The sequence below is a fragment of the Myotis daubentonii genome, chromosome 20, assembly GCF_963259705.1.
Source record: "Myotis daubentonii chromosome 20, mMyoDau2.1, whole genome shotgun sequence".
NCBI classification, from domain to species: Eukaryota; Metazoa; Chordata; class Mammalia; order Chiroptera; family Vespertilionidae; genus Myotis; species Myotis daubentonii.
In genome coordinates this window covers 13,648,851-13,793,029 of record NC_081859.1, presented here as the reverse complement: position 1 = coordinate 13,793,029, position 144,179 = coordinate 13,648,851, and the positions used below count along the sequence as shown (strand labels likewise).

The 144,179-nt window shown below is 48.2% G+C and overlaps 2 protein-coding genes across 3 annotated transcripts in view; both read right to left on the bottom strand.

The window, feature by feature from the left end:
* KIF26B (kinesin family member 26B) overlaps nucleotides 1-56,633 on the bottom strand; it is a 366,533-nt gene extending 309,900 nt beyond the window's left edge. The window contains exons 1-2 of one of the 2 annotated variants that reach the window (XM_059677743.1): nucleotides 55,613-56,632; nucleotides 54,534-54,935 (exon numbers count right to left, since the gene is read on the bottom strand). In XM_059677743.1, coding sequence (XP_059533726.1) covers nucleotides 54,534-54,935; nucleotides 55,613-55,675 — 465 coding nt within the window. In that variant the 5' untranslated portion in view covers nucleotides 55,676-56,632. Of the gene's footprint in view, nucleotides 1-54,533; nucleotides 54,936-55,612 lie in introns of both variants that reach the window. The other variant, XM_059677744.1, reaches the window with a different exon arrangement.
* A 19,142-nt stretch (nucleotides 56,634-75,775) lies between these two features.
* On the bottom strand, nucleotides 75,776-143,942 carry EFCAB2 (EF-hand calcium binding domain 2). Its single transcript, XM_059677262.1, has 7 exons — nucleotides 143,577-143,942; nucleotides 114,334-114,418; nucleotides 94,060-94,132; nucleotides 79,371-79,450; nucleotides 78,501-78,543; nucleotides 78,323-78,389; nucleotides 75,776-76,191 (listed from the first exon to the last, which is right to left on the bottom strand). The coding sequence occupies exons 1-7, from the start codon at nucleotides 143,605-143,607 to the stop codon at nucleotides 76,076-76,078; spliced, it is 495 nt and encodes a 164-aa protein (XP_059533245.1). The 5' UTR covers nucleotides 143,608-143,942; the 3' UTR covers nucleotides 75,776-76,075.
* Between the last annotated feature and the right edge of the window lie 237 nt (nucleotides 143,943-144,179).

The window sequence follows — 144,179 nt, the reverse complement described above, 5'->3', positions numbered from 1 at the left end:
TATCCCAAGTCCTAAAATAATATTATCAATAATAATAAAAGCTAGATGTGTTCTGCTAAGGGTAAATACACGCAGGCTTAACTCCTTCTGCCCCTTGTGGGCTGGGGGTGGGGGTGTCCTCTCTCTGGCCTCAGCCACCTGCACAGGAGTCGGAAGCTGGGCGAGAGCCGCAGAAGAGCCAGGATGGACGCGGGTGAGGGCAGCCCAGTGGGAAGCAGGTGTTAATTCCCGACAGGATTACAGGTTCCTGTTGGTTCGGAGAACAGCCAGACCTGGAACCCAGGACGCCTGGTGCCCTGCACGTCCGTGGGTAAACAGGCGTTCTTAGATGTGGCTCCGGCTCCACCACCACTCTCACCTCCTGAGCTGTGTGCTCAGGTGGTCGGAGTTGGTCAAGTGGAAAGTTGAACGGAAATGCGAAGTGGGAAGCGGGAAAGCAAGAGGAGGACGACGACGACGAGGAAAAACTGTTTTGTTTCCGTCCAACTTCAGAGAGTCGGCGGCCACCTCCGCGCCCCGCGGGTCACACTCGCCGCAAAGGTTGCTGAGCGCCTCAGGCCGTGGGGACTGTCCCGCGGAGGCTGGGTTGGTTTTGCTCACTTCCTCCTTTTCTTTCATGGGTCTGACCCCGCGAGCCTTGGTGGCGACATTAACTCCCCGTTTGCTGTGACTTCGAAAAAATTTGGGGCCAGACTGCGCAGTTTTCAAGACTGGAGGGAAAAATTAACTTCCCACTCACCAGAGGATTTGTACAAACGTCACTGTGAGTGTAGCGGATCCCAGGGGCCCCCCAATCCCCGGGCGGTCACTAAAGGTCACGCCAAATGGGGCCGCCCCGGCCGACGGTTGGTTTATGGCCGCGGCTTGTCCCGGGGCTGGTCCCTCCTGACCCCTTCCTTCCCGGGCTTAACCTGGGACAACGCTGAGCACAGGGGAGCCGTGTGAAACGCGTCACCCGCAAAGCACAAGGCGGTTCGGCTGCGGCCCTCCTCCCTCGCCCGTCCACACCCATCCAGTCCCAGAGCCCACAGCCTCGGCCCTGGAATTTCCATTGTGTTTGGAGAGTCTGTGGCTTCTGAAACAAGGCTGGTGCTGCTGGGAGGTAAGGAGAACCAGCTGCGACATCTCAGCCTCTTTTTGCAAAAGAGAGTATTTTATGTCTCAAAGAACACATCTCAAGCTTGGCCACAGCCCGCACCACACACACTCACAGTCACTCACACACACACACTCACTCACACTCACACACACACTCACTCACACTCATAGTCACTTACACACACACACACTCACACTCACACACACACTCACACACACACACTCAGTCACTCACACACACACACACACTCACAGTCACTCACACACACACACTCACACACTCATAGTCACTCACACACACACTCAGACACACTCACACTCATAGTCACTCACAGACACACACACTCACACTCATAGTCACTCACACACACACTCACACTCATAGGCACTCACACACACACTCACAGTCACACACACACACTCACACTCACTCACACAGTCACACACACACACACAACTCACACACACTCACACACACTCATACACACTCACTCACAGACACACACAGTCACACACACATTCACACACACACATTCACACACACTCACACACTTGCACACACACACACTCTCACTGGAACATCACACAGTCACACACACATTCTCACTGGAACATCACACAGTCACACACACACACGCTCTCACTGGAACATCACACAGTCGCACATCTCATTCCTCCGGGATGCTGACCAGGGAGGATGCTGACCAGGGAGGATGCTGACCAGGGAGGATGCTGACCAGGGAGGGATGCTCTCTCCATCCCCGTGCTCAGCTGGGACACCTGGTCCTCCCACTGACATCACAGATGACCGACTGCTCTGAAATGTCACGCCCACTTCCTGACCACCCACCACTCACCACATGGAATTACCTGTCCAGCTGGGGGCAAGGTTCCCAAACCCAACGCCAGAGGACAGATGGAAGGAGGGAGGATGTGAGGACAGTGGGACCTCCCTGCTCAGACAAACGCCCTCCCCAGGGGCTGAGACTGGGCGGGGTCAGGGCACGGGAAGCCCCGGGCGCTCTCAGAACCGGGGCGGGCGCCGGGGACATGGTCTCCAATACGCACGAGGCAAAGGGGACACTTCCATGGTCATCGGTTAAATGAAAACTCTAGCTCCAGCTGAGGCAGCACTAGGTCCCCCTGGAGGTCACTAAACCCAGCTGAACCCCCCACTCCCTGACCCGGTCCCGAAGGGCCAACCCGCCCAGGGCAGAGGTGGGCGGCGCCACACCCGCAGGGGCGGCCTGCGCTGAGCTCCCGCCCAGCGCCCGGCTCCCGGCCCAGTTCTCCTTCATTCACAGTCCAGCGACGACTCCCGAGAACAGAAAGCACGTTTTCCGAAAGGCTGCAATAAATCAAATGTTCTTGCCTGCGTGCAATCTAGATTTAGCCACTTAGTTCATCTTAATAAACAAGTTACTCATTCAAAGGAAAATAAATGAAATGTTTTGCCTTGAGGGACAGTTTTATTTTTAATAGTTTGGTGCCGTGGCGACAGGAGAAATATCCTGCGATGTGAATTGCCTTTTGTTCTTCCGGGGCTCTGGGGGGCGGACTGGGGGTGGGGGCGGGTGGGAGAGAGGGGGGTCGGTCTCTCTGAGTGTCCCCTGCTCTCTGCTTCTCTGTTACAGAGGCATCTGCTCTTGCAAGGAGCTTCAGCGCAAGAAATGGTGGTTTATCTCCCTAAGATATCAACGCAGCGCTGGGTGGTTCCAAGTCCTATTTATTATTTTTGAGCAAGTCATGCCAATAAAAATGGAACTCAAGGAGAAGGAGTCTCTCTTAAAGAAACAGCAGGCCATACAGCACCGCCGCCAAATGCAAAAGGTCGGAAGGAAGATGAGGTCATGCCGAGTGACACCATGCTAAGCGATAAAGCTGAGGGCACAATTTCAGATTATTCCTGAGGCCAAAAGACACTGGTTATGTAAGTCTCCGAAGAAACACACATACAGAGATGACACACAGAGACGCACTTTCTGCTATCCCAGCTCCCCGGGCCCAGGTCCATCCTCACAGGACCGACCCTGAGACTCTCCAGAGCAGAGGCCAGGCTCAATGACCTTCTGAGTCCCCAAGTCAGCATATGCCTGGCACGAAGCAGACACTCAATGAGCATGTGCTGGATCAAAGGATGGATGGGTGGGTGGGTGGGTGGATGAGCTGATAAACGGATGGATGGACAGATGAGTGAACAGATGGATGGATGAATGGATGGATGGATGAATTGATGGACGGATGGGTGGATGGACAGATGGATGGTTGAAATTGAGAGTGATGCAAATTACAAAATCTGAGGGAACCTGGAAGATTCCAGGAAAATGGGACTCAAGCTATCTATATATATAAAAGCCTAAGCAACCAGCCAACCGGCCGACCGTTCGACTGTCTGACCAGTAGCTATGACGTGCACTGACCACCGGGGTCAGGTGCTCAACGCAGGAGCTGCCCAGCTCTGGTGATTTGGCAGCTGCGGTTCTCGGGTGATGCACCCGGAACAAGAGAGGAGGGAGCCTGATTCCAGGGTGCATCACCCAAGAACTTCCCTCTCGCAATCTGGGACCCCTCGGGGGATGTCAGGCCAGGCCAAGGGACACCACCAGTGCACGAATCCATGCACCGGGCCTCTAGTAAGTCAATAATTTCAGAAAAGAATAACATGAAGATGGAACAATTAGAACAGAACCTCGAGGTCAGAGACACCCAAAGAAGAAGAAAAGGATAAAACAAAAATCAAACCGAAAAGTGGAAGACATGAACATGCTAATTTTCTGCATTAATCTTCATGTCAGAATATTATAGTAAACCCAAATGCATCAACGTCAAAGATTTCTATCCGCGTGGCCTCTGAGGGTACAGAGGCCCTAATGGGGCTGGGCCCTAATGAGACAGCAGGAAGCAGGGCCGCACCTGCCAATTCAGCAAAGTGGGGTCGTCCGGGTAACGTACGAGCAAATACGTCGTAAGTAGGAAAGGCTCTTCTCTTACCATTTTTCAGTTGCCTGTCTACTCTGCTCGGATATCACTTACTTGGGGGAGTTGTACCGGGAAACACACACTATGCTTTGCTTGGAATCAGAGGGCAGGGAAGCAGCGGTGTGAATGCTAAAAGGTATGGCGACCACTTGTGCTTAAACTCCTTAAGCGCCTTCGCTTTACAGAGAAGGTGAGGAGGTAGGCGTCTGACAGGCACTCGCTGTGTTCCAACCGCCGGAACCTGAGCCTGAGATGGAAATGATGCCCCTGGGTACGAAGTCTGGCTTCCCACTCGGAAACCTGTCTGGCCTGTGGGCAGACAGACCAGTCTCCAGGGAGGAGAATGCCCGGACCGTTAGGAGACACAGATCAATGGCCGAGAACTGTATCCTGGGTGTGGGCATTCCCATGGCTCCGGTGGCCCTGACACTGCATGTGTGAGAACACGGGATTTGTCTAAGTTTCAGAGGCCCTGGGAGGGCGCCGGACGGTAAACCCAGGTGTACCTGGGACCCTCAGCCACTGAATACCCGTCTCAAAGGGCCTCCCATTTATCAGGTTTCCACCAAATTACCAAGTCAGAGTTCACATCCCACCTCTGTGTCCTTCCTCCCTGTGGGACAGACTTCCCTGCGGGCAGAATTTCTACTTCTGGCCCAGTCAGCGAGGCTCAGTGGTTGAGCCTCGACTTATGAACCAGGAGGTCAGGGTTCGATTCCCGGTCGGGGCACATGCCCGGGTTGCCTCGATCCCCAGTGTGGGGTGTGCAGGAGGCAGCGGATCAACGATTCTCTCTCATCACTGATGTTTCTGTATTTCTCTCCCTCTCCCTTCCTCTCTGAAATCAATAGAAATATATTTTTTTAAAAATTTCAGCTTCTGGCCCCTCTGCAGAAAAAGGAGGAAACGTCACACGAAGGGGTGCGCAGGGCTGTGGAAGTCGCCACTCTCGCTGTGTGGAAAGCAGCAAACTGCATGTCGTGTTCAAACTTTAGAACAATGTGTGTTCCAGGTGTAATGACCACCCCAGTCCCCTCGAGGCACCCAGGCTCCACCCTCCATCGGGGAATCAATCCCGCAGCCGAGCAGGAGGCGCCGCGTCCTTCATTATCCACATGAGCGAGGAGTGAGGCGGCGGGAGGTCCGGAGCGGCCACGCAGGCATCCACGCTGCACAAACGCTTCTTAATGATGATGAAAGGCCTCGAGGACTTGGCGAGTGATTGATGGCCCCGGCCCCAGTGAGTGACAGCCCTGCTCCTACAGAAGGCAGCCTGGCCCTGCTTCCTGCCCCGGCCCCTCCCCGCCCTCAGCCCCTCCCTCCTCCTGGGCCCTCGATCAGGCGGCACTCCTGTCCCTGAACCCCGCCGGTGTGACCGCCTGGGGGGTAGAGAACCTGCTGACCCCCTCTTCTCAGGAGAAGAGAAGACACAGGCGAGAAGGGGCCTGGGAAACGGGGAGCCCTCAGCAGGCGCCGGAGCGGGCCGTGTTCACCTAACCAGACAGCAAGAGAGGAAAAGGGCCGGCCGCCAGGCTCTCCCTCCGGGCGAGGGGCAGCCTGAGGGGGTCCTGTGGCCCCTCTCCACCCCACCCCCACCCCCCCACCCCAGCCTGAGGGTCTATCTGTGGGGTTAAGTGGGTCAGCCAGCCCCATGAGGGCCTGGTGACTTTCCTTTCCCTCCAGAGGTTCTTTCTTAAAAATCTGAGACTGACCTAAATGCTTTTGAACCTGAAGGAAGTCAAAATCGAACGAGGTTAATTGAAAAAAAGAATGCTCCGGCTACCTGAGGCGCCCCCGTTCCCCCTTGGAAAGCCACCCTGGGTTTAAAGGTGTATCTGTCAGCAGGCTACAACCGCGTCCCTGTTGTTCATCTCCTCCAGCTTGAAACTAACTGGGTTAACCTCTCCCTCAGTCAGCCCCCGGCAGACCACCCACGCGACGGCGATGGCGGGCCTCCTGCTGTAATTACAGTCACGGAAACGGGCTGCAGTCATCCCACGGCATCCACGGCGTCAGGCGCTCATTACCTGGCTGGTCCTCCACTGCAGAGCGCCCGTGAGGGACACAACCAGGCAAAGCAGGCGGAGCATGCCCAGGCGGCCGGTCCCGCCCATGACACCCTCAGGCACCTCACCCAGTCCCATCAGGTGCACGCCTGGGCCCCAGACCTCAGCCAGCTCTGACTCACGCCAGCGGGAGAGCTGAATGGGGCGGGGCTGCTGCCCTTCACGGAATCGGGGAAAGGCTGGCCCCCTCACCCGGCAGGACTGGGGCAAAGCCGGGCCCCAGAGGACGGGGGCAGAGAAAACCTGCCTGAGTTCTCACTGTAAACGCACTCCAAGCATCACAACTGTTTGTCAAGAGGGGAGAATGGGAGCAGGCGACGGACTTGCTGAGGATGGAGAGGAACATAGAAACCAGCCTCCAGGGTCTGCACCCATCGCCAGAGAAGAGCAGCGGGAGAGGCACAGGGCCCCCCAAGGTCTCGGAATTGCCAGCCCAGCTCCACCCGTTTATGTTGTCGAGAGCAAGCCGTTCATCTCTCCAGGCCTCTGCTTCCCAGCCTGTAACACGCAGGTGAGCCAGACACTTCTTTCCCAAATGCTTCCCAGATGGGGACTCCAAGGACTGAACTGACCGCACCCCACCTCCCACTTCCCCCCAGAGACAGGCTGTCGTGCTGGCGAGGGGCAGGAGGAGCAGTGTCTGTGGGGCAAGGCCACGGAAGCTGCATCCACCGCCTCGCCCTGACACCCCCCGCCCCCCGGCCTCAAGCCCAGGGGCACCACCACCACCACAGGGCACACCCGCAGGCCCCCCTCCGGGTGCCTGCCAAGTGGAAAGCAGACGCGTTTGATAGCTGGGGTGCCAGCCACAAGGCAGTCTGCACTAGGACGCAGGAAAAACAGTTGCGCCCAAGACAGAACTAAACGACGCCTGCAAGAAGGTCTTTCACTGCTGTGGACAAAGGGAGAGAAGAGGATTCTTTTCTGTATAAGAAACGAGCATGAACTCTCAGAAACACAAAGGAGCATAACGAAGACTCTGATGGACCGTCTCCACGCTCCGGCCGAGGACTGTAACACAACCGTCCCAGCCGAAGGCTTCGGCCGAGGCACGTCCCTGAGCAGGTGCTCGGCGAAGAAAGAGCCCGCGCCCAGGCTGACATGGGGCTCTGGGACAGCAGACGTCCACACCTCCTGCCGTGACTGCTCTGCCTTCGGCTGCCTTGGGTTTGCAAAGCTGGCTCTGCAGCCAGAGCATTTTTGGTCCCGTCAGGAGGCAGAAAGCTGGGCAGCTGCAGTGGGGAGGGAGGGGACCCACCCCTGGGGAGGTGGGGAGGGAGGGCACTCACCCCTGGGGAGGTGGGGAGGGAGGGCACTCACCCCTGGGGAGGTGGGGAGGGAGGGGACCCACCCCTGGGGCGGTGGATCTTTTGCTCCAGAGACTTCCTACTGAATCCCTCATGGGGAGCCTCAGGCCACACAGGGGCTCTGACTGAGCTCAGGGGACCCCACGCCCAGCCAGGCCAGGCCCATGTTTAGCAACACTTGGCTGGTCTTTCCCTTTGTGAGCCATCACACGGAGAGACACAGCCCACACACACTCGCAGCGGGAGCCTGAGACTGCCATGTTTCCTCAGGATAGAGTTTTGGTCTCAAAAAACAAACCAGGCTGGTAACCCAAGGCCAGCCCAGCCTCACGGGAGGGGAAAGAGAGGGCGGAGCTGGGGGAGGCGGCTGTGTCTCCCAAAGGAAGGTTCTCTAAGGAAGAAAAGGCCGCAGACCTGGCTACACCCCTGCAGGGACAGCCTGGGCCCTGCAGCAAACCGGGGCATCTGGGAAGGGGGCTGGAATCACTGTGGGTCCCTGCTGGGCAGCCCCCGAGCTCCCCACGTGGGGAGCCAGTGACCCGAGATCGGACCTGGGCCCGAGAGGCTCCGGGCTCCCTGGCTCTGTGGTCAGCGTGTCCTCCCCGGGTGACAGTTCCTCTGGAAACCGTTACTGTCCTGTTTCAATGGTGACCTGACCGCCACTCACGCAGCCCCAGGGCCCACAGAACTGGAATGAGATCCTGCTGAACTCTGCTGGGAACAAAGGAAAGGGCCCCAAAGAGAGAAGGTTGGACCTTCCCCGAGGGCCCCTCTCCCCTGCCTGTCCTAGGACTGTCTTTCTCCGAGGGCCAAAGGAGCCAGCACACCTCGCCTTCCGCCGTGCACAAGCCACTGACGTCCCCGGCTGCGAGGCTCAGAGATGGAGCATCAACCTATGAACCAGGAGGTCCTGGTTCAATTCCCGGTCAGGGCACTTGCCCAGGTTGTGGGCTCAGTTCCCAAGGTGGGGTGTGCAGGAAGCAACTGATCAATGATGCTCTCTCATCATTGATGTTTCCCTCTCTCTCTCCCTCTCCCTTCCTCTCTCTAAAATCAATAAAAACACAGTGGGGCCTTGACTTACGAGTTTAATTCGTTCTGTGACGGAGCTCGTAACTCAAATTACTCGTATGTCAAATCTTAAAGTGGCCGAAACCGGTTTGGCTCAGTGGATAGAGCATCAGCCTGCGGACTGAAAGGTCCCAAGTTCGCTTCCGGTCAAGGGCATGTACGTTGGTTGCGGGCACATCCCCAGTAGGAGTTGTGCAGGAGGCAGCTGATCGATGTTTCTCTCTCATCGATTTTGTAACTCTCTATCTCTCTCCCTTCCACTCTGTAAAAAAAAATTAATAAAATATATTAAAAAAAAAAATCTTAAAGTGAACGAGTGAGACCGTGATGCTGGGCTGATGTTGTGGCGTTCACTGTGACGTCCGCTGTGCCAACTAGCGATGGGGTATCTGAAGCTGGCTCGTAACCCGAATTTTAGCTCTCACCTCAAAGCAAATAATCAGCCGAGAGACGGCTCGTATCTCGAAAAACTCGTTAGTCGGGACACTCATAAGTCAAGGCCCCACTGTGTATATTGTTTGAAAGCCCCTGGCTCTGCCTCACTGTGTGAAGGACCATATGGCCTGACATTCAAAAACCTTTAAAAACAACCTCATGGCTAGTGAATGAATCAAGTCCCACCCTCACCTGGCCGTTCAACACCCACTGCGACCTGCATCGCCCTTTGACCTCCTGAACAGGCCTAATCCTCCGGTCAAAGGCAAAGGCGCCCTCTCCCTGTGTGTGCACACACGCTCTCCGAGTTCACCGCCATCCTGCCCCTGCTCTTCACCTCCACACCCTGCACCCTCCCGTCTCTCCCTGAGCCTGCCTGCCCCTCCCTCCCCCACCACCCTGCCTCTGCTCTTCGTTCTATAGCCCTTTCCGCACCTCCTGCGTTTGAAACCTTTGCTGGTGCTGCCCCTGCATCTGTACTCATCTTCGCCCCACTTGTTAACACTCTCTCATTGTCCAGGGGCCGTAGAGGGTCCAAAGGCAGAGCAGGAAAGACAGGGTCTGCGGCCTCCAGGGGCTGACGCCTGGCTGGGAAACACAGCCAGCAGGACATGGTTCCACCCTCACACGCCCTGCACGCCCAGCCCAGGGCCGTGGCCGCGAGGGTGTGCGGGAAACACACGGAAGTAGTCACAGGTCTCGGGTGCAAGCATATTCGGAAGGTAGGACACGGGCAAGCCAGGCTCACGGATCCGCACTGGTGACCCGCCCATCCTGTTCTGAGACGTGACACTGGGAAATGATAACCGAGGTCCAAGCCAGCAACCCCGCCTCCACCTGACCTCCGAGACCCCCACCTGACCTCCGAGGCCCCCACCTGACCTCCGAGACCCCCACCTGACCTCCGAGGCCCCCACCTGACCTCCGAGGCCCCCACCTGACCTCTGAGACGCCTCCCTCCGGAAACCTTGCTGTGAACCCTACATATGGGCTCAGCCTGGGGATGCGTGGCCCTGGGCAGGAGGAAGCAGGTGAAAGGAAACGAGGCATCACTTTATAGAGCTGTTCCCTTGCCTCCCCGCCTCCTCCTCAGTCCCCCCTGACGGAGGACATCCTCCCGGAACGAAGAATGAAGAACAAACAGAGACAGGCCCAGCAGGAGCTGCCGGCGGGTCCTCGGAGGAGCCTCGTCCGCCTGCTTAGTTCATGTCCTTAGAGCAGTGGTCAGCAAACTGCGGCTCGCCAGCCACATGCGGCTCTTTGGCCCCTTGAGTGTGGCTCTTCCACAAAATACCAACTTCTGCGCATGGGCCACGAAGATTCAATCGCACTGTACATGCGCGCCCGCACGTGGTATTTTGTGGAAGAGCCACACTCAAGGGGCCAAAGAGCCGCAGTTTGCCGACCACTGCCTTAGAGAAAGAACCACCTGAAAAGGACCAGCTCGTCGGTTACAGAACACAGGCCGGGTGTGAATGGGAGAGAAATGTGAATTACAGCACGTGGGCTCCTGAGACTTCGCTGTGAAGTGGATGAAGGGCTAAAAGACGTTGTTTAGAGCACCTCATTAACAAAACTCGAAATTGTTTTCCGCAATTACGTGCAATCATTGGTTATTTTACCCCCAGCCAAGCCGAGTCCCGCCGCCAACCCATCGCTTTGGTTTCAATTGCCAAGAAAATGTCCCTGGCAGAGATGAGAACAGGCGAGGGAGCGCCAATGTGAGGGCCCTGCATGAGCTAACGGAGAATCGTCTGTGCAGAAAAGCAACCTGCTGGAAGGAAGCCTGCGAGAGTCCCCCCAGGCAGCACTCTTGCTAACGCTCCCTCTGACTGGTTGATTGATGAGAGAGAGAGAGAGAGAGAGAGAGAGAGAGAGAGAGAGAGAACCATCAACTTGTAGTTGCACCTTTTTATGCATCCATTGGTTGATTCTTGTATGTGTCCTGACCAGGAATCGAACCTGCAACCTTGGTATATGGGACGATGTTCTAATGAACTGAGCTCCCCGGCCAGGGCCACTTTTTGCTTCACATTTCTCAGCAGACCTAACAGTGTCTGCCCCTGGTGTGCAAATGACTAAGGCATGAGGGAAATGCACGCTTTCCTTTACCGAAAAGGGCGATGGTGTGCAAAATGGATGTGTGTGTGTGTGTGTGTGTGTGGAGGATTGTGGGAAGGTGGGGAGTGGAAAGTGGAAACCGCTAACCTAGCACAGAGGGGAGAAAAGCCCCACATCCTAGTGACATAGAGACCCTATGATGTCACTCACAGGGACGCCCCAGAAGTCTATCGTGTTTCCTATGGCGCGTCCTGCCTGATTCCACGCATCCTCTTCATTCATTCGCTCGGCAGCGATGAACCCGCTCTGCTCTGCACCTGCCCCCAGCGAGGCTTCCGGAGGAGCGGGGCTGAGACCACAGCAAAGCACACACCACTGAGGTGTCATCACGCTCGTTCAGACGTGAGCGCCCAGCCCCTCAAAATCACCCTGAATTCTGTGGTCTCTGCATTGATTTTATATTCCTGGCTTCTTTCTATATTCTCCACATTCTTTATAATGTGTGTGTGTTTGCATATATAATGTGTGTGCTTGCATATATACACATATATATGCAAGCACACACATTATATATTATATGTTACATATAATGGTATTATATATATACTTATACACTTTATAAAGAGTATAAATTTTGGGGATATAATTATACCAAAAAAATGTACACCCACTTAACAGCTGATAGCTCAAGTACTGTTTCTCTTCAGATTTAACTCACTGCAATTAATAATCACAATGTGAGTGTATAACTTTTATAAACATAAAAATATTTTAATTTTCCACTTAAAATAAAACTTTTTCTAAACTGATTTGCAGTATCTCATTTTTAAAGGGCAAAGCTAGAGGGAGCAGAAGTGGCGTGCTGCAGAGGCCTCCCTGGGGGTGGCCTGAGCGCCCCAAATCGTCAGCGCTGCAGCTGAAGGCAGCACGGAACCAGGGGAGAGCTCCTGGCCAGCCCCGCCTCCAGGCTTCGCACCCGCCAAGCGGCCACTAGGCTAGCTGAGCAGACCAGGCTCTGCTGCATCGCTCTGTGCAACTGCCTCACGCTCCTCCACCGTCTAAAGCTGCGCTTTCAATGTCAAGAGCACATTAGTGCAGCCCTAGCTGGTGTGGCTCAGTGGATAGACCACTGACCTGTGGACTGAAGAGTCCCCGGTTCGATTCTGGTCAAGGGCCATGCCTGAGTTGCAGGCTTGATCCCCAGTAAGGGGTGTGCAGAAGGCAGCCGATCAGTGATTCTCTCTCATCACTGATGTTTCTTTCTCTCTCTCTCTCTCCATCTCCCTTCCTCTCTGAAATCAATCAAAATATGTTTCACAAGAAGAAAGCAATCTTATTTTTAAAAAAAAAAAACACACATGAATGCACATAGAAAACACATCATTTGATTCAATAATTATCTTCTAGCCCCACTTCCCTTTACCACTCACTGAGAAAATCAACGTTAAGACATGTCACATAAAATGCATTCTCCCCTGTGCAAAGATAGTGGGGGGGGGGGGACCAAGATGCTAACAGTAGAAAAAATGGGGATCACACTGGGTGTAGCTATGATGAAGGTTCTAAGCTTCACATCCCACTTCTGCACCCAATGACCCCACTTCTCCCCAGCTGAGCAGAAGGTTTTCCCAGAGTTATGCCTGCAGCCATCAGAGGACGCTGGAGGGTGAGAAGGGGCTCAGACACTTCAGGACACGAGGTTTGAGTAAATACAAGAGCGCCCACAGTGCGCATCAAGGAAGAGAACTCTGGCCGGCTCACCGTTCTCCGAACATGGATAGCAAAGACGCAATCAGCAAAGTTCCCGTGAACACCACTCTGTTAGCCTAGGACCAGCGAGGGCGGCAGAGCCCCCTGGAAGACTGGGCAGCCAGGGCGCCAGCAATGCCACACACGTGGCATGTGGCTCTGTGCTTCCCCACGTGCTGGGGACAGTTGTGTAGTCAGTGTGGAAATGCAGTCTGCAAACGCATCATTCTTACGGTGACTGGTGTTGCTGGTTGAGCTTATTATTATTGTTACTAGAGGCCCGGTGTATGAATTCGTGCACAGGTGGAGTCCCTCTGCTTGGCCGGTGATCGGGGCCAATCAGGACCAACTCACCCAGTCCCAATCGGGGTCAATCGGGGTCGACTGGAGGAGGGACTGTGGGAGGTTGGCCGGCCACGGGAGGTAGGCTGTGGGAGCACACTGACCATCAGGGGGCAGCTCCTGCATTGAGCGTCTTCCCCCTAGTGGTCAGTGTGCGTCATAGCAACCGGTCGACCGGTTGTTCAGTTGCTAAGGCTTTTATATATATAGATTATTATGCACTTCAAGCACTATTTCCCTAGATTCTTCGGAGAAGATTCAACAGGCAGGTTATTTCTGTGCCTTAGCTACTTTATCCAATAGAAACAAGAATAAATATTCTTCCCACACACCTTAATGATAATCACCACCATGAGTTATAGAAATAACTCCAGTATACTCTGCTGAGGATAAACTGCATTCGCAAAACTAATAAGCTATAGCAATGGTCCTTTTACTAGACGCTGGCACCCTGGTGTGCACCAACCGCTGTGTTAGGCCTCCGTGTGCTGGAAGGGGCTCGGGAGGCCTGGATTTGCAGAGGAGGCTGAACAAACACAGCGACTCGCTCTTACAGCCCCAGTCAGGGCTGTTAATGAGCAATTCAGAAATGCCTCAGCAAATGAAGTCCTTTATAAGGAACAGATAAAAACTTGAAAATTTTAGGGGAATTACTTGCTTGGAGATTGAATCAGAGCCACGAGGGGAGTTTAAGAGCGCCTTACAGCACCAGCGATGCGTTTCCCTATGACTGCAAATTAGTCCCGCTCCCGGGTGACGTTCCAAATGGCACCTTCGCTAGCGCTCCTGCTGGGGTAGCACACGTGCGCGTGACTGTCATCCATGGAGCGGCAGTGTGGCTTCTGTCGGTCCCTCCTGCCCAGGCCTGGGGGACCCTCCAGGTCCCCCCACATTATTTCCCTGTGTCACTGGCAGGACCATGACTGCAAAGGATGTGCGAAATGAACCAGAACGTGTCTGTGTGACAGTGTCCGCTAACTGCCGATCCTGTAAGCCACCAGTGCGTTGGCTCAACTAGCCAGGGGTTCATGCTCCTCTGGGCACAGGACTCCGATCCCCACTACATTCAAGAAGCTCCTGCTGCCTGGCTGGTGTGGCTCAGTGGTTGAGCGTCGACCTACGAACCAGGAGGTCACAGTTCGATTCCCGGTCAGGGCACATGCCTGGGTTGCAGGCGCGATCCCCAGTGGAGGGAGTGCAGGAGGCAAAGGATCAATGATTCTTTCTCACTATTGCTGTTTCTATCTCTCTCTCTCTCTCCCTCTCTGAAATCAATAAAAAACCTAAATAAATAAAGGTTTTTTTAAAAAAAGAAGCTCCTACTGACGTCCGTCCCCATGAAAGCGTCACCCAGAGCCCTTTACCACCAAGTTCACATGGACACCCCTCCTCTGCTTCGCTGGGATATGAGGGTGGCCACGGCACATCCCGAAGGTTTTCAGAGTCGAGGGAATAGTGACAAGAGCCGAGATGCTGACGGTCAGGGTGTGGGAGGCAGGCGAGGGCTAGGGGAGGGGGCAGGAGGCAGTGCATGGAAACCACAAGACGCTATGAAAAGCCCACTCCTGACTCGATGAAACAGGCAAGGAAATCCCTGAGATCTGTACGAGTGGACGCTGCTGGCCGGGTGGCCACTGGGGGTCCCAGCAATGCAGTCCCCACCAACAGGGAGTGTCCACCCCATGGTCAGCTACCACTTGAAATGCTTGCTGGGCAAACATTTATCCCAGATAAAAGTCAGTTACACGTCTCGAAACACCACGGGATGACCAATCCGGGTTCATTGAGTGAAACTTGAGGAGAAAAGTAGGGGGAAGGGACCACGGCTATGGATTCAACATCCGTGTCAGAAACCATCGGGGGCAACATGCCTGGAGCAGCCCTCCCCCTGCCCATCTGTCCTCTGGGCACGAACCCCCTTCCCGAACTCCGCCCACTCCCCAGTGCAGAGCCCGAGGCTCGGGAAAGGCGGGTCCATTTCCCAGGTTCCGACAAGAGATTGGGACTGGGACTGGGCTCGGCAGGCTTCAAAGCCCACGCTCTTTCCCTAAACCGTCCGCCTGTGGACTCCGTGTAAAGGGGTGCCTTTCCATCGTGGCCTTGGGACAAATCTGGTTCAGAGAGGGATGCACAGACCTGTCTTCAGGTCTGGGGTGCGGAGGGACCGGGGGTAGAGGTGAGCTTCGCCTGCCCACCGTTCCCGGTCTCAGTGACACAGTGAGTGGCGGCCGCGTGGGAGGGCTCGCCGGGGGACGGGTACCCAGGCCCGTGGTTCAGAACGGGGTAATTGAGTCCATGTGGCCGGCCCAGCCATTCCACACAATGCTGCTCTGTCACCCCCATGCCCCTGGCCCCCGCCTCCAGGTGGGCTTACAAAACAGCAACAGCCCAGACAAGGGCAACTTTAAAACCCAAACAGGAAATCACGGGCTCCTCCCGAAGCAGCAAGTCTAGCTGCCTCCTGTGGTGAGAAATAGCTGAGGGTGGAAAATTGTCCCTGTTTTAAAAAAAAAAACCGCAGAAGCCGGGCAGGCAGCATGAGGAGTGGGGGCCTCACCCGCTCCCCCACCAGGGAGGCCTGCTCCCACTTTATAGCCCCGTTACGGAGAGAATGAGTCCTGGTGGCGGTCAGCTGTGATTTCTTCAGGCTGTGACCCCAAGGAAGTGCGGAGCTGCTCACATCCGAGCAGAGATCTAAGGCCTAGAATTACAACTCATTTATTGCCGTTTGCCTCTGGGTGGTTGTCTTAAAAGCTACCAAGGTGCAATTACCCAGGTGGCTAATAACCTTGTGGATGCAGACACCCTGGGCAGGGCTGCCGTTAGAAGGCAGACGGGACAAACCGGAAACACCGAGAATTCGGGGCCCCAGGAGCAAGCCCTCCCCGCACGGAACAGGCCCTCTCTTCCAACAAATCCCTTTTGTTGACAACCGCTTCCTCTGTTGTCAGGATTGTTTTATTCCGAGCGTAACGGTATCTACATTCGAACTACGTTATTTCAAAATGAAACTGACCTGTAATAACCTGAAACTCTGGAGGTGAGGCGGCGGATATTGAGACTGTATTTCACTCCGGCAGGTGATCCGTCCCACAGCCCAGGTCCAGCCCAATGCCAATTCTCAGCCCTGTGGCCTCGAGCAGGTCCCTTACCTGCCCTAATATCCAGCTGCCTCGTGGGTAAAATGCAATAGCGATGCCCCCTTCTCGGGGTTGTTGTGGAGATGATACTGAGCACAGGGTGTGGGAATTACTAAACATTTTTTAAAACCCCAGTTAGTTACCTTTTCCACACAATAGAATGGCCAGGGTGGCACAATGATCGTCACCCTATTTGAAAAATGCCTGTCACGACAGTCTCACCAATAGAGCCAGTTATGCCTGGACCTACACACTGTGATTTCAAAAAGGCATGGGAAAGCCCTGGCCGGTTTGGCTCAGCAGATAGAACGTTGGCCTGCGGATTGAAGGGTCCCTGGTTTGATTCCCGTCAAGGGCATATGCCCAAGTTGCAGGCTCGATCCCCAGTAGGGGATTTGCAGGAGGCAGCCGATCCATGATTCTCTCTCATCCTTTATGTTCCTATCTTTCTCCCTCTGCCTTCCTCTCTGAAATAAAAGTATTTTTTTTAATAATGCATGGGAAATCCTATTACCCCCAAATCAGCCTGTGCACATTTGAAATTCAACAATTAGAGAGTCATTCCTTTGGATTAAAGCTTTGATTCCTTTGAAAAGGCAAGTTCCCCTGGGAGAAATAACAATAATAATCCGCGCCGATGTCAGTTAGACAGTGATCATTTTCATCCTTTTCCAAAAACAAAGACAAAAATATATATGAAGGCAACCAGGGGCTGAAGGGGGAAGCTGAGGGTAGCCCCAGAGGGGAGAGGAAAGGGGGCTGGGAGGATGGAGAAATGTATGCGCGCACGTGTCCATTTCCATATGCAAGGATCTCGGCCATTCTCTTGGGGTAGCGGCTGTGGAGAGCAGCATCTGCCGGGCAACACTTGCATTAATTACATTCCAAAATATTTAGGATTTCAGCCACACTCTTCCTTCCCCAGAGTCCCTAGAGCTGCAGAGGATTTAAATATTTTGTCCGGGAGATTATCAGGGCTCTAGACAAGATCAGCCGGGCCCAAGAGACCGGAAGGGAAGTACAGAAACGGCTCCTGCCATACGGCTCCTGGGCGGCGGCCGTGCGCTGCGGCCACCGTCCCAGCCCCTCCCCGACCATCGGTGACCTGTGGGACTCTCAATGCCTGTATGTTGGAAATTAAGACTCAATCAGCCAGTGCAGGAACAGCCTGGTGGGCCAACGAGACTGCCCATCCCTTGTGGGGTTAGGACCACCTCTGCTACTTGTCTGAATCCCATACAGAGAGCACATATGAAGTGTGGACACGTAACAAGCTGCTGTGGAATTATTGCCGACGGGCTGTAAGCTTCCTGCAGGCAGAGAGCAGGCCTGGTGAGGTGACTATCAAAAATACCTGCGCAAATGCTTGACTGACAGCTGCCCTTGGGTAAATATGTGTGGACTGCAATGGGTAAGTGAATGAACAAGTAGGTGGATGGGTGAGTGGATGGATGGATGGATGGATGGAGGAATGGAGGGAGGGATGGAAGGAGGGAAGGAGGGAGGGAAGGAGGGATAGAAGAAGGAAGGGAAGAAGGGAGGGAGGGAGGGGTGGATGGATAGATGGGTGGGGGGAAGGAGACATACCTAAAGAGACACATACAACAGATTATTTAAATCTGGAAACAAAGGAGCAGCCTGCATTCTCCCCTAATTTAGCTCGTTACCATCCAACACACACCTGCGCCCTACGCCCCCAGGAGGAAAGGCAGGAAGGAAGGGGGAGTGAGAGAGGGAGGGAGGGGAGTCCGTGTGCGCCTGCAGAGGGGATACCACGGTCACCACCACTCTGCCCTCTTCTGGTATGAGGACTGGCCCCCCACCAGGCACCAGTCTGAGGTCACTTAGATTTGCATCAGAGAAGAACTGAAAGTGGTAAACGTTGAAGGGACGGGGTTTCTGGGCGTAAGGACACTGTGTCTTGCGGTGGCTCTGTCACCAGCCTTAGCCCGGGAAAAGCGATAATCCTAGGCCTCTGTGGCCTCATCGCTAACATGAGTGAAGCCCCACCCTGCTTGGGGCTCCAGCCTGAGCTCACACTCCCCACCCCCCACCCCCCACCCCCCACCTGCCCCCCCAAGTCTCCCTGCCCCCACCAGCTGCTCAGGTGCTTGCTGACTCCCACTCTAAATTAGGCCCCCTGTGACACTCTCCCTCAGCATCCCTCATCCTTCCTTTGCAGAACGTGTCTCGGTTTATAACTTCATACTCCATTAGCCCTCCTTTAATGCCTGTCCCCACCCCAACTGTAAATAACAGCTAACATTTAGTGAGCACGTACCAAGTCCTGGGCTATGCTCTCACCATTGTACACGTTGTTTATTTTAATCCCGACAATACCCTTTGAGGTGGGTAATGTTATTATCCCCATTTCACAGACGAGGAAATGGAGGCCCAGCGCCACGAATAAGTGCCTGACCTGGGATTCGAACTCAGGCCCCCTGGCTCCGGAGACTGCACTGACTGCTCCCCTGAGGCCAGCCTCCCCAAGGGCAGGCCAGGTCTGCTTTGCTCACCACTGTCCCCTGCCGCCTGGCCCAGTGCCCAGGGGAGGCAGCCCGGAGGGAGCCCTCAGTATCTGCTGGGAGAAGGAAGGAAGGAAGGGAAGCTGGGAGGGGAAATCCCCAAAGAGGATGGCATTCCTTCGCTTTTTCTCCCACAGCCGGATTGAGGGCATCTGCTTAGGAGTGAGCTGCAAACCACAGGGCAATGGTGAGAAGCTGGAACACAGCTGTGAGATTCAGGACCGGACAGCGTGCTAGTAACTTGGAGGGAGTCGGGAAACCGTGCGGGGATCACCCCAGATACACTGGCCGATCGGGGTCTGTATTGTGAGCCGTGTTCCCTTTACTGTGAGGCATTAAAACGTCAAAATCTCTACATATCACTTTGAATTATTAAAATATCCTTCCCCAGGGAGACTTAACTTTGGGAATCTATTTCTGTACTGTTTGGTTTTTTACAGTGAGCATTATTTACATTTATATATTAAGAAAATCAAGTTCTGAAAATAAATCCTTAAAAATGTGTACCTCGCCCAGCCATGTGGCTCAGTGGTTGAACATTGACCTACGAACCAGGAGGTCACGGTTCGATTCCAGGTCAGGGCACATGCCTGGGTTGCAGGCTTGATCCCTGGTGCAGGGCATGCAGGAGGCAGCCAATCCATGATTCTCTCTCATCATTGATGTTTCTATCTCTCTCTCTCCCTCTCCCTTCCTCTCTAAAATCAATAAGAATATATTTATACACACACACACACACACACACACACACACACACACATATATATATTTTTTTAAAACAAAAACAACGTATACCTCTCCTCCCTTGCCCCTCGAACCTTCTCGTCACTGGCCGCGAGCGATGTCTGAGGAGTGAGTGTGTGCTGTAAGAACAAGGTGGCTATAATTACGTTGCTCTAAAATCAAAGATCAGCCTTCACCGTTCTTCAAAGTCCTCCGCTCGGCAAAAGTAGTGCCCTGGGGATGGGCAGGCCCCGCCCCGCCTCTGATCTTCCCGCCTGATGGATGCTATTCAAGGCTAAGTGTGGAGGGATAATAAATAGGTTTAAACTATGCCACACACCAGTTCATTAAAGATAATAACTGTTCTCCTGGAGGCCCGGTTTCTAAGAGGATTGCAGGCATGCAAGTGAGGTGGCTCCCTGGAGTCCTGTCTTTCTCAGGCCTGCACCATCTTGAGATTTCAGCCTGTTATTCATTCAACAAATATGTATGAAGGGCCGACTGCAGGCCAGGAATTAGTGGGGCGCTGCGGAGAACCCAATATGGGCCAGATATGCTCCTGCCCTGCAGGAGCACTGAGCATTTGCCAGAATCTGTAAACGCAGAACGAATGAGCCAGAAGTCGGGTTTCTTATCTCAAAAGCTGTTTTCCCAGTATGTTGTCCCTCACGAAGCGTTTACCATGCAGAAGAGGGAAATAAGACAAAATACAGGGAACCACAGCGCCTGGGCACTGCTGATGGGAGGCACAGAACCGTGAGCGGTCAAAAGAGGGGGTGTGCACAGCCATCTGGAGGAGGAGCAGTCGCTTCCCGGCCAGGGCGGCATCCTGATGGATGCACAGGACTCTGATGGGCAGAATGAGCCACGGAGAGCTTTCAAATGAAGGAAGAAGCACTAAATAAAATTCAAGGGAGAATGTGAGGTCTGTTCAACCACAGCTGTCTAGTTTGGCTAGAGCATTGACCTATGAACCAGGAGGTCATGATTCGACTCCCGGTCTGGGCACATGCCCGGGTGGTAGGCTCGGTCCCCAGTAGGGTGTGTGCAGGAGGCAGCTGATCAATGATTCTCTTATCATTGATGTTTCTATCTCTCTCTCCCTCTCCCTTCCTCTCTGAAATCCATGAAAATGTATTTTTAAAGGAAATGCAAGTTCCCAGGCCCATCCTAGACCTACTCTGGTGGTGGGGCCCAGCGATCTATGTTTTAACAAGTTTTCCAAGTGATTCTGCAGCAAGTAGCCATTTAAAACGTCTGGTCTGGAGCCCAGTGCACATGCAGGAGACGAAGCCGCTGGGAGACATCACAGGGAGCTCGCCGCTCAGTGGGAGAAGGAGGCTGTGAGCGGATCAGTGATGACGTGAGAGCCTGTGCTTGAAAATACACTTGGAAACCACAATGCAAGTTCCATGCGGAGCCTCAGGGCGGAGGTAGAACTGGCCGTGGGAGACCAGGTAGGGGCTGGGGAACCAGGCAAAGAGGCAGGAACTGACCTCTGCTCATGGCAAAGTGGGCGTCGACAGGATTCAAATTGGGCCAGAGTAGCTTCTGGGAAAAGACATTATATTTTCAATCTCATCGACCAGGAGAAAAGCAGTTTTGCTACATGGAGTCTTGCCATAGCGGCGTCTGATCACTGTGTCATATTTGTGACCATAATGCATAAGGTCCCAAAACCGGGCAAAAGACGGGAACGGCCCAGGAGCCTCCTACCCCAGACAGACACCCTGCAAGGGCCTAGAAGACGACTTGGGGTCCCAGGCGAGGGCTCTGGTCCCCACAAAGGAGGGTGACAAGCCCATGGCTTCCCCAGGGCACCCCCTACACAGCCGCCCCCTTCCCCAGCCTTGAAGGTCTGCCTGAGAAGACCAAAGGCGAGGACGGAAGAAGTGAAAACGCAGACACGCAATCCTACACATCGCAGGTTCATGTTCATGTGACCAGGTCTTCCAAGAACTCACACAAGGTGCAGCTGAAACCCTGGTGACCATCTCCCAGCATCTGTGGGGACAGGGTCGCTCACCACCCCTACACACCCCTTATTTAAATGTGAAGCGGCCTGGCCGGGTGGCTCAGTTTATTCAAGCGTCATGCTGTACCCCGAAAGGTTGCGGGTTTGACTCCGAGTCAGGGCACATACCGAGGTTTCAGGCTCAATCCAGGAGTGAATGGGAGTCAACCAGTTGATGTCTCCCTCCCTCATCTCTCCTCCCCTTCTCTGCTTTCAATTCTTTTGGGTATATGCCCAGAAATGGAACTGCTGGATCGCCTGGCGATTCAATGTTTAATTCTGGAGGAACCACGATACCACGTTCCATAGTGGCTGCACCATTTGACATTCCCACCAGCAATGCACATCAGTACACAGTTTTTAAAGTTTAAATATTTTTGTAAGCGGAATTTACTGGGTGGCTAGTTTCTCAACACTTATCTTGTCATCAGTTTGCAAAGCATCATGGGAAAGTTAAAGTATCTCTCCGAAACTGAGCTATTAAATCAAACCCAAAGATGACAACGAAAACCCGGTCCTGGCACAAGCAGAGGCCGCCGGCGAAGAGGCGTTTTGCTCCTGCCGTGGCCTCACCTCCCACGCCCTCACCTGGCTCAGTGGCCACACCTGCTCTACAGCGTCTTAAATCTGCCCCTTGATTCCTGTTTCAATGTTCAGATTCTCATCACTCAAACGTGAATCTCTCCAAGATCAGAGGAGTAACCCTCAGCCCCCGTTTTCACGATCTCAGTCTGGAGTTCAAGAACATGAATTCATTCTCTATCCTTCGCAGCTGTTCTCCCAGGCCCTTAACTGACCCACTCTATCATGTGACCAATAAATGTCCAAGGAACTGTTTATTATTAGCTGGTGAGCCAGGAGACGGAGTTGCCATCGCATCAGCTCCTGACATAAATACCCACTTCCCTCACAAAACTGAGAACGCCTGAGCCTCGCCGGCCACCCTCTCCCAGAGCACAGGTGGACGTGCTGCCATCAGTCAAGACAGGAACCCGACCCCCCCGTTACTGACGCTCAGGCTGGCCCAGAGCAAGTGACCACAGAAACACCCACACCATCAGCCACCCCACCAGCTACCCCAAGGTCTTGTTCTCGTCTATTGTAGAGAATTCAACTGGTAGGAAAGTACTGCGCCTTCTGTTCAGTACTATCATTGTTCTTTTGGGGCTGACGATGATAATGATGGCGCTGTCACTGAGTACACACTTCACCTGTCGCATTTGCTTTTGTTGTTGTTGTTCGTTTTCTTGTTACTCCTCACCCGACGATGTTTTTCCATTGATTTTTAGAAAGAATGGGAAAAGAGAGGGAAAGACAGAAGCACATCAATTGGTCGCCTTCTGCACGAGCCCTGACCAGGGCCCGGGCCGGGAAGGAGCCTGCAACCAAGGTACGTTCCCTTACCCAGAATCGAACCCAGGACCCTTTGGTCTGTAGGCCGATGCTCTATCCACTGAGCCCGTGGTCAGAGCACTGCGGCTCTCGAGCCACATGCGGCTTTTTGGCCCCTTGAGTGTGGCTCTTCCTAAGCCTTAGGAGTACCCTAAGTAAGTTCATAACAATGTACCTACCTATATAGCTTCAGTTTAAAGAATTTGGCTCTCAAAAGAAATTTCAATCGTTGTACTGTTGGTATTTGGCTCTGTTGACGAATGAGTTTGCCGACCACTGCGCTAAGCCAAACCGGCTAGGTCTGTTGCGTTTGATTTCTGCCACAAAGATAAGCAGAACAGGTATGAAGACTCCCACTTTATAAAAGACCAAATTGAGGTGTCAATCACCACCGCCTGACTCTCAGAGCAGAGAGCGGGACTAGAACCCGCAGGGGTTCCGACTCCTGACCTCGTGACCTCCCACTCCCAACCCTTTCAGGGTCACTCTCCAAAAACAACTCCTGTCAACAGCAAGTTATTGAAATTCCTTTTACCGCGCAGGCAGGGAGAGGTCGCTTTATCCCAGGGGGAACTTATTCAGGCTGTTTCCCTGATCTTCGTTACACCCAAATAAAGCAGAAAATGAGACTCAGGAAGGTGCTGGTCGCATGACCTTTAACCCGAGGCTAAGGAAGCAGGGTCCCTTCTCTGCCCAGCATCTCCACAACCCAACTCAGCCCATGACTTAGGGATGGGAACTCTGTCCTTGTCGCTGTCACTTAGGAAACTAGCACAGTTTGGGGGGGAGGGGACCCATTTGGAGGAAAACATACACATGAGATGCACAAGTAAAGTGGCGGCAAATGGAATTCCTGACGCTGGTCGCTAACCTACCCGCTGACTGCCCACTCCTGTGGCTGAAGGCTTGCAGTGTGCCACGCCCCAGGCTCTGCAAAGGAAACAGAGAGACCACAGTGCCCGCCGCGGAGCACAACGCTGACTCTCAGAGGAACGAGACAGCTGGGAACGGATGTTTAGACTCAGCTAAGATACACACGGGCCTCTGGAGGCTGTCCAGACGCTCCTGTCGGTACACTGTTCTTGAGGCCTCATTAAGTGTCTCCACCGCCTTTGCACACAGCAGGCTCTCAAAGATGTGGGCTGGATGGAATCTGAATGGGATGATTAGCATAATCCCAGAGAAGCAATGCACACAAAAACTGGCTCTGAAAATTAGCTGTGGATTTGAGTGTCTTAGATTCCAATCTAGAATCATATGGTTTCCCATTGTACTGGGACGTGAATACCCAGAGAAAGGTTTAACTAACAGACAGGCTGTCAGTGCAAAGCAGGGACACGTGCAGCACACGGCTCTATCTGCTGCAACAGCAAGTAACTGAGCTCACCCTTCGCAGGTGCGGGAGGAGGCACCCACACAGCCATCATCGCTGAAAACCATCCATCCTCAAGGCACAGCCTCTGCTCCCCAGAGACAGCAGGTGCAGGTGCACTTCATCCTATACAATAAAAGCCTAACATGCAAACTGTCCCCTTAACCGGGAGTTTGATCCGGGGGCAGGGCTGGCCGGCTGGCTAACTGCAGGAAGGATGGCCCCGGCCAGCAGCCAGCAGCCACTGAAGACACTACCTGTGCACGACTTTGTGCACTGGGCCTCCAGTCCAGTGGTTCTCAACCTTCTGGCCCTTTAAATACAGTTCCTCATGTGGTGGTGACCCCCAACCATAAAATTATTTTCGTTGCTATTTCATCACTGTAATGTTGCTACTGCTATGAATCGTCATGTAAATATCTGATATGCAGGATGGTCTTAGGCGACCTGTGTGAAAGGGTCGTTCGACCGCCAAAGGGGTCGTGACCCACAGGTTGAGAACCGCTGCTCTAGTATGTAATAAAAGTCCACTGCGTCTGCACCAAGGAGAAACTGCCCACTCAGGGCCAACCCCGGGTACATCATTCTGTGATGAGAACTGATGGTCCATTTTTCATGTGTCACATAAACTCACAGTTTTAAATATTGGCTCTTTCCTTCTTTATATGCAGGAGGGATGAATACAATTGATTTTTCGATCCTTTCCCCAAGATTTTTAAAATCAAATGGTGGAAGGAAGAGCAGTAAACATGAACCAGCTTCCCCGAGAGTCCGTGCACACACCCTCGGTGTATTGTGCGTGCACACGATGAGTCACATGTGTGTGTGCACACGATGAGTCACATGTGTGTGGACAAATGCCAAGATCAGCACCCAAGGCCAACCCACAATCCCTCTCCATTATCACTCAATCCGCTGTAGCGCTAAGCTGTGTCTGGCCAGGCGCCCACAAAGCATTTTGAGACCTGGCCTGGAGCTCAAGTTACAAAGTATTCAAGTTCATCTTGACAGGCTACCACTCAATTTACTTTTGCAATTGTGCCTCAAGAGGGAACATCCTATGAGGTCATTCCATCTAGCAACTTCTAGCTTGAGTTACTAGTCTGGTTTTGGGGTGAAACTAAGCCCAGCATCTCACCTTCCCCTACTTCCCCCCTGATCCTTGGGGGCCTTGGGAGGAAAACCAGAGGTGAGCTTAAGAAGCTCCTATGGCCCTGGCCGGTTTGGCTCAGTGCATAGCACGTCGGCCTGAGGACCGAAGGGTCCCAGGTTCGATTCCGGTCAAGGGGGCACGTACCTGGTTGGGACGCGTGCAGGAGGCAACCAGTCAATGTGTTTCTCTCACATCGATATTTCTGTCCGTCTTTCCGTCTCTCTTCCACTCTCTCTAAAAATCAATGGGAAAATATCCTCGGGTGAGGATTAAAAAAAAAACAAAACCAAAACACAAAAACGAAAGCTCCTATGCCTTGTGCAGGAGGCTGAGGGCGGGGTATGAGAACCCCACAAAGCAGGAATGGAGAGACAGCTCTATCAGATAAGTACATGACAGCACCCAGCAAACCTGATCGCTGTCTGCCTCTGACAGCTCGCTTGGCGGGCTGCCCCGGTGCCACAATGACTCAATTGTGCCCGCCACCCGGCCTCCCGCGGGTGCTCGGCGGCTTTGTCACCTCCGATGCTGGTCAAGAGGCCAAGCTTTCCTCTGCTCCGTGCCAAAGGCCTGGAGTCCGTCTCCCACCTCCGAGCTGCCTGTGACAGCTTCCCCCTCCGCTGATGTTAGAGGTCCTGGCAGGGTCTCCAGCCCCCGCCTGTCGCGGACCAGCTCTCACGCCAATCCTGGAATCTTGACTCTACCCAGCATGTAATGGCCACTCTGTATGTTTTGTTAGAAAATAAAGAGCAGAAAAAAAAATCCAGTGGAATTCTAAATCTATCTTGTTGAAACCTGAATGAGTCTGGGAAAACGTCTCACTGCAGGAGAAGTGAATGATCGTAGCTCAAAAATGGATCTTGGACTTAAGTCGGAGATAACACTGTAAAACTCTCAGAAGGACATGTAAGAATAAATCTTCATGACCTTGGGTTAGGCCACCATTTCTTAGATACGAGATGAAAAGCAAAGAAAGCAATAAAAGAAAAATCAGTAAGTTGGACTCCATCAAAAAATAAAACTTTTTTCAAATGACATCATCAAGAAAGTGAAAAGCTAGCTCACAGATCGGGGAAAACACTGGCCAATCACATATCTGATAAGGGACTTATATCCAGAGTATATTAAAGACTCCTTCTTTGGGTGGTGGGCGCACAGTGCAATATGCAGATCTTATAACACAGAAACCCACACCTGAAACCTACATGTTCATGTTGACCAATGTCACCCCAATCAATTTAATTAAATATTTTTTTAAATCTGAAAAAGATAAAACTTTTCATTAAAAGAAAAACAAAAGACTCCTACAAGCTCAGTACCAACAAAGCCCAATTTTAAAAAAAAAAAAAAACACACAAAGGATCTGATTAAAGATTTCTCCAAAGAAAACAGATAAATGGCCAATAAGCAAATGAAAAGATGCTCAACCTCATTAGTCATCAGTGAAAGACAAGTCAAATCCACGATGCCGTACCACTGCACAGCCCCAGTGGCAGGTGGGGACGGACAGGGTGCGGACACTTCAGAAAATGATTCGGACGTTTCTTAAAATGTGAAAAATCGAGTTACCATATGAGCTGGCAATTCCACTGCCAGCGTCTCCTCTTAAGGAATGAAAGCTTATGTCCACCCCGGCCAGTGTGGCTCAGGGTTGAGCGTTGGCCTATGAACCAGGAGGTCATGGTTCAATTCCCAGGCACAGGACCAGGTTGCGGGCTCGATCCCCAGTCCATGATTCTCTCATCGTTAATGTTTCTATCTCCCTCTCCCTTCAATTTGAAATCAATAAAAATATTTTTTAAAAGCTTATGTCCAGCCCTAGACGGTTTGGCTCAGTGGACAGAGCATTGACCTGTGGAGCAAAGGGTCATGGGTTCGATTCCGGTCAAGGGCATGTACCTCTCTGGCCCAGGCCCTGGTCAGGTGCATGCAGGAGGCAACTAATCAATGTGTTTCTCTCACATGGATGTTTCTCTCTGTCTTTCCCTCCCTTTTCCACTCTTTCTAAAAAGGAATGGAAACATCCTCAGGTGAAGACTAACCAAAAAAAAAAAAAAAAAAAAAAAAAGCTTATGTCCACACAAAGACACACAAATGTTCTTAACAGCATTTTCCGTAACAGTGAAACACCTAGCGAAACACCGAAAATAGCCCACTCGGCCAGCCACTGACGAACAGACACGTGCCATGCTATATCCACAGGAGGCAAGGCCACCTGGCAGTAAGAAGGAATGGAGGTTGGTCCCCGGACCAGCGTGGTGAGCCGTAAGAACACTGTTCCATGTGGAAGAAGCCAGTCGCAAAGCCCACATTCCACGTGTATGGAATGTCCAGAACAGGCAAATCTACACGCACAGAACATGGATTCGTGGTTTCCTGTGGCTGGGAAGGGGGCGTGGGAGTAAGGGGCAGTGACTCCTAATGGCCACAGCATTTCTTCCTGGAGTGAGAGTATTCTAAAAGCAGATGGTGCTCATGGCTGCAAAATTCTGGAGATAAGCTAAAACCCACTGAGTTGTGCATTTAAGCCAGGTGAATTTTGTGGCATGTCAACTGTCTCAATAAAGCTATTTAAAAAAATAAAACCTCCCATTCTTATTCTTTTTATTTTTTAGTATATTTTTATTGATTTCAGAGAGGAAGGGAGAGGAAGACAGGAACATCAATGATGAGAGAGAATCATTGATCGGCTACCTCCTGCACGCCCCACACCAGGGATGGAGCCTGCAACCCGGGCATGTGCCCTGACTGGGGATCGAACCGTGACCTCCAGGTTCATAGATCGATGCTCAACCATTGAGCCACACCAGCCGAGCTATGTTCTTATTCTTTTCTGTGCAGCAGTTTGGCCTACACAAACTATGTCCACAAAAAGATTGGCACACAAATGTTCAGAATTAGCAACAGCTGGCCGGCGGGCTTCCTCCTCGCCCAGCTCAGGGGTCCCGTCTCCTCCCGCCGTCTCACAGAGCTGAGCGTAAAAGGATTTGCCATGGAAAATATAAGTCTCATCTTTCCCCTAAAATCATCATTTCCCAGGGAAATCAATCTTTTAAAAAATCAAAGGAGGAAAGCAAAACCAGAAAGCACTTTCAAACCTGTGACCAGTGAGAGAGAGAGAGAGAGAGAGAGAGAGAGAGAGAGAGAGAGAGAGAGAGAGAGACTGACTCCAGTTTCTTTCCGGAACGGAGCCGCACTATTTTTACCGGAGTTATAATGCCATAAAAGAAATATTCCCGTTCTTGAGGCTGGGGATTTTGAGTTTTTTTCCTTTGCTACTACATTTTCCTATCCTGACTTCTCTGGGCTCCTGTGATACCATCTTGAGCATTTACACCATAATGAGATCAGGGGGGTCTGGCCAGAGCCCGCGCAGTAGACTGGCATCCACGCTCATCGATGACCCACTTTCCCATGAAAAGACGGGCCACCGCGCCTGCCTTCGGGGTGAGCGCTAATGGCACCCACAAAGCCGGGGCAGTCTCAGCCTGGGGGTCTATGAGCGGAAACTGCTGGAAAGAAGGGAGGGGAATCAGGGTAAAGAGGTTAAGCAGCACACAAGTGATTTAAGGGGGAAAGGGTTTGACGGTGTGTGTGAAAGATAAAGAGGAGAAACTTCGCCGAGGAGAGAGCCTGAGAGCTCCGGCCAATTCCTCTCCCGCACAAGATCTGACTCAGCCTCTCCGTGTCCGCCCGTCTCACCCACTGTCCACTGGGTATCTGCTCGGTCACTCCAGGAGGGAGTGCGGGGAGAGGGAGAGACGGAGAGAAACATCAATGGAGAGAGGCACAGGGATGGGTTGCCTCCCGCACACACCTGACCACACATGGCCAGGGAACCTGCAACCGAGGTCCGTGCCCGCAACCGGAATCGAACCCGGGACCCTTCAGTTGGGGCCCACACTCCACCTACCGAGCCACACCGGCCAGGCTCGTGTGTGACACTTCCCGTGACTTGCTCCTTCCGGTCTGTCCTCCTCCCACATCCCCAGGGCCCGGACCGCACCGCCCGCCGACTTCAGGCAGGAAAACCAGCGCGCACTCGGCCTGCGGGCAGACGCCACGGGTTTAGAGACTCCAGTGCCCCCTCCCGCCGCCCCACCGCCAGCGCCTGAAGCTCCAGGTGCGCACCCAGGAGACCGCCTTGGACACCGAGACCCGGCTCCCTCCGAGCATTCCCTCGGCCTGGGAAACAACGTTCCTCAAAGGCGAGCCGCCCCTGTAAGCTATCCGGGGTCTTGCCTGTCGCTGCGGGGTCCTCCCTCCAGCGCTGTCCGCTGTCCGCTGTCCACGCTGCGGCAGGACTGTCCTAGCGCAGGCCGGTCCCGGCTGCAGGGCCCGGCGGGAAGCGGCGGCCGGGCCGGGCCGGGCCCACCACCTGCACCTGCGCGCCCGCCTCCGCGCCGCCCACCAGGGCACGTACACGCACACACACACATACACCCATGCACACGCATACGCACGCGGCCGCAGGCGCTCCAGGCCTCGGCTCCCACAGCTGCGGGTCTGCAGGAGGCCAGGCCCACTGCCTGCACCTGTGCCCCCGCCTCCGCGCCGCCCACCAGGGCACGCACACGCACGCACACACGCACACGCACGCACACACGCACACGCACGCACACACGCACGCGGCCGCAGGCGCTCCAGGCCTCGGCTCCCACAGCTGCGGGTCTGCAGGAGGCCAGGCCCACCACCTGCACCTGTGCTCCCGCCTCCGCGCCGCCCACCAGGGCACGTACACGCACACGCACACGCACACATACACCCATGCACACGCACACGCACACGGCCGCAGGTGCTCCAGGCCCAGCTCCCACAGCGGCAGGTCTGCAGGAGGCCAGGCCCACTGCCTGCACCCTCGCGCCCGCCTCCGCGCCGCCCACCAGGGCACACACACGCACACGCACACGCACACATACACCCATGCACACGCACACGGCCGCAGGTGCTCCAGGCCCAGCTCCCACAGCGGCAGGTCTGCAGGAGGCCCTCCCCTCCCCTCCCCGCGCCCCGTTGTCCAGGGAAACACCTGCTTGTCCAGGAGGCTCAGGCGAATGGCCGCCCTGCCGCCCTCCACACCTGCCCTGTGGCCTCCTAGCCCCGCGGGGCCTTGTGTGCTGACAGGCGTGTGTCCCCCACAGGTTGGTAAACCTCTTGAGGCCAAAGGCTGCGTGTCGTCTGTTTTTCTCTCTGTAGCAGGGGACGCAGAGCGCGCCCCGCGGAGGGACACACGGGCACCTGGGGGATGAACAAGTGAGTTAATGAAGTCGTGGGGGTCTAATCAAGTCACTTGGCCTGAAGACCACCAGGAGGCGCTGGCTGGTGTGGTGCAGGGGTTAAAGCACCAGTCCGCACACCAAGGGGTCTCGGGTTCGAGTCCCAATCAAGGGCACGGACCTCGGCTGCAGGTTCCATCTCCCACCCGGGTTGGGGCACGAGCAGCAGGCAAGCCATCATGGAGTCTCTCTCATATCCGTGTTCCCCTCTCTCTCTCTCCCCACCCCCTCCACTCTCTCTATAATAAATCAATGGAAAAAATATATCCTCAGGTGAGGATTAACAGATAAACAAAGAAAGCCCAGCAGGAGACTGACAAAGGCCAGGGCAGAGGCGGCCACTGAGGGGCTGAGAAGTCCTGGACAGCGAGCGAAGCCTCAGGCCGTGTCCTTTTGTTTAAAATGCAGCCCAGGCCCCTGAGGTCAACCCCGAGGTCACACGTGGTTATTTGGTTATTCCTGGAAGTTCTGAGCTCCTATGCAGTGCCCGGCGCTTAGTAGGTGCTCTGTTTCCTGAATGTTCCAGAAGCACTTAACTAAGCAGCTGCGGCCCGGGCCTGGTCTGAGGCCAGGCTGTCTCGTGCCGCAGGGCGGTGGGGAGAGGTGGCCCGTGGCTCCCCTGGGGGAGAAGACTCCGCACAGGTTCTCCCTGCTGCACCCCCAGCCCCTCTAAGGCCGCTCCCCCCAGGGGAAGCCACGCCCAGTCCATCCCTGTGCCAACTCTTAATGCAACTCCCCTACCTTCTCTCCCAACAAAACGCTCTACTCCCCCCTCCAAGCCTTCATGTTCTCGGCTGAAACCCAGGACCTGGGGCCCTTAAACCTGCGACGGGAAAGACCAGGTTCCGGGGTTAAGGAGAGCATTTTCCTCTTAGCCTCACGGGAAGGCTCATGTCACTAATCAGAAACAGGCCCAGACCGCCGCCGCCGCCGCCATCCATCACGAGAGGACCAGGGGGAAACACACACACCACACACACACCATGTGTGTGCACACACATGCACACGCACACACCCCACAAGTGAAATCAGAACCCCAGGCAGTGAGGGAACAAGGGCTTCACAGAGACGGCGTTCAGACAAGGAGGCCAGGAAGTCACCGGGGAGGTCGCCAGGCTCTGAAACATGCCTTCCTGGCTGCTCAGATGAGCCATTCATCGTGTCCCCGTCTGCACTGCCCCTGTCTGCACTGTCCCCGTCTGCACTGCCCCTGTCTGCACTGTCCACATCTGTGCTGTCCACGTCTGCACTGCCCCTGTCTGCACTGTCCACGTCTGTACTGTCCCTGTCTGCACTGTCCCTGTCAGCACTGTCCCTGTTTGGACTGTCCCTGTCTGCACTGTCCCTGTCTGCACTGCCCCCGTCTGTACTGTCCATGTCTGCACTGTCCACATCTGTGCTGTCCACGTCTGCACTGCCCCTGTCTGCACTGTCCACGTCTGTACTGTCCCTGTCTGCACTGTCCACATCTGTGCTGTCCACGTCTGCACTGCCCCTGTCTGCACTGTCCACGTCTGTACTGTCCCTGTCTGCACTGTCCACGTCTGTACTGTCCCTGTCTGCACTGTCCACATCTGTGCTGTCCACGTCTGCACTGCCCCTGTCTGCACTGTCCCTGTCTGCACTGCCCCCGTCTGCACTGCCCCCGTCTGCACTGCCCCTGTCTGCACTGCCCCCGTCTGCACTGTCCCCGTCTACACTGCCCCCGTCTGCACTGCCCCTGTCTGCACTGTCCCCTGTCTGCACTGTCCCTGCCTGCACTGTCCCCTGTCTGCACTGTCCACGTCTGCACTGCCCCTGTCTGCACTGTCCCTGTCTGCACTGCCCCTGTCTGCACTGCCCCTGTCTGCACTGTCCCCTGTCTGCACTGTCCACGTCTGCACTGCCCCTGTCTGCACTGCCCCTGTCTGCACTGCCCCTGTCTGCACTGTCCACGTCTGCACTGTCCCTGTCTGCACTGCCCCTGTCTGCACTGCCCCTGTCTGCACTGTCCCGTCTGCACTGTCCACGTCTGCACTGTCCCCGTCTGCACTGCCCCCGTCTGCACTGCCCCTGTCTGCACTGCCCCCTGTCTGCACTGTCCACGTCTGCACTGCCCCTGTCTGCACTGTCCCCTGTCTGCACTGTCCCCGTCTGCACTGCTCCTGTCTGCACTGTCCCCTGTCTGCACTGTCCACGTCTGTACTGTCCCTGTCTGCACTGTCCCTGTCTGCACTGCCCCTGTCTGCACTGCCCCCGTCTGCACTGTCCCTGTCTGCACTGCCCCCGTCTGCACTGTCCCCTGTCTGCACTGCCCCTGTCTGCACTGTCCCTGTCTGCACTGACCCCTGTCTGCACTGTCCCCGTCTGCACTGCCCCTGTCTGCACTGTCCCCTGTCTGCACTGTCCACGTCTGCACTGTCCCCGTCTGCACTGCCCCCGTCTGCACTGTCCCCGTCTGCACTGCCCCCGTCTGCACTGTCCCCTGTCTGCACTGTCCCTGTCTGCACTGCCCCTGTCTGCACTGTCCCCTGTCTGCACTGTCCCCGTCTGCACTGCCCCTGTCTGCACTGTCCCCTGTCTGCACTGTCCCCGTCTGCACTGCCCCTGTCTGCACTGTCCCCTGTCTGCACTGTCCACGTCTGCACTGTCCCCGTCTGCACTGCCCCCGTCTGCACTGTCCCCGTCTGCACTGCCCCCGTCTGCACTGTCCCCTGTCTGCACTGTCCCTGTCTGCACTGCCCCTGTCTGCACTGTCCCCTGTCTGCACTGTCCCCGTCTGCACTGCCCCTGTCTGCACTGTCCCCTGTCTGCACTGTCCCCGTCTGCACTGCCCCTGTCTGCACTGTCCCCGTCTGCACTGTCCACGTCTGCACTGCCCCCGTCTGCACTGCCCCTGTCTGCACTGTCCCCCGTCTTCACTGCCCCCGTCTGCACTGCCCCTGTCTGCACTGCCCCTGTCTGGACTGTCCCTGTCTGCACTGCCCCTGTCTGCACTGTCCACGTCTGTACTGCCCCTGTCTGCACTGTACCCGTCTGCACTGCCCCTGTCTGCACTGTCCCTGTCTGTACTGCCCCTGTCTGCACTGTCCCTGTCTGCACTGCCCCTGTCTTCACTGTACCCGTCTGTACTGCCCCTGTCTGCACTGTCCCTGTCTGCACTGCCCCTGTCTGCACTGTCCCTGTCTGCACTGCCCCTGTCTGCACTGTCCCCATCTGCACTGCCCCTGTCTACACTGTCCACGTCTGCACTGTCCATGTCTACACTGTCCACGTCTGCACTGTCCACGTCTGCACTGCCCCCGTCTGCACTGCCCCTGTCTGCACTGTCCCCCGTCTTCACTGCCCCCGTCTGCACTGCCCCTGTCTGCACTGCCCCTGTCTGGACTGTCCCTGTCTGCACTGCCCCTGTCTGCACTGTCCACGTCTGTACTGCCCCTGTCTGCACTGTACCCGTCTGCACTGCCCCTGTCTGCACTGTCCCTGTCTGTACTGCCCCTGTCTGCACTGTCCCTGTCTGCACTGCCCCTGTCTGCACTGTACCCGTCTGTACTGCCCCTGTCTGCACTGTCCCTGTCTGCACTGCCCCTGTCTGCACTGTCCCTGTCTGCACTGCCCCTGTCTGCACTGTCCCCATCTGCACTGCCCCTGTCTACACTGTCCACGTCTGCACTGTCCATGTCTACACTGTCCACGTCTGCACTGTCCACGTCTGCACTGTCCACGCTGCACTGTCATGCTAACATGCACCCACCGTAGCCCAGCTTCTTCGTGGTTTTGACACCCCACAATCCATACCCCCAAGGAGCTCTGAACAGGTTACTTATCCCCACCCTTTTATTAAGACACTGTGTTGTCTTAGTGGGAATGAGGGCTCGATAAAGAAGGGCTATCTTTGTGCATGAAACAGGGGACTGGCCACACCTCTGGGTGTCTGTGCAGAAGTTCTGGCAAGTGGTGTGCAGAGCTCTCTGCAAACCACCTGTTCCAAGAAGTCCAGAGAGCCCAGCAGGCATGCTCCGGTTGAGCATCGACCCATGAACCAGGAGGTCAGAGTTCAACTCCCGGTCAGGGCACATGCCCAGGATGTGGGCTCGATCCCCAGTAGGGGGCGTGCAGGAGGCGGCCGATCGATGATTCTCTCTCAGCATTGATGTTTCTAACTCTCTACCCCTCTCCCTTCCTCTTTGAAATCAATAAAATAAATATAAGTACAGAGAGTCAAGTGCATCACACCAGGTTCTACTCAGAGGTCAACGTTACCTACAAAGGTCCCAGGAAGGATCACCTGAAATTCAGAGGACCATCACCTGTGGCCACCCTGTCAGCCATCTTCCTTCCTCTGTGGCTGAAGGCACGGTTCACAGGAGGAGGGGAGCCACCAGGTGTCCCTGAGCCTTGTATTGAGAGTGAGAGCGGAACTAGATCCCATGGTGTCTTGAGGGGAGTAGCGTCTTGGGGGGAGTAGCTGACACATGGCCCTTCGGCACCTTGTACACCTTGTATCTTTCCTGAGCTTCTCTGGTCCCCTTCCAGGGAAAGGACTTTCTGCTCATCAGTCGATCCTGGAATGGCCTTCACGGATCTGGAACTATGTCTCCCCCAACAAATCGTTTTTGAAAAATAATGCCAGTGGGCCCTGGCCGAGTAGCTCAGACTGTCATCCCACGATGCCAAGGTTGTGGGTTCCGCTCCCGGTCAGGGCACAAAGAAGCAACCAATGAATGCTTAAGTAGGTGGAGCAACACATCGATGTTTCTCTCTCTCCCCCTGCCTCTCGCTCTAATAATTAATAAATACATTTTTAAAAATAACAATAGTAATAATGCCAATGTTTCACGGGAGTAGACATGAAGGTAAAATGTATGAGAACGAGATTTCACCGCTAAGTAAAGCCATGCTCCCCGGCTCTCGGCTCTTGCCTTCACACATATCTAGGAAGAGGAAACAACTAGAGATGGAACCAACAAAAAGAGGCTTTTGAGGAGATTAAAACAATAAAGGAAACCGGAGAACTCAGATGTTGGCTCCTCTGTCATTTTCAAATCATGGCTGGACTCCGTGACTTTCCAAGCCTTGCCACAAATTTATATCTTTTAATGTTTTGTTCCTGCTTTTGTTTGTTTGTTTTTCAAATCTTGACAGAATCTTGATGGATATCAGCCAATGGGAACCTGCCCTCAGCTGGTGTTTGCATCTTCCCTCTTGCAAGCACCCTGCTGGTCTCCAGTCTCATGTCACCCCCTAATCCAATCTCCCCACGCTCACAGCGCAGACCACCTACCACCCAAAGCGAATGAGGCTGAACCTGCACCGAGACTTAGAAAGGAGGTGAGTTTCAGCCTCCCAAGATCCTTGTTTCAGACCTGCACTCCCTTTCGGTGGAGCTAAGGAATAGAGTAAGACTTCATCCTTTCCCCAGTGTCAGGCTCCCATACAAAGTCAGGCATTTCCAAAGCCCTGAGGCTCACAAGCTCAGAGCACAGAAAAGGATGGGCGGGGCCCATCGGCTGGGCCCGGTGGTTGAGCATGGACCTATAACCAGGAGGTCACGGTTCGATTCCCCGGTCAGGGCACATGCCTGGGTTGTGGGCTTGAGGCAGCCAATTGATGATTCTCTCTCATCATTATGTTCCTATCTTTCTCTCCCTCTCTTCCTCTCTCTGGAATCAACAAAAACATATACTTATCTGTTTAAAAAAAAAAAAAAAAGAGTAGGCAGGGGCTTAGACCAGTGATGGCGAACCTTTTGAGCTTGGCGTGTCAGCATTTTGAAAAAACCTAACTTAACTCTGGTGCCGTGTCACATATAGAAATTTTTTGATCTTTGCAACCATAGGAAAACAAAGACTTATATTTTTGATATTTATTTTATATATTTAAATGCCATTTAACAAAGAAAAATCAACCAGAAAAATGAGTTCGCGTGTCACCTCTGACACGCGTGTCATAGGTTCGCCATCACTGGCTTAAACTCTAGCCTGAGCTCACTGGTGACCTTAATTGAGGGTCCAGGGCCTGCAAAGAGAGAATGCTGGGTAAATAGTTGTGAAGAGGAGGAGGAGGAGGAGGAGGAAGAGGAAGAGGAAGAGGAGGAGGAGGAGGAGGAGGAGGAGGAGGAGGAAAGAAAGTCTCTTGGCCTCTCTATCCTCTTTCTTTCTTTGTCTCTTAAATGAAGTTAAGACAGACTACCCTGTCTCCAGCCGTGAACTCTTTAAAAGGATGCTGTGAGAAAGAAGGGAAAGGTGGCAGCAGCCGGCCCGGTCACCTGAAGAAAGCAGCTAAACAAATATAAAGTTATATCAACGCATCCGACCTTCGAAAGAGTCCATTTGGTCTTCCTCCAGCAAAGCGAGGCGCACGAAACGCGCTGACGAATTTGGGAAAGGCGCTGCGCCACCGAACATGCCGCTGCCGAGTTCCCGGCGCTACTGTCATTTTTCTTAGTTTTACTGCAAACTGCGCCACGTAATTATCGTCACATGTTAATAACTGCTCTGCAGGGAGCCACTTAACGCGCCGCCCTCACAAAGATGTATTTGCCAGCTTCGTGTGTCTACTCAGTGACGATGACTGCCCTGGGAAACGTCCCAAACCAGCACGGGCACCAATCACACAGTCCCTTTCGCCCTGGCCGGTTTGGCTGCGGTACCAAAGGGTCCCGGGTTCGATCCGGTCAAGGGCAGTTACCTGGGTTGCAGGCTCCTCCCCTGGGCTGGGCATGTGCAGGAAGCAACCAATCGATGTGCTTCTCTCACCTTGATGTTTCTCTCTGTCTCTCCCTCTCTTCCACTTTCTCTAAAATCAATGGAAAATATCCTCAGGTGAGGATTAAAAAAAAAACAAAACAGTCACTTTGCGCTGGTTTCTACAGACGAGTGACGTAGGTCCCACCCGTGACACACGCCACCCGTGTGAGTGCAGAGGGAGGAGCTGACGGCTCCTGGCTGGCCAAGGCCGGTCTCCTCCTCAGAGGGTGGGAGGGAGGAAGAGAAAGAAGAAAAGGATGCTGGTCGGGGTACCCCACCTGGCAGAGGTTCCTCACCTGCCAAGGGGGACAGGACCCTCCCCAAGCCCCAGGCCCGCCCTGAGGAGGAGAAGTGATGTCGCACACCATGTGCTCAGATGCAGCTGCTGGTTAGATCCACAAATGTCACCACAGTCGCCCTTCACGAGCGATCCCGGGATAGCATCTTCCCGGGGACAGGCCAGGGGATCCCTCTCCCACGCACACTGACTTGGGGCACAGTCCGTGTTGCCGTGTGCGTGTGCGTGTGTGTGTGTGTGTGTGTCTGTGTGTGGTTGACATATACAGAATATAACATTTACCATTTCAACCATTGTGTAGTGGACAGTTCAGAGGCATTGAGTACACCAGGCCTATTGTACTCCACACCTTTTTTTTTTTTTTAGTAGATCTTTATCGACCTCAGAGAGAAAGGACGAGAGAGAAACATCAATGATGAGAATCATGGATCGGCTGCTTCCTGCACGCCCCCTATTGAGGATCAAGCCCACAACCTGGGCATGTGCCCGACCGGGAATGGAACCGTGACCCCTTGACCTCAGTGGTCAATGAGTCACACTGGCCAGGTTTCGGAACTTTCTTCATCTTCGCAAACAATCTCTTCGCTCATCTGAGCAGCAGCTCTCCACTCTCCCTCCCCCAGGCCCCTCCCCCCCTGCAACCACCATTGTCCATCGGTCTCTCTCCATGAATTCGACAGCTCTAGGTCTCTCCTGTAAGTGGAATCACACCGTACCTGCCCTTTTATGTCCGGCTACTTCCCCTCAGCAGAGCGCCCTCAAGGCTCATCCACGTGACAGCCTGTGTGGGAATGTCCTTTCTAAGGCTGGAGGGTGTGTCCGCTCCGCTGTGTGTATCTGCCAGGCTTTGTTCATCCACTCGCCCATGACGGACACTTGCATGGCTTCTGCCTTTTGCTGCCGTGACTAATGCGGTCGAGAAGGAGGGCTGGTGCTGCTACCGTGTCCCACAATTCCACTCACCGTATGAGACTCAACTGAGCAGTCACCAGGTCTTTGCTGGCGCTGGGAATCCTCACCTGAGGATATTTTCCCATTGATTTTTCAGAGAGAGTGGAAGGGAGGGGAAGAGACAGACAGAGAGAGACATTGATGTGAAAGAGACACATTGATTGGTTGCCTCCCACATGCCAGCCGACCAGGCCTGGGGATAGAGCCGGCAACCGAGGTACATGCCCTTGACCGGAATCAAACCCAAGGCCCCTCAGTCCACAAGCCAGCGCTCTACCCAATGAGCCACCTGGCTAGGGCTGCAGGCACTACTTCTAAGAAACCATCTCTACCCAGCCATGCCATTCCTCAAAGGGGTGCTGTGCTGGGACAAAGTCCTGGCAATGGACCAAGACAATGGTCGGAGCGGTGGGCGCTGCTCCCCCGTGTGCTCCCAGCTGCACTCGGCGTGGTGTGTCCGTACCCACCCCGCCCAGCAGGCTGTGAGGGCTCGAGCGCAGGGCTGTGTGTTAGCCATCTTTCTATCCCCAGCACCAGGCCCAGAGACCACATGGTAAAGGCCAAGAAATGTTGGGCAAGCAGAGGAACAGATAGATGGCTAGAGAAGTGGATAATGCGAGAATGAAAATGAATAAACTGAATGTTAATGTGTCCAATGAATCCTGGAGTCAGACAGCACCCTCTAGATCAGTGATGGCGAACCTATGACACACGTGTCAGAGGTGACACGCGAACTCATTTTTTTGGTTGATTTTTCTTTGTTAAATGGCATTTAAATATATAAAATAAATATCAAAAATATAAGTCTTTGTTTTACTATGGTTGCAAATATCAAAAAATTTCTATGTGTGACACGGCACCAGAGTTAAGTTAGGGTTTTTCAAAATGCTGACACGCCGAGCTCAAAAGGTTCGCCATCACTGGTCTAGATTGTAAGTTTTACTTTTCTGCAAGACGGCAGTTGAATACTAGCATTTAATGAACACCTACTATGTGCCAGACAAATCATGCCGATGAAGCAACAATTATTATTGTGTTTGTTTTTTTTATTGATTTAAGAGAGAGGAAGGGAGAGGGAGAGAGAGATAGAAACATCAATGATGAGAGAGAATCATTGATCGGCTGCCTCCTGCACGCCCCCTACTGGGGATCGAGCCCACAACCCCAGCAGGTGCCCTGACCAGGAATCGAACCTTGACCTCCTGGTTCATAGGTCGACGCTCAACGACTGAGCCACGCTGGCTGGGCCGAAGCAACTATTATTAACCCCATGAGACAAGTGAGGAAACCGTGACAGAAAGCAGTCCGTCCTTCTCTCCGTTCAGAGCTGGTAAACGACAAAGCAAAGATGAGAACCCAGAGGGCCGGGCGCCGGGAGCCCCGCGTTCAACCACGGAAGCGATGCGAGGCCGCACAACCCCGGTTCCTTCCGTCTGCTGATCTACGCTTACAACCTGCTAACGACTACAGAGGACATTCTGAGCTGTCCAGGCGGAAAGGTGAGGAACGATGTTAATAACGAATGGCATTCATTTAAACTGACAAATTAAATTGAATTCTGCCCTCTGTAAGCTTCGCAGAGGGGGTCTGGACAGTCCACGACCCAACTCCACGCCATCGCTCTCCAGACCTGGCACAACCCCAGGGATGTCTGTGGCAAGCCACCCCTCTTCCTCGCTGCCCCGCACCGAGTGATCCGAAGCCAGCAGCCGCACGTCTCCTCTCACTTCAAACTCTGGGGCAGCCGCAAGCCTTTCCAGGGAGAGAGTCCTTCATTCTCCCAGACCCTCCTCGTGGACGTGACCACGTGTCACCATCTCACCACTGTGCAGGGCCACTTCTCGGACAACGGAGACACTGAACCTGGGGCCGGGCCTGGGTGAGGGGCCCACGTCTGGGCGAGGGGCCGGGTCTGGGTGAGGGGCCTCATGCTTGCCCTCTTGGCTGAGTGCCAACCAGTGAGAATAAATTTCCTCCCAGGACCCATTCTAAGCATCCAGTCTGCTATTCTGCAAGGCCAGAGTGAATACAACCGCGTTAAGCTGAGCAAGGACAAGGGCATGTCGACCAACAAGGAATTCGGGACCTCCACCAGCTGGTCCATAAATAGGGAGACCAACACCCCCAGGGGCGCCCACGCTCACGCTCGGGTCCCTGTGATTTCACTCTCCCAGGGGACAGCGGGCGTGTCGGGGGACGGCAGTGTCACCCCAGGACTGGCCCAGGCATCACCTCCTACCCCTCACCCCCTCCTTCAGCCCCAGTGACGCTTTCATTCACACAGTGGAAAGGAGAGTTTTCTTTCAAAAGACCAGAAATCGCCCGGCCGGTGTGGCTCAGTGGGTGAGCATTGACCCATGAACCAAGAGTTCACAGTTCAATTCCTGGCCAGGGCACATGGCTGGGTTGCAGGCTCAACTCCATCCCCAGTGTGGGGCGTGCAGGAGGTAGCCGATCAATGATTCTCTCTCCTCATTGATGTTTCTATCTCTCTCTCCCTTTCCCTTCCTCTCTGAAAACAATACATACATATATATATATACATATACATATACATATATATATATATATTTTTTTTTTAATTTAAAAAAAGACCCCTCCTTGGCAATTTCACAAAGAATGACAGGAGCAAGTTTGGGAACAAGAGCCAGAGGCGCGATGAGAGGAGCAGCTGAGAACAGAATCCACGGGAGCACGCGGAGGGTTTGCTGGGCGGCCGGCGACCTGCTGAGCCGGGGTCCTGGCCGCAGAGCGCGCCCCTGAAAGTCAGTGCAGAGACCCGGGTGCGAGGATGGGTCAGAAGTGAGCTGTGAATAGAGAAGCATTCGCTCTGACGGCGGCCTTACTAGGAGAGGTGGGGGGGAGGGGGGGAGCTGAGCCTCTAGGAGGGTCAGGGTTTGGGCAGAGAGTCCTAGTGCGGACCTGCCTCCTCTCGGAGGAGGAACTTTGAGGAAGATGTTGACATTTTTTTTTTCAAGTACAAAAAAAAAAGTCAAAGAAGGAGAGTAATGAATGGGTTCCCTGCTGCTCGGTGCCTCCGCCTAATGAGCCCTGGGCTGCCCGCGGCCAAACGAAGTTCTGCTTTTCCTATCTGTACTCCCCGAGTTGTGTTTAGACTCAAATACAAATATAAATTATTACCGTCGAAACAGAAGGGGAACAGTCACAGGAAGCAGACAGCTTAGGAGGCCACCTGGGCTGATGATAAAGACAAATGAAATCGGTAAGAGCTTAATCGACTTTGCTGAGTGGCTGGCAGACCACAGCATCAAAAGCTGCAGGGTTATTACACCCGAGTCACGGGCACGGGAATCGTAAACATTGGTCTGGACAACTAGGGCCCCATCCAGATGCTTGAAGGAGTAGGAGACGGAAGGAGAAATCACAGAGGAGCTAAAAAGGTTTGGGGGGAAATTCAGGGGGAGAATTTTTTAGGAATGCAGAATAAAACGCCTGGAGTTCTGGTGTTCCTGGATTGCTACCCACAGGAGCTCCCCACAAATTATTTCTAAATCCCAATGAGTACGGCACATTTTTATTTTTATTTTTTATGTAGATGTTTTTATTGATTTCAGAGAGGAAGAGAGAAGGAGAGAGAGAGAGAGAGAGAAACATCAGTGAGAGAGAATCACTGATCAACTGCCTCCTGCACGCCCCACACTGGGGATGGAGTCTGCAACCCAGGCATGTGCCCTGACCAGGAATCGAACCGTGACCTCCTGGTTCATAGGTCGACGCTCAGCCACTGAGCCACGCTGGACCGGCAGCACATTTTTTAGAATGTAAAGCTAAGTTTGGGCTGTCAGCGAAGTGGGACAATACATTTTCTCAAGCATTCCCGGCCAAACTGCTTTCTTAAAACCCATTGTCCCTTTGTTGGCCCACGGTGCTTACAAACAGAGGGCAGTAAACAGCTGTATTGAGAAGCAGGAAGAATCCTGTCCGTCCATTCATGGCCCAAATTCCAATCATCAGCCATGAGAGGGGACACGCCCTGCTGGCCGAGGCCCACAGACCTGGCAGCTCACGGACCGGCTTCGGGCTCCTGGTTCAGGCAGAGACCATCGGGGACTGTGGAATCTGGGGCACGAACGGGGCTCCTCTGCAGCCTCAGAGGCTCGCAGGCCTGGAAGGAGTGTCAAGACCACGACTCCCGCCCCTGTGGTTTACAAAAGAGAAAGAAAGCGCAAGCCAGGGAGGCCACGTGCCTAGGATCGCGTGCTAGTTAGTGCTGGGGACTCCCTGCACCTCGTCTTACAAAGGAAGTCCTATGCTTTCTTTTTCTTTTTTTTAATTAATCACCGGAGGACATTTTCCCGTTGAGTTTTAGAGAGAGTGGAAGGGAGGAGGAGAGACAGAGAGAGAGAAACATCCATGTGTCTCTCTCACACATCGTTTGGTTGCCCTGACCAGAGCCAAGGATGGAGCCCTGGACCGGAATCGAACCCAGGACCCTCCAGTCCGCAGACCAATGCTCGTCTATCCACTGAACCAGACCGGCCAGGGCAGGACAGTCCTTTTAACCTAAACATCTGGGGTTGTAGACAATCTCCAAGGCCTAGCAACCCACCCCTTTATTTCCGTTTCTTTCTCCTCTCTCCTCCTCTCCTCTCTCCCCTCCCCCATCCAGCCCTCAGCCCACGGAGCCATGGCGATGCTCACATTCACAGCTGTGGGGCCTCAGGGAGGACACTCCAGGCCAGTTCTTCAGCTGCCGGGTCCAAGACCAAGCCGCCCTCCACGAAAGACACACAACTGAGCCAGGCACCTGACTCTTCCGCTTCCTCTTCCTCTTCCTCTTCCTCTTCATATATATATCAATGTGAGAGAAACACATCGATTGGCTGCCTCCTGCATGCACCCCGACTAGGGCCCAGGCCAGGGAAGACCCTAAAACCAAAGTAAGTGCCCTTGACCGGAATCGAACCCGGGACCCTTCGGTCCGCAGGCCAAACCGGCCAGGGCGGACTATTTATCTTAAACAACGGTGGGTGCTAGTTGTTTGCCTGGACTCAACTGTCCATTTTCCGTGTAACCATTTGGTTAGAGAGCTCAGCGGTGCTGGCTGGTGGTGGTGGTGGTTTCTGATCGGTTAATAAATCAGACTGGGAAGCTGCCTGAAACCGCCAGTTGGGTGGCGCGGGGCGTGGGGAAGCAGTGATTACAGCGCCCAAGAAAGCAACCGCCCTAAGTAAGGCGATAGCGTTCATGGGAAGGCACAGGCGCTCATCGCTGCTCATTAAAAGACGAATTACGGCCCAGGAGCAGCTCAAGCTCCCTGAGTTCCCGTGTTATCTTAGGAAAAAAGCCCTGAATTAGCCATTGCGCACCTCAGACACCGCTCCGATTAGATACAGAAGGACTGAAAGCTGACATGTGTCGCTGCTGTGCTACGAGGTGGACCTGAAGTTGGCCTTCGCAGTTCGAGCTTTAAAAACAAAGCCATTTTCTGTGTGAGAAGGAAGCGAAGGCTTTAAAACCATGCTGGGTGGAGAGCTAAAACTCTTCCCAAGAAGTCCTTCTGGTGGTACCAGCACTGAGCTTAGCTCCATTAAGTGGAAAAGCTGGCTTAAAAAGGCCCTCAGCAGTCCCCTGGTCTGTAACGCCTGAGCTATATTTAGATACAGTTCTGCTTATCGGACCCAGAGCCTCCCATCGGGTCCCCATGGAGCAGCACAAAAATAGCGACTCCTTCTACCTCCAGCTCCTCGGAGCTCCCTGCACCGGTCAGCGGCCAGCGGTCACGCCTGCTCGCCAGCTGAGATGGTGCAGGAAATACTTCTGGGTGGGGGAGGGTGTCTCTACTTCCAGACTTCTCACGGGCTCTGGTCGGAACCGAGGCGATAGGATCAGCAAAGCATAACTGCAGAGAAAGCTGTCTGAGAAAGACAGCCCTGGATTGGAAGGCAGATAAGCCCGGGCTCCTGGAGCGCAGCCGCGGGAGGGCTGCTCGCCTTCACCCAGGGCTGAGATGCCTCCCGGCCAGGCTCCCCCAGGGCAGGGCGGGGAGGGGCAGGGCTTAAGGAGGGGGCTTCCCTCTGAGACAGACTCTCCGTCCATGTTCATGGCGGCGCTGCTAAAAGGAGTCGCTGTTTGTGGCAACTGAGCTCTCGGAACTTCTCCAGGGAGCCACCTGCTGCAGGTGAAGGGCGGTCCGGGGTGCTGTGTTCACTTGCAGGGGAGACAGGAAGGGGAGCTGGGCGGTTGCCTTTTCTCTGGCTGTGCTTTTCCACGTGGTGTCAGGGCAGTGGCAATAGGAAGGGGAGAGGAAGAAGGAGAGAGGGGGAGTCTGGGGAGAAGAGATGGAGTCTGGGGAGGGGAGGGGAGGGGAAGGGAGGGCAGGTAGCCTTTTCTAAAATGCAACTTCATTGGGCCTGGCCTGCGTGGCTCAGTGGTTGAGCCTCGACCTACGAACCAGGAAGTCATAGGTTGGATTCCCAGTCGGGTTGGGGGCTCGATCCCCAGTGTGGGGCGTGCAGGAGGCAGCCGATCCATGATGCTCTCTCATCATTGATGTCTCTCGCTCGCTCCCTCTCCCTTCCTCTCTGAAATCAATAAAAAATAGATTAAAAAATAAAACTCAACGTCATTGGAATAAAGACAGGAGGCGATGGCTGAATGTCGTCTCATAACAGCCCTGGTGTGGTGCCGTCACTGCCCCAATGTGCAGCGGAGTCTCCAGGCTCTGAGCGGCTGAGCGGCCTGCCCAGGGTCACACACTCGGTGAGGTGGCCTGGTCTGCACCAGGTGGCTGACCCGGGTCTTCACCTTTAAGGTCACAAGAGCCTGAAAAAACGGGTCTCTCTTAACCTCTCAGAGGCTCCACGCCTGGCATGCTGCCGCGGACGCCCTCCCCTCCCCGTCCACTCCCATGCACGCTGTCAGTGCCTGTCCTTCCCCAGAATGTTCTAACCAAGACTCCCAGTGGCCCCCTATTTGCCGATTCAATGGGAACCTCAGTCCTCGCTCACCTCCTTGGCTGTCCAGGTATCTGACCTCTTGTCACCTCTACCCCCTGAAGCTCTCTCCTCCCTCGGTTTCCCTGACACCCGTCTCCACGTCCCTGCCCTCTCTCTGGCCTCCCCCTAGGGCAGTGATGGCGAACCTTTTGAGCTCGGTGTGTCAGCATTTTGAAAAACCCTAACTTAACTCTGGTGCCGTGTCGCATATAGAAATTTTTTGATATTTGCAACCATAGTAAAACAAAGACTTATATTTTTGATGTTTATTTTATATATTTAAATGCCATTTAACAAAGAAAAATCAACCAAAAAAATGAGTTCGCGTGTCACCTCTGACACGCGTGTCACAGGTTCGCCATCACTGCCCTAGGTCTGTCTTCCCCGCTCCTCCAGCTACCCGTCCCTTCAATGTCAGAGAGTCCCGGACTCCACGCTCAGGTGTCTCCTGTCTCACCCTACGCATGCTCCGTGGAGACCTCACCATCTGAGGATTCACCACCTTCTTCAGGGTGATGTCTCCCAGAGCTACATCTCCAGCTCTGGTGCACCCTAGAGCCCCCCAGCTCTGGAACATTCCACCTCAAGCTCTACAGAGCCCAGCCCAGTTTTATTGTCCACAGCCAACCTCAGAAATCAGACCCACAGTAACAAAAACCCTCTGTCTGTCTGTATTCTCCACTTCCATGAACGGCAGCCCCATCCGCACCCGTGCCCCGGCCAGAAGTCTGGGAGGGCGCCTAACCTCCTCCTCTCCCTCCCACCACAGCTCCGCTGCCACCTTCATGGGTTTTCTGGGCACAAGGTTGGCCAGGTCCACGCGGTCCCTTCATTCCCGCTGCTACTGCCTTCGTTCGGGTCGGCGCCATCTTCCACTCGGGCCAGGGGGCCTCTTACCCGGGCTCCGCGACACCGTTCTCCCACCCACCGTCCCTCTCACCATCAGAGCAATCTCTCCTACATGAACATAACTGATCACTGCATCCCCTTCCTGGAGGCCCTTGAATGCCTGCCCACGGCCACCGGATAACATCAGCCTGCAGCCTGCAAGGCCCTTCAGCCTGGGACCCTTCTGGAACCTTCCTTCCCAGCCTGTCACTCACCCATGCAAACACCCTGCTCTGGTGACAAGACACCGCCGGTTCCCAGGGGCACTGAGCGGGCATGACCGCTGTGCCTGAGGCCTGTCATTCCCTCGGCCTGGAGTATCGGTGTGTCACAAGGCGACCCCTGCTCACCCTTCCAGGCAGCTGGCGCCTCGCCCAGCAGCCAGCACAGCTCCAGCCTGGCACTCAGTACACGGCACTGCAACTCTGGTTCCCTGTCTCTCTCTGATAATAGACTCAGAGGAAGAATTTTAGTCGTTTTTACAGCTTGATTATAATGTGGCACAGCACTGGGCACATACGCAGGAGTGAAAAAGCACTTACTGGCAAATGAATATGAAAGCAAAAACAGTTTGGCTCAATGGATAGAGCGTCGGCCTGTAGTCTGAAAGGTCCCAGGTTCGATTCCAGGCAAGGGCACATGCCCGGGTTGCGGGCTCAATCCCCAGTGTGGGGCGTGCAGGAGGCAGCCGATCAATGATTCTCTGTCATCACTGATGTTTCTATCTCTCTCTCCCTCTCCCTTCCTTTCTGAAATCAATAAAAATATATTGAAAAAAGAAAGCAAAATCCATAAATAAAATATTAGCAAACTGAATCCAGCAACATATTTAAAAAACACATTGTGGGGTTTATTACGGGAATGCAAGGATGGTTCACTATTAGGAAATTAATTATAATTCACAATAATAATAGATAGAAGGAGAAAAATCTTATGATCATCTCCCTAAATACGGGAAAGACAATTGGCAAAATATAACACCCATTCCTCATTAAGAACACAAAGTAAAATAGAAATTGATGGTGATTTTCATATGTATATATATCACTACCATTTAACATTGTATTGGAAGCATTAATCAATGTAACAAACAAGAGAAAATCATTAGAGGAATAAAGGCAGCAAAGAAAAAGAGTAATGACATCTCTATTTGCAGAAGATAAATTCTTTTGAAAATTCGAGTACCAATTTTAAAAACTAATGAATACATTAATAAAATGTAGTAAGGTAATAGGATATAAAATTTATATATAAATCACTATCCTTCTTACATATAAACAACCATCAATTAGAAGAGATAATGCAAGTGAAGAGCTCATCTGTAATAGCAACAAAAGATATAAAACCTAAGAATAAATTGGGCAAAAAATGTGCCAAGCCTATAAGAGAAGAACCTCTAATACTGTTGAAAAGTCAACTTGTTCAAATGGAAAGACGTTCCATGTCCTTGGGAAAGATTCAACATCGTAGCGATGCCAACTATCCCCCAGGTTAATATACAAGGTGACCGTCAGCCTCCACGTCTTGGCATCTCTGCTCTCATCACTTATTCCCTCGACTCTGAAAGCCTTCGGGACGTGCCGTGGCCACCCTCATATCCCAGCGAAGCAGAGGAGGGCGCATCCACGTGAACTTGGTGGTAAAGGGCTCTGGGTGACGCTTTCATGGGGACGGAAGTCAGCAGGAGCTTCTTTTTTTAATATATTTTATTGATTTTTTACAGAGAGGAAGGGAGAGGGATAGAGAGTTAGAAACATCGATGAGAGAGAAACATCGATCAGCCGCCTCCTGCACACTCCCCACTGGGGATGTGCCCACAGCCAAGGTACATGCCCTTGACCGGAATCGAACCTGGGACCCTTCAGTCCGCAGGCCGACGCTCTATCCACTGAGCCAAACCGGTTAGGGCCAGGAGCTTCTTTTTTAAGAAAACTTTTATTTAGTTAGTTTTTTTATTGATTTCAGAGAGGGAAAGAGGGAGATAGAAACAGCAATAGTGAGAGAGAATCATTGATCGGCTGCCTCCTGCACGCCCCACATTGGGGATCGAGGCCGCAACCTGGGCTTGTGCCCTGACCGGGAATCGAACCCTGATCTCCTGGTTCATAGGTCGATGCTCAACCACTGAGCCACACCAGCCGGCTGATTTACTATTCTGATAAATATTTCCAAAGTAATTTAGGAATGCTGGTGTATCCTCCCTCCCTATGCACCTCTGCGAACCACTTCAAGGTGTTTCTGATTGCGCATGTCAGTATGAAATGTCAGGGGCAGCATAGAGGAGGTTGACCAACGAAACAAGAAAAGATGCTACGATCAGCCTGTGACTCAAGACAGTGGTTAGAAGGAAGTCGGCGTTGCATTCCAGAAAAGAGAGTGGACCCTCAGGGCACCACCCGTTTGCCGCCTTGGCCAGGAACGACCAGAAGGAAGTCCGATAGCCCCGCTGACCTGGCACCGGGCCTTCCGGCTGGAGACCAGCACAGACAGAGCGGACAACAGCCTCAACGGAGTGAATGTTAAACATGCGGAGGGTCCTTTTCCTCCATTTCATTCCAGCCGAGAAAATGACTCAGCTCAGAATCTTGACAGCTCACAGACTTTTCCCACCCCACCCCCCACCATCTGTGAGCCCAGGGAAAGGCGTCGGAACGTACTCTCTCACGCACCGCTTCCCACTCGGGCAGTTACAGTAACAGTGAGGGACCCTCGACGGCACTGGGGTGCAAGCATCTTGGGGTTTCTCTGTTCCCTGCATCTTCAATGCTGCTTCCTTTTGTGACTTAAATCACTTCGATCACCTGGAAATCGGGGGGTAAAGAAATCAGGTCCGTCTTCGCTTTGCTATGAGATTCATGTATGTTCATGTGCAACGATGTGGTGCGTGCCAGCACAGCGCCTAGCACCTACGACGGTAACTGTGAGCCATTTATAATCATCACCGTTACCGTCGCCATTACCGCTCGCTGATGAATAGTACAATCTCTGACACGCCAAAGAGCAACAATAATGTTGCCTAAATTTTATTGACTTAATCCCTCCAAATGCTGACAAACGACTAGCCTCGGTCATTTAAAAATCACATTTCTAATGCAATAATCCTATCTGCAGAGAGTGTGGGAGGAATTACTACAGGCCAGGGATTCTTACAAAGTGAATTAAGTCACTATAAAAATTGACCTAGTTGGTTCACAATTAAAAGTCTGGTAGAATGCAATGCCATCATTCCATAGCTCACGAAGCCTTAAAGAAGAGGTTTCTGCTCGCATGTCTCGACTAGGAATGTTCTTATAATCCCTCAAATGTTTCAGAAAAAATTTTTTTTTGAATGATAAATGCTAACGGGACTTCTCCATTACTGATAGTATCTGTTAGCTAGTCGTTTATCTCGACTACTTCTGAGATGGAAAAGATTCGAATGAAGCTTTCCGAAGATAGCCATGTGTTCTCTGATTTCCGATAGAATTCTTTCATAATTAATAACTATTGGAACGGCGGTGTATTTTATCTACTTACAGAGTGACTTACAATGGCTTCCAGGGGACCTTTTAAGTGGAGCTCTTTTTCCACCCCCCGTGTTGGAGCTGGGAAAATGCAAACGTACAGATGAAATCTCCAAGTCTAGACTCACTTGGGCCCCGGCTATTTAGAGGCCACGCTTGGTGTTTTTAAACGCCGTGACACATTGTTTGCTTTCATCTCGGTGACTCCTGGCCACCCTTCTCAGTGTGTCTGGCTAATCTTCCTGGTATTTCTGGGGCATAAATGGACCCGGAGTATGTGACTGAGAACAAATCAGATAGGAATGTCTTCCTGGTCCCTTTTTTTTCTTTCTTTTTTTTCACATAAAAGAAGATTTTTCTTTTATTGATATGGAAATGAACAGATGTCCGATAACCTCTCGCCAAGCTGGACCGTTTCTGCTTACTCCAGGGAATTCCTTCGGGCTGAGGTTTCGCAGGGCTGCTCTGCGGCTGGTATCGGAATGATCCCGGCTCGCCCAGAACGGGAGACTCATGCCTTGGCCCCTGTTCCTGGCGCGGTGCCTCGACTGTGTATAAAACAGGAAGGGCGCGCTTGCCAGTGGATGTAAAATGGTTTTATATTTACACATGGAAACGCTGCAGTGGGTAAGAGGGCTGTTTCACTTAAAATCCCAACACTTTGCAAATCACATTCCTTTGTGTTTTTCTCACCACTTCCACTTCCCAGCTAGGAAAGCACTGATCTACCCCCAGGCGGTCCCTTCTCACTGGCCGAGGGGGTAAAACCAACCCGAGTGTTTCACAGTCTGCCATGGGCACCGGTCTGGGCCCAGCCAGATAAGCTGCCATCTGAAAGGCTGAATCCAGGGCATTTTTAAGGGTTACGTGAGCTCACAGCTGTCACGTCCTACATCCCAGAAGCTGTGTTTTCCTAAATCTGCCTCAAACACAACGCACAGCACCAAATCCAATACCAACGTCCATCGCTCTGAGCTCCACCCAAACCTGGGTCTCCTCCCGCTTCCTGCCTCAGTTAACATTACCCCCATCCCTGAAGTGGTCACCTGGCTACAGAGAGTGCTCAGCACTTCATCTCACCTTCTTTTTTTAATACAGTTTTATTGATTTCAGAGAGAGGAAGGGAGAGGGAGAGAGAGATAGAAACATCAATGATGAGAGAGAATCAGTGATCGGCTGCCTCCTGCACGCCCCACACTGGGGATGGAGCCCACAACCTGGGGCATGTGCCCTGACCGGGAATCGAACCTGTGACCTCCTGGTTCCTGGGTCGATGTTCAACCAGTGAGCCACGCCAGCCTGAGCTCACCTGACCTTCTTAACCGACTGTCCCAGAGACACAACTGGGGGATTCAATAGGGCTTCTACCTACCAGGGGCCCCGCTCACGAGAAATCATACGCCGGTGTGATATTTGGGAAATGCACCGACGAAAGCAGAAACTGAAAGCAGATGTTTTGTAAGGAAAATCTTACATCCCATGAAACATAAACAAACCAACCAGACTCTTGTCTAATAATGGTTGACGCTCACGTCCATCTGTGAAGAATGGAGCACCTTTCTAACCTCATCTCAAGTAATTTTCATGACATTCTAACAGTGTGAGTCATTGTCTTCCTTCGTGTGTCGGTGGGAAACTGAAACATACAGGGAAAAACCGACAGACTCAATGTCACAACAGTAATCAGCGCTGGAGAAAGACCTAAGCCCAAATCACCCCAAAATGATAAGGTTCTGGACGTGCTGGTCCGGCCTGCCCAGGAGGCTGCTAATACCACCTCATAGAATGTAATATATTCCCCCCAATACAGCTAAGCATCGCAAGCGAATTACAAAGGTGATTTTGGCTAATCACGCCTCCAAAACACGCCTTTATCTTCCAGACTCTCCCTCCGGAGGGCAAACGACACGCTGGAGCCACATGACACTCTTGTTCTAATGAAACTTAAGGCCTCGGCCCTGAGGGCTGCGAGGGTCCCCAGTTCGCTCATCAAGTCTGCCCGGGGAGGAGGGAGGTCTTGGCTCCGAGTTACATGGGTCTCCGCCCGTGGTGCTCGAGAGAACACGGGAGAGAGCACAGCGCTTATTTGATTAAAACGTTGCAAACTTCCGAGGTGTGATGAAAACTGTACCTAATCCGGGGGTACCGATGTTTTAGAAAGGAACACCAACACTGAAATGATTATTCCCGGAGACATGCAGGATCCTTTTAGTTGACATTGTTGTTTCTAACAACAAGGTGATCCAAATCACCACTGGCTCTCATGGAGTCGTGGGCACTCCCTGTACCAGGGTCATGCTCCATCATGCTATGTCACATATGAAGCTCCAGGCACTGTGTGGTATTCCCATGTGCACCTACCGGGACCCCGTGTGACTATCCCCGTGTGACTGTCCCCGTGGGCGTAGGGCACGGAGGTGTAGCAGACCCATCACTGTGACAATACGATCCGTCTCCCAGCATCTCTTTTATTTCATCCCGTAACTAAAACGGGCAAATATACGGAGCTGCCCGCTGCGACCCTGTGAAGGAATCTCCCAGGCTGCTTCCACAAAACCAGAGCTCTCCTTTGTCACGTGACCCCACAAGGCAAGATGGATGGATCTATGTCCAACATGTGTTTCTTCTTCCAATCGATTTTCTTCCCTTCCTCCATCCGTGTGAGAAGGGTATATTTTGATTTCCCTTTGCATACAAGAGCACTCAAACATGAAGCTATTAGAGGAATGAGTCCTACGGAAGCACAAACAGGCTCAGAGGGAAGGCAGGGGAGGCTGGGAGGGGAGAGATCAATCGATGAACTTGTATGCCTAACCCATGGGCACACACAATGAGGTGGTGAAGGCCAGGGGTGGGGAAGATGGGAGCAGGCTGGAAGAAGTTAATGTGGGGGGAGGGAAGGAGGCCCTAAGTAATATTTTCAACAACAAAGATTTAAAAAATGCGTCCTCAAGAATGTTCTAGAATGATCTGGAAGACTGCAACTTATTAGGACTTCCAAATACCAGATGTTCTCTATTTAACAGCCAAGGTTCTCCCAAATTTACCACATGGTCTGGTCTGGCTATGCGCTCTCACAGCACCCCACACTCGTCTTGGTAGAAGAATAAATCATGAATTGTGCATTTTGTGGTTAAGGTCTGTGTCCTCGGTGAGGATATAAGCCCCACGTGGACAAGGGCTGTGGGCACGTGTGATTTCATTGCTGTGCTAAACACGGTGCCTTGAATGCCACAGAAAATCAGAGAACATTGACAGACGCTCCAAAGAGCTTCAATAAACCTGCGAGTGAAGAAACCGTGTGAAAACGAAGGAGGGAAAGAAGTCTTAGACTCCCCGAGATGTATTCTTGGGGCTGTATCACCAAACTGCCAAAACGGCACGCTGGCAGCAATCCACGAGTTAATTATTCCGGAGGTAGATTCGGGATTCACAAAACCAATTCTCAGGGTGGGGATCCTCCCGGTTTAGAGTTTTACAGCGTCTGTGGGCGTGGTGTTTGCTTCATGTAACCCTCGCACATGACACCACCAATGCGCGTGTGTTTGGACAAGCAGGTGAGGCAAACAGAGGCCCTAATCCCTGAAGTCCACGACTCGTAACCACAGCGTTTCAAGTCACCGAAACATAAATTAGAAACGCCATTGAACAAACCCTATCAGACCCGCGCAGCCATCCTCTGTGTTCTTGCTATTTTAACCACCGATAAGAACTCTTTGAAGCGCAAGAGTCAATATTATCATTTGATAGCACTTGGGCCCAAGCGCGCAAATACAACCGCATTGTGCTCCGCGCTGGGGGCCGCAGGGTTGCCATGGGGAGCCCCGTGCGCTCGGTGCTGGAGCGACCAGAGGGTAGCGGTGCTCCCCGGGGCTCCCACCCTGCGTCTCCCCGGGCAGAGTGGACGTTGGGGGAGATGCTGGCTTTTGTGATCCGGGCAGGAAGGGAGGACCACAGACAGGCGAGGAGAGGCACCAACCCCGCTCGCTTTTACTTCCCCACCCGCGTTTCTGGAAAGGATCGCGGGTGGGTGGGGAGAGTATGCCCACGGCGGGAGGGCATGCCCGCGGGGCCGAAGGCAGGACTCCCCGGAGCGGGTCTCGGCGCGTCCCCGGCCAGCCCCCTCCATCCCCCAGCAAAGGTTTGCGGGCGCGCGGGGAGAGGGGCGCCGCGCGGGTCCAGCAGGATGGCGGGCAGGTGCGGGGATCACAAAGGGGCTCTCCGGAGTGGGGGACAGCAGGACAAGTCACCTGACCCCCCCAACCCCCGTGGGCGGTGAGGCCCCAAACGTGGAAAGCCCGCGCGCTCTGCGCCCCACCGTGTCCGCGCGCAAGAGACGGGCGGGGTCGCCCCGACGCCGGCCCGAATCCGCCCCACGCGTGCAGCGCCCCCGGGGCGCGAGGCCAGGCGCGCAGCGGCCGCGGGAGGGGCAGCCGCCGGGGGCTGCGGGGCTGCGGGCGCCCCGGGCCGCCCCCCGCCCCCCGCCCCCCGAGCGGGGCTCACCTTGCCGGGGAAGGGCCCGGGGAGCAGCAGCTGCAGCGCCTGCCTCTTCAGCTCCACCAGGCGGGCGTTGCAGTTCTCGCACCAGACGCCGCGGTCCGAGCCGGGGGAGGAGCCGCCGCCGCTGCCCGAGCCGGGGGAGCCGGTGCCGAAGCCCGGCGAGCCGCCCAGGGAGCCCGGCGAGCTGGTGCCGATGCCCGGGGAGGCGGGGCCCGGGGAGCCGGTGAAGGAGCTGGGGGACGAGGTGCCCGAGCCGGGGGACGGGGTCCCCGACGAGCCGAGAGCCGAGCCCGCGCCCTCGGGGGTGGGCCGGCTGCCCGCGCGCGACTCCTCGTAGGCTTTGCGGTACCAGCTCTCGGGGGAGAAGGGCGCCGCGGGCTTGGTGGGCGAGCAGACTTCATTCACCTGCGGGGAGACACGCCGGGGTCAGGGCGCCCGCCCGGGACTGCGCGCCGCCGAGGGCCCGGCCGAGCGCCGCGGCCAGATCGGCCGCGTTCAATGCTCCCTAAGTGAGTCCCCAACGCCCCGGGGCTCCCAGCGCCGTTCCCGGGCGCCGGCGGGGCACATGGCTCGCTCGAGGGGTCCCGCGGTTTCTGTAGGGGGACCGGGAGACTGAGCCCCGCGCTTTTGAACCCGACACCCACCCAGCCAGAGCCCTGGTTTGGGATCCTGGGAGCCGCTATCCCGGGGTGGGCGGGAGGGGGAGGGGGCTGCGACTTCATTCATTCATTCGGGGTGCAGCCTCTGGGTCCCGAAGGCACCGGGAAATGATCCCAAGGAACCGCAGGGAATCCATGGAAACCCCTCCCGCTGGGCGCCGCTCTCCCTTTCAGTGCAGGAATGCTGGAAAGTTAGGGGTGCGGGGAAGGGGAGGCCGGCGAGGGCTGAAAATTCCCAGCGCCGGGCGAGTGTGCGGGTCCCCGCGACAGACCCGCCTCCGCGCACGCACGCCCGGCGGCGGCGCCTCGGAGCCGGCGGAGAGCTCGGAGCCGCCCTGCCGCGCCGCGCGGCTCCCGGGAAGGGGGACCCCGGCCGCCCTGGGTCTGGGAACGCGCCTCCGCCTCGTACCCGTCACAACTTACCCCGTATTTCTTGCCCCTGGTGGAAACGGCGAGCCTCTCTTTATTCCCAGCGACCGAATTCATGGTGGCTTTTCCAGAAGAGAGTCTAATGGTCCCCCAGCGCTACATCCACAAGGTCTGCAGCCCAGAAGGGTCTCCGGTGGCGGGGGGCTGTCCTTTGGTCCTCAAGTCAAGGCTCCTTAATTGGGGGGAGGGGGCATAAAGGCACACGGGCCCCCGAAGTAAGAGCACCAATTTGCAGAAGGGGCTGGAGTGGGCGGCTTATCCTTTCTTCAAATACTGCTTCCCCGCATCCTCTTCTGCTCCTCCAGCCACACGTTCCTTTTCCACGGTCACAGCCAGATCCCCGGCTTTTCCCGCAGCCGAGGAAGTGCGTGCTCCTCCACGCGGGAGAGGAGGCTCACAATCGGGGCACGTGGCCGCCGCGGAGAAGGTGCGCGAGCCCCCGCCGGGCCCCCGCCAGCGAGCCGGCTGTGGGCGCTCGTCTCCTCCCCGCAGCTCGGTAACTGAGTTCAAAGAAATTCTCCCAAAATATAAAGATCCAGCTCGGGGAGGAGCCTCGGCGTGTGCGAGCCAATATCCGCCGGCCCGCGCCGCCTGACAGCCGCGCGAGGGCAGGGAAAGGGGCGGCTCGGCGGGCCGGGCGCCGTCCGCGGTCAGAGCGCGCGTGTGCGCCCGGGCGCAGCGCGGAGCGTGGGGACCCGCGGCCCCGCCGCCCGGGAGCCCGCCGCCTGGCTGCCGCCGCCGCGCCGGCCCGGCTCCATTTTAGGTTGCGGCGCTCCTGCCTGACACCGAGAGGCCGCGAGCCGGCGGGGGGAGGGGACCGTAAATCTCGCTCCCGGCGGGGAAGTTCCCGGCGAGGGGCCTGCGTCCAGGGCTCTAATGAAACGCCGCCGCGCGCGCCGGGGCCGAGGGGCCGCGCCGAGCCCGCGGGGCTGGACCGAGCTGCGCCCGCGCCTCCCCCGCCCCCAGGTTCTTTCTCTTCCTGGCGAGGCGTGCAGTTCTGCCTTTGAAACGCCGGGGAAAAGGGATTGAGTCACAGACAAGTCCGCAAACGCGCCGGGTCCTCCCCCCGCCCTTTGTTCTCCCAGACCTTCCCTGCAAACCTTTTCTGAAATGGCCCTCCCGACCCCCGGCCGGCCACGGGCCCCCTCCCCAGGACAACCCCCCAGCCCGAGGACCCGGGTCCCCACCCGCCCAGCCCCTATCTGCGAGGTGCCCAGTCGCCCAGCGCTGGGACAGGGGAGCCCGGGATGAGAAGGCAGCCCGGGCAGGGGAAACTGAGGGATTCGCCGCGCTGCACATGCACGGCGCGACGGCGCGGGCCTGGAGAGGGGTGTGTGCGAACTGGACTTGGCCTCGCCTTGCCGGGCCGGTGCCCTCAGCACCCGTCCTTCCACGCCTTCCTCGGGACCCACGGAGTCCCGGGCGCGTCAGTCATCGCCCCCTCTCGGACCCCCCACCCACCCGAGGCGCAGCGCCCGGAGCGCAGGAAGCCAGCCTCGCCGGGCTCCACACGTGGCTGCTCCGGGGAGTCATTTTTCATTTCCCGGGAGTACATTTCTCCTGGTGAGCCGGCGGGTCTGTTTTGTTGTGACCTTTAATTAACACCCCGCGAGACGCCTCGGCAAGGACCCGCCCGGGGTGGGGATCACGTGAGGTGTGCTGGCATCTCGGCGCCCGGAGAGACCCAGCCTGGGGGTAGGCGAGGGCGCAGAGGACGTTTGGTGCCTTTCTGTCACTAGCTTCCTTCTGTGATGGGGAGGGGCGGGAAGACAGCTTTCTGGGGTGCTGGAGCCTGGAACCCCGGGCAACGCCCCCCCCCACACACACACACACAGCCTGCCTCCCTCGCGCTGCCATCCACGCTGCCATCCACCCACCCTCCCGCCGGCCACAACCCTTGCGTGGGGATATTACAGTCACCAAAGCGAGGAATGGAGGTCAAAATGAAGATGTCGAGAACAGGGCGCAAGTTTCCTTTACGCTCCTACTTGCAATTTAAAAGCGATCCTATCAAGAGAAGACCTTGGGGTCGAGGGGTGGGGGCCGGGTACACCTCCAGGCAGCCCACGCCAGATCCCAGCGGCATCTGCTCTCCGGGGAGATGGGGAGGGAAACAGCATCGCCATTAGCTAGGCGCTGCTTATCAGCCGAAAAGCAGCGTATGGCCCGGCGACGTGGACTGCCCGGGGTGGGGACGGTGGGGGGTCCGGGGAGAGCTACCGTGGAGACCGAGGCCCACAGCTTGTCTGATTTGCATGCCCAAGTGGCTGAGTCCCTAAAACGTGTTTGGTGAGCTCGGAGCGCCCTCTGTTGATCAACGTTTACAGTCGCAGGGGGCCCGCAAGAGAGTTTTGATTTGAGGCTTTTAAAACGTGGATGTAAAATTTACAGAGAAATGGCGCAAATTTTAAGCGTAAAATTATATGACTCTTATAAAGGTATTCTCCCAGTTCATCCACAGCCTCAAGGGAAGTATAACTTTTCACCACTCCAGAAAGTTCTGTCTCCTCCTAGGTGAACCCCATCCCTCACACACAAGTACTGCTCTGACTTCTATCACCATAGTTTTGCCTGATCTTGAACTTTTTATGGCTGAAAATCAATGCAACATGTATTTTTTAGTGCTTGACTTTTTCGCTTTAACTCGAGTTTTGAGCTTCACATTGTTGCTAGTACCCCTGTTTTCTATTTGCCCTGTTTTTCATTCCTGTCTCTCCGGCCTTCTTAACTGGATATTTTTTAGTATTCTTTCATCCTTTTCGATCTAATGCTTATACTATGCATATTTATCATGGGCTACTTAGAGTTAGCATTGTGTGACTTCACCCAAAACATAAGAAACTTGCAACAGTGTAGTTATTTTATCTCCCTCCTTTGTGCTATTTTGATGTGTGAATATATATACATACTAGAGGCCCAGTGCAAGAATTCGTGCACCAGTGGGGTCCCTCAGCCTGGCCTGTGGGATTGGGCCAAAACCAGCTTTCTGACATCCCCCAAGGGGTCCCGGATTGTGACAAGGCGCAGGCCAGGCAGAGGGGCCTCACAGGTGCACAATCGGTCGGGGAAGTACACGGGAGGTTGGCCAGCCAGGGAGGGACCTCAGGAGGGCTCCAGGGCGTGCCTGGCCCGCATTGCTCAGCCCCTATAGGCTGGACCCCAGCAACAAGCTAACCTACTGGTTGGAGTGTCTGCCCCCTGGTGGTCAGTGCACATCATAGCGAGCACATTAGCACATCATTAGCATATTACACTTTGATTGGTTGAATGGCCGACCAGTTGACTGGACACTTAGCATATTGGGGTTTTATTATATAGGAGATACACACACACACACACACTCTAAAGGCCCGGTTCACAAAATTCATGCACAGGTAGGGTCCCTAGGACCGGCTGGCGATCAGGGCCAATCTGCAGGGCAACCAGCGGGGTGATGGGGGGGGTGGCCGCTGGCACCTGCCTTAGCTGGCCTGGAGCCACCCGCTCCCCGGCCCCGCCCTCTGCCAGTAGAGGCCTGCAGGCTGGGGGCAGCTCCTGCATTGTCTGCCCCCTGGTGGTGAGTGCACGTCAGAGTGACTGGTGGTTCTGCCATTCGGTCGATTTGCATGTTAGGGTTTTATTATATAGGAAATATATCCTCCTGTATAAGAAAAGAGTAATATGCAAATTGTCCCCTAACGATGAAACGACCGGTCGCTATGACGGCAGCTCCTGCATTGAGCGTCTGCCCCCTGATGGTCAATGCATGAATTTTCATGTACCGGGCCTCTAGTCCTATCTAATAATAGACAAACATGGTAATTAACCATACCTCTGCTACACTTCCCATTGGCTAATCAGGGTGATATGCAAATTAACTGCCAACCAAGATGGCGGCCGGCAGCCATGCAGCTGAAGCAAACATGAGGCTTGGTTGCACCGGCAATGGAGGAAGCGAAGGTTCCCCGCCTGCTTCGCCCAGCTCTGAGCCTGAAAGCAACAGCTCCGAAATGCAACTATGTTTCAATTATAGAAGCTAAACAAACCCCAGATACCTGCTTTCAGACAGCCGGCATTGGAGCTGGAGCTGCAACAAAGTTTCAATTACAGAAGGTAAATAAATCCCAGAATAAAAAAAAATAATAAAAAATAAAAAAAAGGAGAGACTGGGAGCTTCAGTTGCAGGCTTGGCCCGCCTGAAAACAGCCCTCAGCCCCTCATCCAGGCTGGCCAGGCACCCCAGTGGGACCCCCACCCTGAAGGGGGTGTGGGCAGCCTGAAAACAGCCCTCAGCCCCTCATCCAGGCTGGCCAGGCACTGCAGTGGGGACCCCCACCTTGAAGGGGGTGCGGGCAGCCTGAAAACAGCCCTCAGCCCCTCATCCAGGCTGGCCAGGCACCCCAGTGGGGACCCCCATCCTGAAGGGGGTGCGGGCAGCCTGAAAACAGCCCTCAGCCCCTCATCCAGGCTGACCAGGCACCCCAGTGGGGACCCCCACCCTGAAGTGGGTGCGGCAGCCTGAAAACAGCCCTCAGCCCCTCATCCAGGCTGGCCAGGCACCCCAGTGGGGACCCTCACCCTGAAGGGGGTGCGTGCAGCCTGAAAACAGCCATCAGCCCCTCATCCAGGCTGGCCAGGCACCCGAGTGAGGACCCCCACCCTGATCCGGGACACCCTTCAGGGCAAACCAGCTGGCCCCCACCTGTGCACCAGGCCTCTATCCTATATAGTAAAAGGGTAATATGCAAACTGACCCTAACAGCAGAAAGACTGGGAATGACTGGTCACTATGTCACACACTGCCCACCAGGGGGCAGACGCTCAATGCAGGAGCTGCCCTCTGGTGGTCAGGGCGCTCTCACATGGGAGGAGCTCTGCTCAGCCACAAGCCAGGCTGATGGCTGCCAGTACAGCGGTGGTGGTGGGAGCCTCTCCTGCCTCCTCAGCAGCGCTAAGGATGTCCGACTGCAGTTTAGGCCTGCTCCCCGCTGGCAAGCGAACATCCCCCGAGGGCTGCCGGACTGCCAGAGGGATGTCTGATTGCCATCTCAGGCCCAATCCCCCGGGGAGCAGGCCTCAGCCAGCAGATGGTCACCCCCCAAGGGGTCCCAGACTGTGAGAGGGCATAGGCCGGGCTGAGGGACCCCTCCCGAGTGCACAAATTTTTGTGCACCAGGCCTCTAGTATCTACACTAATAAAAGCAAAACATGCAAATTGGTGTCACTCTGCTACACCCACCAGCCAATCAGGATGAGTATGCAAATTAACCCAGCAAAGATGGGGGTTAATTTGCATATGCAGGTGCGGAGCGAATACTGAAAGCTCCGGCCTGAGCGAAGACTGCAGACTGAAGAAGACGACTAAAGACTGAAGAGGCTTGGCTTCTCCGCTGCGGCCAGAGCGGAGGCCTGGGTCCCGGGTGCCGGGAAAACTGGTGCTGGCAGCCAGGGGAAGGAAGGCCTGTTGCATGAATCTCTTCATGCAGCGGGCCTCTAGTATAAAATAAAACCCACAATATAATCATCCATTTACTTTAAACAATCTGTTGTCTTTTAGTGAAATGAGAAAAAAATTAAATACGTAGTTTTTATATTTTACTCAGTTTGACCATTTCTAGGACTTTTTCCCCCCTAAAGAGCCAGCTCTCCAACTGGGTCATTTCCTTGTTTCACTTTCGTGTTTGAAGACTAGTTTAACTGGATGTAGAAGTCTTGGTTGACAGTTATTTTCCACTCAACTCTTTAAAGATGCCATTCATTGCCTCTGGCCTTCCTTGAAAGTCAGCAGTAATTCTTATGTGATCTCTCCTCTATGTAATGTGTCTTTTTTCCCCTGGATTCTTTGAAGATTTTCTCTTTACCATTGGTTTTCAGCAGTTTGATTATGGCATTACTGGATCCAGTTCTCTGTATTTATTCAGCTTAATGTTTGCTGAATTTCTAGGACCTATAAGTTGATCTGTAAGTTTTTCACCAAATTTGGGGAAATTTATGATGATCCCATAAGTTGCTGAAGCCTGTTTATTATTTTAATCTTTACTTCTCTAGTCTTCAGATTAGATAATATCTGTTGATCCTTCAAGTTCACCACCCTTGTTTCTGCTATTTCCAATATCTTTTAACCCTATCCAGTGAATTCTTCATATTAGATACTTTTCAATAAAAGCATAATCCGGCCAGTGTGGCCCAGTGGTTGAGTGTCAGCCTATGAAACAGGAGGTCATGGTTAGATTCCCAGTCAGGGCACATGCTTGATCCCCAATGGGGAGTGTGCAGGAGGCAATCAGTGATTCTCTCTCATCATTGGTGTTTCTCTCTCTCTCTTGATGGGCTGCCTCCTGCATGCCCCTATTGGGGATTGAGCTCACAGTCAAGGCATGTGCCCTGACTGGGAATAGAACCGTGATCTCATAATTCATAGATCAATGCTCAACCACGGAGCCACGCCAGCTTGACTCTACCTCTTTTTCCTTTAAATCCTTGAGCATCGTTATAACAGCAGCTTTAAATTTCTTGTCTGCTAATTCCAACATCTGGCTCATTTGGAGGTCACTTTCTATTAACTGATTTTTCTCTTGACTGTGAATCGCATCTTCCTATATCTTTCACATCCAATTTTAACTGTATGTTGGATATTGTGGATATTATGGCTTAGAGAGGCTAGATTCTATTATCTTCCTTTGAGGAGTGTTGATTTGTGTTCTAGCAGGCAGTTAACACCTTGCTGACCGGTCATGAGCTAACTCATGCCTGCACTTACATTAATTTAAGTAATTTTAAAACTCTACAGTGCTTTCAGACCTTCAAATTATTTAACTAATGTAAGTGCAGATACAAGCTATCTCATGACGGGTCAGCAAGGTGTTAAGTCAGTGGCGGATCACCTTGGACTTTTGAGGCTTGGCTCTATGCTTTGTAAAAGTGGTTCTATTTAGGTTTTTCCCTTAGAGCTAAGGAAAATCCCTGCGTTCTGGGACTTGTTCTTTAGCCTTAATGTATGGCACTTCTGGGGTTTCAGGGGGAAGCCTAAAGTGTCACTGAGCCCCTCTAACTTGGGTCTTGTACTCCGAGCTCTGCTTCCCTGAAGAGATAGCAGTTGAAATCTCTGCTCAACTCTTTCAGCTTCTAGATGCTTCTTTCCTCTGGACTCCTCCATGTATGCAAAATTCAAAACTGCTACCCAAGGACTTGAGGGAAATTTAATGTGGATTTTAGGGTTGCCTCATTTTGGCTCTCTCCTTTACAGGATTTTCCTTCTCCCTCCCCAGTCACAGCCCTGAACTCCACCATGTGATAACACCTCAAGACAGTAAGACTGGCCACCTCCTCGAATTATAATCTCCAGGCCCAACAGACTGGAAATTCCCATCCACCCTCCGAGTCCTTGAATCCCCGCCAGCCTGTGCCTGCTTTGGGCCACTCTCCAGTGCCTCTATACAGGTTTCATGTTGTTGTTACACAGTTTGTCATCATTTCCTTTGGAAAATTCAATTGTGTATAAAGTACTCCCTAACTTTAGTTTTAATGGTGGCTTTTTCAGGTCCAACTTAGGTTTTTGGTGTTTTTTAAAAAAATATATATTTTATTGATTTTTTACAGAGAGGAAGGGAGAGAGATAGAGAGTTAGAAACATCGATGAGAGAGAAACATCGATCAGCTGCCTCCTGCACATCTCCTACTGGGGATATGCCCGCAACCCAGGTACATGCCCTTGACCAGAATCGAACCTGGGACCTCTCAGTCCGCAGGCCAACGCTCTATCCACTGAGCCAAACCGGTTTTGGCCCAACTTAGGTTTTTAGAGTTCTTGTAGTTTCAAGGGTTTTCATTCTGTGGGTTTAGCAGCCTAAAGAGTTAGTCTTTAAAGAAACTACCTATAATTTTGTTTTCTATTAGACTGAAAGATTCTAATGATGCAACCAAACCATTCATTGACACATAAATTAGAGAGATGATTGATGGATTTCTCATGTCCTCACATCTAAGGATTTGACAGCTTTACTTCAAGATTTAGGTTATACCTTGGCCAGTGTTGTTCATTCAGTGGTTAGGGTGTCAGCCCATGCACCAAAGGGTCCCGGGTTTGATTCCTGGTCAAGGGCATGTACCTGGGTCACAGGTTCACTTCCTGTCACCAGTAGGAGTGCGTGTGGGAGGCAACCAATCCATGTATCTCTTTCACATCAATGATTCTCTCTTTTTCTCTCTCTCCCTCCCTCCCTCTTCTTCTACTCTCTCTGAAAAGCAATGGGAATATGAATATATATATATGTATATCCATCCATCCTCAGGTGAGGATTATTAACCTAACCTCAGGTTAGGTTACCAAAACCCACTCATTTTATGAATGAAAAAATTACATACTGGCTTCTAAAAGTCCAGAGCGTCTATAAACACCAATTTATTTATTCCATTGATATCCCTAGGTGAAAACAGTGACTCCCTGTTATAACCCTAAGCACAAAATGCAAAAAATTAAGGTCCATTACCTGGCTGGGAATGAAATTCTTATTCCATATTCCTTCTTGCTTAATTATTAAACCAACATAACTTCTTTGGGAATGCTTCATGGGACTTTTATATTTTCATAAAATGCAATTTAGCTTGTTCATTATTTATACCTCAGGAGTCGCTCATTAATTTTATAGCTAAAATATGTCTAAAAGTATGAATCAGAAATGAAAATCCAGAATCAGCCTGGCAACTTCTAATTGCTACGCAGAGGGCAGAACAGAACAGATTCCACTCCTCTTTAATATCTGTCTTCTGAAATAATTTCCAGGTCGGTTGCCAACAGAGGCAGCCGAGTGCATGTGCCAGAGGCGGCTGTTTCTTCTTGAAGACAATTAAAGCAGCTTACACTGTCCATGTGGTATCTTGATGAATATGCAAACAATATTTGCATATGATCTACTGGTGTCCTGGGAATCATAGGATCACGTGCGGGCTGCCAGTCATCAGAAAACTGGCAATGTTCATCTGTGGACGTGGTCACTATTGTAGCTTAAGGGGAGGTCACTATCCCACAAGCTGAGAAAGACTTTCCACTCCTGGACTCTCATTTCAATCCTTAATCATTTTATCCTCATCCGTTCCTTTCATGCTAAATTCCAAAGGTGAGAGTCGATTTCAGTCCAAAGTTGATCGTTCAGAAGAGAAAGGGTGTGAACCAAGTTTGTGTGCCTAGAGCAGTGAGGGCAAACCTATGACATGCATCAGAGATGACACGCGAACTCATTTTTTTGGTTGATTTTTCTTTGTTAAATAGCATTTAAATATATAAAATAAATATCAAAAATATAAGTCTTTGTTTTACTATGGTTGCAAATATCAAAAAATTTCACAGCACCAGAGTTAAGTTAGGGTTTTTCAAAATGCTGTCACGCTGAGCTCAAAAGGTTCACCATCACTGGCCTAGAGTGATACTTTTGGGGGAGGGTTAGGGTTAGTGAGATGTCGCAACATATTCATTCAGTAACTACTGAGCGCAAAAGACAAGCGAGGCGCTGTCCTGGGTCCTGGGGATACAGCAGCAAACCACACAGAAGGCCTGCCTCCTGGAACTGGCATTTAGTGGAGACGACAGTCCTGGAGGCTGCCAGTCAAAAGCCAAGGTGCCCGCGAGGCCAGGTTCGGGTGAGCTCTCTCAGGTTGCAGCCTGCGGACCTCTCCTTGCGCCCTCACAGGGGCGAAGGGTCAAGGGCACCTCAGGCCTCTTCTTATGAAGGTAAATCCTGTTCACGAGGGCCCCACCCTCATGACCTCATCACCTCCCACAGGCCCCACTTTAGCACATAACAACCTTCACACTGGGCTTACATTTCCACATGTGCACTGGCGAGCACACACGCATCCAGTCCATGACAGCCTGTTTTCTTTCTGCTTCTTTCTGGTTAGGGTGCCAGTATCCCAACTTCCTTCCATCAGGCCTGTGGGCCTCTGGCCAACCCCCTGGGGGTCCCCGTGATGAACACTGGGTTATACTGCACACTGCACCATGTGAGAAACAAAACTCTTATTTGGAGCAGAAGCCACAGAAAATAAGCAAATTTCATGTCGTTAGAGACTCTCAGGCAATTCCACCCTATCAATGCCTCCCCAATCTTCTCTTTCGGGGGATCATCTCTCCTGATACCCAGTAATTTCCATCACTTACTGCGTCCATTTCTGCCCATCTTCTGGGGATTCTCATTTTCCAAAGTAGAAAGGCCACACTGTCTGTCATGAGCCTGGGCGGTGCAGGGAGTGCTGTGCTGGGAGGTGACATGGGACAGGGACAGGGAGGGGAAGGTGTCACCCCATTTTCTCCTGACCCTTGGCAGAAGGGAGTACACAGAGGAGACAGGCTTGGGAGAGAGAAGAGCGCTTATAACTTCCTCCCTGGGCTCTCCTCTCTCCCCGTGGCCTATGTTCTGCCCGCCCTTCCCAGGCTGAGTGAATAAAATATCCTAGCAGTGCATGTAGGATGCGGTTCAATGAGGCAGATTACACCTCCACTGGTCCCACAGCCACAGCGGGGCTCAGCAGTCACTCACAGAACACCAGCCAGAAACCGCTGTGTGTGTGTGTGTGTGTGTGTGTGTGTGTGTGTGTGTGTGTGTGTGTGTGTACATGCCCATAAAAGTCCTGTTTTTGTGTCCTTTAACTTAGCTTTATCATTGCGTGAGTCAACCATGCCCCTCTTCCTGAGAGTTTGCCAGCTCTTCCATGCAGGGACCATTTTCTATATAGTGTCTGCTAGAAAGCAAAGCACTCCACCAATTGTCATTATTTTATAACGTGTAGCATCTTCCTTCCTTTAGGGCAGTGGTTCTCAACCGTGGCTGCACATTAGAATCACCTGGGAATCTTTTTAAAATCCTGACTTCTGGGCCTCATCCTCTGGAAATTCTGTTTCTTTGTTACTAATGTTGCGGCCTCACCCCATCACGAAGAAACAGAATTTCCAGAGGATGAGGCCCAGAAATCAGGATTTTAAAGATTCCCAGGTAATTCTAATTCCCAGGTGCAGCCAAGGTTGAGAACCACTGCTGTAGGGTTTCTCATTCGTTCCTAAAAGCCCTCGAAAGTATTTGGTAGGGTTCTCCCAGCTCTCCAGAGGAAGCTACAAGGTGAACCTCAAGGGCACCCAGGCAACATGACAACCTCCCCTGAGTTCACCAGCACTGCACAGCCCACGTGCCCATAGATTATTCTCAGCCCTTTTTCTTTCCTTCAAGGTTTTCCATGGACTTCCTGGAAGAGTCTGCTCTACAGTTTGAATATCAGAAATGCATGATGGGTGCCAGAGTTCATTCTAATCCCCTTCTCATCTATTTCTCCTGGCAGATCTTGGATATTCTTGACACTAAGATCTTTCTGTTGCCAATACAATAGAAATACAGAGCAGAGCAGGCCCACCTGGTTTCAAAGTGGCTCAAGTTTTTGCTGCCCGCCCAGCAGTCACTATTTCCCATTTGATGCATATTTAAAACTAAGTGAATGCGCTTTAGTTTTGCTGTTATCATTTCCAGTAGGAGGAAGCCAGATTTGGGAACCACAAGCTGTATACAGATTGCTTAACCCTGGGCAGCTCTGGGAGCATCTCAGTATTGGTGCAAAGAATGAAGCGAGGCAGCCGTCCTCCTTCCAGGGCGAGAGGCTTTGGCACTGATCCTCTGTCGGGTAACATCCTTGCCGGCTCCATGAGCATTAGTCACAGAAGGGAGATAAAACAAAATACTCTACCGCACAGCACCCCGTCAGGGGTCACAGAGCCGGGGTTTCAGTATACAGTCCGTCCGTGTGTTTAGCCAATAAAATATTTCTACAAGACCAGCTTTTATGCTACTTTGCCGACATTAATCTTTGTATCTATAGTTTAAGACAAAGAAAGGTCAGAGCCAGAACCCAAGGTGACTGAAAGCTTTAGAAAAGTATAGAAGAGTTTATATTTATGTACAAAATAGACACACGCAGCCCAGCACTTCTCTCACCGCCACAGGAGTGCCCATTTTGACAGCTGCCCCTCTCGGAGGAGGCACACCACCAGCTGGCCCTGCAGGTTTTGTGCAAATGCTCCCTCTACCTGAAACAGCCCCCCTGCCCGGCCACTTCCTCTAAGTCACAGCTCAGCTGTCACTTCTTCCTGTCTAGACGCCCCCAGCAGCCATTGCCACTGGGGTTGGGATTTACCCATTCACATGCCACTCCCCCACAGGCAGCAAGCCCTGCCCATGGTTGGTGTGCCTCACTCAAGGAAGGAACTTACTGACGAACAAATAAATGAGCGAGTGAAGGAAAGAATGAGACCCACATCACAGCTGGCAAACAGCTGACTGGGGAGATGAATTGGTTGTGCCAGGTCCTGCCAGCCACCTTCTCAACGGAAGAGCAGGTCGCCAGTCTCCGTGAGAACTGCCGTCCCAGGTGGAACAGCCATTTGAGGACCCAAGAAGTAACCCCCTTCCTTCCTCATTGCTCACAAGTGGACAATAGTGTTTTTAAAACTAACAACTTAAATTCAGTTAACTGGTAGCATTTCCCTTTAATACACTTTTAATTAAGAAATAAGATACTGGGCCATATTTTACCAAACACTCAGGCAGGCTCTTGAAGCACCAATGAATTTCCTCGTGAATAAGTCCTCGCCTGACATGAAATGGCGGACACGGGCCTCTGGCCAACCACTGAGCTGGGTGCCATGGTTTCCACAGGGAGGAGCTAGAGATGGCCGAGGAAGACCGGTTTTCAGGTATAAAGGAAAGGGAGTGGTTGTTTAGTGGGTGCAGAGCTTCCATTGGAATGATAAACCTCTGGACACAGAAGGCGGTGATGGTCGCACAGCAATGTGAATGTACTTAATGCCACTGAACTGTACCCAAAACTGGTTAAAATGGTACATTTTGTGCTGCGTAGTTTTATCACAGTAAAAAAGTATAAAAAAGTTTAAAAATCACACCTCTTTAAACATAGACACACACATTTGTAAAATGTTCAGTACTCTTCTCTCTTAGCTGTAACTATCTCTTTTAAACTCCAGTCATCTTAAAGTTGGCCTTAAAGGAAATAATTAAATTCATATAAAACAACAGTAGTAACATCATGCAGAAGAGCTGATGTCGACCAGAGGACTTTCTATATATATATATATTTTTATTCTTTACAGAGAGGAAGGGTGAGGGATAGAGTCAGAAACATCAGTGAGAGAGAAACATCGATCAGCTGCTTCCTGCACACCTCCTACTGGGGATGTGCCCGCAACCATAGTACATGCCCTTGACTGGAATCGAACCTGGGACCCTTCAGTCCGCAGGCCGACGCTCTATCCACTGAGCCAGACTGGTCAGGGCAGACCAGAGAACTTTCAAGGTGTCCCCAGTCCTTGTGCTGTTGTCTTAGGTGGCTCATGGACAAAAGATGTTTTGTTTATTGTTGTTTAATATGTTTTTTATTTCAGAGAGGAAAAAAGAGGGAGAGAGAGAGAGAGAGAAAGAGAGAGAAACATCAATGATGAGAGAGAATCATTGACTGGCTGCCTCCTACTCGCCTCCTTCTGGGGATAGTTACAGCTGAGTGAGAGAAGAATACTGAACATATAGAATTTCACTTTTGCAAGATAAAAAAGTTCTGGAGATCTGTTTCACAACAATGTGAATATACTTAACACTACTGAACTGTACAGTTAAAAATGATTAAGGTGGTAAACTTTGTTTCTAATCACAATTTTAAAACATACCCCAAATCGCAGAGACTTAAGAGCTTATGAGGAGTTTTTTTTACCAGTTTGACCTTCTGTTCAGAAACAACAGATAGATCATACCTTGCTCTGAGTCAGGGGCTGCTTCTGTCTGTTGGAGGAAACTGTCTAGAATGAAAATCACCTACTGCCTGGCCAGCCTAACCTGGTGCACAGGGAACTCCCAAAGCCTGGGCCTACAGGGGACTGAGCACAGCAGGGGGCAGTGCGGAGGCAGGAGCATGCCAACTCAAGGAGCAGACATTCCTGGAGACAATCCCTGCTGGGCCTGTGCCCGGCAGCTGCGCCTCTGGTCCCAGATCTTAAAGGTGCCATGTGGTCTTTGACAAGGGAGATCTGAGAATATGCAAGTCTAAAGGTTCCTGTTCTCTGTCAAATAATAAGCCAGGTCCTCCGATTGAAACAGAGGCCCCGGGGTGGGGTAAGAACTTACAGGAGAGTTATCAAGCGCTGGAGCAGCCTTTAATTTTACTGTTATTAAAGGAGACAGTGGTGGAGTGCAGCATTGAGTCTCAGCGTGCCAGGGCCAGCGAACAGCCTCACCCCACTTGGTACCGCAAAGTCTGTTACCTGAATGCATACGCATGACTTTCCACACCTTGGCCCTTGCTTGGCTCCACCGCCACTTTTGCAATGTGCAAGCACATGAAACCCAAACTGCCCCCTCTGCTGGCCGCCCTGGGCCTGGCAGCCTGTAGGTTTCACAGCTTCCATTTCCAGCCCTGATCACCTTCCTCTCCTGGTGTCTACCTTTGGGGCCCACGGTTTGCACTCCTCTCGGTAGTTAGTGCTGATGCCTGCCCTCGGCCTCCCTACTGCTTCATTGCTCTCAGGGCCCCGAGCCCTCGACGTTAGCCAGGTATTCGGATAATGTCCTTCAGGGACTTAGAAATTCAACCTTTCTTTGGAGTTAAGTTACAACTGTTTGGAAATAATTCTATTTTATATATATCATATGAAGCCCTAATTCCTAGCTTAAGAAAATTCTGAAGTTATCTGGTTAACCCTAATTATTGCAGAAATTAACAAAATTTCTACCTGGCTTACAACTCCCAGTGCAGTGGTAATCAATGTGTTGTAGAATGACCAAATTTAAAATGGAAGAAACACAGAACTAACAAGTTGCGAATCTGAGGTGTGTGAGTGGTTTCTTATTTTAAAATATATATTATTTTAAATATATGATTTAAATATATTAAATATCAAAATAAAAAATGTGTTCATTATTTGTTTATTTAGCAAATTGTTATATTCAGAATTTTTATAAATTCCTGCCATATTATTTACGTAAGTAGTTATTCTAAATCATTTTTTCTTATAGCCCTATGATGTTCAAAAAATGTTTTATCAATTTACAACTTACTTACCTCTAGTCCAAACATTCACTTCCACCCCCATGAGAAAAAGACAGACTCACTGTGACAAACACAGCAGTGTGACTGCTAATGCAAACGCTGAGTCACCAGAACTGTCACCTGGAGCAGATCTGACCGGCACACAGGTCACATGGGGGCTTATACTTCTGGTTAGAGCACATGCAATTTTAAACCCCACCTGTCACACACGAAATTATAAAGAATAAAATGCATGCTTCTAAAAAACAAAAAAACAAACAAGAAGCATTTCTTATGAGAAATTAAGTAAAAGAATGAAGTCAATGGCGGTACCTACTATCCACACTGCCTGCCTTCACCCCGTGCACTTGCACCTGGTTCAGGGCAGGGTCATCACTCAATGTCTGGGTGCCCAGGTAAGTGGAGGACCTCACAGATGTCATCTAGTTTGGCCCTCACAAACAGATAAGAGGCTTAGAAACTTGCCTACAGCCCTGCTGGTGTGGCTCAGTGGTTGAGCATCGACCAAAGAACCAGGATGTCGCACTTCAATTCCCGGTCAGGGCACATGCCTGGCTTGTGGGCTCGATCCCCAGTGGGGGCGTGCAGGAGGCAGCCAATCAATGATTCTCTCTCATCATTGATGTTTCTATCTCTTTCTCCCTCTCCCTTCCTCTCTGAAATCAATAAAAATATTATTTAAAAAGTTTCCTACGAAGTAACCTTGAAGCGTCTACTAATACTGTAAGTGCAAGTGAGCTTCGATTCTACTCTATGAGCGTTGTCAGCCATGTTACAATGATAGTCTAGTTTGATTTGATGAGAACTAAAAAATACTGTAAATTATCAAGAATACTAGTTGGAAAATATATGTACCTTTACTGTCACTAATAATTACCTTTGCCTAAGTGAATATCACACCTTGAGCTGGTGACCAGGCTTAGAATGGAGCCAACACCTTTAGCAGGACATTTGAAAACTAAGCATTCAGAACACAAACAAACCTTGACACTTTTTAAGCTGTGCTTAAGGGCGATACTCAATCCATACTTGAATAAATGTCAGGAATTTAGTCATCAATGGTGAGAAGCTGGTTCAAGGTTTCTGACTGAGGACAGAAGACTTGCTGGCAGTACCAGGGGCCACCCGGCGCTCTGCAGAGCCCCTCCTGTAAAACTGTCCTGAGTTTTAGACGTGCTAGTCTAGCTAACCTCCCATCTAAATGGCAAGCTGCCTCAACATTTCAACCTGGTGAGTTTAGAAAAACAAAACACCATTTCCACAAATGGATAAGAGTTTGCTCCAGGGGGCAGTGAATAATTCATGCGGCTCTAAAAGCACTGTGACTGAGGCAATTTTTTAAAAAGAGGGAAGATGCAGCGATCTCACGTCTGGATAAGCATCCAACAGAACTGAGAGCAGGGCCGCAAAGACGTATTCCCGCGTTCTTAGTAGCATGAGTCACAACAGCCAAGAGGGAAAGCAAACCAAATGCCCAGAATGGATGACGAATGGGTAAACAAAACGTGGTCGAGCCAACAGTGGAATATTACCCAGCTTTAAAGGCAGGAATCCTGTCACGTGCTACACCACGGACGAGCCCTGAGGACACTGTGCAAAGGGAGTAAGCCAGTCACAAAAGGCAATCACTGTCGATTCCACTTGTGAGGTTCCTAGAGAAGCCGGACTCACGGGAGCAGGTGGGTGGTGGCTGCCGGGAGCCGGGGCAGGGGCAGGGGCAGGGGCCTTGTTCCTTGGGTGCAGGATGAAAACGCTCTGAGACCTATTCCCAATGTGAGTGCACTTAACACTATCGAACTGTACCTTTAAAAGTGGTTCAGGTGATAAATTTTATGCTATGTGTCTTAGCACAATTTCTTATAAAAGAAAGACAAACACCTCCTAATTTCGCATTCTAGAAATAGACTTTACAGTCTGTAATTAACAGCACCCTGGTAGCAAACCTGGCATCTCCCTACCGGTACCTCAGGCGGCTCACCGCCCTCATTCCAAGATGAGCAGTTATTACCTAGCTGCTCTGCCACCCTCTGCCTGCCCACCCGATAGCGAGCCTCGCCTCCGTCTCTCCCTCCCTGTCCCCACTCCCCTTTCCTTCCTCTTCACCCCTCCTTCCTTCCTCCCTTCTTACCTAGCTGCTTTCCTACAAATAATCACATGTTAAAGAACTTCCACTTTTATTCCCTCATTTAATTTTCACGCCAGCCCTGTAAGGTAGGTGTTCTTTCTACTTTATGAATTAAGACACAGAGACGCAGCATTAAGCGTCGGTGCCAGTCACCTGACCAGTAAGTGGCAGAGCCCAGCTCCAAATCCCCCCTATACTACCATCCTGGACAGTGTTCTTACATTGCTGTGCGCACAACACTCCCCTGAGGAACACATGGGTTCCTGGGCCCCACCCCGGGGACTGGTCTAGGGGCTGGAGTCTGGAATTTTAACCACCACCTGCCCAGGTGCCTCTGAAGCAGGTGACTGGTAAGCGCGGTCCTGAAACGTGCAGGCCACGGAGCCAGCCGCCACGCCTGGCATGTGCGGGGCATGTGCACCCCGAACGCTGGCTGCGGATTTGAGCTTCCCTCAGGGGCAGTGCAGTGACCCCGATATTCTACAAGGAACTGGCTGCACCAACACGGGTCCTTAGCTGGCAGCAAGCAGTTCTGAAGGGGGGAGGGAGGACAGCAGGAAGGAGAGAGATCTAACCGCACTCGGCTCCACGGAAGACGGTCCTGCCCGTGACCATCGCACAGCCTGCCCTCTCGACATTCTTTCTGCCCCTCAGCGTCTGCCACTTGGACGTTGGGTGCACGCAAAGGGGACTAAATCGGCACTGCTCCTGGAGGAGGGAGAAGCCTGAAGTTGGGCCAGACAGAGGAGCACAGGAGGGAAGCACCTGGCCCAGAGTGAGTCGCCGGCAAAGCCGGGTGGAGGCGAGGGTCTCCAGGCTGAGTCCTGCAGCTCCCTGCCCAGAGGTGTGGGAGCCAGCTGCCCTTCCCAAGGCCCCAGGGCTGGGGCAGAGCGGGCTCTGCAGAAACCGGGTCACCAGGATATGAGAACTCTGCACCAAGCAACCTCCTGCCAGGCCAGGGCCATGCTGACTTAGACTGGATCTTGAGGGCTGAGTAGGTGAATGAGAGGGACAAAATCTGAACCGAAATGGTCTGAGTACAAAGAAAAATGTTCCCTGTGCAAATATGCTACCTTTATTCTGCAACTAGGAGACAAAGTGAGATTTCTATGGACGCCTGTGTTGTACTTTTTTGATGGCCTTTAAAAAACCAACGAATTTGTGCTAAAGATGAAAAATTAATCATATTCCATAAAGCTAACCCTTGTGACTCCTTCCTGAGACAGGGTGTGAAGTTTGACATCAGCCAGAACTTCTGAAGAGTTCTAGAAGGAGACCTGGGGGCACCCAATCCTGAGGCAGCCTGGAAGAACATGACGTCACCGTTTGACCATGAGGGACTGGGGCTACTGCTTGGGCAGGGCCGGTCATGCAGGGTAACGGGCTTACAGCAAATAGCTCAGCGCTGCCCTGTGCCCAGCAAGTCCGAGCCTGGTTTACCCACAGGAACTCCCAAACCCATGACCTCGCCAGGTTTTCCTCCTCCTGATCCAACTGATTATTGGATTTCTCCCCAGAGTGCGTCACTAGCTCCTCAACCCCACGATGTCCATACCAAACATCACTTTGCCTACCAACCCCGCCTGGCTTCTTGGGTTTCTTACTGAGCGAATGACACTACAATCCACCCACTGTCCACGCAGAGACCTGGGGCTCATGTTGACTTTTCCCATCCACCTAGTCTTGACCCTTCACGTCTACTTTCTGTGCTATTTACAAATAATCTTTCTTTCTCTATGAGCTTCAAAAAAAAAAGTCCAAACTCTAACACTAACACCTCAACTGTATGGCTAATCTAATATCCTTAATGACACAACTCCTGTTCACCATTCCAATTTCATCTCTCTCGCACGACTTTCAAATCTCACACACACCAGATATCAGTTCCCAGATCACTCCATGCTTCATGACACGTCTGGGGGTTCTGTGCTTGCAGATCCCCTGCGGACATGCCCTGCGCCCGGCCACCACTTAGGTGATGGCTGGTGTTCAGTCCAGCGCTACCGGTTCTGGAAGCCCTCTCCTCACAACAGTCTTTCGTCTCCCAGTGAGCTCCCGCCAGGCTGTCAGCTGCCCTCTTAGGTGTGTCCACAGCCCCTGAATGTGCCCCTCGGAATGAGGCTGCTGGCTGACCTGCAGGTCCCCTCACTGAACTGTGACTGCAACGCCAGCTCCGACACATGACCCAGTAGTACTCAGTGACTGCTCCCTGAATGAAGGAACAGTGAGAGTCTCGGGTACTAGCAGACAGATCACAGGCAACATGAAATGCTTATATGTATCTACACACACGTAGAGGTGCAGCATCTTTAAATAGAGGGGTGTGTGTGTGTGTGTGTGTGTGTGTGTGTGTGTGTGTGAAAGCACATACAGGCTATGGAAGAATTTAATTTTCCTGACATGATTTTCCCTTTGCCTGTAATCCTGCGCCGATTCCACTGTGACTCCTTGTGCTCGGTAACTGTACCCTGCCCTTTCACAGCCGCCCCTCCTGCACAGCAGGAGATCTCTCCATGCTCCCACCCAGCATCAGGGCGATACGCTCACGACAGGTAGTCTGAAGAGGTGCGCATTCTAAAGACGGGGAGATAATTGCCACTTCTTTACATGAGCGAATTCCATTCAGTCTTCTTTTCTCCGGATTCAATTATCTCAGCTCCTTTAGCTCTTCCGCAAATGGTGACACACACTGGATCAGCACATTTACATTTTTACGCTACTAGTAAGTTATTATCATCTCAAATGAGATCCGTAATTGGCATTCATTAGGAATTGATTATTAATGTTCACTTTCATACCTCGCTTCCACATTCAGATTGCTGGAGTGCTCCGTGTGGTTCTAAAAAGGAGCTTTCATCACGATGCTACTGTTTCCATTTGTGGTCACGCCGCTCCCTCCCCAGACCTTTCCGTGCCAAACCTACGGTCATTCCAGGCATTTTCCATTTTGTCAGCTTAACTCACTGGAAGGTAACCTAGATTTTATTGCAGAAAATTAACAACCATCCATGGATAATGTTGAAGTGTTTTAAGAATAGTTTTTAAATAATTAGCAATTTGTCATCCCACAATGCAAGACATACCAAATAAACGTGTTTTAAATTGTTATGCTCATCTTTTAAAAAATAGAATATCTTGAAATAGTTGTCATGAGAAATTGACTAGCATATTAAGGAATTGTAAGATATAATGTGAAATGAACAAAGATAAGCAATTTTTAAAAATTATCCTTTCAATTAGAAAGTGAGCCTTCAGAGTGTTTAATTTTCATCTATCACCATCATGGTTATGTAGTCCCTGTAATGAATGAAATTCGATTCTGGGCCAATTGCAGCAGACAGCATTTCTTCCATCTCCTCCTGAGAAAAGGGCTCACCTGGCAGGAACAAGAAGGGAAACTCATCATTCACAACCCTCTGGTGCTTTTCTTTCTCTTTCCACTACCAGCTTCCCTGCCACGGGACCCCACCAGCCCCGTCGTGTGGCTCTCCCTGGGGCCGAGAGCCACCCGCCATGGCAGCCCAGGGGCCCAGAGAGCGTGCTGCTGCACCCGGGCAGGGTTGGGACTTACTTTACCTCGCAGATGTCACAGCTCAAGCAACCTTGGAATCTATCGTTCCAGTCAAAACAGCAGAGGCCATCAAGACATCATGAATAAGTCTGTTTATTTACTTAAATTAAAACTACTGAAACTGCCCAAGGAGTAACCTGAAGTCCCGGTTTTATAGGGAGTCTAATTTTTATGATTAGTAAGAGTATGAAGAGCGGATTCAATGGTTGCTTTACAAAACTGCTGAAGAGCAGATAACGGAGACTCGGAACTGTAACGATTATATGTCTGAACATTCCCTAGCCAGGCCTGGCCCACGCAGTGATGGCAGTTGCCCCCGTGGCAGATGCCATCCAGCAGGCGCTCAGAGCACTCCTTTCTGTTTCTCACAGTTTCGTCCAGTGTTGCTGTCAAATGAAACCAGAAGGTGGAGAGAGAATCTGTGGGCTTTAGTCAGATTCAGGTAACAGCTGAGGGCTGAGGGCTGAGGGCTGAGGGCCATCTTGGATATTGGTTTTAACAAGATGAGAAGACAACTCAGGAAGAATGTTGGAAAGGCTGTCGACTGTTTAAGAAAAACTTTGTCCTGATCTTAAACAAAAATACAGAAATATCCAAATTGTCACCTTACCTGTAGAGTCTTATGCAAGCAGGTAAGTCACCTAGGCCTGGGGAATCACCTGCCTTCTGAGCTTAAGTCACCTGCCTCTACAAACAATGCTTTCAAAATTGGAATTCATTTAATAATCCAGGAATTATTCAAATGGGGATTTTGATGATAATGGTGATGGTGTTATCAAACAAAGGGAATGTACTGCGTTCTTTTGAAATCATGCTTACATCCATAAGAAAAAAAGAATACCTGCCCTGGCCAGTGTTGCTCGGTGGTTAGAGCATCGGCCCGCGCACGCAAGGGTTTGAGTCCCTGTCAAGGACACCTACCTGGGTTACAGGTTCGATCCCCAGCCCCGAGAGCAACCAATTGATGTGTCTCTCTCACATCAAAGTTTCTCTCTCCCCCCCCCTCTCTCTCTCTCCTACTCCCTTCCTCCCTTCCACTCTCTCTAAAAATCAATGGATGAAATATTCTCAGATGAGGATTAACAACAAAAAAAAAGAAAGAAAGAAAGACTACCTGAAATGCTTAAAAGGACAAATTCTGAATCTTATGCCTGATTGTTAAATACTAAATATGCTACCAATAAACTTTGATGGGCACAATAAGTCCTTAAAAGAATACTAATTAACGAGAACTACGTGTGCTAGTCTTTCCTACGCAAAATTACTTGTACTTTTTATTTTGTATCACGTGATGAGAAACTCTGAATCAGGATTCAATCTGTGAACCAGTAAATTGAGCAAAGGAGATAGAACTCTAACAACTTTGCATGGGAGAAGGAGGGGAGATGACCAATATGAGAACAGCCAAGAGAATGCCCATTAGGCTACTGACATTCAGAAAAACAAACTGACATACCAGCCTAAGCAAAGAGAATTCCTACAGGAAATGTGTTGGCTTATGTGGTGTAGAGATATTATGTATAAGTCTGTGTGTGTGTGTGTGTGTGTGTGTGTGTGTGTGTGTGTACAGTTCAAATTCAAAGCAAGAATCTTTGGTTCCATGAGCATAAAAAACTGAAAATTTTCAATAGCTCATGATTTCTAGGTGGCATACCTTTTATTCTGGGAATACTCTAAGTGAATGGAATGCCTTCAATTTATAGAAGTATCATTATACTTTAATGAAGTCCTATAAAGGCAAAAATCCATCTCTCCTTACTACATACCCTTTTCCTCTTACCTACTACTAAACAGAAACGATCCCAATACCAAAATAATAGGAATAGTAAATAACTTTTTAACCAGAATGACTGATTTTAAAGTACCCCCTAGAATTTTTGCATAACTGTTAACCACTTAAGTCACTGTTACAAGATATGTATTAAATAATTCTTACCTTCTTCAGTCATATACTTGATCAGTTCTTCCTTAGAAAGAAATCCACGTTTAGTTGGATCTAATACCTAGAAGACAGAAATTATATTTTTTATTTGATGAGTAAATTCTACATGATGAATTTTTCATATATATATATATATATATATATATATAAAAATAATCTGGAGCTTACATACCTCAAAAGCTTGAAGAAGGATTTCTTCTGGAATTGGTCTGTATCTAAGTTATGCAAAAAAAGACGTAAATACCACAGTATTTAGCTCAGGCTCTACATAATAAATGATCACATAAAATAAAACAAACACTGCTAACATACTAGAAAAATAATGCTTCCTTCACTGAACTCTTTTTTGGTTTCTAGATATGAAAGTTGGAAGCATTCCACATCCACGGAAATAGTTCAAAATCACTGGCATGTTTAATATTACCTATTAATTTTTTCATCATCATAGAAATCAATTTATCTTGGCACAAAATTTTTTTAATATATTTTATTGATTTTTTTACAGAGAGGAAGGAAGAGGGATAGAGAGTTAGAAACATCGATGAGAGAGAAACATCAATCAGCTGCCTCCTGCACACTCCCTACTGGGGATGTGCCCGCAACCAAGGTACATGCCCTTGGCTGGAATCGAACCTGGGACCTTTCAGTCTGCAGGCCGACGCTCTATCCACTGAGCCAAACTGGTTAGGGCAGAACAAAATTTTTATAATAAACCAAATATACTAAGATAATGCTACTTTTTCTCAAGAAAAATAATTAGGGTTAATTCTTATTTATCATTGATAATTCAAAATAATAAGAATGTTGTTGACTTATGCTTTTTGTAGCTTATTTGCCCTTTAATTACACTTTGCTTATTAGATTAATACTGAAGTGATTGATATTTTTAAATAAATACCAACTAGCAGAGTATAGTGAAAAGTTAGAAGGAAGCAATCCTGGGAAAAATACTGGGTGATGATAATATATGAAGTGGAAAAAAAACCAATTTGCAATTAATGTAATTATAGTCATTACTTTACCATTGCACTTACTTTCTTACCTTTTTTCCGCTAGTATATTGGTCATCACTGGAAGAAATTTTTCAAATCGAATGTATCCAGTGGGTTCTTCTTCCTCTACCTAAACATTCAATAAAAAAGTCACTTATTCATTCAACAAATACATTGAGCAGCTACTTTTCCCAAGCACTGTGCCAAGTGTTGGGGATTTGATAATGAGCATCCTTGGGCATGGTCCCTGCTCCCAGAGTTTATATTCTGGTAGTGGGGATGTATATTAACCAAAAAACAACACAGCTCAGTGTCTAATTATAAGTTTCTGTATGAACAATGAAGTCAAGGGGCATGAGCCTATTAGAGCACAGAACAAAGGAAACTTTTCTCAGCCAGGAGACCAGGAAAGGCATTCGTGAGGAAATCACCCTGGAGCTGATGAGTAAAGGATGAGTAGAAAGTCATCAGACAAAGACTGCAGTGAAGAAACTCCCAGGAAGAGGAAATTACATGCACCAAGACCCTGTGTGCTGTGATGCCTTGGAGGCCAGGAGGCTGAAGCTAGGGAGTGAGGAGAATGTTTCCTGATGAGCCTGCAGAGACAGGGATCAGACCTGGCAGGGCCTTACTGTCGATGAAAGTGACTTCGGTTGTTATCCTAAGGCCAATGAGAAATCACTGACGTATGTCTGAAAGATACACTGGTTGTGGGTAAGGTGGCTTCTGTAGCAATAAATCTAAGGGTTTGGGTTAGACTGGTAGCCATGGAGAGAGAAGTAGATGGTATCAAAAACTACTCCAGAAGTAAAATCAATAGGACCTGGTGGGCAAGGATGAGAAAAAAAGAGAAGAGTCAAGGACAACTCATAGGATTCTAACTTGCACAAATGGGATGGATTGATGTTTCCCCTGAGAGAAGGAACACTGCATAAGGGGCCAGGTTAGGGGACCAATCATGATCTCAATGACCATGTATTGAGTCATTGTAAAATAGCTATTAAACACCTAGATGGTCCCCCTCGCTGGTGTGGCTCAGTGGATGGAGCATCAGCCTGCAGACTGAAGGGTCCCAGGTTCGATTCCAGTCAAGGGCACATGCCTGGGTTGTGGGCTCAATCCCCAGTGAGGGGCGGAGGGTGTGCAGGAGGCAGCCAATCAATGATTCTCATCATTGGTGTTTCTATCTCTCTATCCCTCCCCTTCCTCTCTGAAATCAATAAAAAGTATATATTAAAAAAACACCTAGCTGGTCAACAGAACTTTGTTCTGCCACTACTAGCTAGGAGAGCACTACACCTGGAAAGAGAGTGTTTGGTACCCAGCACAGTTAGATGAGAATGAGAAAGACTCTTGCCCTTAGGTTCAACTGTGATGGTGGCTGAACGAAACACCATCGATCTTAACTTTCATGTCAGGTTATTTACCAGGAGCTGTAAATTTTCCACTGCCTTTCAAAAATCCTATTAAAAGGCTCATAAATCCCAACTCAACAGAAGAGCTTTTAACAGATTTATTCTTTGAACAAAAATAAGAAATCTATAGGCTGCTGCTACATGGAACACACTGTCTTCCGAATGACCACTATTTGTTTAATGTTTATACTAGATCCTCGCCTAGTATGAGTGGAGTCCTTAGACTCCACTATTGGCAGAATATGTCCTCCGTCTAATGATAGAATGATGTGTTTCTAAGCCCATCAATATATGACCAATTGTCTTCAGCTGCCTCTAGGTCCAAGGCGAGCATTTTGCAAATGAGTGTTCACATGGCCCTGATGTGCTTGAATGGGTCACACCCTGATTCCCAAACCCAGGAGCTTCTTAAAAATAAAATGTCAATCTCAAGAGACTACCTTCAGAGGGATAATTTTTAAAGTAAAATGTTGAGTTTATATTCTGATTCCTCAAGAAATCTACTCCTTGCCCTAGCCGGTTTGGCTCAGTGGATGGAGCGTCGGCCTGCAGACTGAAGGGTCCCAGGTTCAATTCCGGTCAAGGGCATGTACCTTGGTTTCAGGCACATCCCCAGTAGGTGGTATGCAGGAGGCAGCTGATCGATGTTTCTCTCTCATCGATGTTTCTAACTCTCTATCCCTCTCCCTTCCTCTCTGTAAAATATCAATAAAATATATTTTTTTTAAAAAAAGAAATCTACTCCCGAGCAATGGTTTGCTTTCCTTCCCTCCACCCCCAACGAACCACTGTAGAGCTAATAGTCCCAACTGTGAAAGAGAGACCCCACTTTATTTCACGAGCATCCTCACCAATCTACAAACTGTTTTTAGTTTTTCCAGATGGAGTTCAGCTCTACAGCACACCCTCCACTACGTGAGAATTCACAAACACATGACATTATCTAACGAAGCCCCCCTTGCACCCGCTCCAGCTCCCATGCAACCTCCAGGAGCCCTTGGTGCTCTGAACACTGAACACGAGGGTGAAAATTCTGCGGTTCTTTCCGGCCTGACAGATCAGTGTGGAGCCAAAGTTGCACAAAAATAATAAGTTAAAGCAGATCTCCAACCAATCAGGATAGCAGAAGAGGCATAAATTTTCTTTGGCTTTTTTAAACAGAGGGATAATGAATAAAAGCCATGTAGCTCAAAATGAAGGAAAAGTAAGTTCATCTTCAACTTGGGCAGATTGTGAAAATCTGTCTATGACCCAACACTGTCCCCTGGAGGCCACATCTTATCCATTTTTTATACAAAAAGATCCATGAGCAATGGCATAAAACAGATATATGATGACTCTAAATACACTAAAATAGACTGTTTTATATATATCAAACACTATTTTATATTATAAAAGGTTTTTTACTGTTCAAATAAGCTTTTTAGTTTTAGATTTACAGAAGAGAGATATAGATTTCCCATATTCCTCCCACCCAGTTTCCCCTATTGTCAACCCTTGCATTACTATAGTACATATTGGTTCACTGTCACAGCTAATGAACCAATATTGATACACAATTATTCACTAAACTCCATGCTTTATTTAAATTCCATTAGTTTATCTAAAAGGCATTTTAAAGAGATGGTCTATTCCTTTGTCATAGGAGAGAAACAAGGAGCAAAGTAGAGTAGCCCTTCTGAGAATCTAGAAGCAGGTGTGAGATATGGGAGGATAAGGCAGGTTCTATTACTTCTGGTGCATAATAGCTAATTTATGAGGTCGTTAGTAAGATAATATAAATATACTACTTTCTAGAAATGTTTGTTATCCAGTGATGGCTCAATGATTATTTAAATCCCATGTATTGCAATGCCTTTAAGATTTAATAGAAATATATCAAATACTGAACCATATATATAAACACACAAATATAATATGTACATATACACATATAGTAAGCATACAGAGATAGTGATAAAGATAGAGAGATGAAGAGAAAGAGGGAGTATCTGGGGTTGAATTGTGTCCTCCCCAAATCCATAGGTTGAAGTTCTGTGTAACTGTTTTGGAGACCGGGTGCTTGCCGAGGTAACCAAAGTAAAACGAGGTCACTGGAGTAGGGCCTAAGCCGCATGGCTGGCAGCCTACAAAAGGGGGAAATGTGGACACATAGGCATGTACATAGGAAGAGCACCACGTGACCACAGAGATAGTCATGCACAAGCCAGGGGAAAGGCCTGGAACAGGCCCTCCCCTCATAGCAGGACCAAGCCCGCTGCCGCCTTGACTTCAGACTCCGGACCTGGCACTGTGAGAAATACTTACTTTCTAACTATGCATGGCACATTTCAATCCAGAGACTCTGAATCACTGTCATCAAGAATAATTCCTTGCTCATCTACTGGAGATTAGCAAAGCAGATAGTCAAAATTTAGAATTGATTTTACAGAGTTGGTAGAGAAAATGATACATTTCAGACCTACTTTCTCAGCAGAAAACTCAATTAACCAACTTATAATGAAGTCAAGAAAGATTCCCTAACTTACAGCAGACAAGTTCGAAGACTAGGCATTCACTGCCATTTCTTCACTAACAGCAAAGTCGTGCCGGGGAAATCACTTCACTTTGATATGGCTTAGGGTCTTTAAAAAATGATGTTGCTTCTTCATAGAAAAATATAACAATGTAGTCACCATGTTAGGCCACGGCTAGTTTAAAATATTCTGATTAAAGTCATCCCCAGCTTCATGTCCTTGTTTGTAATTCAGGGAGAACATGGTTGTTGTGAAGGTTTCACGTGATGCCATGAAGGTGCTTTGTCAACCTTGAGATTCTATTACAATCACTAGAGGCCCAGTGCACGAAAATTTGTGCATGGGGCGGGGGAGAGGGGGTCCCTCAGCCCGGCCTGCGCCCTCTCACAGTCCAGGAGCCCTCAGGGGATGTCCTACTGATGGCTTAGGCCCGCTGCCCACAGGGAAGGGGCCTAAGCTGCACTCTGGCCTCCCTCTGTAGGAGGCGACCAGGCCAATCAGGGGAAGGCGCCGCCCCTATCACCCTGCCGCTGCCAGCCGCTGCCATGGCCACCCTCAGCCCTCACAGCTGCCCTCAGCCCTCGCAGCCGCCATGGCTTTGTCCAGAAGGTCGTTCATCTGTCCGGTCTAATTAGCATATTATGCTTTTATTGTTATAGATTATTTCTGTCAATAGTGAACACACTTTTGGTTCTATTCCATGCAATGACACCTCCTCCTGAAAGAATCAATTTCTGGTGCTAAAATTTCAGACACATCCTCCTTGGCTCACCATACAGACCTAACTGTTTCTGCCTCCCAGCCGTACAGTGCAGCATGGAATGTGGTGAGAATGTATTAAATTGCTGGGCATATCTACCGGCCCGTCCCTCGTCCCTGGACCCGTGCCTAGTGGACAGGGATGTGCATTAGCAGTGAGGCCTCCACCTCCACTGTTTCCTTACCTGCCTCGTTGGAATGATACAAGGAGAGTAACAGACAGCACCAAACACATCCCTCCTCTTCAAAAGGCAAAAACAAACAAAGCAAATATATCTTGCTATTGCAAACATGAGGCAAAATCTAGTTTGTTTCACCTAAGAAAAGGCTAATGTGCTGAAAAGGAGGTAATGATGGGAAAGTAATATAGACAGCATTTATGAATGCAAATGCATTAAAGCCTCTTTGCAGGAAGATCCCCCAGCACAGCCTCCACAAACCATGTATAGTGAATTCATCTTAATAGTGTGAGCAGATGTTCGCCTGGAGACCAAGGCCCTGACACACCAACCCGACTTCTCCTCCTCCGAAGAATGATGGGAGTAGTGCCGGAGGAAAAGCTACTGCTCCGCCTGCCACAAGAAGAGGCCACCCAGTGCCTTCAGATATTCCTCAGTCTCTTTCCATCCTCTTGCCCAATATGAAGGAGTCTCAATAAATATGTAAATATCATGGGATTTTAAAATATAACAGCAAATAATGCTTCTCACTCTCCTTTGGTAAAAGTCCATTTTCTTCATCTATTTTGCGTCTGAGGGTACAAGGGAGGTGAAGTGCCCGTCCTGGTCCTCACCGGCGCCGGTGTTTTGGAGGGACCACAGCCCAGAGCTCTTTGCTCCCCTTCCCACAGTGAAATCAGCAGCCATCTCTCTTCTCATTAAAGCCTTATTTATTCTAATGCTGAACTCACCGAACAGGTACAGTAAAACACACAGTGGAAATTCATTTCTCCCCAGTGACACAACGATCAGTCAATAAACTGAACTATTTCATGCTTCACGAAAGCAAGATAATATCAGTAGTTAAGATGGTTTATTAAGCACCTCCATTTCAACAAGTTCCAGGTCACCAAATAAGATATGCAAATGAATTAACTATTTGTAGTAAAAATATGAAAACCATAAGATATTTCAAGTTAAACTCTAAATACCACATATAAAAATCTTAACATAAATCATGTTTCAAAACAAACCATAAATATAATTTAAAAAATATTTCTCTACCTTGGATACAATAATAAAAATTTATTGACATTTGTCAAAACTATCATATGACATTTGAAAATCTGCCTATTTTAGAAAAATAATTTACTCTAAACATTCCAGGGGCTGTTGTGCAAAAATTAGGATATGAGATTCTTTGGGGTTCTAAGTCCCTTTCTTATTATTGGAAGTATATTTTTAAAAAATGACTGAACCATCAGATTCCAAGAATTAACAGGTGGCTAAATCAGGTCATTGATAAGGTCCCTTCCAACTGTGAGTCTCTACAATTTGGAGCCGTGGGGGAATCAGTGGCCATCAAGCCTTTAGCTTCCCCATTTTATCCTCTAGGAGTGGCAGGGGGCCTGAGGGGCTCCGCTGCACCAAGTGTTTCACGCCCTTCAGTGTCAGCTTCTCTCCACCTGGGCCCGAGTGTCCCTCCTCCCCCAGTGGTGTCCTCTCCTACTTGGCAGAGGCAACAAGTGTTGGAGCCATGGTCACCACCAGGTCCTCCTCCATCCATCTACACCAAAAGCAATTGTTTGAAACTCTGTTGCATGCAATAGCTGGGAGGAAAGCTTCATCCTAGGTTGAGATTTGGTTTAAGCAAGGGAGCCATGGTTACTAACAATATAGATCTGAATAGAGTGATGAATAAAGAGTGATCCTCATTCTCCCTAATGAGAAAATTCCCTAAAGGAATTTTGGTCAAATTGAATATATAAACGTATTAGGTCCACAGATATACTCAAAATCACATATATAATAACATGTTAACTTTTAAATATCACTGTTCATTTTTACATTTTATAAAGCAATTGTATTCGAACTCAATGCATTTTCAACAGAAAGACTTTGTTCCTAAGAGTCTGCCTACATAAATGGAATCATGACGTATATGCCTTTTTTGTGACTAGCATATTTCACACAGCATAATATCTTCAAAGCTCATCCATGTTGTTGTATGACAGGGTTTCCTTCTTGAAATGTTAGTTTTTAAAAATTAGATAACAGTGTGGAAGAATTGTTTTGATGTAATATTGAGTTTTAAAAAAGAAAAGTATTCCAGTTGTGTTTGAATGATGGCTACCATAGAGATCATTCCCTTACTTTTTTCTTGTCCAATTTTAATTAATTGGCATGTATTTTTAATAATGAAAACTCTGTAATAACATGGTTTTGTTATAATTAGATGAAAAAAGCAAGGCTCAGAATTGTACATACTGAATTATACTATAAGATTACAGTCATTAAAAACATGGACAGAAAAATAACATGGAAGTACACTAAGTACTAACGATTATGTTAAGGTGATGGATTATTGGAAAGGATATTTTTCTCTATTTAAAAGTTTTCTGTAATGTGAATGTTACTTATACAATAAAATATTTAAAATAAAAATTTGTATTAGTTTAATTTGTATTAGTCCTGGTTGTGTTCTATATAAAACTAGAGGCCTGATGCACAAAATTTGTGCACTCAGTGGGGGGCCCCTCAGCCCAGCCTGCACCCTCTTGCAGTCTGGGAGCCCTCAGGGGATGTCCAACTGATGGCTTAGTCCAGCGGGCCTATGCTGGCAGTCGGACATCCTTAGCACTGCCACGGAGGCGTGAAAGGCTCCTGCTACTGCTGCTGCGCTTGCCAGCTGTGAGCCCAGCTTCTGGCTGAGCAGTGCTCCCTCTGTGGGAGTGTACTGACCACCAGGGAGCAGCTCCTGCGTTGAGCATCAGCCCCCTGGTGGTCAGTGCACATCATAGCAACTGGTCATTTCACTGTTCAGTCGATTTGCATATTAGCCATTTATGCCTGCGGGATGGGGCCAAAACTGGCTCTCTGACATCCCCCAAGGTATCCTGGATTGTGAGAGGGTGCAGGCCAGGCCGAGGGACCCCACTGGTGCACGATTGGGGCCAGGGAGGGACGCGGGAGGTTGGCCAGCTGGGGAGGGACAGGGGGAGGGCTCCAGGGCATGTCTGGCCCTTCTCGCTCAGTCCTGATCGGCCAGACCCCAGCAGCAAGTTAACCTACCAGTTGGAGTGTCTGCCCCCTAGTGGTCAGTGTATGTCATAGCGACTGGTCAACTGTCTGCCCCCTGGTAGTCACTGCACATCATAGTGAGCAGTTGAGTAACCTTAGCATATCATTAGCATATTATGCTTTGACTGTTTGAATGGATGACCCGACACTTAACATATTAGGCTTTTATTATATAGGATTATGAAATACTTTTACTTATAAATGTTGTACATTTATGTAAGAGAGGAAAAATCATTTTTGTCGATTTCCCTGCTGTTGGTCATGCCTTAGCACCATTTATTATTTTCTTCCAACTACAATAAAATAACACACTCAGTGTACTCTCTGTACAACACATTCCTCCCAGCACCCACTCCCAGCCCAACTTCACCTGTTTCTATTCTGAAGTAATGGCTGGTATCCAATACTAGATAATCCCCAATGGACCTCAGGTCTACACTTCTTTAACCTGACACAAATCAGAGATCTATTCCATTCTCCCGCCTTCCACAATGCCAGATGTGTAGGAATGCTGTTTGACTAAGAGACAGATATGCTGAGGACAACACTAGCACAGTCGCCGCTGCTATCGAATCATCTCTTTACCCCTGGATGGAATCCCAGGATAAGCCGGGCCCCGTTCTGATCTGTCACTGACCTACCTGGCTGGGAATGTTTCCATTCACTCTCCCAGGCCCTGCTACTTGGCCCTGATGAGGGTTTTCATTTTATCCCTAAGCAGCTTTCTTCTCGGTTCCATTCCTGAACACTAGAGGCAGGCCATGGTGAGCTCAGAGGTAGAAAATCCAGGGCAGCCAACTCTCTGGCCATATTCTACTGGACATTCAACCCCTGACTCACATTACGGCTCTCCCAGACGACAACTGTGGCAGCATGAAAACCCACCTCAGACCCCCAACCGCAGGAACCATCATTAAATGCTGTCTCTAGCCATCAAGTCTATGCCAAGGCCACACTACGCTGCTCTCAGCCAGTAACTGAGTGGTGGGGGTACTTACCTAAGTGCCATTCCTGAGGAGGGGGACTCCTCTGATGGGCAAGTTTGGACTGAGAATTCCCCACTCCTAGAGCTGCTCAGTCTAAGGCCCTCCCTCCCTCCCTCCCTCCCTCTTTCACAGGCATCAGACCTGTACTGTGTTCTGATGGCTCTCCTGGCCTCCCCTGGCTGATGTTCCCCTCACTGTTTTCCACAATAAACCTCTTGACCAGGTAATGCTCACTGCTTCTCAGCACCCAAAGTGTCACAAGTGGTGCCCGGAGGAAACAGGTGATGAGATGGAGCTGAGACAGGTTCCCTCTCTGCCAAGTAGGCAAGAAGGATGCTGTCCGGAGTGGTGTTGGGGACAGTCTCTGGCCGTTCATTGCTAAAGATCTAACCAGAGGTGGCCTGGGAAAATCCAGGGAAGAGAAATGCCTTTGCAGGTGCCATGATTCAAGCATTTGAAAGATGGGGAGAACACTGCCTGCAAACAGTTGAGGTGACTGTGGGTTGCACTGATGCCCTGCAGGAGAATGAGGAGGAACTGAGGGCCATTGCCAAGCAGGTGCAAACCACATGTGAAAGCCCGGGAGCCACCCTGATGGCTTACAAAGAGGCCCTTATCAACGGCAGTGCAAGGGCAGACTCGGCAACATATCAAGCAGGGTGGTCAGCCTCTGCACTTCTTTTTGTCTTTCTTCTCCATTTATCTTTATTGTTGAGAGTATTCAGACCCATGAAAAATGTAAAAGCAGCTCTTAGCATGCTGTCCACAGCAGGCTGTGGGGAGGATTGGCCTGTGGGCCACAGCTTGACATCCACAAATAAAAGGCATGAAAGTTTGAACTGCACAGCCAAGACTGGTATTTAAGGTCAGGGTCCTGGCCGCAAAAACCTGGCACACTCAAACACGGGGTGGAGACATCAGTGGAGACCCCGGACACGCCGGTCTGCACCCAGGTAGGAGGCAGCACACCGCTGTGCTGCAGAACACGTCCCTGGCCAGGCCACAGTGCCCTCAAAACTGCCCCTTTCCTCCCCTAGCAGGCACACAGAATACTGGGCTTACACCCTAGAATAGCCATCAGGCTGGGAAGTGCAGGCCTGGTAAGGGAAGAAAGAGTCTATACACTGAAACAGCCCAAGAAATTAGCTAGCACGAACGAGGAGGAGCTGAGGGAGTGCCCCTGATATTGGCTGAACGTTTGTCGAAGGTGCTGGAATAGAAGACTGGATCAGCAAGAATTCACTGGCCTTGGGCATATTCTCAGGACACAGGACCTAACACCCTAGGCAAGGATGACAGGAGAGGGTGGCTCCTTAGACACCTGGCGTAAGTGGTGACCAGCCTGAGAAAAGTAGAAATGCTGAGCTGAGAAAAGGGGTTGGCTGGAATAGGTATATTATGAAACAGAAAACCCACCAGAGAATTATGTTCCCTGAGAGGGCTCAGAGGACTCCCCCTCACCAAGGACATGAGGAATGTGCTAGTGAGAAAGGCACGGGCATCCCTGAGAAGTTCTGGGTGGCCCTCTGCAGGCCACAGCCAACTGGAACAGGCGCACACAGACCTGGGCGTGGTAATATCCATGGAATGACTGGCCAGCAGCCCCATCCCCACCCCCAAGTAATGGAAGCCAGGCAGAGTGGTGTAACCACAGAAGCTGAGGTCGCATAGAATGGCCAGTAATGTTGAAGAGGGAGCCCAGGAAATATATTCTTAGGGGCAAAACAGATGTGTATCCAAAAAGTAATAGCTTCACTGGATCCCACAATAGAAAAACAATGTAAAGATTTCCTGCTTTATTGAATACTTTTAATAAAATGATAATGAAAAATTGGTAGTGCTTTTTAGTTACCGAGGTGCTGGCATGCGGGCAAAAGAATCATCTTTCTAATCTTCCATTTCTTAACTTTATATAGTGGTTAGGACTCAAAACATGCCTTCTTATTCATCATTTCACTCACCTTCGAAGCAAACTTTGAAATAGGTATTATTATGGAGAAACTGATACGGAGATTAAGCTACTCACCCAGCCTCAACTGCTTCTCCTCTGCATCCCGTTAAGCAAGCAAGTACTGTGCTGAGTGCGAGGAATAAGGGAATAAAAGCCCACTTCCTTCTCTTTTCCTCTTATTCTCTCAGTTGTCCTTGGCTTCCACCGAAACCCACACACCTAGACGAGCATTTATGAAAAACACTCTTCTCCGGGTGGCTGCCCAGAAGCAATTTTCCTTTTGGGCCTCTGCTTCGTTGAACTGAAAGCTGCACTTGAAATGAGATCAGACACTTTTCTGGAAAACCAAACAGGCATGAAGCTCTGGCCTGGGCTGCTCAGTACAGCTGCATGAGATAAGGCTATCCTTCCTCTACACTCTTACAAATAATCAATTTTATTTCATTCGTAGACTGTTTGATCAATGCAAGGTAGTCCTTATTATTTTATTGTTTACTACTTGTTCCGAGCTAGTTTTTATTCAAACCTGTAAAGAACTTTTGTGAATTTGAGCCAAACTGTCAACAATTGCCAGGAAGCAGTATCTCAATGGATTGGGATAGTGCTCTGCAGAATGGCAGGTTTTCATCTATTTTATACATTACAATCAAAGGAGGGACATAGGTGGGTTACATGAAATCCACTGGTGATAGACTAGAGAAGCTGGAGAAAGCCAAGCGGGGGGAGAGGGGGAGGGAGGAGAGGTGAACCTCTAGGACTGGATAAAAAGTAACATGATAGACACAAACTTAGATGGGTGTAGGATAGCCAACAGTCAACAATTAACATGAGGGAATAAAGGAATTTGTGGTATCTGCCTGGCACCCAGGCACATTAGGTTGTGCCCCAAGGGGTCCAGAAAAAGGGAAGTTACAAGTTACCCAGACATTTCAAGGATATGTTATTATAGATGCAAAAAGACAGATAGGCTCAGTTAAGGTAAAGGTTGACCTTGTCAGTGAGGATACAGGCCTAGGACGTAACTACCCACCATAACTGCTTTTAGTTAAAGTGTAATTTCAGACCATCCTTTGGATTACTTTAGGTCTCTAGATTTGCAAGACTGCCATGTAGGCCTTTCCTGAGCTTGTCAGGTTAGCATGTGGCCCCTTTCATCAACATTTCCAAATAAATATAAATTCCTTACAATCTCTACTTCTGCTTCTACCTATCCCCTTTGAACTGATTTTATTTAGAACTAGAGGCCCAGTGCATGAATTTGTGCAAGGGTGGCATCCGGCTGGCCCGGCCCCAGTAGGGGCGGATCAGGGCTGGGCCGGCTGGGGTAAGGGGCCATGGGCAATTGGCTGGCAGGCCCCACCCCTGATTGGGGTTGGGGGGCCAACTGGGGGCAGGACCAGCCATGGGGAGGGGCTGCAGGAGGTTGGTGAGCTTGCCCCCTATTGGGGGGGGGGCAGTCAGGGGCGGGGCCAGCAGGGGGAGGGGCTGCAGGCTGATCAGGGTGGTGGGGGCCCATCGGGGGTGTGGCCAGCCAAGGGGAGGGGCTGCAGGAGGTTGGCTGGCCAGCCCCGCCCCTTATTGGGGTGGGGGAGTGCAATCAGGGGCAGGCTGGCCGATGGGAGGGGCTACGGGCCTCTTGTGGTGGGGCGGGCTGATTGGGAACAGGGCTGGCCAGGGCGGCCAGCTCTTGGCTCTTGATCGGGGTGGAAGAGTCTGATCAGGGGCAGGCTGGCAGGGGGGAGGGGACATGAGGTTGGCCAGCTGGCCCCACCCCGATCGGGCTTGTTGGCTGGCCACAATGGGCATCATAGCGACCCATCATTATGGTCGTTATGGCCATTAAGGTCACTGGCTTTTTATATATATACTAGAAGCCCGGTGCACAAAAATTTGTGCACTGGGGGGGTAGGGGGTCCCTCAGCCTGGCATGTGCCCTCTCACAGTCTGGGACCCCTCGGGAGATAACGACCTGCTGGCTTAGGCCTGCTCCCGGGTGGCAGAGGGCAGGCCCAATCCCTAGGTGCAGCCCCTGGTCGGGCTCAGAGCAGGGCCAATTGGGGAGTTGGGGCACCGCCCCCTGTCATGCACAGAGCAGGGCGGATTGGGAGGTTGCGATGCCACCCTCAGTCACGCTCAGGGTAGGGCCGATTGGGGGGTTGGGGCACCGTCCCCTGTCACACTCAAGGCAGGGTCGATGGGGAGGTTGTGGCACCACCCCCTGTCACGCACAGAGCAGGGCCCATCAGGGGGTTCAGGAGCTTCCCCCTGTCACTCACAGAGTAGGGCCAATAGGGGAGTTGGGGCACCGCCCCCTGTCACACACAGAGCAGGGTGGATCAGGGGGTTGGGGCGCCGCCCTCTATCACCCACAGAGCAGGGCTGATCAGGGGGTTGGGGCGCCGCCACTGTCACACTCAGGGCAGGGCCAATGGGGAGGTTATGGCTCTACCCCACCACACACAGAGCAGGGCCCGTGGGGTGGGGGTTGGGGCACCACCCTCTATCACCCACAGAGCAGGGCCGATCAGGGGGTTGGGGCACCGCCACTCTCACACTCAGGGCAGGGCCGATGGGGAGGTTATGGCTCTACCCCGTCACACACAGAGCAGGGCCGATCAGGGGGTTGGGGCGCTGCACCCTGTCACACACAGAGCCACAGGGTGATCAGGGGGTTGGGGAGCTCCCCCTATCAGGCACAGAGCAGGGCTGATCAGGGGGTTGGGGCGCCTTCCCCTGTCACGAACAGAACAGGGCAGATAGGGAGGTTGTGGCCCCGCCCCCTGTCACACACACAGCCGCAGGGCGATCAGGGGGTTTGGGCGCTGCCCCCTGTCACACTGATCCCGGTGCCAGCAGGCCTCTTGGCTCCGCTGATCCCGGCGCTGGGAGGCATATTACCCTTTTACTATATAGGATAGAGGCCTGGTGCACGGGTGGGGCTGGCTGGTTTGCCCTGAAGGGTGTCCTGGATCAGGGTGGGGGTCCCCACTGGGGTGCCTGGCCAGCTTCGATGAGGGGATGATGGCTGTTTGCAGCTGGTCACACACCCTTCAGGGTGAGGGTCCCCACTGGGATGCCTGGCCAGTCTGGGTGAGGGGATGATGGCTGTTTTCAGGCTGGCGGGTGACTGAAGCTCCCAACCGCTCCTTTTTTTCTTTTTCATTCTGGGCCAGCTTTAGCTTTGAGGCTTGGCTCCAGTTCTTAGGCCTCCGCTGCTGAAAGCAGGTTTCTGGCCTTTGTTTACCTTCTGTATTTGAAACAATGTTGCGATCCTGCTGGCTGAAGCCCTGCGACTAAAGCAGGTTTCTGGGGTTTTGTTTAGCTTCTATATTTGTAACATAGTTGCTTAGAGTTGCAGCTCAGAGGCCGGCAGTGGCCGGCGGGGAACGTTGGAGTCCTCCGTCACTGAAGCAAGCAAGCCCCATGTTAGCTTGAAGCTGCCTGGCTGCCGGCTGCCATCTTGGCTGGCAGTTAATTTGCATATCGCCCTGATTAGCCAATGGGAAGGGTAGCAGTCGTATGCTAATTACCATGTTTCTCTTTTATTAGATAGGATATAGATGCTCCTGTCATCTGTCAATACCCTTTCTGTATATAGTCAGTCCCTGTGGCTACCAGCCTTTTTTCAACTAATTTTAGAGAAGATACCACCTAATGTGGGCTCTCATTGCGTTACTTAGTTACAGCCATTTTCTCAAGACCTGATATTAATTCTTTCAGACCCTGCTGCTTGGATAATTCACATAGCTACCCTCATGTTTTCATTGAGCACATTTAGCAGCTCAGGGCATTTTTACTTCCGGGTAAAAAGGTTTTCAATTATAAGGAGCCAGAGTCGCAGAGTCTGCTGACTACCCTTGCTCGGCCACTTACCTCTGCAATCAGATCATGCAGCTCCCCTTCGTTCGGGCAGCATCCCAGGGACCTGATGATGGTTCCGATCTCTCTGGGGGGAAAGAACATACCCTCTGAACCTCCTTTTTGGGACGAGGACACAGGTAAGTAACTTGCTCAGAGTCCCCTTAGCCAACATACTCAAGCAGCAACCTCCACGGGAGGAGGCAATCTGGGAGCTGGGGAGAGTCTGAGAGGGGGGACAAGTAGAACGGGATGAGAGCAGAAACAAAGGCCCTGGCAGGTGAGAAAAGCAGGTTAATTAGCTTTCTGGCTTAGGAGCAGACATCTCCCCTAGACTTCTAAAAAGAACAGTCTTCACATCTCACTCATATCCCTTATGCCATGATCATGATCTGTCTGGAGGTGAGAAAAAATACCTCCAGGCTGTCGGGTTAGTATTAATAGAATACAGTGATAGCAAGTTTTTGTAAGTCTTCCAGGCTCTGTTTTAAAGTGCTTTAACTATTCATATCCACTTAATCCTCACATTAGCTCTGTGTGGTAGGTACTATTATTTTACAGATGAGGAAAAGTTAGGTAATTACCCCAAGATGTTTGTAAAAAGAGGAAAGGATTCAAACACAGGCAAGTGGAATCCGTATTTTTAACCATCGCACACTGCTGACTTGCATAAATCTCAGCTGAGAATTTAATTAGACTTAAAGGAGAACTTCTTGACTGTAACAGGTGCTTCTAGAAAGAGATCTGGAAATTCCACCCGATGGGAGCCTGAAAGAGAGATCCAGGGTCCCAAAGTGATGGTCCAGGGACAGACCTGGCCCTCAGAGGTTTTATTTGCATAGTGTTGGTGTGTTTATACAGTGCATACATGCATGTCATGAGAACTGTCATATACCTTCTCATTCACACACTTATGTTACAGACCTGGTCCCTGTTTATCACCCTTGGGAAATATCAATTTTGTTCTGTCAAAGAATTTATCTGCAAGAAGCAGAGGAATGAGCAAAAGACTCTTAAAGTCCTCCCCAATGCTCTGATTCTAAGATTATCTTTAAAAATACACACAAAATCTGTAGCTTATGTAAGAGAATGCTCTTGTTCTCAGAAAATATACACTGGCCCAGCTGATATGGTTCAGTGGTTGAAGCATCAACCTATGAACCCAGAGGTCATTGGTTCGATTCCCGGTCAGGGCACATGCCCAGGTTGCAGGCTCAATCCCCGGTAGGGGGCATGCTGGAGGTAATCGATGATGTTTCTACCTCTCTATCCCTCTCCCTTCCTCTCTCTCTAAAAAGCAATAAAAACATTTTTTAAAAGGAAATATATACTGGAGTATTTCTGGAAAAAGGTCACAATGTCTGCAACTTAAATAGTCCAGCAAAATTAAAATAATCATTAAATAATAAAATGCATAAATGTGTACATACAGGGTGTCCCAAAACATGTGCACACACTTTAACAGCTGATAGCTCAATTTTGAAAATAAAATGTATTTTTAAAAACACTGCCTTTATAATTATTCAACATGTGTGTAAATATTTTATAGGACACCCTGTATATGGAGAGAGACAGAGAGTGAGTCCATGCAAGCAAGAGCTCATTTGGCAAAATGTTGAGAACTGGGGAATCTAGGTGAAAGTGCATAGCAGTTCGGTGCACCATTCCTTCTATTTGTTTAGCAGTTTGAAATTTTTTTATGAAAAAGTGTTTATTTTAAAAATACACATAAGCACATTTCAGTCTCAGCAATCAAAACCAAAGTAATAAGGAATAATAACAGAAATCCTGCCTTTTATAAACTACTTTATAAAACAACTGGCTTTTTTTGTGTTATGCTATTTTTATCACTTTGGCTTGAAATGTTGATTATCAAGGATGTCTTAACCTTCAGTTTCACAGTGAAATACATGAGTTACAACCTGTTTACACAGCACTGTAGAACTGAAATTGAAAACTTGGCAACACTGAGTAGATCTAAAATATCGTGCAGTATGAGCTGGGATGCGGCTGCTATGGGTCTACTGTTCCTTGCAGCAAATTCTTTCTTAAGAAGTACGTGGAGAGATGGCGGAACAATGAGGAAGGCAGCGCTGTGAACTGCTCCTGCTGCCACAGGATGAGAGCCGGGCTGCATGGTTGACGTGTACTGAGCACTGGGCTCAGGCTCTCAAAAAACGATCAGAGTGACCTTTGGCCCAAGAAGGCCAGCTGATGGCACTGCCCAGTAAAGGCCAGGGAGAGGGTGACTAAGAACATAAACCTAAGGCAGAGGTAGAGGAAGGGCGGCGATGTGTAAATACTAACAGCCATTCTTCTCAAATGTGTTCCTTCCTCAAAAGGCAAAGGAATGAGGTGCATTTCTTCAGGAGGCCTCCCCAGGTCCTGCACAGAGTCCCTGGGAGGACAGGAAAGGGAAATTAAAGCAGGAACACAGATGACTCAGAGCTCTCCTGCTCTCTGTCCTGAAACACGCCCAGAGGACAGAATACAGTGATCCTGTGAGCTCCCTTCACTCTGGAATTTTGTGTCAATACCTGGGAATGCAGCAGAGGGGTCGGTGGGCCCTGAAGAACTCCAGATGGCCTCTGGAAGGAGCTGGGAACCTGCCATTCTGGGAGAACCATACAGCCAACTTAGGCGTAGTAAGGCTCCCAAAGGTCAGCTAAGGAAAAAGGAGCAGGGCAAGAAAAAACAGAGGCCAGAAAAAGACCAGGCCATTAATTCTAGGTATGAACTACAAACTAACTCCAAAAGCCTTTATGGTTATATATTAAGAATTTGTTTCTGTACTTGGAGTATACAGACAGTACTAAACATGGAGACAAAGTCATTTCACAACAAATGAGTCACAATAAGGTTGCCCAAGAGTGACATCGCCATTTGATTTATGCAGAGCATTTGGGCCATTTAAAATGTTTGAGGGGGGTGGGAGGGGCAGGTTGATTCTTGGCAAGCCAGCCTTCAGTGGGTGTGATATCACGTTTCTGACACAAGGTGGAGCCAGTGCCATTGAGCTAGGTTGTGAGACTTCATTTAAGGGCAATCTAAGGTCAAAACATCAGAAAGTGAAGACGTGATTCAAGACAGCTGATGCAATGCTAAGGGAGAAAAGAACAGGCAAAATATTTTACCCTCTATGGAATAACTGACATTGGGCTAAGTATAAGAGACTATTAAAGGCAATTCAAAAATTCCTAAGAAGGAACAAAAGAGGTGAAATTATTCTTATTTACTTAATAAATATTTATTGCACACCACTATGTGCCTAGAACCACTTTATAGTAGAGCAAACAACACAGAGAAAGCCTTGCCCTCAAGGAAGGCATTTTCCACAAATTAATCCTATTTTGACAAAGCCATGGAATGAAGTTGAAATAATGGCTAAATCTCCTTATTTGCAGAACTGCTAAAAAAAAAAAAAAAAAAAAAAGCCTCTTTTTCCAAATATCCCTCTAATGAAGTGACAGTCATTTTCCTGCTACTGAAATATGCTTTCAGAAAACCCTCTGGTTCTACCTTGTTACATGATTATTTCTTACCCTGTCCTATGTGCTAGAGTTTGCAGCCCCCAAATGAAGAACCCTGACCTATGGCTCAGGCACTGCCTTAGGCACTGAGGTTACTGTCAAGCATTACACAAGGTCCCTGCTCTAACCATGGAATGCACAGTCCAGTGGGAGAAAGCACATACACTCAAGAAAGTACACATATGATCTAACTTAATGAGAAAGCACCACCACCATCATCATGACCTTAACTATTAGTTTGCTAGGGCTGCCATAATAAACACCAGACTGGGCCGCTTAAACAACAGAATGTATTTCCTCCCAGTCTGGAGGCTGAACTCCAGGATCATGGTGTTGGCGGGCTGGCTTTTCTGAGGCCTCTCTCTCTCCTTGGCTTGCAGACGGCCATCTTCTCATAGTGTCCTCACTTGGTCTTCCCTCCCTGCACATGCATCCCTCGTGTCTCTGCCAAATTCCCTCTTTAAAAAAAAAATTGGTTTCAGAGAGGAAGGGAGAGGGAGAGAGAGATAGAAACATCAATGATGAGAGAGAATCATGGACCGGCTGCCTCCTACACACCCCACACTGGGGATCGAGCCTGCGACCTGGGTGTGTGCCCTGACCTGGAATTGAACCATGAACTCCTGGTTCATAGGCCAACTCTCAACCACTGAGCCACGCTGGCTGGGCCAAATTTCCTCTTTTTATAAGGACAGCAGTCAGATTCAATTAGAGCTCATTTTGACTTAAGCACATCTTTAAAGACCTTATCTCCAAATAAGGTTATATTCTGAGGTACTGGGCATTAGAGACATGACTTTCAGGCGTCAAAACTCAGCCCATAACAATAATAATACTTATTATACTCCTGCCACCACCACTCTCTTTGGGCCACCATTCTCTCTTGCCAGGACCAGCGCAATAGCCTCCATTTAGTCAATCTGTTTCTCTTACCAACCACATCGATCCATTTCCTCACAACAACCAGAATAATCATTTCAAAATAAAGATATCATCATGTAATTCCAATGCGTAAAACCCTCCAACGGCTTCCCACTGCACTGATACCCTAACCTCCTGGGCATGGCCTATACGGCGACATCATGCTGCCGCTGCCAAGTTCTGCCCGATCACACACCACTCTCACTACATCACAGGACTCCGTGCTCTGGTTTTCTCTAACACACTAACTCCCTTCCCTTCACGGGACCTTTGTATTGGCTGTCCCCAGTCCTTTACATGGCTGACTCCTTCTAACTTAAAGATCTCAACTCAACAATGAGCTCCAGAGACGCTTTCCCTGACCACAATGTCTACACTGTCTCATCCCACCTAACACCCCTAGTTCTCTAATACATCACTGTTTTATTTTCTTATAGCACATTTTATTACATCATCCTGGTTTTTTACTTTACAGCACTATTACTACCTGAAATTGCATTTATTTATCTACTTACTTTTATACTGTCTCTCTCCTCTAAAGTGTAAACTCCATGAGGACAGAGGCCTTTCACTGCTATATTCCAACACCCAGAAGGAGATTACACACTGGGGGAATCAATACATACTTGTTAAATAGTAAATTAATTTGTAGAACTTCATAGTTTGAAAAATGCCTTTCAATTAAAAAATACTTTCATATACATTCACTCATTTCACTCTCATATCAGTCCATATTAGAATCCCCATCCAATATAATAAAAGGCTAATATGCAAATTGTCCCCTCGACCCAGAGTTCAACTGGGAGTTTGACCAGGGGGTGGGGCCAGCCAGCCAACCACCTGCGGCCCCTCCACCCCCAGCCAGCCCCACCCCCACTAAGCCCGATGGGGCAGGCCAGACCCCACCCATGCACGAATTAGTGCACCGGGCCTCTCGTCTTCAAATAAGGAAACTAGGACTTGGAGAAGTTACCTGACTCACCCTCTAAGAACGTAACTAGTATGGATCAAAACAGGAAGTTGTCCCCAGCCTCTGACTCTGAAGATTCTGGCGCTCAGCAGTCTTTGCAATAATATCTTCTTAGAACAAATCACGGTGGTTCGAATGATTTGAGGTGAAAAGTAGTGGCAGAGAAAAAGACTCAGAGCAAACCAGCACCAGTATGCCTTTTGCATATTTCTCATAGATGCTTTGGTTATAGCAAGGGTTTAATAAATGTTTACTAAAACACTCAGCCAGTATGGCTCAGTGGTTGAGCATCAACCTATGAATCAGGATTCCCAGTCAAGGCACATGTCCAGGGTTGCATGCTTGATCCCCAGTTGGGGGCGTGCAGGAGGCAGTCAATCAATGATTCTCTCTCATCACTGATGTTTCTCTCTCTCCCTTCCTCTCTAAAATCAATAAAAATATACTTTTTAAAAATGTTTACTGTTAGGTCTGATCAAATCATTAAATCGATACCCCTGCCCTGGAACTGACCTTTAGACCATGTCACCACCCATACTCCCTTTCGCTCAGACCACATTCCATTGCTCAGATCTTTATCTTTCCCCTCCTGACTTTCCCAGGATCCAGACCCAGAGAGTTCTTGGCCGAAAAAGCCCACCTAGCCCTAACTGGTTTGGCTCAGTGGATAGAGCGTCGGCCTGCGGACTGAAAGGTCCCATTTTCTATTCCAGTCAAGGGCATGTACCTTGGTTGCGGGCACATCCCCAGCAGAAGGTGGGCAGGAGGCAGCTGGTCGATGTTTCTCTCTCATCGATGTTTCTAACTCTCTATCCCTCTCCCTTCCTCTCTGTAAAAAGTCAATAAAATATATTTAAAAAAGAAAGAAAGAAAAAGCCCACCTAGAGTCCCTGGAAACCTCTGCCTCCCCACACTTGGGTGCTGGCGCCATTTGGGGGCTCAGCCCATCTGGTCTCCAGATGACCTAATTAATTTAGAATCCCTTACCACTCTTGGCCTCATGCAGTCCTCCTTCGGCAACCCTAACATTTACTAAATCAACTGACTGAAACATTTGTCATTGTTGTGAAAGGTCTAAATAATTCCAAATTCAGCACTGACAAATGGCTGCTTGCTGCCCAGACAAAAAGCGCACTGTCCTGGAGTTTCCTTCTATAAACAACGCTGTGACACCTTTTGGCAATCACTATGTAATCGTTGTTAGAAGTAAATCAACCAATGGATGCTAAAATCAATGGGCAAATTTTGAGGAGAAATAGGATATTTGCATAATCTTGAAGTAACTCCCCCAAGACATTTACTAATTACAGAGGGAAAAAATAATAAGTGTATATAGTGGGGAACAGGCAGACACTGCCTTAACCAAGAGAGCAAGATTAACATCATCAAGAATGAAATACTCGTATAGCACCATCAAGTATGCTCTGACGTCATGCTCTAAGAATATGAAATTACTTCTATGATATTCTTGCCAAAAATGCATTACCTTAATCTAAGCATGAGAGGACATCTGACAAACCTAACATGAGGGACATTCCACAAAATCACTGAGCAAGGACGTTTCAACAATATCAAGGTCACTGAAGAACTGTCTGAGATTGGAGAACTAAAGAGACAAGACAATGAAATGCAACAGGATTCTGGGTTGGATCCTGGAAGAGAGAAGGGAAATTAGTGGAAAAGCTGGTCAAAGTCCAGTAAGATCTTTAGATATTAGCACTGTGGGATATGACCATTAGGGGGAGCTGAGCGAAGGATACACAGGAACACTGTATTATTTCTTGGATTTCTATAACTCTAAAATTAATTTCAAAATAAAATGTTTTTTAAATAATGAATAATTTTACAAAAATGGCATAGTAAATTTCTTTTTTCTCTATGGTCAAAGAATGGAGATTTATGGCTAATCATAATTTCAGAGAATTACCACTTTTACATATGAGGGATATCAGTGTTTTGCAAATAACATTTATCTCTTGATTTTTCTAAATTTTTTTAGCTTTAAAAACATCTTATGTGGTTGAATGCATTAATCTTTTTTTCTTTTTCCATTATAGTTGACATTCAACATTATATTAGTTTCAGGTGTACAAAATAGTGATTAGATACTTATATAACTTATGAAGTGACCCCCTGTTAAGTATGACACCATACGTAATTGTTACAATACTAGAGGCCCAGTGCACAAAAATTTGTGCACTGGGGGGGGGGGGTGTCCCTCAGCCCGACCTGTGCCCTCTCACAGTCTGGGACCCCTCGGGAGATAACCACCTGCTGGCTTAGGCCCGCTCCCCGGGTGGCAGATGGTAGGCCCAATCCCACGCTGGGTCGCACACGGGAGGCCCAGATGGTGGCGGACGGGTGGCGGATTGCGCTGTCCCGCCCCGCCTGCAGTATGCAAATTTAACGGCCATCTTTGTTGGGTTAATTTGCATACTCTTCTGATTGGCTGATGGGCATAGCAAAGGTACAGTCAATTAGCATCTTTGTCTTTTATTAGTGTAGATTATTAACTATATATTCCCTATGCTATACTTTAAATCCCTGTGACTATTTTGTAACTGCCAATTTGTACTTCTTAACCCCTTCACCTTTTCACCCAGCCTCCCATCCCTCTTCCCACCTGGCAACCATCAGTTTATTTTCTGCATCTATGAGTGTGCTTCTGTTTTCCCTATTCATTTATTTTGTCCATTAAATTACACATATAAGTAAAATCATATGGTATTTGCCTTTCTCTGACTTATTTCATTTAGTATAATACCCTCTGGGCTCCTTAGGACAGCAAACAAGATCCATCACTAAATAACCCCTAACCCACCTTAATTGATTCATTTCCTAAAAACTCCACACAACTAATTATATACACTCTGGTAATATTCTTGACACTATATGTAAATAGAAGACAATGCTATACACATTTCAGAACCCAAAAGTAAAGCCATTTTATCTTTATTAAGTTTATATCTGAGAGAGAGAAGTAATATACATTTTTTAGTTAAAAACATCAATATTCTTAGAGTTAGGTGAGCGAAGGAAAGATGGCCTAAATAAGCTCTCAGTGGTAGGTTGGAAATTGTTTTGTAAATGCATCAGTAGTTTTCAGAAAAAAGTAGAGACTTGAGTGGCACTTCTCAGTAATTTAAAAAAAAAAATGAAATAGAAGGTGGCTATGGGTTAGTAGCTGCCATGCCTTTAAATTAACCAAAAGCCTACTTGAATTACAGCACTTATAGCTGGCTTCTGGCCTGGTTTCACTGCTGCATTCTACATGGGCACCTCTGAACACTTGTTTCTGAGTCCTTCCAAGACAGAAATAACGAATTCCCATGCTCCTTGGGACCCTGCTAATGGAGCCAAATCCTGCCCTTCCGTGCAGCTCCAACAGCACCATCCCACCCTGTCTTGCTCGCCTCCCTGGGGGAGAACAGACGTGGCTATCTTGCCTTACTATCTCTGCAGATGGAATGGATGAGGTGCTGTCACTCCCTGTATCTAGAATACACAGAACACTGAAGCCACTGCTACAACTGACTGTGAAAATGGAGTTACCTGCTCTGTGTACAAGGTGGAACCACTCGTTACTATCACCTTCGGCCCTTTCTCACTCCCCACCAAGTAAATCAGGAGCAATTTCAAACAACTCCTGGACTGTGTTATGTGACTACAAATGTATCTGCTATCCACAGTTTCTGATTTGTGGAGGCAGTTTTATAAAGGGAGATACTCTTCATGTCATGCTTGACAGGAGTAGAAGACCACGATGGCTCTTTTTCTGTACCCCGTCAGCCCCCTCTGAACAGGCCACCCTACCAACCAACTTTTGCCTAGGACATAACCCACCAAGATGTGTAGGGGCCCCTAACCTTCCTGGGTTCTTGTGGAGAAAATTCAATACTGCCTCTCTGTGAGGATAATGGTCAGTGCTCTAACAAACTCCTCCACCCAGTGGCTTAATACTACTGTCAACATAAGAAACATCCAAACCTGTAAGAAATTTTTTGAGTTTGAGTCAAACTGATGACAACTGCCAGGAAGCAAAACCTCAATGGATTGAGAAAATGCTCTGGAAAATGGCAGTTTTACCACTTATTTTATACATCAGAATCAAAAGGGGAACCCCTAAGGGGGGGAAATAAATCCATAGGTGATAGATCAGTAGATCAGGGAGGCAGGAGAAAACAAAGGGTGGAGGGGAATGATCTGGGATTGGACAAAAAGTAAAATAAACAAACACATACTTCTATTACATAGGCAGGTATAGGATAGTTAACAATCCTATATAATAAAACCCTAATATCAAATCGACTGAATGGTGGAAAGACCAGTCACTGTGACACACACTGACCACCAGGGGGCAGACACTCAACGCAGGAGCTGCCACTTGGTGGTCAGTGCACTCCCACAGGGTGAGTGCTGCTCAGCCAGAAGCCAGACTCACACCTGGCGAGCGCAGTGGCAGTGGTGGGAGCCTCTCCAGCCTCCGCTGCAGGCAGGCGGTAAGGAGAAAGGGGTCCCGAACTGTGAGAGGGCACAGGCTGGGCTGAGGGACCCCCTTCCCTGAGTGCACAAATTTTGTGCACTGGGCCTGTAGTTAACATATAATAACAATGGGGGGGGGTGTTTTCTGCTCTGGAGCAGTGATTGTATCCTGAGGGGTTTGGAAAAAGAAATTACCCTGATATTAGTATGTTATTTTAGATGCAAAAAGACAATACACAGGTTCTGTTAAGTAAAGACTGACCTTTGCCAAAGAAGATACCAGCCTAGGACATGACCACCCGCTTTTAGTTAAGAAGTGTTCATTTCAGACCGTCCTATGTGGTCACTGTCCGTCTCTGAGTCTGTAAGGCCACGATGCAGGCTTCCCCTGAGCTTGTCAGGTTCAGTGTGGGGCCCCTTTTTCATTCACACTACAGTCATGGAGGTGGCATATCGAAATAATTACTCCTTGTGTCACACTTCCAAATATACCCTTTAATACACTTGCATTACCTGAGGAAACTTAAAGATTATTTGGCCTCAAAGAACACGACCAACAGAAAAAGAAGAGGGAGCCAGATTTCCAAATATGCCTGTGGTCCTCTGAGCACACGGCAATGCTTTGGTTTGTATCCCCTCTGCCTTTCAAAGCTGAGGAAGACACTGCCACGAACTGTTCTCTGTTCTGCATTTGCATTAAGTCTCCCACACTTCATAGGGCTGACATTTTTCAAGTGAATCCAATATTTTATTTCTACATTAAGGAGAACAGTTGGAGGAGTATGAACCTGGAAGCCACAGAGGGTACACACCCAGAGGCCACAGGAATTGTATGCCCAGAAGCCCCAGGAAGTACACTCCCTGAGACCACCAATCTCAGCCTCTGGCTCTGAATTTTTTCTTCCATAACTTGTTTCTTTTTCCTTCCTTCCCTTTCTCTTTCTTTCTTTCTTATTAAATTCCTACCCTTCTATCCACTTATCCTAGTACACATAGATAAAAAGAGGTCTAGAATGATAGCTCTCTAACATTAACAATTGTTATTTCAGGAGATAGAATTTAAGATGGTTTTTTACAAATTTAAGTGATTCTTTTGCCCCCTCGGTTGGTTGAGCATCATCCCGTGCACCAAAAAGTTGCCAGTTCAATTCCTGGTCAGGGCACATACCCAGGTTGCAGGTTCAATCCCTGGTCTGGGAGTGTGCAGGGAGTCAACTGATCAATGTTTCTCTCTCACAGTTTCTCTCTCTCCCCCTCTCTCTTCCTCTCTCTAAAATCAATAAAAATATATTTTTAAAAACTTTTAAGTGATTCTTTTAATCACAGTTCATCAAAAATCTAATATTAGCAAACCAATTTTTTACAAAACATCTGGAAAGTGAAACAGTGAAAAGACAAGATGTAAACCACTCTTCAAAAAACATTTCTATGTGTAATTGTGAAATATTTCAGAAAAAGTATAGAAAAATGTAACTGATATATCCAATACCAAGATTTAACAGATATTAACAGTTTGCCAAATTTTGCTTCAGCTTCTTTTTCCTTAACAATAAAACTGCAGAAACAGCTGAAGTCCCACTCTCCGTCCCTTCTCCCCATCTGCAGATGCAACCACAATTCTGAAGAGAATGTTGACCACAACCATGAATGTCTTTGGATTCATAAACAATAGACACTATTATTTTGTGTGTTTAAAATTCATATATGTTGAGGTTAACGCCGGAGTTTGCTGCTTTGAACAACTACTTCAAAAGTGAAATCAAAAAACGGAAGGGACATCACCCAGAACCACAGGAACGCTGGCTGAGTGGAAGTCCTACAACTAGGAGGAAAGAGAAACGCACACGGACACTCAGAGGAGGTGCAGTGCTGAAGTCAAATTCTGAGGTGCGGAGTGCGCGGAGCGGGCTGGCGGCGGAGGGCGCGGTTGTTGTTTTCAATCGGGAGGGAGTCGCAGACTCTGAGCACCAGATCCGGGCGAGTCTTTAGGGACCCAGACTCAAACGGGAGAAGCAGGACTGTCTGGCTTCGGTCAGAGCGAGTGCAGCTTTCTCTCCGAGCTTTGCAGCGGGTGCTGGGACTCAGAGAGGCAGAGCCCCTTGGGACAGGACTGAGAGCCGCCATAACTGCTCTCTCCGGCCCACCCTGTTGATCCTGTGCGACCCGCCCCGCCCAAGCCCTGCACAGAGGCATTTGCCGGATAGCCTCAGGCAAAGGCTAGATTAGCACCTCCCTAGAGGACAGAAGTTCTCTCACTGCTGACACAGCTGATTCTCATAGCCACTTGGCCTGGAGGTCAAACCCTCCCTGGAATTAGCTACAACAATCAAGATTTATCTATAAGACTGCGAACAAAGACCACTAGGGGGTGCACCAAGGAAGCATAACAAAATGCGGAGACAAAGAAACAGGACAAAATTGTCAATGGAAGAAATAGAGTTCAGAACCACACTTTTAAGGTCTCTCAAGAACTGTTTAGAAGCTGCCGATAAACTTAATGAGATCTACACGAAAACTAATAAGACCCTCGATCTTATATTGGGGAACCAACTAGAAATTAAGCACACACAGACTGAAACAACGAATATTATACAGACGCCCGACAGCAGACCAGAGGAGCGCAAGAATCAAGTCAATGATTTGAAATGCGAGGAAGCAAAAAACATCCAACCGGAAAAGCAAAATGAAAAAAGAATCCAAAAATGCGAGGATCGTGTAAGGAGCCTCTGGGACAGCTTCAAGCGTACCAACATCAGAATTATAGGGGTGCCAGAAGATGAGAGAGAGCAAGATATTGAAAACCTATTTGAAGAAATAATGACAGAAAACTTCCCCCACCTGGTGAAAGAAATGGACTTACAGGTCCAAGAAGCTCGGAGAACCCCAAACAAAAGGAATCCAAAGAGGACCACACCAAGACACATCATAATTAAAATGCCAAGAGCAAAAGATAAAGAGAGAATCTTAAAAACAGCAAGAGAAAGAAACTCAGTTAACTACAAGGGAGTACCCATACGACTGTCAGCTGATTTCTCAACAGAAACTTTGCAGGCCAGAAGGGAGTGGCAAGAAATATTCAAAGTGATGAATACCAAGAACCTACAACCAAGATTACTTTATCCAGCAAAGCTATCATTCAGAATTGAAGGTCAGATAAAGAGCTTCACAGATAAGGAAAAGCTAAAGGAGTTCATCACCACCAAACCAGGATTATATGAAATGCTGAAAGGTATCCTTTAAGAAGAGGAAGAGGAAGAAAAAGGTAAAGATACAAATTATGCATCTATCAACAAGTGAATCTAAGAATCAAGTGAATAAATAATCTGATGAACAGAATGAACTGTTGATTATAATAGAATCAGGGACATAGAAAGGGAATGGACTGACTATTCTTGGGGGGGAAAGGGGTGTGGGAGATGTGGGAAGAGACTGGACAAAAATCTCGCACCTATGGATGAGGACAGTGGGTGGGGAGTGAGGGCGGAGGGTGGGGCGGGAACTGGGAGGAGGGGAGTTATGGGGGGGAAAAAAAAGGAACAAATGTAATAATCTGAACAATAAAGATTTAATTAAAAAAAAAAGAAAAAAATAAATAAATAAAATTCATATATGTTTTCTTCCTTTTGTAATTTTTTAACTCAACATTTTTTGAAATGTATCCAAGTTACACACATTGCCATAGTTTGTCATTCCTATCATTCAAATGTGTGAACTATCATTGCATGAATAAACCCCAGGTGTGGGGAGCCGATAGAGGGTTAAGCCTCAGACTGACCTGTTGGCAAAGTCACAAACAAGTCCCAGCTTAGAGGGCACAGTCCTCTTAGCATAATTAGGCTTGACCTTATAACGCTCCCCAGATCTTATCTGGGAAGCTAAAGGGCTGAGGGAAGTGCAGGAAGTGGCCAAAACAAGTGAAACTCACAAGAACTGTGTAACTATGGAAACCACTACCTTGTTTACCTCTGACTATAAAATAAAGGCTCAGCTTGCCTCAGGATCTCTCTCTGTGGCCTCAGCCAGGCACAGGAAGATCCACGGAGACTAAGGAGAGCTAGAGAGCTATGAACGCTGTCTCCGTGTAAATCATTCTTCGCCGACTCCGTCCACACCTTTGAGAACCCCTGGCCCGCTAGGCCTGGACCCCCGGCACCCCAATATTTCCAAATTATCTCTTGTCTCTACTCTTTCATTTGTGTGCGGCTCCTCTTCCAGATCCTGAACCCTGAACCATGCGGGATGTGGAGGGAAACATTTACAACACCCAGTTTTATTTTATTTATTTATTTATCTACTAGAGGCCCGGTGCACAAAATTTGTGCACGGGGAGGGTGTGTGTCGCTCAGCCCAACCTGCACCCTCTCCAATCTGGGACCCCTCGAGGGATGTCAATGGCCCACCGGGATCGGGCCTAAATGGGCAGTCGGTCATCCCTCTCACAATCCAGGACTGCTGGCTCCCAAATGCTCGCCTGCCTGCCTGCCTGCCTGACTGCCCCTACCGCTTCTGCCTGCCAGCCTGATCACCCCCTAACTACTCTCCTGCCAGCCTAATCGATGCCTAACTGCTCCCCTGCTGGCCCGATTGACCCCAACTGCCCTCCCCTGCTGGCCTGGTCATCCCCAACTGCCCTCCCCTGCTGGCCTGATTGCCCACAACTGCCCTCCCCTGCTGACCATCTTGTGGCGGTCATCTTTGACCACATGGGGGCGGCCATCTTGTGTGTTGGAGTGATGGTCAATTTGCATATTGCCTCTTTATTATATAGGATTTATTTATTTATTTGTTTTTTTAAAATATATTTTTATTGATTTTAGAGAGAAAGGGAGAGATAGAAACATCAATGATGAGAAACATTGATTGGCTGCCTCCTGCATGCCCCCCACTGGGGATCAAGCTCAAAACCTGGGCATGTGCCCTTGACCGAAATCAAACCTGGAACTCTTAAGTCCATAGGCTGGACACTCTATCCACTGAGCCAAACTGGCCAGGGCTATTTATTTATTGTTAATCTTCACCCAAGATTATTTTTTCCTTTGACTTTTTTATTTTTTATATATATTTTTATTTATTCAGAGAGGAAGGGAGAGAAAGAGAGAAACATCAATGATGAGGGAGAATCATTGATCGGCTGCTCCTACAAGCCCCACACTGGGGATGGAGCCTGCAACACAGGCATGTGCCCTTGACTGAAACCGAACCTGGGACCATTCAGTCCACAGGCCAACGCTCTATCCACTAGGGCTAAGATCTTTAATGTATAAAGAGATTGAAAAAATGGGGAAAAAATGGGGAAAGGTCATGAACTGCCAGTTCAAACAAAAGGAAATACAAATCATATTTAGATATATGAAAAGATGTCCACAATTACAGAAATGAAAATTAACACCAAGCTTCTATTTCTCACACATCAGATTGGTAAAAAAAAAAAAAAAAAAAAAAATTGAAGTGTGACATTTTAACTTTATTTAAGCAGGAGTGGGGAAACGGGCACGCTCAAATAATTAAATGAGAGAATATATTGTCAAGATAGCAATACCTACCAAAAATCTTCATGCAGTTTGACATATTTCCAAGAATTTATTCTAGAGAAAAATTCTCACTTTTGCAAAATAACATGCATTCTGTGACATTCTCTGCAACATGGACTATTATAGTAAAAGTCTTGAAACAACCTAAATAGCCACTGATGGGAGATTAATTCAATATATTAAGGTTCATTCATACAAATAAATGAGGAAGCTCTTTATCTATATAATAAAAGCATAATATGCTAATTAGACCAGACATCCTTCTGGAAGTCCTTCCTTCCAGACAAAGCTGCAGCAGGTGGGGGCCGTGGCAGACGCGGCAGAGGCCCCAGCCACAGCGGCAGCGGGTGGGGGCTGGGGCCAAGGCCCTTGCACAAATTTCATGCATCAGGCCTCTAGTGTATTAATAAAGAATAATCACAGCCCTGGCCAGTGTGGCTCAGTTGGTTGGGCACCGTCTTGTGTACCAAAGGGTTGCCAGCTCAATCCCCAATAGGGGGTGGGGTGTGTGGGAGGCAGCCAATTGATGTTTTGTTCTCACTTCCATATTTCTCTCTCTCCCCCTCTCCTTTCCTCTCTAAAAAAATCAATAAAAAAATTTTTTTAAAGAATAATCACAGATATATTGACCAGTGAAAAATGCAAAAGGTTTACATAGTCTCTCACTTATATTAAAAATATAGATATATCATATAACTTAACATAAAAAACAAACGAACAGCAATCCAATTAAAAATGGGCAAAGGACTTGAATAGACATTTCTGCAGCAAAGATGTAAAAATGGCCAATAAGTACATGAAAATATGCTGAACATCAAGAGTCATTAGGGAAATAAAAATCAAAACCACAAGATTACCACTTCATACCCATTAGACTGGTTATTTGAAAAAAAAAAAATTTAGAAACTAACAAGTTATGGAGCGGGTGTGGAGAAACTGGAAAGAAAGCATCTTGTGTTGTGCTGGTGGGAATGTAAAATGGTGTAGCTCCTGGGAAACAATCCAGTGTGGTGTTAAAAAATTAAACAGAACTATCATGACCCAGATATTCCACTTCTGGGCTTATACCCAAAAGAACTGAAAGCGGGGATTTCAACAGATATTTGTACACTGATGTTCATAGCACATTATTCAAATAGCCAAAAGTTAAGAATAATTTCAGTGTCCATGAACAGATGGATAAACAATATATGTGTATGGTACATACACACAGTGGAATATTATACAGCCTTATAAGTAAGGAAATTCTGATACAGGCTACTATGTGGATGAACCTTGAGAACATTACGCTAAGTGAAATAAGCCAAACACAAAAGAACAAATATTGTATGATTCCACTTACACGAGGAACCTAGAAGAGTCAAACTCATTGAAATAGGAAGTACAATGGTGGTGTCCAGGAATTAGGGAGAAGGGAAATGGAGAGTTATTGTTTGAAGCAGTGGTGGCCAACCGGTGGTCCGCGGGCCACTGGTGGTCCGTGAGGTCTGAAAGGTTGGCGACCGCTGGTTTAAAGGGTACAGAGCTTCAGTTTAGAAAGATGAAAAACTCTGGAGATAGATGGCAGTAATATGAATGTCCTTAATGCCAGGGAACTGTATCCTTAAAATGGTTAAAATGTTAAATTTATAGAAATATAAATACCATATGATTTCATTTATATATGGAATCTAAAAAACAAACTAAAGCAAACACAAAAGAAACAAACTCATAGATACAGAGTTTGGGGAGGTGGGCAAAAAAGAGGAAGGGATTAAGAAGTACAAATAACCAGTTATAAAAATAGTCACATGGATGAAAAGTACAGCATAGGGAATATAGTCAATAATCCTATATAATAAAAAGGTAATATGCAAATTGACCCTAACAGCAGAACGACCAGGAACAACCGTTCGCTATGATGCGCACTGAGCACCAGGGGGAAGACGCTCAATGCAGGAGCTGCCCCCTAGTGGTCAGTGCACTCCCACAGGGGGAGCTCCGCTCAGCCACAAGCCGGGCTGATGGCTGCGAGCACAGTGACAGGAGCCTCTCCCGCCTCCTCAGCACCACTATGGATGTCTGACTGCAGCTTAGCCCCGCTCGCTGGGCCTAAGCCACAGTCAGACATCCCCCAAGGGCTCACGGGCTGCCAGAGGGATGTCTGACTGCCAGCTTAGGGCCTAAGCCAGCAGGTGGACATCCCCCAAGGGGTTCCAGACTGCGAGAGGGCGCAGGCCAGGCTGAGGGACCCCCCAAGTGCACGAATTTTTGTGCTCCAGGCCTCTAGTATTGTAACAACTAATAATGGTGTCAGATGAGTACTAGACTTATGCGGGCAATAACTTCATAAGTTATATAAATGTCTAATCACTATGTTGTTCACCTAAAACTAACAATACAATTGTCAGCTGTTAACTGAAATTTTTTAACGATTTAAAGAAATAAACTGCATAACCAGTGTGTATAGTTTTCCAAACTGAATCAGACATTAAACTTTTAAATATGTTTTAAAATGTTAAATTTTATGTTACATATATTTATAAAAAAAAATACATACATACACACACACATTTGTATTTGCATGGACAATCTCTAGAAGAATCAGAGAAACTTATAACAAATCTTGCCTTTAGAAAGGTGAAATGGATAGCCAGGAGTTAGAGGTGAAGAGACTGACCTGTCACTATATATTTTTTATACCTTTTGAATTTTATCCCACATAAATATACTGTCTATTCAAAACCTTAATTTTCAATCAATATTATTGATTTAAATCTGAACACAGAACAGGAAAATGTATGTAAGTCAAAATATATTATGTCCTATGTTTTGTATGAGGCAAAATAAAACTGCTCCTAATGATTTTGAAAATATACCTCAACTTTCAAAACTATTTAACAAGGAAAATGAACTGTTTCAGAACTTAAAATATCAAAACAGAAATAAGTAAAAAGGTCTTATGAGAATTTTGTATGTACAATATAACATTGTTAACTCAGATTAAATACAGGAAAAATAAATCTAAATTATTTACCACAAGAATATAAAGTGGAATAAATTAAATAATAATACCTAATATTGTTCTAAGCATTAAATCCCAAGCAAATTTGTCACAAACTAAAAATGTTCTAAGAGTTTTAAAAATGCCCATTGACAGCCCTAGTCCGTTTGGCTCAGTGGATAGAGCATCAGCCTGTGGACTGAAGGGCCCTGGGTTCAATTCCAGTGAAAGGCACATGCCTGGGTTGTGGGCTTGATTCCCAGTAGGGGGAGTGCAGGAGGTAGCCAATTAATGATTATCTCTCATCACTGACGTTTCTATCTCTCTCTCCCTTCCTCTCTGAAATCAATAATAATATATTTTAAATAAATAAATAAAATAATAAAAATGACCATTGACAATAGCAGTTCTCAAATTTTTGGATCTCAGTTCCCCTTTACACTTTTAAAAATTACTGAGATCCTCAAAGAGTTTGTTAATATATATGAGTTATATTTATCTATAAGTACCGCATTAGAGATCAAACATCAAATTTTAAAAATATTATTACTTTATTTAGAAAGAACAATTTAAAAACCCATTCTGCGTTTACATTAATAACATAATTTTCATGAAAATAAGCTACGTTTTCCAAACCAAAAAATAACTTTAATTAGAAGAATGGCTGTTTTACATGTTTGCAAGTCTCTTTCATGTCTGGCTTAATAAAAGACACCTGAATTCTACTATCTGGTTCTGCATTCAATATGTTGCAATATCACATAACATGTAGCTTTTAAAAAACTCCATACACACTTGTGAAAAAAAAATGAGATTGAAAGTAGCAAATACTGTCTTTGATTTATTATGAAAATAGTTTAGACTTCACAGACCCCTGAAAGGGTCCTTGGGACACACAGGGGTCTCCTAACCCTGCTGTGTCAAATACTCCTATGAGGGAAATATGGAAACTGAGGCCCAGAGGGCATCAGTAAGTCACTCACAGTCACAAAGCCAGGCCTGGAACTCAGGAAGTCTGATTCCAGACCTCAGAATTGCCCCTGGGAGCGGTGGAAAGCAGCAAGGCATCTCATGTTGCACACAGTGATGGAAAACCCACTGGCTGCGGCAGACACAATACCTGGGCTCCCCTCCACCCACTGTGGCTGATGGTGGTGCCCACAGCCAATAACGAGGGAATATGCTAATTGACTGCCCCGTCCTCAAAGATGGCCCAGGAGGGCCCAGCTGCTCCGTGTGCCTGCCTCCGGAGACCCCGGGTCCCCTCAGCCTCCCAGCCACCCAGGGCCAGCCCGAGACGCAGGCAAGCCTTGAATGGCAGCTGCCCAGCCACCCAGGGCTGCCAAGGCTCAGGTAACCAGGGCAGGCCAAGGCTTGCGCTGCCGGCCGTGGCAGCAACAGAGGTGTGATGGGGCGTCGCCTTCCCCTGATCGCCGGGTCGCCTCCCGCCCCTGAGGGCTCCCAGACTATGAGAGGGAGCAGGCCAGGCTGAGGGACCCCCCTCCAGGGCATGAATTTTCATGCGCTGGGCCTCTAGTTTTAAAATAAATCTATTCATTCACTCAACAAATATTTACTGAATGCCAACTTTTGGTCTAGCACTATTGCTACAGTAGAGTTTCTCTAACTCACAGAATTAGTTTGGAACAGGCAATGTAGATATATTCTTTTCACCAGACTATAAAGAATAAAAAATAGTATGGATCTGAAGCAGTAGTTAGCAAAAAGACCTTTTACAGGGCACCGCAACACAAATACTTAAAATAGCATGATAAATCCAAGGAATGTTTAAAAAAGAAAAAAGAGCCCTCTTCTATTTTTATGAATTGTATCAGTAAATTTAGAATAAGAACAAAAAAAATATTTCCAAACCTCACATCCACTGTATTATTCAGCTCATGGTCAAACACTTCAAACGCCTCTCTGATTTTTCTTTGCAAGTCTGCTACTGCTAACTCTGTAAAAGACAAAGTAAATAAAAATTATTTTACTTTAATTTTGAATTCAACAGAAAAATTTCAATAAACTACAAATGCTCAATAAGAAAGAATATGCAGAGCTCTTTCCTAATCATCTTCATGTGTCATTTAGCGTGTTTAACTTCCTCGGGCGATCTCAAAGAAGGGAACAAACATTTTTTAGACCTTTTTAGTACCAAAGGTGCACTCATCTTAAATGCACAGCTTCATGAGTTTTTACATAAGTATTTAGTCATGGAGCCACCACCCAGATGAAGATATAGAACATTTCCCACACACCCTATCCTCTATCTCAAGCGTAGCCTGAGAAGCCAAGGAATCAGTGCCACCGATATTGATTGGGGTGCACTAGTTGCCCACCTGCCTTGCTTTTCCTACACTTGAGGGCTGAAGTAGGGGGATGGGAAGCATACAAAAGCAACAACTGGTTTTGAGACAATTAAAAAGTAATTTATTTAAAACTATTTATGGAGTACCTACTATGTACTAGACACTATTCTAGGTGCTCAGGTTATAGCAAGGAACAAAAAATCTCTGCCTCCATGAGACTTTTTTAATCCTCACCCGAGGATATTTTTCCATTGATGTTAGAATGGGAGAGAGGAATATTGATGTGAGAGAAACACATCGATTGGTTGCCTTCCATGTGCACCCCAACCAGGGCCCAGGCCAGGAAATCTGCAACCAAGGTATGTGCCCTTGACCAGAATCGAACCCAGAACCCTTTGGTCCCAGGCTGACGCTCTATCCACTGAGCCAAACTGGCTAGGTCTCCCTGGGATTTTTTATTGGGGGAGATACATAAGCTTACACATATTTGGTAAAAGATTTGGAGTAAGACAAATGGTGCTGAAAAAAATAAAGCAGGGAAGGGATGTGAAGAGTGCTAGGGGTGTCGGTGGAGGAAAAGGGTGGTATGATGGCTTGAGGAGGCCTACTGGATGGTAAGTTGACATCAAGGCAAACCAAAGGAGGGGAAAGAGCCCTATAAATAACTGCAGGAATAATTTTTAGGCAGAGAGAACTGAAAAGCAGAATGACAAGAAATAAGGTCAGAAAGATGAGTTTTGGGGTGGAAGACAGATTCTATACAGGGGCTACATTACGGATTGTCTTTTACTTTCAATGAGATGAGAAATCACTGCAGGTTTCTCGGCAGTGATGTGACATGGCCTGGCTTATATTCACTTTGGCTATTGTGCTAAGAATATACCAGCGCCCGGGCTGGTGTGACTCCGTTGGTTGAGCACTGTCCCGTGCACTGAAAGATTGCCAGTTCAATTCCCAGTTGGGGGGCATGCCTGGCTTGTGGGCTCCATCCCTGGTAGGCGGTATGTGGGAGGCAGTAAATCAATGTTTCTCTCTCTCCCTTTCCCTTCCTCTCTCTCTAAAAATCAATACATATACTGGAAAGGAACAAGGGTGGAGTCAGAGAGACCAGAGAGGAGGCTATTGCAGTATTCCAGGTCAGAGACTGATGGTGACTTGTACCAGAATGGAAGCAGTGAAGGTGGTGAGAAATGGTAGGGTTTCAGGTATATACTTTAAAGGGTAGAGCCACAAGATTTGCTGATAGGTTTGATGTAAGGTGCAGAGAGAAAGAAAGGGGTTGAGGTTGACAACAAGGTGTTTGAAATAATATTTTAAATGCAATAAGTCTCAAGATTTGTTTTTCAAATAGTAAGTACAATAGGACACCCAAAAGGAAAAGATTTTTAAAAGTATGAGTTTAGATAATTATTTTAATTATAAATACCATCAAATTATAGAAAATGGGGAAAATGTCAATTAATTCATATTCCCTTTACCCTACATAAGCACCATAATTTTCCTCTAATCTTTCTTCATATACACCTGTTACATATAGCACTTAGTAACCACATTCATTCATTCAACAAAAACTTACTGAATGAACACTATATCAGCTTCTGGTCAGGTGCTATGTCTACATTTATAATCAGAGAGGTAAGCATCTCATTTTTAGGAAAAAAAAATCAAAGTTCAGAGAGGTTCATACACTGGCCCAAGACTGCAGAATTACTAAGTGGCAGAGTGGGACTGAATCCAGATTTTTCTCACTTGAGGGATCCTGCTCTCTCTCTCATTCCCTATCCCACCTAACTAGTTTAAAAACTTTAATTCCTAATTATTTCACTCAACTGTTATGTTTTTTCCAGGCTGCAACATAATCTCCATAATCTTCCATTTTTAATAGTACCAAAGGAATATCCTACAATTATTGATATTAATTTTTCTTACATGGCAGTGAACAACTTTTGCTGATTTAACAAGTAAAAATAAATGCCATCTCATTTTAATCTACACTTCTTTGATTACAAATGAATCTGAATAATGATCCATAGGTTTATCACCTCTATTTCCTGTTATATATTATCTGTTCATGTTCTCCATAAGTTCCTCCATTTTTTTCTTAAATTTTTTGCGCTCTTTAAATAATAAAGACTTAACCAGTAGGCTGGAAGGGGTCGATGGGGGAAATGGGAGACATATATAATAATTTTTTTTTAATCCTCACCTGAGGATACCTTTCCAACTGATCCTTAAGAGTGAGTGGAAGAGAGAGGGAAAGACAGAGAGAAACATCGATGTGAAAGAAACACATCAACTGGTGCCTCCTGCACACGCCCTGACCTGGGCCCGGCCGGGAAGAAGCCTGCAACCGAGGTACGTGCCCTTGACAGGAATCGAAACCGGATCCTTTGGGCTGAAGGCCGACGCTCTATCCACTGAACCAAACCGGCCAGGACATGTAATACTTTCAATAATGAAGATTTTGAAAATCTACCTGCCTACCTGATTTTTTTAAAAGACTTAACCTGTGTCAAACGATTTTCCAGGTCAGTTTGGATTCGTTTTTTCTAAAATAAAAAACGGTCTTATATCCTTTCTGATCATCATGATTACTGGAGGAAGAAAAGGGTATGGAAGAGTTTAGATTCAGTAAAGATCACTTCAAATCCTACCACAGTTAATTACTCTTGTCTTTTTGTAATCCAATTTTTCAACAATAAACTAAGTGTCTTTCACTCTCAAAAATATTATATTATCATTTTAGTGACTGGCATTGTATTATAGAGCTTTATCATAATTTATTTAGCCAAACGCCAAATTGTAGACATTTAGGTTGTTTCTGATTTTTCATTGTTATAATTATTCTTTAACTAGAGGCTGGTGCACAAAAATTCATGCATTTGAGGGAGTCCCTCAGCCAGGCCTGCGCCCTCTCACAATCCGGGACCCTCGGTCCCCTAGGCCTGGCCTGAGATCAGGGCCTATTGGGGCTTTCCTTCCCAGGCTGCAGGCAGCTGGCCCCACCCTCACCACTGTCACTGCCTGCCATCTGTGCAGCGCTGTCCCCCGTCCCCTGCCACTGGTGGCCTCCCTCTGCAGGTGACAGGCTGGGGTGCGATGGCTTGGTTGGCCTAAGCCTCCATCTTTCACTTGCCTACCTACCTGATCACCACTAACTGCTTGCCGGGGGGTGGGACCAGCCCTGTGAGGGGCTGTCTGCCTACCTGATCTCCCCTAACTGCTGGCCTGCCTACCTGATTGCCCCTAACCACTTGTCTGCCAACCTGATCACCCCTAACTGCTGGTCTGTCTACCTGAACACCCCTAACCACTCTACCTGCCTACCTGATCACCCCTAATTGCTAGTCTGCCTACCTGATGACCCCTAATCGCTAGTCTGCCTACCTGATCTCCCCTAACCACTCTCCCTGCCTGCCTGATTGCCCCTAACCGCTTGCTTGGGAGCGGGGCCAGCCCACGACGGGCCATGGTGGTCTGGTCTCTGGTCCTTTCGGTCATGACGCCTCTGGCCTTTTATTATATAGGATGATCCATCTTGCACAATTCACCCTTGTGTATTGTCTTCTTATCTAAATGAAATACAATGAGTTGAATACATTTGAATTTGTGTGAGGCACTGGAAAGGTCCTTATTACTCATGATAGTACCTTGGGAAGATCTCACTGGTTGGAACACTGCCAGTGCACAAAGCTGATATCTGCTTTTTAAATTTAAGAATATCTTTAAAGTCCATTATCTTTCATTCTTGGGTAGTCACAGCTGTTGAGATCCCTTATCTTTTAAAGTTTAGAAACATATCCTGTGAGGAGCTTTTGGCTGGTGAACAGGTGGAGGTCCTGGAGGAGTATCTATCGCACCCAGAGAGCCCGTGGAAGTTCCACGCCCCTCCCTCCTACTTGGCCCTGTGCAGCTCTCCACTCGGCTGTTCCTGAGTTAGGATCTTAGCAGGAATATCAGAGGATGCTCAGTCCAAGTCTTGATCGGAGTTGTGAATATTTCCACAGCTGCTGACAGAAAACCACCCCAAGGCAGCCTACCGCAAAGCTATAGCACACTTTCTTATACTGTGCTAATGTCACATTCCTAAGTCAAGTACAAATGATGTTCATTTTATCCAAAAATTCTTTAGAGGGGAATTATTCTAATGTTTCATTTTTGTCTAAATACAGAATACATGTGCCCCCAGTGTATATGCAAGACAATTCAATGGGTTGTGGGAAGAACACATTACAACTTCCATTTATTTTTTGGGGGGAAAACAGAAGAGAGAGGGAAGAAAAAGAAACTTGTTCTTTAAAAGAACAAGAAGGAGGGACAAAATCATCCTTTTTCTGAATGTCTGATGAATAGTCAATTATTTTTTCTTCTACAAATAAGAATATATTTACTCTGATCCATCCAAAATCTATTTTATTTTTTAAAACTTCATTTCTTTATTTTAATATGTTTTTATTGACTTTAGAGAGAAAGGAACTGAGAGGAAGAAAGAGATAGAAACATGGATGAGTGAGAGACCTCAACATCGATTAGCTGCCTCCTGCATGGGCCCCCTCGCCCTGGGTTACTAGCAACCTCCTGGTGCACGAGTCAGCTCAACCCCTGAGCCACATCGGCTGAGGCATCTAAAATTTATTTTTAGGGCGGCCAGGGGATTGTTAAGGGCGGGGGGAAAAAAAAGGACACATATGTAATACCCTTTGTAATACTTTTAGCAATAAAAAAAATAAATAAATAAAGTATCTAAGTACTAAAAAATAAATAAATAAATAAATAAATAAAATTTATTTTTACTTGATTAAAGTGAAAGATGAATTTCTTAAGTTTAGCTTAGCACAGTGATTCCTCACTTAACGTCATCAATAAGTTCTGATGTGTCTGTACATATACTGGCTTTAAATCAAATGTGTCCCTGTAAAATAAACATTTTCTTTGGAAGCATCTTAATAACGTAAGGGTAGGTTTCCGGACATTTATTTTCCTGCCAAATGATTCTAATATGAAATGTTTGCTTAAAATTTTTATAGCAAAATAATGTTTTAAATATTAATAATAGCCAAAAATTTCTCAACTCTATGATAATTCCCATTCCCAATCTTACCTTTCCAAAGCCAAGTTACTTAACTATTGATCAGAAAACCTGTGTGGTAGAAATATTCTCAAAAGCCTTAGTATAGGAGAGAGAGAGTAAAAATTTCCAAAATACTACTGTATATGGTAAATATACTGCCATTATTTCATGCCTTCCATCATTTGTTAATGTACCTATACTCAAAGGGTAAAAATTGCTATAAAATAGCTTAACAACAGGTCCTTATTTATCTTTCAATTAATCAACAAATTGAGAAAAGCAATCTCATCAGACTTCTTTACGTGCCTTCTATTCTACTTTCCCAATATTGAAAGTGCAAGTTACATATCACAGTGTGGATCATGTCTCCACTTGTTTTTTGTTGAATGTATTTTTGTGACGTATGCTCCTAATCATAAATTTAAGATGCAAACATATATATGGTGCCACATCTAAAGTGTATAGATTAAATAATTAACTGAATCCTTTACAAACTCATCCAAAATTGAAGAGGAGGAAATACTTCCCAATGCATATTATAAGGTCAATGTTACCCTGATACAAACAAAAAAAAAAAAGACATCAGAAGAAAACTATAACCAATATCCCTTATGAATATAGACACAAAAATCCTCAACAAAATAGCATATCAACTCCAGCCACATATAAAAGGGTTTATACACCATGACCAAATGAGATTAATCCCAGGAATGCATATGAAAATCAATCAATGTAACATACCACATTAATAGAATACAGGGGGGGAAAAACCCACATGATCATATCAATTGACAAAAAAAAAGTATTTGACAAAATTCAACATTGTTTTATGATAAAACACTCAAATAACTAGGAATGAAAGGGAACTTCCTCAACAGGGTACTTATGAAAAACCCGCAAAGACCCAGCTGGACCGGCATGGCTCAGTGGTTGAGCGTCGACCTATGAACCAGGAGGTCATGGTTCAATTCCTGATGAAGGCTCATGACCAGGTTGCAGGCTTGATCCCTAGGAGGAAGCCGATCTATGATTCTCTCTCATCATTGATGTTTCTATCTCTCTCTCCCTCTCCCCTCTTTTCTGAAAAGAATAAAAATATATATTTTTTAAACCATGAAGAACATCATACTTAATGATGTAAGGTATTCTGAATGCCCTAGGCATCAGTACATGTTAAAAGGAAATTGCTATTATATGTTAATCTGTCACACAAGTTAAGGGGAGATATTAAGGGCTTAGGGCTTTTATACTGTATTTCTAGGGGTACTTTGGTTTAAGTGTATAGCATCAGATGCATTTTTACACAGATGCCGAAAGTAAACAGCATTGGGAAATGCTAGTGAAACAGCCAACGTATAGAATATCCTTTTAAAGGAAATGTTTCTAAGTTTTGTAATGACAATTTTTGAGTCAGGCTTCTTGTTATTAATATACTATGTTAGTGTCCTTTCATTGTTGTTTTTATTTTGTAGACTAATGCTAAAGACTTTCCTGTATAATTATCTACAACTGTTCTGGAAAAGTTTTAAGAGTACAAATTACAACAACTTAGTCATGTAAAAAAAAAATCAACCCCAATTAGGAAGAAAAATATTGGTTTGATATAGTCCAATTCTCAAAAGATTGGTATCAGCCAATCTTCCCCAATTAGGAGAGCATAATGTTCCATTATTGCTAAAGCTGATACAGCAGAGACAGTAGGTATAGTAATCTGATTAAGAGCACTGGCCCTGGAGCTAGACATCTAGGCTCAAACTTGGCTCTTCTACATACTAGCTGTGAGATCTTGGGCAAGTGGCTGAGTCTCTCTGTGCCTGTTTCCTCTACTTAAATGATGACAATAATAGTATCATCCTTAGAAAACAGTACAGCAGTTCCTCAAAAAGTTAACCATCAAATTACCATATGACCCAGAAATTCCCCTTCTGGATGAACACTCAAAAGAGCTGAAATCAGGAACTTGAGCAGATATTTGTATACCAATGCTCACAACAGCATTATTCACAATAGCCAAAAAGTGGAAACAACCCAGAGGTCCATAGATGGATGAATGGATAAACAAAATGTGGTATATACATAGCATGGAATATTACTCAGCCTTAAAAAGAAATTAAATTCTGATGCATGCTACAAAATGATTGAATGTCTTCAAGACATTAAGTGAAATGAGCCAGACACAGAAGGTTAAGTACTGCATGAATCCATTTACAGGTGGTATCTAGAATAGTCAAACTCATAGAGAAAAGAAAGTAGAATGGTAGTTGCCAGCAGTGGGGTTGGGAATACTACCGGGTACAAAGTTTCTGTTTGGGATGACGAAAAAGATCTGAAAATAGATGGTGGCCGATGGTTGCACAACCATGTGAATGTACTTAATGTCACTGAACTGCACTTAAAAATGGTAAATAAATACACTGCATCCTAACTCAAATGTACAGTTGTTATAAAATTAAAGGGCATACATATTAAACAATAAAAGGGGTTTAACAATTCTGAGCACTGTTATCCAAGGTTCCAGGTAATGAAGCCAACTAGCAAGCCAAACCCAAACTAAAGCATCACTTTCCCCTTCTTGCCCTTTTCATGAAAATTATAGTCAGACTGTCTGTATATTCTTGCCAAAGAATGGCTAAAATACCATGGTACGTAACATGTCAGAAAGTTATATTAACCTATTAGCATTTTTATGTGACAAACTAATAAAAGCTTTAGAAAATTTTATTGTCAGAGCAATACATTTAAACTATTCAAATTTAAATGAAAGTGTAACTATAACACTTGTCTCTGCATGATGTCTAAATAATGGGTGTTAGTGGTTGCAAAAATATTTGGCAACTCACTGCTCAAATCAACATTTCAAAACAACTGAAACAATGCCTCTGATTTTAAAATATCTCATGAAAAAAATAACTTTTATATAGAAGAAAATCTTGAGGATTATTAGAATATATAATGAATGCAGTACCTAAGGAAATTATTATGTTTTAAGAAATATATTTTAACCTATATAGTTATTAGGATAAAATGTAATGTGAACAAATGTATAATCACTGAGTAAAAAATTTTGTGCTTCTCTCTATATATCTGTGTAAATTGTACTGTAGTAGACAGACAGGCGTGCGCAGAGCAAGAGCAACAGGCCTGGCATGGACTATCACCAGGGTGGAAAGCCCCGGGTGCCTAGCACTGGGCAAAACTGGGAAAACAGGGACCTCACCCCCGGGCTGACCGCTCCTCCCCTGGGGGATTGCTGTTCTTGAGGTTTAGACCCCCTGACTTCCATATCGATGGCCATGCGGTTCAGACCCTCCCCTGACTTTCCTCCCCTGGCCTGTCGCCAGTCATGTGGTCGACTCCCTTAGAGGAGAAACAAAGGAGCCAGCGAAGAGCCTCAAAGGACTTCCATGCGAGCTCTTGCATGACCACTCCTTAAGCATTAATCCCTCAGGACAATGAGGTTCTGACCCACATCAAATAACCTTAGGAATAAAGTCCTGGGTCTATTGACAGAGTTTTGGTCAAACCAGGCCTCAGTTGTGTTTCAGCTCCAGGCCCAGAAAAGCAGCAAGGCTAACAGAGGGGGTATGGGGAAGGGGGGAAAGGTGGCACCACATGTGCCATGGTGGACTGTAGGACCAGATGTGATGACTGATGACCCCCTACCCTGGCACCAACCAATAAGTAGGAACCACAACCCGGAAAGAACAACACCTGGAAAGCTGATGAATATTCCATTGAGATCCTCCCCTGGGACTTTCCCTAAGACAGGGGTGGGCAACCTTTTTGTGAATATGTGCCAAAACCAGCAAAATCTCTGACTCAAAATTCTTCTGCGTGCCAACCCTAATTTTTTGAGAACATGTTACGCCTACTTGATTATCTCTTAAGGTGTACGTATGTGAAGAACCTTGAAGAAATAATAAAATTCATTCGAGCGACAAAAACACAGTATATGATGATGAAAAATACATTTATTTTTTAATGTATGCATGTACACGGATAGTCCGACAGAAAACTTTATGACTCCGTTTGATATTATCAGTGGGACTTTTGCTGCTGCATCACTGATGACAGAGATTTTACATCAGGTTTCTATTTCGTAACCTTCAGAGATATGCACGAGCTACTACTTTCATCCGTCAGGCTACTCCTATTACAAGACTTAACAAAATTCATCACTGGGAACAAAGATTCACACACGTATGTGGATGAAAACATGGAGAGTAACGCTGTTGCTAAGTTTTTTAAACAGAAAAAATTTTCTGGAATGGCATTCCAAGTCCTCAATAGTTCGTTTTCGACACTTCTCTCTGGTACTCCTGTCTCTAATCGCTTTTTTTCAATGTTTTCCAAGTCAACTCTAAGGTCAATAAATTTCTGCTTCCAAATTGAGCTACTCTGAAAATCAACAACTGCATTTCAAAGTCAGCCATGTCTATCCATGAAAACATTTGTAAGTTTAGTTCCTCCAGTTTCATGCTGTCTGGAAACCTCATGAATTGTGCTGTCTCTTCCAGTTCTCTGAATTTCGCAAATCTTGAGAAGAACTGCTCAATAGTTGACTCGATGATGTTTAAAAACAGCTTTTGAAGGCTTTGACAGTCTGTTCTGTCATCTTTTGGGAGGTCTTTGATGTGCCTCTTGAGGTTTGGGAAATATCTAAATCTCTTACCATCCACATCCCTCTGAAAGACTTCCAGTTTCTTTTCAAAAGCCTTTATGTAACCAAACATAACATCAAGTGTCTTGCCAGTTCCTTGTAATTTAACATTTAAGTCATTCAAATGTTCACAAAAATTGTAAATGGAAGATTATAAGAGAGGGTTTCGCGTGTAGCAAAAGTTACTGGCGTGCCATGTTTGGCACGCGTGCCAGGGGTTGCCCACCCCTTTCCTAAGATCTCCGCCTTTAGAGAGCAAATAAAAACCCTCAGGATGGAGGACTCAGTGTGTGCTCTTTCTCTCTGGAGTGCGACCCTCGCCTTTTGCCCTCTCCTTCCCCCCAGGTGTGTACATCCTTGCTTTCTTTCTCCTAAGTTCCAAGGACCCATTTTTTGCCTCTGTAACTTATTTCCTGAGCCCACACAGCCCAGCTGGCTCACTTCTTCCACAGCTCACTTCCTCTACCTCTGTGCCTTTTTTTTTTTAACTTTAATTAATTTATTTATTTTTTAATCTTCACCCAAGGGCATGCTGAGAGAGACAGAGAGAGAGAGAAACATTGAAGCGAGAGAGAAACATCAGCCTCCTTCTGTACACTCTCCAACTGGGGGTCAAACACCCAACCCAGGCATGTACCCTGATTGGTAATCCAACCAGCAATTTCCAGTGCATGGGATGTCGCTCAACAAACTGAGCCACTCCAGCCTGGCCCTCTGTGACTTTCTAAATAAACTTTTCCTTGTATTTGAGTCTTGGCTCTGAATTCTTTCTTAGCCAGAGCTCAAGTGCCGAGGTTGCTGAACCGAGGTCCAATCACCAGTAACATTCTGGTGCCATTTCGCCACAAAAGTACTAATCAGAGTCCATATATCTTCATTAGTTATTTTTTAAATATATTTCATTAATTTTTTACAGAAAGTAAGGGAGAGGGATAGAGTTAGAAACAACAACGAGAGAGAAACATCAATCAGGGCACTTCATTAGTTATTAACACACAACAGATTAAGATGTTATACAAATTTTTAGAAACTTCCATGAAGTGCTTGGCTAATGACATATTTAGGTCAGTGCAGAAATAAAGTCACAATTAAAAACCACAGAATCTCGAGATAAAAGAGAATTTGATGTCATTTAGCCCTCTCAACTACAGGAAAAACCCCCTCTGAAACATGCTTATGTGGTCATGGACCAGAGTTTGGTTTATTCTTCTCTACTGTAAGGACTAATCACTTGTTTTTTAAAAGCATTGTATTGACTATGGCCACCACAAATGAAAAAATGTGTTTACTGAGATTTTAAAAATGTTTTTTAAAGATCCATACTCAGTTCCCCTTCAGCAGGAAAAAAATCTTACTTAACTCTTGATTAGTCATGTTAATAGAAGTGTAAAGCCTGGCCTGCTTGGCTCAGTGACTGAACATCGACCTATGAACTACAGTGGGGCCTTGACTTACGAGTGTCCCGACTAACGAGCTTTTTGAGATACCAGCTGTCTCTCAGCCGATTTTTTGCATTGAATCGACAGAGTAATTTGAGTTAACAAGCTCCTAAACTTGTAAGTCAAGGCCCCACTGTACTAGGAGGTCAGCATTTGTCAGGGCACATGCCCAGGTTGTGAGCTCTATCCCCAGTGTGGGGCGTGCGGGAAGCAGCCTCTCTCTCTCTCTCTCTCTCTCTCTCTCTCTCTCTCTCTCTCTCTCTCTCTCCCCCTTCCTCTCTGAAATCAATAAAAATATTTTTTAAAAATATAGAACTGTAAATAAAGCCATAATTCATCATTGTGCTCTGGAAACAATTTCTTGCTACAGAACATGTTTAAACTATAACCTTGATATATATGAGAAACTGGTTGGTTGGTAATCCAAGTAATTCTATTTAATTCATGATTACATCTAATTCAAAATCAGAAATAATATCTCAAAAATTAAATGAAGCTAAAATTAATATGTAGGTTTTCAGTAAGTTTATGCAATTTTGCCAAGCTTGGAGGAAAATATTAGCAATAATACATTTATTTTCACAGAAATTTCATGTAAGCAGGTGTTCTAGAAAATGTTACTTTTTATAGAGTGCCCATTTAGCAAAAGTGAAATGACCATATGTGGAAATAAGCACTTTACAAGATGATCAGATGGTGAAATAATACCAGAACTAATTAACAAGCACACTTTTATAACAGAACTACTACAAAAGATGCCACATTTCAGACTATCATGTATATTTTAAAATATGTTGTATACTGACTGAAGGTTTATCAATGTTGATAAAATAAGAATCTTAGAAGTATTTTGTGTTAAACAGTAAGAACGCATTTATTGTGTATCCTCCATCCCCCATGCAATCTCATGGGTGTTTACTAGATACTAACTCTTAAGTGTGCTCTTAAAAATGATATCCTTTATATTAACTTGATTCAGTATCCTGAATAGAGCCAGGAACCGGTATTTTTACAAAGTATCTCAGGGGATTTGATGAGTGGCCAAGTTTGGGAATCACTACATTAATTAACAGGGTAGTTTTAAAGAACATCAGGCTTTGCAGCCAGAAACAACCCCAAACAAATTCCTACTCTAACCTTTATAGACTAAGTGGGCTTGGGCAAGCTATTTAGTTTCCCTAAAGATCAAACATACTTTTCTAAAATGAGAATAATGCCTTAAACACAGAACATTGTAAGTATTAAGAGAAAATGTATATAAATACTTAGAATATGTATGTAAATATTAAATAGATGTTAACTGTTAATAACTATTTTAACTGCTCAAACCATCCACCGCTCCTCCATTCCCAACCTTTGTTCCTGCTCCTCTCTCAAGCTGGTACTCTCCCATTTTTTCCCTGCTTTTTTTTTTTGTTTTAAATACTTTTATTGGTTTCAGAGAGGAAGGGAGCGGGAGAGAGAAACAGAAACATCAATGATGAGAGAGAATCACTGATCTGCTGCCTCCTGCACACCCAACACTGGAGATTGAGCCTGCCACCTGGGCATGTGCCCTGACCAGGAATCGAACCGTAACTTCCAGGCTCATAGCTCAACATTAAACCACTGAGCCACGCTGGCTGGGCAAACTTGTAAACCTTTAAGCCACTCTTTCGATCTCTTCCAACAAGCCTCCACACACACACATAGACACCATCTCCCTTCTCATTCTCTAGACTAGGCCAAGTACTCGTCCTCTATGCTTACACATCACCCTGTGCTTATTTCTCTTCATTCATGAAATAATACTCATTGAACACCTATGATATACTAGACACTGAGACACAGTAGAGAACAAAACTGATGTGCTGACATTCTAATAGAAAATAAGATATTTTAAAAAATTACACAAGTAATTTTCATTGTGATCAAATCATTGCACTGCAATCAATTATTTGTGTCTGTTTTCCCACTAAATACTAAGTCCTTCGCATCTATATCAAGTTCATTTTTATGTCTCTGGCATTGAACAATGTCTGGCATAAAGGAGATATTAATAAATACTCAACTAAAAAGATGAAAGGCTTAATTAATGAAAGTAAGTTCTGGAGAAGAAAAAAGTGGATGAGGTCATGAATACAAATGAGAAAAGGAGCGCTCTTGTACTAAAATAACTAAGGGAAGGCGGGAAAGGAGTGTTAAACATGTGTTTCAAGGTAGAGACAACAAGCTGAGGGAGTTCAGGGCTAATGATTACCATTTTTAAGAATACAAAGCAAGATTCTCTACTGAGAATAAGGAGGTTGAAGTTAGATCAAACAGTTTTAAGCAAAGTTCCTCCCCCCACACACACAAGCCAGTAGGAGACTAAAGTAGACATTCATGGATGCCTCTGCCTTCTCCTCTTCCTCTTCCCCCTCCCCCTCCACCTCATCTTCCACCTCGCTCTCCTGCTTTTCCCCTCTTCTTCCTCTCCTTTTCCTTTTTTTTTTTTTTTTTTTTTTTTTGGCAACCAGGATCCAAATACTTCCTATTTTGAGGGAATTCCTGTTGTGTGTATTAGCAGAATACAATGTCATCTCACTAAAGAAGCCAAAAAGGATAGCTCTTCCCTCTCCCAGTCTTCGGGTAGTAAAGGAATAGGAACGTGACCCAGGCTCAGCCAATCAATATTCTTGTGCAGGATTTTGAATTTAAGAAGCTAATACAAAAAAGTAGGGAGTTTTTGAATTACATATGGGATGGAAAAAGCAATAACAGCAAGAATTTAGTTAACATTGGTTCAAGGGCAGCAGTGCTGTTAGAGACAGAAATAGAATATTGGGGACTAGCTATTAGTTGTAAGAAATATTAATCATGCTCTGTTGACCATGATTGTTTTATTCTGATTAAAAAAAGCACATTCACCCACCGCGGCTCAGTGGTTGAGTGTTGACCTATGAACTAAGCGCTCATGGTTCAATTCCTTGGCATTTCTTCATCAGTTTTCATGCCTAGGTTGCGGGCTTGATCCCCAGGGTGGGGCATGCAGGAGGCAGCCAATCAACGATCCTCTTTCATCACTGATGTTTCTCTTTCTCTCTCTCTCCCTTCCTCTCTGAAATAAATAAAAACAGATTTTTAAAAAATATATAGAGAGAAAACACATTCTAACCTGGCTGGGGGTTGAACACCCCTGGGACCTGGGAGTCAACCTTGGAATGGGGTCCATTCTCATCCAAGAACTGTCTATTATCACAGAAAGATTAACAACATTGTTGCCCAAATAATGATGGCCTGCCCGGAGCCCACATTGCCTGCAACGTGTAACCATCATGCCCATATTTTTTCCTCTTGCCTACTTTCCCATGTAATCTTTCTCCTACCGAATATAAGCAGCTGGCTTATGGAGGGGGGCAGAGCAGATTTTGATGGATGACCTGCTGTTCTCCCATGCTGCCGGAAGGACTGGAATAAACACTCATATATGACTCAACACCGGCTCTGCTTAATTGGCTTAAATAGTGACAGGCAGCCTGGTCCCATTGGTTGTCCAGTTTCAGCACAGCAGTAGAAAATTAACCAAACTGTCCTTGTAGCATGACCTTGGCCGTACAACCTCCTTGGTTTGGGCTGGTTGTGTTGTCCAAGTTCATTCTCCAGATTCCCTGTAGATTTTGTGAGCTCCCTGCTAACTTCTAATAAATTCCTTTTCTACTTACATTAGCCACTATCTGGCTAATTTATTTGGTTGATAAATTGGGACGGGGAGAGATAGAAGGATTGAAGAAATCAGAGGTCTTGATAAGGTCCAACAGCAGATAATTTATGTAAGGAAACAGAACACCAGTGGAAAGCTGGGAGACTGTGGTCAGTTGATAGTATAAAAGAGTCAGGATTTCAAAGTGTCTCATTTTATGCCCGGATTTCAAGATCCCCAAAAGCCCACCAGGGAGCCACCCGAGTCCGATGCAAAAGCAAAGAGTCTTTATTCGAGCTAGCTCGGCTCCCCGACCACACTCACCGACGCAACGGCAAGTCAAGTGACAGAGAGAAAGAACTCTGTGTGGAGAGGGGTTTTATAGGGGGTTGGAGTAAGGGGAGGAGAAAGGACTGTGGGCCCTGCCGATTGGCCAGGCGCAAGTTGGTGTCTTGTTACACAGGATGTGGTCATATCTATGGCGCGCACTTCCCTTGATTGTCATTGGTTAGTTTAAAGAAGTCCTGGGTGTGGCTAGCAGAGGCTTGGGCTTCCGGGAAGAAGCTCCTTGCCAAGCACATGGCTGCCCAAAAATGGAGGATCCAGGGTAAGAATGGAAGGCGTAGCCCTTACCCTGGGGCAAGATGGAGGGTGTAGCCCTTACTCTGGGGCAAGATGGAGGGTGTAGCCCTCACCCTTTCATCTCACAAGATCTAAATATGAGAGTAAGATGTTAAAAAAGAATGGAAATGAAGATCACTGAAGTTGGAAAGAATAAAGAATTATGAAACTACTGTGTTGGATGAATGGCCTACCTAGTCACTGAAGTCATCCAAAATGATGGTGGAATTTGGAATGGACAGAAAACTGATAAAGAAATGGCAAAGGCTTTGATCAGCAAACAGTAAGCAAAAGGGAGACAGTAATAAAGAGAAAAGGTGAAGAAGAACAAATTTCAAAGGAAGAATTTTTATGTAAGAATGAAAAAGCAATTAATTTGGAATTTGAAGTGGGCTGATTCAACTTCTACTTGAAGGCAAAAAGACATGGGAGAATGAATAGTCCTTACTCCTAAATGGCACCAAAAGAAGTGGTAGGCCAAGAGAAAGCGGAGATTAAGTTAAGAAAAAGGAATGAGCAGGGTGTTCTATAAAAAAAGTATTTATCCACTTATCTGCTGATGGGCACTTAGGTTGTTTCCAAATCTGTGCTGCTATGAACATAGGGATGCATATATCCATTTTTTTTTATTTCTTTATTGATTTCAGAGAGGAAGGGAAAGGGAGAGAGAGATAGAAACATCAACGATGAGAGAGAATTATTGATCGGCTGCCTCCCGCACACCCCCTACTGGGGATCAAGCCTGCAACCCAGGCATGTGCCCTTGGCCGGAATCAAACCTGGGACCCTTCAGTCCTCAGGCTGACGCTCTATCCGCTGAGCCAAGCCAGCCAGGGCATATATCCATTTTGATTGGTGTTTCTGGTTTCTTGGCATATAGTCCTAGAAGTGGGATTACTCATCAGTAGATGAGTGGATTAAAAAGCCGTGGTACATCTACACAATGGAATACTACACCGCTATAAAAAAGAAGGAACTTTTACCATTTGCAACAACATGGATGGAACTGGAAAGCATTATGCTAAGCAAAATAAATCAATCGGACAAAGATAAATATCACACGATCTCACTGATCTGTGGGATATAATGATCAACATAATTTGATGAACAAAAATAAATCCAGAGACAAATGGCAGAGGAGATGGGGTGTTAGAGAGCAATCAAAGGACTTGTATACATGATATTAGCATAACCAATGGACACAGACACTGGGGCAGTGGGGGCTTGCCCGGGGTGGAAATGACTGGGGGGAAGGGGGAGGAAGAAGGAGACATATGTAAAACTTTAGACAATAAAAAAAAGTTTTTGTAAAGGAATTTATTTACATAAGAATAAGCCTCAAGCACCAAAGGACTCCATACAAAGTAGTGAAAAGAAAGTCAGGAGGAAGAGAAAGGACAGGTGAAGAAGGTCAGAGCTATATAAAGAAGGGAACACAAGAAAATAAAATAACTGGAGATGTCTGCATATGAAACAGAAGTAAACAGCTGAATACAAGTATGCTGAAGAAAATTCATATTTAAATACAAAGGCAATAATCCTATAGAATATTTCCTCTCTCTTACCTAAGGCCCAGGCTCCTGTCTTCTTATCCAAATTTAGATTCAAATCTGTGTCCTCTAGTGAAATATTGACAAGTTAGTTGATCCTTTTAAGCTTCAACTGGGGTAGCAGTTCCTTTCAGGACTGTAAATACCAAATGAACGGCATGAGTTGGTCTAACCCACTGGTTCTCAACCTTCCTAATGCTGTGACCCTTTAATACAGTTCATGTTGTGGTGACCCCCAACCATAAAATTATTTTCGTTGCTACTTCATAACTGTAGTTTTGCTACTGTTATGAATCATCATGTAAATATCTGATATGTAGGATGTATTTTCATTGTTACAAATTGAACATAATTAAAGCATAGTGATTAATCACAAAACAATATGTAATTATAAATGCGTTTCCCGATGGTCTTAGGCGATCCCTGTGAAAGGGTCGTTCGACCCCCAAAGGGGTCGCGACCCACAGGTTGAGAACCACTGGTCTAACCCAATACTTATAACTTGTAGGCACTAATAAACACTAACTAAACTATTAAATTCTTAAAGGCAGGAACACGGCAAAAGTGACAGAATACCACTTAGATCATAGTAATCTAATAAAAGAGAAACATGCAAATTGACTGCACCTCCACTACGTCCCCCAAGCCATGCCCACCAGCCAATCAGAGTGACTATATGCAAATTAACCCAACCAAGATGGCAGCTGGCAGCCAAGCAGCTGGAGCAAGCAGGAGGCTTGGTTGCCCCAGCAATGGAGGAAGCCAAGCTTCCTGCCTGCCCTGGCCAGCTGTGGCCTGCACTCAAGGCAACAAATGTTCAATTATAGAAGATAAATAAATCCCAGATACCTGCTTCCAGCCAGCCTCCACTGGGAGCTTGGGTGGCTGGGGATTGTGGCCAGCCTGCAAACAGCCATCAGCCCCTCACCCAGATGGCCACACCCTCATAGGGTGAGGGTCCCCGCTGAGGGTGTGGCCAGCCTGAAAACGGCCCTCAGCCCCTCACCCAGACTGGCCAGGCACCCCCCCACCCTGAAGGGGCTGTGGCCAGCCTGCAAACAGCCCTCATACTCTCACCCAGGATGCTCAGGCACCCCAGTGGGGACCCTCACACTGAAGGAGCTGTGGCCAGCCTGCAAACAGCCATCAGCTCCTCACCCAGGCTGGTCAGGCACCCCAGTGGGGACTCCCACACTGAAGGTGCTGTGGCCAGCCTGAAAACGGCCCTCATCCCCTCACCCAGGCTGGCCAGGCACCCCAGCGGGACCCCCACCCCATCCTAAGGGACACCCTTCAGGGCAAACCAGCCAGCCCCCACCCATGTACCAGGCCTCTATCCTATATAATAAAAGGGTGATATGCAAATTGACCCTAACAGCAGAACAACTGGTCAGTATGACACACACTGACCACCAGGGGGCAGACACTCAATGCAGGAGCTGCCCCCTGGTGGTCAGTGCGCTCCCACAGGGGGAGCTCTGCTCAGCCACAAGCCAGGCTGACGGCTGCCAGTACAGGGGTGGTGGTGGGAGCCTCTCCCGCCTCCTCAGCAGCGCTAAGGATGTCCGACTACAGCTTAAGCCTGGTCCCCGCTGGCAAGTGGACATCCCCCGAGGGCTGCCGGACTGCTAGAGGGATGTCTGACTGCCAGCTTAGGCCCAATCCCCCCGGGGAGCAGGCCTAAGCCAGCAGGTGGTCATCCCCCGAGGGGTCCCAGACTGCGAGAGGGCACAGGCCGGGCTGAGGGACCCCCCCCCCCCCGCCACCGAGTGCACAAATTTTTGTGCACCAGGCCTCTAGTCCTATATAATAAAGCGGGAACATGCAAATTGACCGTCACTCCACCACAAAGATGGCAGTGCCCACAGTGGAGGCCGAGTTCCCGAAACGAGCCTTAATGAGCAATCAGCAGGGACCTGAGGCTGCGCCTCCCCCCCACCGCCGCCCCATAGGGCTTGACAGGGGACCTCAAGCTGTACCCCCCGCAGGGCTTGACAGGGGACCTCAGGCCACTCCCCCGCCTGGCAGGGCTTGCACCCCCTGCCCCAGCACCAGAACAGGGGACCTCAGGCCACACACCCCCACCCCAGCACCAGGGGACCTGAGGCCACACCCCCCTCCTAGCGCAGGACCGGGGGACCTGAAGCTGCGCCCCCTGCCCGGCAGGTCTTGACCAGGGACCTCAAGGCATGTCCCCCACCTGGCGGGGCTTGACAGGGGATCTCAGGCCATACCCCTCACCCAGCAGGGCTTAATGGGGGACCTCAAGGTGTGCCCCCACCCAGGCCCAGGCTGGGGGACCTCAGGCCGCAACCCCACCCTGGGCCAGGGGACCTGAGGCTGCACCCCCCACCTGGCGGGGCTTGACAAGGGTGGGGCTGGTCAGGTCTGGATCTAGCCCAATGGTGGGGGAGGCAGACGGGTCTGGGTCTCATGCAATTTTGAGGTGCACTGGGGTGGGCAGGGACTTGACTCTGGGTCCCGTGGTGCACCCCAGACTCTGACAGCAGAAAGATTTTCATATCCATTTTACTAATTTTCTTTCATCTCTGACACTTCTATTAGAGAGAAAGGGCAAATAGCAATATTAAAATATTTCCTCCAATTAATCCCCTTTTAATGTGCATGAATTTCATGTACCAGGCCACTAGTAATAGATAATACAGAATTTTGGTACCTGAAAGTGAGATGCTGCCATAACAAATGCCAAAAAATGTGGGAGAGGATTTGGAGTCAGAAAGTGCTGGCCTTTGAGTATGCTGTAGGTTACAGCTTAAAGGAAAGTGAGGAAAATCATACGGCAAACTGTGGAGGAGGATCCTTTTTATGAATAGCAGAAGAAATGCTGTTAACATGGGAAGTAGAAAATATTCGTGATAAACTAAAGGTCTAGATAAAAAATTTTCTAGGGAAACCACTAAAGGTGCACCTTGGTTCCTTCTGGCTGCATATAATAAAACTAGAGCATGAATTCTTGCACCAATGGGGTCCCTTGGCCTGGCCTATGGGATCAGGCCAAAACTGGCTGACATCCCTCGAGGGGTCCCGGATTGCAAGAGGGCACAGGCCAGGCAGAGGGACCCCACTGGTGCACAATTGGGGCCAGGAAGGACATGGGAGGTTGGCCAACTGGGGAGGACCACAGGAGGGCTCCAAGGCATGTCTGGCCCATCTCGCTCAGTCCTGATAGGCCCGACCCCCACAGCAAGCTAACCTACCAGTCGGAGCGTCTGCCCCCTGGTGGTCAGTGCACATCATAGCGAGCAGTTGAGTGGCCTTAGCATATCATTAGCATATTATGCTTTCATTGGTTGAACGGCTGACCAGACAATCGGACATTTAGCATATTAAGCTCTTATTATATAGGATGGAGGAGAAAGATCGCCTAAAGGAAAAACTTAAACAAAAAGGAGCCATGAATTGCTAGTTATGAAATTACCTGCCTCTCCAGATGGCAACGGATACTAAGATAAGAAATGGCTTCTGGGCAAAAATCAAATTTGAGTCACTGGCAGAAAAACACAACTTAAACATGAAACAAAGTATACGACTGTAAAATCCTTTGTTAAGACCTCAGAAAGATCAAATCTAGAGTCTCAGGCACCACACAAACTAGCAAAAGAACCTCTTAGGAGTTTAAGGATGTGTTTCAGAAATCCTTTTAATCAAACAAGAAGGCTTCAAAAGAAGCCTAATATCTCTCAGCTATCTCAGTAGAAGCCCAAAGTAGAGAATGGCTTATCTCAAATAAATGTGTGTATATGGCTTTTGTCCAGTAGACAATAAGATTCATAAGAGACTCATAAAGATTTTAAGAGAATTATATTTGCAGCTCCAGCATGGACTGAAAGAGGATAAAGACAGCACAAAATGAAAAAAATAAAACAAAACAACTGGACTCCCAAAAATTATATTGGTAGTAAACAGGTTTAGAAAATTGCTTCGTTAAAAACATGTACTCTCTCTCATAAAAAGGAGCATGACACAGAGGGTGGAACCCAGAGCCAAAGGGCAGAGCTAAAAGCCATCCAAAACCATTTCAGGACAGTAAGACCAGTCCTAATCAAGAACCTTGCAATATTTGCCCATTCATTGACTCGGCCTATATCAAAAGGACACAGAAACCACTGGCTAGAGCTGTAACAATCTGAACAACAAAACGAAGCAGCACTGAATTATAATCCTATATAATAAAAGGCCAGAGCTCTAATCAGTTTGGCTCAGTGGATAGGGCATCAGCCTGTGGACTGAAAGGTTCCAGGTTCAATTCCGGTCAAGGGCATGTACCGTGGTTGCGGGCACATCCCCAGTAGGGGGTGTGCAGGAGGCAGCTGATCAGTGTTTCTCTTTCATCGATGTTTCTAACTCTCTATCCCTCTCCCTTCCTCTCTGTAAAAAATCAATAAAATATATTTTAAAAAAAATAACAAAAGGCCAGAGACCATAACAGCCAGAACACCAATCAACCAGTCACTATGAGGTGCACTGATCACCTCTCGGTCCCTCCTTTCCGCCCCCCGGCCTTCAGGCTCCAATTGCTGGATGGCAAACGGGGAACCACGGGGAACAGGGGTGAGTGGCAGCGGGGCGGGGCGGGACTGGGGACTGGCGAGCAGGCGGAAGATGGCCCTGATCGAAGGCTAGGCCTAGAGACCCCACCCGCACACAATTTTGCGCGCTGGGCCTCTAGTTCTAAGTATAAATTAACATCCATGAGTCTACACTGACATAAAGGAATGACTGAGTAAACAAATAGATAGGAGACAGGAAACAAATCTGTGCAGAAGAATTCCAAATAATTTATGTAGATTCTCTGTCCTCAAGAAGGCAGAGCAAACTCCCCACTCCTTCTGTGTGGGCTCTACATAATGACTTCCTTCCAAGAGTCCAGTATGGAAAAGGGAGAAAAAGAGTAACTTTACAGTGAAGAAACCTGACAAAACTACAGCCAGGTGATCCAGGTCAACATCAACAGTGATATAAATTATATTGATAGTCTGCACCCTTGATATGATGTGAAGAAAATAGCATTTTACCTCTGTGGTCTTCCTTCCCAAGTTCCATACCCCAATTTAATCATGAGAAAAACATCACACAGACTCCCTTCTCTCTCCCACTGTTCAGAGGAATTAAATGAGATGCCCAAGTAAAATTGGGGGGGAAAGCAGTGTCCAAATTCAAGCCCTGGTTTTTGGCTCCAAATGTATTGCTGGATTTAAAAAAGAAGTTACTTTATTACACTCAGTAATATACTTCTAAGGATAAAATACCCAGCAGTATATTAAAGAATCACAGCATGTGAATATCATCTTTTTAAATAGGAATTTCAAAATTGCCTTCCAAAAACACTATACCAATTTTTTAAAATATATTTTTATTGATTTCAGAAAGGAAGAGAGAGGAAGTGAGAGAGAAACATCAATGATGATAATCATTGATTGGCTGCCTCCTGCATGCCCCATACTGGGGATCGAGCCTGCAATCTGGGCATGTGTCCGTGACCGGAATCGAACCCGGGACCCTTCAGTCAGCAGGCTGACGCTCTATCCACTGAGTCAAACTGGCTAGGGCCAATGTACCCATTTTTTTTTTTTTTTCATTTTGGGTGTGCTCAACATTTCCATTTGATTTTTAAAAATTGTGGTAAAATATGAAAAATTAACCATCTTAACCATTTTTAAGTGTACAGTTCAGAAGTGTTAAGTACAATCACATTGTTGTGCAACCGATTTTCAGAACTCTTTTCATCTTGCAAAACTTCAACTCTATTAAATAATAACTTCCCTTTTCCCCTTCTCCTGGTAACTGCCATTCTATTTTCTGTTCCTATGAGTCTGATTACTCCAGGTACTTTGAGTAGGTGAAATTATACAGTACTTGTTTTTTTGTGACTGGTTAAATTCACTTAGCATAATTTTAAGGTTCATCCTTGTGGTAGCACATGTCAGAATTTCCTTCCTTTCTAAAGCTAAGTAATATTTCACTGTATGTGTATAATACATTTTGTTTATTCATCCATTGGTGGACACCTGAGTTGTTTCCACCTTTTGGTCACTATGAATAATGCTGTTATGAACATTGGATATATAATTATATATTCTGAGTTCCTGCTTTCAATTATTTTGGGTATAAACCCAGATGTGGAATTGCTAAATCATACAGTAATTCATTATCTTTTTTTTTTTTTTTCAGGAACTGCCATACTATTTTTCACAGCAGCTGCACCATTTTATTTTATTTATTGATTTTAGAGGGAGAGAGAGAGAAAAAAAAACATCGATCAGCTGCTTCCACATGCATCCCGACCAAAGATGGAACTGGAAACCTGGGTAAGTGCCCTGACTGGGAATGAAACCCACCACCTTTTGATGTACAGGACAACGCTTCAACCAACTGAGCCACACCATCCAGGGCAAGCTGTACCATTTTATATTCCCATCAACAATATACAAGGGTGCCCATTTCTCCACATCTTCTTCAATACTTCTTATAGTAGCTAATCTAATGGGTGTGAAGTGGTATTACATTGTCCATTTGATTTTTTAAGTAAGGAATTTTTGACAAGTTTTTATACATTAATCAAAGATAAATTTAAGTCCAGTTTTTCTGAATTAGAGGAAGTTAAATTTCAATAAGCCAGTTTTCTTCTTCAATTAGTCTCTGCCTAGAGACTTATCAGTCTAAAACAGGGACAAAACTTGTTAAATGGCCCCAAATATATGTATAAATGCATCATATGTGATCAATAGTTGGTAAGACTTGGATTTAAGTTTTTCTACCCCCTAGATCAGTGATGGCGAACCTATGACACTCATTTTTTTGGTTGATTTTTCTTTGTTAAATGGCATTTAAATATATAAAATAAATATCAAAAATATGTCTTTGTTTTACTGTGGTTGCAAATATCAAAAAGTTTCTATATGTGACACGGCACCAGAGTTAAGTTAGGGTTTTTCAAAATGCTGACAGGCCGAGCTCAAAAGGTTCGCCATCACTGCCCTAGATTCCAAGTCACACATTTACTAATAGCTATTCCCTAAATGTACCAAGCACTTCCCTTCCTATTTATTCTGCATTCCTTTAGTGTCAGGCATTGTGGGAGGTACTAAGGATATAAACATGAATAAAAAGACACTGCCCCCATTACAACAACATTATGAATACATACAATTATTCCCAATTTACATTTGAAGGACCTGAGGTTCCTTAGGTTTAACAATCTTGGCTAAGATCTGACAGAGGTTGGAGAAGCTAGAATTCAAATTCAGGTCTTACTCAAAAGCTCACTTTTTCTACTATTCTATACCATATTCTGTACTATCAACAGTTCCCTTTTCTAAAAATAATATTCACCAGTAATTTGTTTTTTTTCACCTTAGATTTCCAAATGTTAAGTTTTGAGGGGAATAGCATGATTACAGAGAAATAATAACAATGATGATGAAAACTTGTAAAACTTTTCCATCTAGGAGTTAACAACTATATTGGAGGAAATTTACCAAGCAATGTTATCAAAGCGTGCAAAGTAACAAAGAATATTTTAGTAAAAACAAAAATAGTAAATCCTAACGAGAGCTTTGAGTATTTGAGGCTTACTAAAAAACTGACATATCTTCCAAAGCTCACTGGCCTGCCAAAAGTTAGAATTTTATTTCTAAGCAGTTTGTTTCCTAGAGATGATTTGAATTACAAACGGAAGATCCTTCCATTCCTATATAAAATCCTCTAGGAGACAGAACCAATAAAATAAGATGTAAAGATCCAAAGAATCTGCACTGATTTTCCATTTCAACATTTTTTAATCTCAGAAAAATTAAATTATACAATGGTAAAGCACAAAATACTACAAGCAAGCATAGCAACTTCATTATACACAATCTTACAGAAAAATTTTATAAATAGAACATAAGAGCCCTTGCCGTAGAGTTAACTTTTTCTAACCAATACTGGGGTGGGCAAAAGTAGGCTTACACTTATTCATATGGAAAAAGACATGCAGGTTATGATTATTACAATAGCTTTTTTAACTCAAAAGAATGTTACAACTGTAAACTTACTTCTGCCCACTCCTGTATTCTCAATACTTGTATTAAGATTAATCCCTAAATGTTGAAAAGCTGGATATGATGACTACTCAGAAACGTAATCCTCCTTTCAGCTTTAAAATAAATACACAAACAAACAAAACAACAACAAAAAACCCTTAAGATTCAAGAGGAACTATTTAAAACATTATTTCTACAAAGAGGACTTTTGTAATTGTTTTTTAAAGACAAGCCAGTGAATACTTGGCTCTCAAAAAATTGTTGAGTGACATGAAATAGAAGCATACAGCTTACCTGTAACAAAGAGGGGGGGAACCCTAAAAATAGTTTTATATACTTCAGGTATAGAATAGATTTTTGGGAAACAGAAAGTAATGCTTTGGTTAAAACATAAACACATTTAATTAACTCAAATTATCTAATTCAACAAATACTGAGTTCCTACCATGTGCTGGGCACGGTGCAAAACACTACTTAGGATAACTGATCAGAAAATGGTCCCCACCCTCCGGATCTTACAGTGTCATGTATATATCCTCCAAAATTAACCTTTCTTTTGTGTGAGTTTATGCTCATCAAGCGACTTTTGCAGTATAAATTCACCTCCCCAAAACTTTTTATTACACTAGAGGCCCAATGCATGAAATTCATTTAAGAGTAGGCCTTTCTTCCCCCCCCCCCCACCCCCCCACCCACTGTGGGCACCGGCTTCCCTCCAGCACCGGGGACCTGGGCCTCCCTTGCAGCCCCAGCTTCATCCGGAAAGTCATCCGGAAGGACTTCCAGAAGGACATCCAGTCTAATTAGCATATTACATTTTCATTATTATAGTTTGCAGAGATCAGCTTTCTGGTCAGTGTATCAACATACTCTACTGACGTTAATAAATCATTACTCAGTTTTGCACATCCCTGTTCATGAGTTTAGCTTGACTGAATCCCAAAACCTGGCAATTCTGATTAATTGGTTACGTGTAATATCTAAATCATCAGAGCTGAAAATCAAATGTAGGGGTGGAATGTCCATGTCCATACAAAGATGGTATCATAAATGAGTCCCTAGGTTACCCTCAGACAACACACCTTCATTTCATCATGCTCTTCAAATTGCATTATAGTTAACTCATAATATTGTTAAGAATAAATGAGATATAGCATATAACAGTGCTTCTAAACTTTAATGTGCATATTCTTAGGTTTTACGCCACCGCAAGGAAAAACCGTGAGTCCAAACAGAGACCAGATTAAACAGGCTTTATTGGGAGCACACGGACGGGTTCACTGGCTCAGAGAGGGGAGCCGGAGAAGCCGCGCCCAACCTGGGCAGGGGCAAGGTTTTATACTTTTCTGAGGCAATTGTTGCTGGCAGAAACTGGTGGAAGTCAGGGCTTTCCAGGGTCAGGTGAAACCTGCGGTCTGTCCTGTGGTTTAGCCATTGTCCAGGAGCCCTTTGTCCGGCAGGAATTTTTCACCAGGTGGGGTGGTTTCCAGACGTCAGTGTGGACAGGTCAGCATCTCACCGGCCCAAGAAAGGGAGGGGATCCTTTCGCTCCCGGGGCAGGGTGCCAGCGAATACCAGACACATATGAATCACTGGCAGATCTCTTAAAATGCAGGCTCTGATTCAGGGCTGAGATCCTTTGTTTCTGATCAGCTCCCAGTGACCTGGCTGCTAGCCACAGGCCAGGAGGGGATGTCGCACACCTGGCACAGCACCTGGCACACGGGCTGCTCAGCCAGTTAACTGTCCCCTTCATTTCTGATCTCTGATTTCCCTTAGTGATCTCACCTTCCTTGGGGGAAAAGACTTTTTTCATCTTTGTATTCCAAATTCCTTCCATATGATAGGCATTATATCTGCACCAACTGAATGAATGATATCCACCTCTTTTTAAAATCATCTTTTATTTTTCAATTACAGTTGATATACATTATTATATTAGTTTTAGGCGTACACCCCAGTGATGAGACATAACTTGCTAAGCGATCATACGGTAACTCTTGCACCCACCTGACATCCAGCTTTTTAACAGTCCTTACTTCTTATACAGACTTGCTTCCTCCTCTGGCTTTATTTTAAATAGAAAACTATTTTTGAAAACTGAAAAATCAGGAAAGCTTTCCATTTTTTTATTTTTGAAAAGGTAAAGAAAAAAATGTGTATGTGCAGCTTAATCCAGCGCATTTTCTCATGCTGACCTAATCAAATCTTTTTTTAAAAAAAATTCCACAATTTACTTAATTTTTCTCCTGATAATTTTTTCCGTTTGTATGAGTAAGAACTTAATAAAAATTCAATCATTTGGTTTTACGGGAAGTTCTAAATTAATCTAAAAATATATAATTTTATTAGGAGGTAATACTTTACAGCAGCACAATGAAATTGTAAGGACATTTTAGGGAAGGTAACATGCATAGAACAATTCTGACTTTTCCGGGTAACGGGACCATTGAAAAAAGAACAGCCTGTTTGTTATCAATGGCGGGATCTTTGGCTCCATTTCACGCGTCTCTCCGCTGGTTTTCCTGGGATCGCCTCGACCAATAAATAATGACTCTCAGAACTGGTGTCTCCACTTGCAAATACTGGTTGTTCACCTGAAACACTTAGCTCCACGCTGAGAAAAATGGGGTGCCGGTGTGGCGGAAGCACCCAGGAAAGGAGACAAATGCAGTGTTTTTTCCTTCCTAAAATATTGATCTCTTTTTTTATGTAACTTTTGCGATAAGTCTGACAACCACCAAATACAAACAGTCGATCACCTTTGAGTAACTGGCAGGACGGCAACCAAGGGTCGGGTTTGCAATCCCTGCGGAACGCGAAGAAACGTGGGTCCTGGCTCCTCCCGCCCCGCGGCCACGAGCCTCGCCGCGCGTCCTCCCACCGCCGGGGGCGCCCGTGCCCGCGCCCATGCGCGTCCCCGCCCCGTCAGCTCTTCGTTTGTTTGTTTTTTTAATATATTTTTATTGATTTCAGAAAGGAAGGCAGAGGGAGAGAGAGAAACATCAACGATGAGAGAGAATCATGGATCGGCTGCCTCCCGCACGCCCCCTACTGGGGACCGAGCCCACAACCCGGGCCTGTGCCCTTGACCGGAATCGAACCCGGGACCCCCGAGTCCGCAGGCCGACGGTCTGTCCACGGAGCCACACCGGCCAGGGCTTCGTCCTCATTAAACTGCGTCGTGTTTTTGTGTTGAAAATGTCGGCCGCGAGGAGACATTTCGGAGGCGACCTGTGACCTCGGGGCCGCCCCTCCGCCCCCATGTCCCCGTCCAGGAGCCAAAATGGTGGCCGCGGAAGCCGTCGCCCGGGCCGGGCGGGGCGGCCGGAGAGGACCCGCCGGCTGTCGGCGCAGACCCGTCTCCCCCCGGGCCGGCCAGGGGCCCACAGCCCGGGCGGCGGCCCCGAGAGCCCGGGCGAGGGTCCGGGGGCGGCCGTGAGCAAGGACGCCATTGAGGCCCGCCCGCCCGGCGCCTCGGCCGTAACCCGCGCAGCCACCGAGCCTCGGTCCCAGAGGGAGGCCGCGGAGCGGGGGAAGGGAGGCCTACGAGGGAGGAGGCGGCGGCCGCACGGGCGGGGCGAGGGCGGGGCCGGGCGCGGCGGGAGCCGGGGGGGCGGTGTCCCCTGCAGGCGGCCCTTCTGCAAGCGGCCTTTCCGAAATCACCCGCTCCAGCGGCGGGAGCCCCAGGCCGGGGGTGGCCCGGCCCCACCCGGCGCCTCCCGAGGCCGGGTCGCGGCGGCGGCGAGGGCGGCCTACCTGCGCTTTCCTTTTCTTTCTCGTCCGCCATCTTGTGTGGAGCCCGTCGCCTGGGAGACGCCCGTCGCGCCCCGAGGACGCGGCGCCCTGGCCCCCGTCGCGACCCGCGGCGAGTCGGGCCTGACGGGCTTCGGCCTCGGAATCTCGAGGGGCGAAGACCCCGGGCGCGGGGGGTGGGGGAGGGGGAGGCTCCGAGCGCGCGCCCCCCACTTCGCGCCCCGACCCTCCAACTCCCGCGAGACCTGAAGTCCCGTCCGCCGCCCGCGGCCCGGCTTCAGCCTTTCCCCTGCAGAACCCGAACCCGCGTTTATTCAATCACGTTCCGCGCGTCTCCTTTCCCTGCTTCCCGACGCATTTGGAGACATCACAGCTCCCCCTCCCCGCCCCTCCTTTTGGGACGACATGGCGTTGCTCGATTGTATTTTTCCTGCAGATTTTAAAACGCAGGAGAGCTGGGTGCAGCCGAACTCCCCCGCCACCCCGCCGCCTCCCCCAGCGCCCGCGGGCGGCTGGGCGGGGACTCCGCCTCCCGCCTCCTCGTTCGCTCCCGTCCCGGGCTCGCCGCCAGCTCCCAGGCCGGCGACGGCGCAGCCAGGACTGGGG

Bases quoted from the DNA above. Each gene is read 5' to 3' on its own strand.
- EFCAB2 (XM_059677262.1), bottom strand. From the start codon at position 143,607: ATGGCGGACGAGAAAGAAAAGGAAAGCGCAG. The intron at 78,544-79,370 runs GTAAGAAAGTAA...TGCATAACTTAG, and splicing joins AATATACTAGCGGAAAAAAG to ATACAGACCAATTCCAGAAG. The intron at 78,390-78,500 runs GTATGTAAGCTC...TCTGTCTTCTAG, and splicing joins TCCTTCTTCAAGCTTTTGAG to GTATTAGATCCAACTAAACG.